Here is a 143,596-nt window from a genome sequence, read left to right on the forward strand (position 1 = left end):
TAAATGTTGATATTGCCAAAGATGAAATATACTCTCCCATAGTAATGTTGCTGTTTTCAAATAGATCTAAGTTCACAAAGACTGCAGTGTATTATAAAAGAAATATTAAGCCTTTCCACATTGACAATTTGTCAGCAACGAACATTGCATTACAACTTGCAGGATTTGATTTAGAAAAAAATCTTAGTCAATGAATGGGAATTTTGAATGCCTTTCGGTGTTAAGAACTACCTTAGTTTCTCCTATCTCATTCTTTGAGTCTACCTAAAGGGTGATATTTGGTAGATTCTGGTACCTTAGTCAAAGATGCAGTCTAATAGCTTTTGATAATAAATATGCAACTTGAGTAAAATAGCTGTTCAAGGGCCCTCTGCCCTGATCCCAAAATATACTCAAACAACGTTTTCACTTCATTTATTCTTTTGAAACAAGTCACTTAATACAGCATTTAGATATTTAAAATCATACACTTCATAAATAAAATGAATGCATCTTAATGACAATGGCAAAATCACGTAAGAGTTGTAGAAAATGAAATTAGACATCTTCCAGGTAGCAGCAGTGCATTAACGTTAAAAAATGCTGGCAAATAGGCAAAACATTTTAAAACAAGAAAACACTGTCCATCTTCAATAAGAAAAATATTTTTAATGCTGTTTTACTCATTCATACTAATTTTTCAAGTCATATTCTAAAGCTCTAATTTGACAGTCTTTACTTTTGGTTTTCTTTTTACATCAGGAATCTGTCTCTACTGCATTAATACAGAAACTACAGGAATATTATTCTCTAATCCTTTTCACAAGCTATCCATATTTATTCTGTATTTAAGCCGAATTCAAATTTTTTCAAGGAAAAATACTACTTTGCTAAGGACATATTTCCTGTAAACAGCTTGAGTCCTGAATGGCACCAGCATGACTGGAAAACTGACAAAATTAGGTCCCCTGGTCCTTATGGGCTACAGTACATAGCCTATACCAGTTTATAAAGTCAGTCGCATGTATAGTAGAAATTCTGAGCCTAAGATTATCCTTTCCTTTTACCTACAACTTAAACAAATTATATCCTCACTATTCCTAAACTTGGTTAGTACTTTTTAAAACATAAGTATAAAAGGGCATCATGGCAAAATGCTTATAATTAATGGTTTCACACTTTAATGACAAGCTCTTTCATCTATGGCCATGCTACATTCTATGCAAAGAAATGGGGAAGAAGGGTTGAGTTGACACAAAGGCATTACTTTAAAAATGTTTGGAAAAGCATAATCCATGACTAGGAATGCATCTGATTTGACAATCTCTTCACTTTCAGTGGTACCTTATCCTCTTGGCCCTTTCTTCCCTTCACTCTAAAATACCATGAGGGGCTTACCAACCTCCTTTAAATGTGTATGAATCAGGACTTAAATCAGCATCCTGCAATTCAACATCAATAATTCTAAGTCAAATATTCAAAGGACTGTAAGCAAAATGCTAGCTAATTCTGAGAAAAATAAATACTCTCTCACAACCAGAAACATTTTATATTTTTAAGTTGATTAAAATGTGCTAAAATATAAATTATAACACTTCATAAGAAAACATCTTTAGATAATAAACTAGCTTATTCAAATCAAGCGTTTCACTTTGGACTTAAAATGATGTCACTTGTATATGACACTTTTAAGGCCTCTGACTCAAAAATCAGCTTCCTTAAAATAAGTCTGCTAGGAAACAAACAAGTTTTAAGGATCTAATCTTTTAGAAATTATCAGTCATCTTTGCACTACAAGGACAAATTTGAATACTGCATTGTACAATGAATAATACAAGATACTCACATTATAATAAGTAACATTTTTAATGCTAGGGCACAGACTGTGCTCCTAATAGTTACTGAAATTGAGTTCTACTGTTACCAAAACACCAGAATGTCGTGCCATTAGATACACTATACACTGATGGCAAACTTTGATTAAGAAGAGCTGATGGTTAGTAGCTCAAGAATCGTACTTTAATGTCCTTAATTAGATCCCTAGAGGGCCAACATGTAAACTTTTATTTCACCTTTTTTTAAAAAGTGCTGCAAATAAAACAAATGTGTTTTGACACATGAAAGAACATAATTCTTAACATGTTTAGGAAGGCCACCTGATTTGTCAAAAAAAAAAAAAAATTGCTCTGGTGCTTAATCTTGCATAATTCCATTCCCCACCCCCCCCACCCCACCAAAAAAAGACATAAGAAAACCATGTTTAGCTAGGGCAACTTGCAACACTCACATTTTAATCCCTACAAAGGAATAAACTAGAGAAGCAAGTTATACATGGGCATTTAGGGACACAGACAAATTAGATAGGTAGATAACATAATGTTAGTTAATTCCTAATTATTATTTTGCTGGGACTTCATGGAATAATCAAGTGGCATGACTACATTAGTTGTTATAATAGGGTCAAAATGACCAGCAGTCAAGCTTCAAGGGCATCACTTGACTATGCTAATTTCATGGAAAACAATTAAGAAATCAACCATGAACCATTGGCAAAAGATGTAACACACTAATGTCTTCACTTGGCTAATACATTGCAAACTTTCCAGGGATATTAATTTTAGCTTCTGAAATCACTTCATACAGGAGTGAATCTTCAAAGCACTACACCCGACCTTTAATCCAAAGAAGAGTAACAGAAAGGTGGAGTGAGAAAGTGAGGTCTTTATTCACTTTGTCACTAATGTAAACTGTATTTAAAAAAAAAAAAAAAAAAAAAAAAAAAAAATCCTGTATGGCAGGCGAACACTGAATGAATAGGAAGAAAATTTCATTCTGCTCTAGTACAAAACTTAAGACATTTAACCCTCCTGAAAGTTTTAAGTCCACAGATTTTCAATATTCCCAAGATGAGAATTTACTCCCATTAAAATAATTTCAAGAGTTTAATAAGCACAGTTAAAAAAAAAAAACACATGCAAATTCTGAGGCTTACAAGCTTGAGTTTAGAATGAGTAAAGGTTTAGGTTTTTAATCCTCAATAATTCAATCACATGGCCTGCAAATAAACCTTCATCTCGAATTTTCCATGATCATAACACTAAAGTACTAGAGCTGAATTTCAGCAGATGATTAGAGTCATTTTTGAAAGGAATCTTACTTAGTATCAGTGTCCAACTGGTAAATGGACAACCCCGATAACAGATAAAACAGAATGAAATAAGAGCTCCTGAATAAATACTTGACACTTAATATGTAAACAAAGCACCTACAATGAAGGGGTTTAATTCTGTAAAATATCAGTGTTCTATTCCTTTTCATTTGTTAAATTTACCCACTATAGACAATATATACTGAATTTTAAAATGACAGAAATTTATGTTGGAACATATCAAAATATATGACAGAAACATATCAAAACATGCCTGGCACAGTATAAATTCTCAATAAATATTTGTTGCATGAATAAACTTGTAGATCTAAAGCTGCAGTAAGCAAATGTCAAATTTGTCTCCTGAAGTAGCAATGGAAGGCAAGCTTTATGAGTAATGATGCATAAAGCTCAAATTGATGGCTGTTGTCTAGTGGTATATTCTTAATTTACAGTTTTAAATTTAATATTTTCTGGGAGAAATAAAAAAAGATGCAAAACCAAAACCATCCAGACCAATTATTTTCAATCCTATTAATTTGAACATGATTGCCAAACATTAAATATCATAAGCTCACAAGTGCTATTTTTAAGGCTCAGTAAAATAGAAAACTACACTTTTAAGTTATACTAACCATGATAGCTTATATTGTCTAAAATAACTATGCACGCAAAAGGTATTCAAGAAATGTCATCTGATGATTTCAAACATATTTTGTGAATTGTTCCTTAAAAGTACTTCTTTCCTATATTGTTCAAATGTTCCTTAATTTTATAGGGCCACCTTCGCCAAGTGAAGTACTAAAAGTAAGGGTCAATTTAAAAACATTTGCTAGGAAGATATGCTGAAAAAGAACTAAGTGCTTTAAAGTATACCATTGATACTCTTGAGACACTTAATAAAAAATAAGACCAAAACAACAAAACTTCACAACATTAAGCCTCTTCACATTATGTGAGATAATATATAACATATTATAATTTAGCATCCCTGATCAGAATAATTAAGAAAAGAGGTAGAAAACTTTATCTGGAAGATCTTGTAGTGAAGCTAAGTTTTAGAGGGTGTGCCTTGCGGATTAGTCCACCAAGCAAATGGCTACACATCTAGTATCAGGAAGAAGCAGAATTCTGAGAAAGCTGCATAAGGCAAGGATTTAAAAATTTTCCTATTTTGGAAGTGAAACAAATTCATTCAACAGCATTACTCCAATTACTTCAAAAATCAAAGTAAAAGATTGCAGATAAGCAAAGTGCTAATTTGCAGAAATGTGGAATTCTTTAAAATAACATTAGTGGAGGGGTAAGGCCAGCACAAAAACAAACACTGTTAAGGTCTGCAAAAAAAATCTTACGAAAACCAACCCAAAGCAGAGCATTATTACTTCAGTTGAAAAAAACTTTTTGGATAAAGTGCTCTTAATAAAAAGCTGAGAAAACTAAATCCCTCCAGACAAATCTTTATGCAAATGAAGGAAAAACTGAGCACTCAAATTTCAAGGAATTTCAATTTAAAAAATACCCTGCTTAACTTTAAAATGTTATCCAATGTGACAAAAACCAATACAAGAACTGCATTAAAACACGAGGCCAACGGTCTTTTAAAGCTTCAGGAAGCTGCTCAGGCACCTTTTCCCTCATACATTCTACTTTTTATACACTAGATATCTTAAACAGGGCACAATCAGTTCCTGTTTTGTGATAACATTCTCAAGGATGAAACTCATCCCTGTAAAAATTGCTTGTGATGTACTTATCAGTGGTTTAGCACACATTTATAAAGTCTACCAAATTGCAATATAAAATCAGTTTGGACAATTCTGAGTATCTTCATTTGATGAATCAATTCATAATTTAGAAACTTAACTCATTCAGAGTTTTTAAAAGGACTCAGTTACTGGAGACACTGTGGTAAATGTCCAGTGGCCTCACAGGCCTTCTGCATTACCCAAAATGTGATGTTTTCTTCTAAAAGTTAAAGCTGCTGGGTGCTAGTTTATAATACTGAATCTCAATCTTCGGGTCAGTGTCAGTAGGTGGCAGGGATCACCTCTGTCACTCCAGCAGAAAGAGGCATGTATGTACAGTCTACCACTGTAGACACACATCTGTAAACTTGCACACTAATTTTAATCCTAACAAGGAATTTCAGTGTCTTAGTGGTTTTAAGTTAAAAGGATGGTTCAAGCATTGTGTCCTTTTGTTCTTTAGGGTTACAATAGCTTATTGGAAAACCCAGAACCTTCTGGATCTGTGAGGTAGTAGGCTTCAACCCTCATTCAGGCATAGATCACACTTCTCCAAAGTTGGTATGGCCTGTCTCCTTGGCATGTTCCCTTGCTTCTGCTTGTCCAGTTAATCCTTTCTGACATACCATGCATCTCAGGGTGAAGCGGTTGACATCAGTAAACTGTCTCCTTTTTCTAGCTTCATCTGCTAATTCCAGTGCTTGTACGAGAACAATATCATCATTAGAGGAGAAAATGGTCAGAGGAGGTGTGTCTGGATCAGGGAAGTTACGCTGAAGTGGATCATAGTGGATGCCATCATAAATAAGCAGAACCCTTTTGGTATATCCTGCATCTTCCCCAAAACGATCAATTCTTACTGTCTGTGTATCCACTACACATATTTCACACTGGTAAAACTTGGATAAAATTGATATCTCTATTGCGCCTCCCCAAGTGTCATCCCTTTTGATCCAGTCACAGTACTCTTGATTTGTTTTTCCCAGTATTGCCTCACTATAGAAGTCTGGATCACTTGCTACAATTTGTGCTATGAGGCGTCTCATCTCAGGGGCACAAGCTGGATTCAAGACTCCTCCTTCAACGACATAGTACACACTGGTAAAGAGGCAAGAGTTGTCTGCTGGGACCACGGTTCTGGCAAGCACGGGCAAAGTTTCCCTGATGTAACTAGAAGCACCATGTTTATTAAGTGAAGGTGAACTTTTGGGCCTGGTTTGGTCTTCTTCAACGATCAGCATGTCACCTGTTTAAAAAAAAAAAAAAAAAAAAAAAAAAAAGAATTCAGAATTGCAGAGAAATTACAGAAGAAACTGAGTGTTCACTAGCCAAGTCTGTAAATTACAAACTGAAGGAGTTAAAGCATAAACTGGGGTTTCTAAGAATACAGCTTTGCAAATAAGTGACCAGTAACAATTTTTGTTCACTGAATTTTCATAAAGATGAAAAAAGAACAAAGAACAAAAAACACTTCAGGTTGTATCTCAATTTAGTCAAGGGGCCTGGAGTATACAACTTGAGGCTTACTTAAAAAGATATATTCAAAAACAAAATTTCATTTCCTATACAGTATCTTACAGAAGGTGCTCACTACAGAGTAGGCCGCTAGGGGGTTCTCCTTCTCCAGAAACTTATCTACTCTATTGAGTGTTTACAGCGTCCTTGATACTGCAACTGAAAGCTTTTTATTATCAACACTGATGTTCAAGTTTCAATATGGCACAGAAATAAGCTGCTCCTGGTGAGAACTTGAAAGGGCTTTCAGTGGGTGTTTAAAAGCTAACTCTAATGAGTATGCCTGTCAAACGAAGTATCTATGAAGGCGACTGCAAAAATGAACCAAGAAAAAAAAATCCTGCACCCTTGAGACCTGATCGATGATACAGGGAAAAAGAGACATAAATAAGGACAGAGAAAATAGGCCCTACTTCTTTTTATTTTTGTGAACGCCGAGGTAAAATAAAAGATAGTTTCAAAGCCGACCAGAAAGCGGATTGGGGAAGGGGGACTTCAAGGCTGTGGGTTGCTTTTCAAGCCTGTGTAAAGACCAGGAGTTGCTAGACACTTGCCCCAGCTTCCGTCAGAGTTCTCTGTTTTTTGATCTATCCTCACCCCTGGTCTCAAAGCCCCAGTTGACCCACAGCCACCGTAACTGGCTTTCTATTCTCTCTCACGCCCCTCTCCGTCCTCCCGGGACCTTCCCTGGTCCCGGCCCTGATTCCTTACCAGATTGGATGGGCAAGTCCTCCAGAATGGTATCCCCATTGCTGAGATCCAGGCACTCGGGAGGGTATCCGACTAGGATTCGCTGACCGCCGGGGGCGATCCCGGTGATGGCGGCAATTTGGCCCTGGAGTTCCCGCACCCGGGTCCGGCTGGACAGCCCCTGCAAAACATGGGTGCCGTCCTTGGCCTTGCAGCGGAGCCGCCACATCGTGTCGGTCCGGCTGCCCACAGGCCAGACACCCGCGGGGCCAGCTTTGGTCCCGGCAGCAGGTTGAGAGACGCCGCCGGGACAACCAGGCGCCGGGTGGACTCCAAAATGGCGACCTTTAGCGGGGCCAAACATCGCGAGAAGTTGCGGGTGGTCACAGTTCTCGCGACGCTTCGGGCGCGGCTTCTGCCTTAGCTCTTTAACAAGCGCGAACACTTTTAAAGTGATAACAATTTTTTTTCCCCACCCTCAGAACGAAGATGTTAAACCTCCGTGTTCCTAAAGGACGACGGATCTTGCTACCTGTAGAGCGAGTGAGGTGTCCGCCGCGTGGGTAGCATATATGCTCAAAGAAGAGGGCGGGGGCAGGAGTTCCTGAATGAAGCCGTGGAGATTGGAATGTGACCTTGCACTTAATGAGGTCGGAAATTATTAAATCGGGGCTTCCACCCTACACCCAGACTACACCAGGAGAAACGGAATCATAGTGCACAACGCAAATGAATGCCAGGAATGGTCAGTGAGTCAAAGGACCCGTCAAAAACAATCATACTCGTGACTAGGCTCGTGGCTGCATTAAACATTGACTCATTGGAGTCTCAGGGGCCAAAGGACTGGCCTTTCCACCTCCCTGAGACTGTGCTTGAAAACGTCTATTTGCCACATCAGAAAGCACAGTATGAGGTCAGCATCTGGGCCCGGGGCAGTTGCCTCATTCAGGTGGTGGCAATGTAAGGAGTCATGAAACAAGTGTCATCAGATTCCAGTTCAGTTCCTGGGCATACAGATATGAAGACTTCGTTCCTGCCTTCAGTGTAACAAGTATTCATTGCGGTTGAGAGACAGGGTGAAGTGTGAGACACACAGCCACTGAATTTCAAGGCAACGTGATAATGCTAGATTACGTGTACCTTTTCAACCGTGTATGCCTAGAACCCAGGACTGTGCCTCGTAAATAAAAAGTGTTCAACAAATACTTACTGAATGAATAAAAACAGAGTGGTACAGACACAGAGAGGGCAACTAGAGCGCTCTGGGAGTTGTAAAAGCCTCAAAGAGGAGATAACGATTTGAACTTTAGGAAGAATGAATTTAATTCCTAGGCGAAGGAGGAATAAAGACATCTCTGAATTTATATTTGTCTTTTCCAAGAAATCCATAGTCATTGTTCTTTATCCAGCCGGGATCCAGACAGCAAGTCCCACCTGCCTAGAGTGGGTTTATCAAGCATCAGACAGGCCCGCTGGGGCAACTATGAAAAGTGTAGTTCACGTGGAATGTGCAAACTCACCTCCACTGTGAGACTTCGCTTCTGAATAAATTTGTAATCTTTCCATCTTTTCATACCTTTAATTACTCTTTTTTTTTTTTTTCTGGTGCAATTTTCCTCCTTGGTTCTTCAGGACGACCACCACAGATGATACTGCCTGGGTTGGGGTCAGGTAGGAGTGGTTAGAAGTCCACTGGGGTGTATGGGTGGGTCCAGGGATGCTTCTGGTACAACGATGAGAGTAGTTGATTTTCTTGGGCTACAGCTTCTGACCTGTGGAAAGGGATATGTAAACACCTTAAGGTATAATCGGCTCAAGTGTTGTGGTAGTTTATTCTAGCAAAAGCGTCTTTATAAGCCTACGTTCCCATTTAGGGATCTAACGAGGTTCTGCTGGGATTCAGGAATGAGAGTGTTAATCTTTGCAACACTTTCTCGTCACCCAAAGAGCACACTCCCTCTCAAGGCGCCTACCGAATAGTTCACTCTCGCGAGAGTCAGAGAAGACAGCCAGGCTTTTTATTAACCCCGCCCCCAGCCTTATTAGTTACTAAGCAACGACGCTACCAGGCTCCGCGGCGCTGGGAAACTCGGGACCTGGCGATCTCTCGGGTTCCCACTTCCACCCGCCTTCCGGAGCCCGCGTAGGCAATAGCGACCTGGCCCCGCCCCCTGGGTCCTCCAGGCGCCCGATTGGTGGATGATTCTCTCCAGGTGAGGAGCAAGGCTCGAGGGGGTGGGGCCGGACGGGCTCACGTGATTTGCCGGCAACTGGAGCGCCAGCCCCGGCCGCCAGCTGTCGGTTCGGTTGCGTTACTGGGGAGGCGCCGGGGCCAAGGCAGGGAGGGATCCTAGGAGAGATCGTAGGGTGAGCCACAGCTGCGCAGCGCCGGGTAGGGTCTAGCAGGCTGGATGAGGGGGCTGCGTGCCCCCGGGTGAAGTGCCGGGCGAGGTGTTGGTCCCCGGGCACTGCAGGGAGCGCGGACGTTCTGGGACCGGCAGCCACAGCCGGTGTTCGGGTTGGAGGATTTGCGTGGTCAGCGGAGGAATCGTGTAAGGCTCTTGAAGCCGCAGGACCTTCCGTCCTCACCAGCCCCCCGTTGTCTGAGTTTGGGGCATGAGCTCAGGGGTTTCCCACTCTAATTCGAATCAGGGCTTACCCCTCTTTCTGAGGTGACCTTGGGGAAGTCATTTACCACCTCAGCTCTCCGGTGTTTTTAGACTTGAGTCCCGAGGGTAACTGGGAAGAGGGTGCGGAGCAGGGCTTGAGAATGCACCAGAGTAGAAATAACGACGTGCGAAGGCTGCCTTGGGGTCCAGTTACTGTTTTTCCTTCAGGGAATATGTTCGAGATTTTCCCACGTCTCTCACTCTTTTCTTTTCTTTCTTTTCTTTTTCCTTTGAGACGGATTCTGTCTCGCTGTGCCGCCAGGCTGGAGTTGCAGTGGTGCGATCTCTGCTCACGGCGACCTCCGCCTCCCTGGTTCAAACGATTTTCCTGCCTCAGCTTCCTGAGTAGCTGGTATTACAGGCACGCACCACCACGCCGAGATAATTTTTGTATTTTTAGTAGAGTCGGGGGTTTCACCATGTTGGCCAGGATGATCTCGATCTCTTGACCTCGTGATCTGCCCACCTCGTCCTCCCAGAGTTCTGGGATTACAGGTGTGAGCCACAGCACCCGGCCTCACTTTTTTTCAAAACTGAGTCCTACTGTTAGATTGGAGTTACTTTTTGGTAATGAACTTGGTCTATTTATAACCCACCCCACCCCAACTGCTGCTACCACTCTGCCCAGATTCTTAAAACTAGAATCTGAGGTCATGAAAGAACTTGAACATGCCACTTGATTCGATGAATCTCAAATTTTCAATCTGTAAAATGAGGAGAAGAAATAATGGTAGCAAAATCTGCCTAATTACAAGATTACTGGAAGGACTGAAGAAGATAATGTCTGTAAATGTAGACTTGTAAGTTAGCATACAAATGTAAGGTTCTAGTGCAATGCAATTCTTTTTATAGGTGAGGAAATAGAGAGCTAGAGAAGTAGCTGTTAGCTGGGAGAAAAGGGACTGAACTTGACTCTTGGCCCAGGGTGCTTTTACTTATACCACACGAATCCAATGCACTGAGTTTTTTGAGTTATGTCTTCTTTCTTTCCCTTCTCTTTTTTTACATTCTGCTTTCTTTCAGACATCTGAAGAGCTGCCATGTCTGGGACATCTTCCTCAGAACAGAATAAAAACAGCTATGAAACCAAACCCTCAAATCTTCGAATGTCAGAGAAGAAATGTTGTGAGTTCTGGCAAAGAGGAGGGACTGCTCTCTCTCTCAGCATTTATCTTGGGAATATAGTTATAATCCTGGACTCTGCTGCTTGGTGGGAGTGATTAATAATTCTTTGACATGGAAATTTAATACAAAGTCTCCAGGGTGGAATGTCCTGTCTAAAACAAATAGACTTAGTGAAATGTCTGTTCTTGGGGCTAGACTACCAGTGTAGCTCAGAAGTTTCTTACTGCTTTCCTAAACGGAATCGCTGTCTCCTGGGATGTTTGCACACTGGCTTCCTGATGGAAGTTAGAACAAACATCATTGTAAGCACGATGAGTAAGGCAGGGCTGCAGGTGCAGGAATTACTTGGCGCTGGTAATGTTAGCAGCTTTATCTGCTGGGCTAAGTTTTGGGAGACTGCTGTTCATTGTAGAAATTGCAGATGGGAGCCAGTGCTGCTTGACTTTATTCCCTACAGGCCTCGGGAATGAGCCCTGACACTTGGCTTCTCATAGTATCTTGGGCATCTTTCTTACAGGTTTAGCCTTTGTACTTGGTAAACTATTTTCCCTGTAGGCTCATTTATTTGAGGACAGCTTTCACCTGAGCATTTCCATGCTTGTCTTTTAGAGACAGCAGGAGAGTTTGCGGGGAGATGATCCTTCATATATATATATATATATATATATATATATATATATATCAGCAGGTGGAAACAGCCAACTGGCATGAGACCAGGACTCATCTTATGTTCAAAGCTTTTCCCAGAGCCTGACCTTGATGTCATGCTCTTGTCAGTTTCATGATTAACGGTGATAATCTCTCTTCACCTAGCACCCATGAAGCCTGCTGGACAGAAGCAGCTGGCTAGATGAGATACTGGGGTTGGCACAGTTAGGGTCTACAATTAGGGTCTCTTTTCTCTGCCAGGGCAAGAAGCCAGGTGCTAAGGGCAAAATACCCCATGAGAGATAACTAATAGAGCATGAGGTTTGAGAGTGACCTCCGGAGTCATACTGCCTGGGTTTGAATCCTGGGTTTATGACTTCTTAGCTCTTGAACAAGTTGTTTATCCTCTCCATGCCTCAGTTCACTTTTTTTAAAAGTGGTGATACTAATAGTATCTCCCCCAAGAGTGATGTGACGATTAAATGACTAAATGTAGGAAGGCACTTAGAAGACGGTTGGGCATATAGCTAGTGTGTGTTATTTTTCACAGGTGACTCAATCTGCCTGTTGCATTTATTCCTGTAATGTTTATATTGAATCACATTCAGATGGTGTATTGGAAGCTCACTATTTAAAAGAGGCCTGGGAAGAATTATTTTTTCAGTGAAGAATGTTTTCTCCTCTTGTTTGACAATATTGTAACCCAGATTGGGGATCTGGGACATGCCTCTTAAAGGGAGGTACACTCGTGTTACTAGAGTGCTTGATCCAAAAGAGAGCTGGGGCTAGGGGGTGGAATCGATAGTTGTGGGAGTCTCTGACTACATGATGCCCTGTGTCAGTCCTAGCTTTGCTTTTTCTCTCCATGGTAGGAATCTCTCCTACCTGCCTCCCTAATTCTTTTGCAGTTCATCTGCCTTGAGAGCTTTCAATTAGTCAAGGAAACAGTAATCCCTGGTTTCTTTCCTGTCTTCTAAACTCTAATTCCTGCCCTGGGCTCTAATCTCTTTTTTCCAAGCTCTAGCTTCTCTAAACACCTTATTCTTAGAGAAGAAGAAGCCACCGTGGTTTATTTACCCCATTCTCTCCACCTCCCAATCAGGCTGTGAGACTGTTGCAGCCATAGCCAAAGGAGAAAATACAGTTCTGAGGGTATGTGTTCACTTACTTCCTTTTCCTGTGGAGCTGGACTTTGGAGCAGGTTCCTCTGGCTGCTTAGTGTTCACATCAGCAGCTGCTTTATTACTAGCTTAACTGTTGTCCCCTTGCTGCTAATTACACCTGTGTTGGCTAACTTTGGGAAGTGGCTGAGCTTAAGGATTTCAGGGCTGAAGAATGACTTTAGGGAGTCAAAACCTCCCAAGGAGCATTACTGGGACCTCAGCTGCTCCAGGGATGAGGTGAAGAGGGGCTACTGGCCGAGGTGACTTTAAGGTGCTCAGAGGACTGGTTGCAAGTCTTATGAAAGCAGAAATGGAGAAATCTACATGCTTTTTTTTCTTAAAAAAATTTTTTTTGAGTAGTTCTGAAACAGGCAAGTTCTTTCATTTATTTTTCCCTAAATATGAAAGCAAGGTATGTTCATAAAAATTTGAAACTACAGAAAGAATTTAGAAAGCAAAAAGTAAAAAAAAAACTCCTATCTCTTCCACATATGATTCTTTTAGACATCCTATTTTAGTATATCCTATTAATAAAAGTAGGTTCATATTGTTCATATTCTGTTCAGCTGTCATTTCCTTTTTTTTTTTTTAAATAACTTACTGTCTTGTGAACATCCTTGTCATGTGGGTAAATCCAACTTTACCTCATTCTGCATTGTATGGATATGCCAGCTTTCCACGGATGGACATTTAATTGTTTCCAGTTTTTCATCATCACAGAGTGCTGCAGTGACCATTCTTACACATATACCTTTGCACATTTGTGCCAGCAACTTTTCCTACAGAAATAGAAAAGATAGACACATTGGAAATGTTTATCAGTATTACTAATTTGCCCTCTTAAAAAGTTCTATATTGTAAGCTGTTTTCAATATATCAAGATATTTGATGGAAATTGGACAGTGTCAACTATAGCCTAGTGGTTAACTGAAATATCAGCTTTCTTAGTGTTTGATTGTAGTTGTATGACCTTGGTTATTTCATGCCTGTCAACTGGCAGGAGATAATCAGCAGTTCTGACTTCTGATGAATAAAGGTAAAATATCACTAATGAAACATGCTTTATGGGCTGCATATTTCTAAATGTTATCTCTCTTTAGAACCAATAAAAGAAGATGATGTGGGTCATCAAAAGGCTGGGAACCATTGCTCTCCTAGACCATCCTTCAGGATTAGGATGGAGAGCATAGTTGGGTTTGTCGTGAGGGTACCTTTGTCAAGTGCCGACATGAGGCACGGGAGCTGGCAGCTGGGACTGAATGGGTAGTCATGAGATCAGGAGACTGGTCAGAGCCCTGACCTTGACTGTCTATTGTGGGACCATGGGCAAAGCTCTTAGCTTGAGTTTTTCCATTTACACGAGGGAAGTTATCAAGTCCTCTTTTTTGTTTGTTTTTGTAAATAATTCTTTTTTAAATCTATTTATTTATTTTGAGACTGGGTTCTGAGACTGGCTCATTTTTGTTTTTTTAATAGAATGGTGTTTCACCATGTTGCCAAAGCTGGTCTCAAACTCATGGGTTCAAGCAATCCACCCACCTTGACCTCCCAAAGTGTGGGATTACAAGTGTGAGCTACCATGCCCGGCCTCAAATCCTCATTTTATCTAAGCAAGTTTGTGAAGGGAAAATAAGTTTAAGTTTGAGAAAAGTAGTTGAACCTGGCTTAAAGCAGGTGGAAGAGAATTTCAAGATCGAGTAGTTTTCTATTGTATGTCAAGAGATGGTTTACATTGTCTCTGAAATTAATCAGGTGGTGGTGGCAGGTAGTTTTGTTTTTTAACAGGCAGGACAGAATGTTCCTACTTTTGCTAGTGTGGCAATTTGAGATAGGAAGTGTGGTTTAGTTTTGTACTCCAGAAAATGAGAAGCTCTGGTTGTAACAGGTATGCATGAGTGTGTTCCAGGAAGAGGTGAGAGGTGCGTTGCTGGAGGGCTCTTGGGTGGTCCCTCGTGGATATAGTTTTTTTTTTTTGTTCTTAGCATTCTCTGTCCACATGGGTAAACATAGCGCAGCTGGTTCCCTGGTTGCCTTCAGAGCAGCTCCCAAGTATCAGTTCATTTTAAGCTTTAGGGAGGGTAACAGGACCTTTGGGGGAAATGCCTAATGGGCTGGAAAGTGTGAACACAGCAGGCCTAGGAGTGAAGGTAATGAGCCAAATCATGGGGGATTGAGAGGAGGTGTTGAGCTGAGCTGGAGAAAGTGAAGACTCAGGGGATTTTACTACTTAAACCTGAGGCAGCTGATCCCATGCAGAGGCTATCTGCCTGTTAGGGGTCAGTGATCAGGGATTAATGCCAGCTGAGGCTGCAGGGTACAGTTTGCTTGCCTTTGAGCTCCCTATTTGGACAGAGATGAAAATCACTTGTGTGGCTCTTTTACCTACCTTGGAGAGGCTCCTGCTGAGAATCAGGAATTTTCCATGTGTACAGTGGGTAAAGAGCTAACAGCCAAACCCTCTATCCCCAGGTCTGGGCCTCCACTTCATCCTCCTCACCGCTAGGGTCATTCTGAGTACTTGCCAAACACCCTTAGGAAATTCTTCCTTCCGAGGTTGGTTCTCTACCCAGGCCCCTCCACCCACTTCTCCACTGAGATCTTTACATTTACTTCTCAAAAAATGAAAGTTGTATTGTATTTCCCATCCAAGTACCTCCAACTTACAGAATAGTTTCTTAATCACACAAGGTCACTTAGCCCCAGGCAGAGAGGCAGCTGTAACTTGCAGGGCACCTTCTGGGAAGCAGTAGTGGGAAGTGGGAGGGGAAGGTCTTTCTTCCCTTTACCCCATCCTGTGTAATGAGGCCGTCCCTCATTGGAGCTGGCAGAGTCTGAGCCATCCTAGATGACTTCAGTGTGGTTCTTGGCCCCAGGACAGTGGCTGGCAATAGTGCGGGTCCTTCTCCCACCTCTCCTCTGCAGCAGGATGGGCCGGGAGGAGCCAGCCCCTGTCAGCAAAGTGATGAGAAGCCTCTTTTTATCGAGAAAAGCTGCAAGGAAGCGCAAAGATCGCTGTTCTAGTGCCAGCTGTACCCTTGACTCATTGTGTGTCCCCAGACAAGTCAGCTATCCCCTGGACATCATTTGCCCTGCCTGTCCAGTGAGACTTATCTCTGCAAATCAGCATTCCTGAAGTAAGTTAATTTACTAAGGAAGGGTAAACTGAGGACTGTTAATGCTTCTCAGTTGTCTTGCTTTTACATGGGCCATGGCGGCAGGTGGGCCCTGATGCCCTGTGTGGGCTACCTCCACCCCGAAGCTTCCTGAGGTCTATTCAGAATGTGTATCAAGTAGGTTTTCCCAACTCAGTCTCACTATGGTTTAGAAATTCTGGCTTAAAGAGGAGCTCATGGCCTGCATGCAAAGGCCAAAACAGCTTGAGGCAAGGCTTTCTGCAGTGGGCAAGCTAATTCTTGTGCATGGTTCTGAAGGGATGAGTGGGATCCTGGAGACAGAAACTCTGTTGGACCTATTATAGGAGCCAGCTCAGTTCTGCACTGGTAGAATCTCCAAGCATTAGACCTTCCTTCACAGCTATATCATTTTTATATTGCCAGGCATTCTTAAGGAGGATGTCACTGTTTTTTTTCTTTCTTTTTTTGAGACAAAGTCTTGCACTGTTGCCCAGGTTGGAGTGCAGTGATGTGATCATGGCTCACTGCAACCTTGAACTCCTGAGCTCAGGCAATCCTCCTTAGTAACTGAGACTACAGGTGCACACCCCCATACCTGGCTAAGTTATATATATATATATGTATATATAAAGAGACAAGGGTCTCTCTATGCTGCCCAGGTTTATCTTGAACTCCTGGCCTCCAGTGATCCTCCCACCTCAGCCTCCCAGATAACTGGGATTACAGGCATGAGCTATCATGTCTGGCCCCACCATGGTTACTTTCTTTCTTATACTTGCCACTTTTTCCCCTTTTTCCACCTTGGGTACCTCAGTGAAGACCTCAGATATGGAGAGGAGACGTGTCTTGGTTTGGGCATTTTCTGGAAGTCTGCTCAACCCTTTAACTCTGTTTCAGGAGGCCTGCCTGATATCTCCTTATTTGTCTTCCCAGACTTCCTGAACCTTTGCTTTTCTAGAGGTTTATGAAGATAAAATGAGATTATGGTTATGAAGTTCGTAGCTCAGTGTATAAACCTTAGTAGGCCCCTAGTCATTTCATTTTATTTTGTTTCATTTCCTTCTAGCATGGGCCTCCTACATGACCAACTCCCCGACTCTCATCGTTATGATCGGTTTGCCAGCCCGGGGTAAAACCTATGTGTCCAAGAAACTAACACGCTACCTCAACTGGATTGGAGTGCCCACCAAAGGTAAGTGTGGCTCATTCCTCAGGAAGGGAATTTCTTAGTTTCTGGGCCTCACCGGTCTCTGGGAGACTTATTCTTCTTGACTTCAATGCTATAGGGTGCTTCTGGAAGAAATAGCAGTTGCTTTCTGGTTTACTGGAGTTATTCTCTGTTCCCAGACTTGTCTCCTTCTGGCGTGGGTGGATTGGCCTAGTTTTGAGGGAATGCCTTTGATAGGACTATTAAGATTTAGAAGAGCATAGGGCTGTACATTTTCAGAGGTCTTACATGTATGTTATCCAACCCTAGCAGTGTCTCTGTGAAATAGACAGAGTGGCTGAGGAAATGGAAACCTCAGACAGCTAAGACTTGTCCAAGGTCTAGAAAGTCAGTACTTGAACCCAACTCTTTTGACTTTTCATCTGATGCTTTTTCCAACCTGCCATGCTGCTTTTTTCATCCCCTTGGCCACTCCGACATTAGGCCAAGCAAGAAGTCCCATTTGGTGGGGCCATCATATTGTTTTGCTGCTGAAGGATTTGGGTGTCTTCTGCAGTGTTTAATCTTGGGGTATACCGGCGTGAAGCTGTCAAGTCCTATAAGTCCTACGACTTCTTTCGGCATGACAATGAGGAGGCCATGAAGATCCGCAGGTGAGTCTTGTTTAAGGCCTGATCTCCAGGTCAGCTCTTTCCCAGCTGTTGTGAGACTCGGTGTGACAGGGCTTGGTTTCGTCTCAGTAACTATCTCATGGGGAAGTTAAGTGGAAGTTACGTGATGGGCAAGTGACCTTAAGCTTGGGTGGGCAGAAGAACAGGACTCAGGGTGATACCTGTGTGCTTGCAGCAGAAGTCTGAAGAGGTATAAGCTCTGTGCATTGGGGCAGGGCCAGGAAGGGGTCATAGGATGGTGTGAAGACCCTCAGTGAGTTAGCTGAAACATCTAGTTAGAGGAAGGTTTTCAGCAGTGGGAAACCAAGTGGGTAGGGATGTGACTCCTGTAGCCACCCGAATGTCTGTGTCTCTCACTGTGTTTGAGCTTAGCTCTCCTTGCTGGTTTCGTTTGCTCTCCTGGCAGACAGTGTGCTCTGGTGGCGCTGGAAGACGTTAAGGCGTATCTCACCGAGGAGAATGGTCAGATTGCGGTAAGCTTTATCTGTTTCTTCTTCTTCCTGGTCCCCACCCTTGCAGCAGCCTGGCTACCCAGCCCCACCTTGAGTCTGCCCTGGTGGGGTTCCATTTCTCTGTTCCTGCTCGTTTACCTTGTATGCGTTCTTCACAGGTGTTTGATGCCACCAATACCACCCGGGAGAGGAGGGATATGATTTTGAATTTTGCTGAACAGAATGCCTTCAAGGTAGGATCTGACTCCATGCTGGGAGAAAAAGGATGAGTAGAGGTGGAGAGTCAGGCTGGGGGCATGGATCTCTTTGACTCTAGTGGGTGAGGGCAGGATGGGATATCTGAACCTCTTCTCTCAGAGCATACACCCAGTCCTTGAGTGTTTTCTTTCAGGTCTTTTCTCAGACCTTTAGCCTGTATATTTGAGGCCCAGGGGATGTGGGAAGAGCTATGAGGATGACTTGAAGGCCACTTTCATGAAAAAAATCCTGGGAGATGTGGTGGCTGGGTGGGGCAGATGAGCATGTGCTCTTAATTGACAGCCTGGCATTTTCGACTTGTTTATAACTGCCTTCTCTCCATGGCCAGGTATTCTTTGTGGAATCTGTCTGTGATGATCCTGATGTCATTGCTGCCAATATTCTGGTGGGTGACAGCCCTACCTATCATCTCCTCTTCACCTTTTGTGCTTCGTGTGTGTGTGTGTGTGTGTGTGTGTGTGTGTGTGTGTATGTGTGTGTGTTTTCTGTGGGGAAGGGGTGTTTTCGGTAATGAAAGAGAGAAATGGACATGTTTAACATCTCAAAGATGTTTTCTATCTGCCATAGCACCATCTGGTACTTCTATAGTCTTCTCTTGGGAAAGGAAACTGGGGTTCTAGAGAATCAAGTAAGAATTAGCCGTTGAATGAAGACCAGGGTTTAGGTTGTAGGAGTCTTGGCCCTGTGTTCTGCGTATTATCTGGATGCTGAGACCTAGATGTTGGAATAAATCAACTGGGCGTGGTGGCTCACACCTGTAGTCTCAGCACTTTGGGAGGCTGAGGTAGGTGGATTGCTTGAGCCCAGGAGTTCAAGACCAGCCTGGGTAACATGGGCAAAACATTGTCTCTACAAAAACCACAACAATTAGCTGGGTGTTATGGCACATCCCTGTAATCTCAGCTAGCTGCTTGGGAGGCTAAGGTGGGAGGATTACCTCAGCCTGGGAGGTCGAGGCTGCAGTGAGCTGTGGTTGTGCCACTGTAGTCCAGCCTGGCTGATGGAGTAAGAACTTGTTTTTTTTTTTGTAAAAAAAAAAAAAAAAAAGGAATGAATCAGACTCTTCATTTCAGGCCTTACCTACAGGAAGGTTATCTCCTCAGCAATTGTCCAGTGTTCCAGTCAGTGTTCTATACATCGAGCTCCTCATGCCCTGTGGGGTCACAGCATGAGACAGTCCACGTTGGATGGGTCGTGCTCTGCTAGGCTGAGTAGATATCCATACATGGTCTCATGCAGGTGCTCTCCCAGCAAGTGGAACTTGGGATCATCTGAGGAAGAGGCATCTGGTCCCAAGTCAGGCACTGGGGTCATGCACCCTATTCTGAGTGGTAATGGGGAAACACTGGAGCCTATTCTGTTTTCTCAGGAAACTACGTAAAGGGATTGGGGCCCAGGAGCAGCTTCGGCTGCGTGACTGCCTCTGTCCTGCAGCCAAGTGCAGGCACATGACTCCCCAGTTGTCTTTACTTTTTTGGTTGCCAGGGTCACAGGATGGGGGAGGGGGTACTCAATGAGTGGAGTGCCAATGTTCCAGTGAAAGGCGACTTTTATGGGGTTCTTTTTCTTTTTATAGCAGTGGCTATTTGTAGGAGGGCTGTTAAGGGCAGACCTCTGACGAGGCCTTTACTGTTCCTATGATTTTAGGAGGTTAAGGTATCCAGCCCTGACTACCCTGAAAGGAACAGGGAGAACGTGATGGAGGACTTCCTGAAGAGAATTGAGTGCTACAAAGTTACCTACCGTCCCCTTGACCCAGACAACTATGACAAGTAAGGTTTAAGGCCATGGTTTGAAGGGCCCAAGGCAAAGGTCTCATCTGGGGAAAATAACCTTTCTCCCTCTATTCTCTAACTTGCTTCTGATAATCCAAATCTAGTGTTAACAACACCCCAGAGAAATAAGGTATGGGATTTGTGGCTTTTATGTGGGTTGCATCTTGTACACAAAAACTGAAGTGGTTTTTTTTTTTTGTTTCTGTTTTTGTTTCTGAGACAGGATCTTGCTCTGTCACCCAGGTTGAAGTGCAGTGGTGAAATCAGGGCTCACTGCAACTGCTGCCCCCTGGGCTCAGGTGATCCTCCCACCTCAGCCTCCCGAGTAGCTGGGACCACAGGCGTGTGCCACCATGCCTTCACATTTTTAGTGAAGATAGGGTTTCACTATGTTGGCCAGGCTGACCTTGAACTCCTGAATTCAAATGATCCAGCCACGTAGGCCTCCCAAAGTGCTGGATATTACAGGTGTGAGCTACCGTGCCTGGCTGGAAGTGTTTTCTATCATTAGTTTTTTTCTCTCTAGTCTCTAGAGCATAATTTCCTCAATCTCAGTATTACTGGCACTTTGAACTGGGCGATTCTTTGTTGTTGGAGCTGTCCTGTGCATCGCAGGATGTTTAGCAGCTTCCTTGGCCTTTGCCCACTATGTGCCAGTAATACCTCCAAGCTGTGACAACCAAAAATGTCTCCAGACATGGCAGATGTTCCCTGGGGGGCAAAATCACCCCTGGTTGGGAACCACTGCTCCATATCTCAATGGCAGGCTTCATGCCTGACTCAGAGAAATGTTTGCTGAATGCCAGCTGTCATTAATATGGAAGCATCTGTTGGTAGCATGGTATAGAATATAGATTAACTTGTCATGTGTGAAGTATATTAGCTGTAACAAAATACCAAGTCCATGTCGAAGAAAGATGGTGTACGCATGGAAATCTGCAGGAATGTGGCCTCGTAAAAGAGCATGCATTTAGGGCAGTTAATAGCTCTATTCGAATAATACAGACCTGCAGCCAAGCAAATGGCCCATTTAATGTGCATGGCACACTTAATACAGTGGTCTGTTTAACGTTTTGAGCCTTTCAGTTCCTTTGAGTGGGTTTCCCAGGATCCCCTTAATACGGAGGCTGAAAACCACCTCTTGGTGGTTTGGCATAAAAGTATTCTTCAGTTGGAACAAAATCTCACCTAGAAAAACATTCAGAAGAATACACACACGCACGCGCGCGCACACACACACACACACACACACACATCTCTACATATATATACGTTGGTAGATGTTATCTCTGGTAGTAGGGTGATGGGTGATTTGTATCCTTCCATCTTTTTTTCTGAATTTTTGATTTAAAATAAGCACTTACAACTGATTTTGGTTGGGGGGGCGGCTGGAGTGCAGTGGTGCAATTTCAGCTCACTGCAACTTCTGCCTTCCCGGGTTCAAGCGATTATCCTGTCTCACCCTCCCGAGCAGCTGGGATTATAGGCACCCACCACCATGCTTGGCTAATATTTGTATTTTTAGTAGAGACAGGGTTTCATGATGTTGGCCAGGCTGGTCTCAAATTCCTGACCTCGTGATCTGCCCACCTTGGCCTCCCAAAGTGCTGGGATTACGGGCATGAGCCACTGCACCTGGCCACACTTACGACTTTGATAAAGAGAACAGTTCCATGTTGGCCTCAAGGCAATCAATATCTGAAAGTGTCTTTGAGAGAAGCGTGCTGAGGTAGATGCAGGGAGTGTGTAGACACTGCTGTTTCTGCTTCTGCTCCCTCCTCCTTTCCCTTCATTGCTTACCGTGCTGTATTCTGCCCAGGTCTTGACTGCCTCAAATGGGACTTACTCTTCTCACCGAATTTCGGGCTTAGCAAAATCTTCAGGTCACGTAGTCTCTAGCCCTTGATGGGAAGCCCGAATTCTGTTTATCATATTTATCTACATTACATGGCACAGTACAGGCACTGAGGAAATGGTACAGACTGACTAGAAGTTCAGGAAATTGTACTTCATTTTGATTTTAAGGAGTAATTATTCTCCTACCATTTGATTCCATAAACGTGGGTGTGACAGGGGAGAGGAGGAAAAGCAGCTGCAAGTCCCTGTAGAAATCCTTTTCACTCTGATTCTTATTCTCAGATTTCCATACCCAGGGAATTTTTTTTTTCTGCCCTGTCCCAGGGATCTTTCTTTCATCAAGGTGATAAATGTGGGCCAGCGATTTTTAGTCAACAGAGTCCAGGACTATATCCAGAGCAAGATAGTCTACTACCTCATGAATATCCATGTCCAGCCTCGCACCATTTACCTTTGCCGGCACGGAGAGAGCGAGTTCAATCTCTTGGGGAAGATTGGGGGTGACTCTGGCCTCTCAGTACGGGGAAAGCAGGTGAGTAATTAGTCAGCACACTGGATTTTCTAGGCTTAGAGTTAGAAGGGCATGGCTGAGGTCATCTCTTTTATCTCCTTACTTAAATCCCATTTGGACTTAGGCCATGGTTTCATAGTCAGGCAGGTGATCAAGGTGTGCTCTTGCTACTGTGTGTAGCTCTGTACTGAAGTGTAGATAACTTGGACTCATTTCTGCTGTGATCATTCAGCCATCAGATACTTACTGAGCGTAACTTGTGTACTGAGCAGTATACAGGGTGCTCCAGTCAAAGTTCATTTCCTCTTGGGTTTATACCCAAGAGGATTTTGACAATGGTTATGCATGTTGTCCATTAAAGGCCAAGTTAGCAGGCCTTGTGTGTGTGTGTGTGTGTGTTGGGCGGCGGGGGGGTGTCTGTGTGTGATTTTTTCCCCTTAATTTTTGTTTTTATTTATTTATTTATTTATTTATTTTGAGACGGAGTTTCACTCTTGTTACCCGGGCTGGAGTGCAATGGTACGATCTCGGCTCACCGCAACCTCCGCCTCCTGGGTTCAGGCAATTCTCCTGCCTCAACCTCCTAAGTAGCTGGGATTACAGGCACGTGCCACCATGCCCAGCTAATGTTTTGCATTTTTAGTAGAGATGGGGTTTCACCATGTTGACCAGGATGGTCTCGATCTCTTGACCTCGTGATCCACCCGCCTCAGCCTCCCAAAGTGCTGGGATTACAGGCTTGAGCCACCGCGCCTGGCCAATTTTTATTTTTAAATTCCAGTTTGCCCAAGCTCTAAGGAAGTTTCTGGAGGAACAGGAGATAACAGACCTCAAAGTGTGGACAAGCCAGCTGAAGAGGACCATACAGACTGCCGAATCTCTTGGAGTGCCCTATGAGCAGTGGAAGATTCTGAATGAGATTGATGCTGTGAGTAGGAAACTCTGAAGGTCCAGAAAAGGCAATGAGAGTCTCGTATTCAGGCAGGAACTCTCAGAAGTCACTACTTGGACAGTTTTATCTAGGAAATTAGAACCACCAAGTAAAAACTCTGAGGAAGCTGACTCTATGGCCAGTTCAGAGGCTCAGGGTGGACAACTGTATCTTCAATAGGGAGTTTCCTGCCTGCTTCAGTACCTGTGCCAATCATGGGACCTAAATCAATTTTCGAGCCAGCCTTTCTGGCACCTGGAGAGAGTGGGACTAACAAGGACTCATTTTATTCCTTTGTATATTTGCTGCCTGGGAAAAAGAAATAGCTAACAACCCACTTCACTTTCTGCTGAAATCATTTGGTCAGCTATTCAGGAAAAGTTTTTCCCAGAATTTCTCTTGGCTTTCTCTCTTCTTGAGAACAAAAGTAGACATTTCTTTTTCTTTCCTTCCTTCTACCCTTTTATTTTTCCTGCAGGTCTCCAGTCCCTTCAGTTTCTCTCCTCTGCTTTCTCTTCCTTTGAGCCTCTCGACTTTCTTGACCTATAAGTTCCCCCCAGTAGTAGGAGAACATGGTAGCTTGAGCCAGAGAAGTTGCTTCTTCCCTGCAGTGGTCCTCACCCTGCAAGTCACAAACACTCTGTGACACTCTGCTCACAGGCGGCTGTAATCCATGAAAGGACCCAGCACAGTGCCTGGCATGTAGTAAGAAACTAGCATTCTTCAGTGCCATCTTCCTTGTTTGGGATGGGGCTGGTGTGAGACAGTCTACCTCTTCAAGCTAGGTTCAGGTGGTTTTTTGCAGGGCGTGTGTGAAGAGATGACCTATGCAGAGATTGAGAAGCGGTACCCGGAAGAGTTTGCACTTCGGGATCAAGAGAAGTATCTGTATCGATATCCCGGTGGGGAGGTAAGACCCCTGTCATGTAAAGTGACTGCCTGGGCCCTTGCTAAGGGTTTAGCTTTAATTTGGGGGAAGGACTGAATGTAATTTGGAGGGTCTAGGCATCATTTATCTTCCTTCCCTTGGGTCATCGTGGTTTCATTCAGCTTAGACAATCGAATGCCTCCTTAATTGTTAGCAGTCCCAGGGATAAGGGTGACAAAGGCATCCTCTGTGTTCAGTATGTTTTAGAATCTACACAGTCGTTTTTCCTTCTTGTTTTCCTTCTACTCCCTCAAACCCACCTCCACATAAGCGAGTGGAGTCACCAAGTAAATCTATGGGATAGGAATTATTTCCCTATCATCTTCAGTTTTCGGCTATTTCCTTGTCTAAGTGGCTTCCGTACTCTAGGGATGTGTGAGGCAAAAGTAAATAAAACTAAACAGGAAATCCCTAGGAATCTCTTGTTGTCTCCTGCATGTATTAATCTGTGGGAAGAAAACACACACACACACACACACACACACACACACACACACACACACAAGTTGAACTAACACTTCCTCATCTTGACCTATAGTTTTCTTGGTCTGCATATTGCTCTTGAAAGACCCGTTTCTCAAGAGGTACAGGGCTAGGGGCAGTTAGCAGGTGATAGTGGTGCAAACTCACTGAGCCTCCAGGAGGAAAGCCAGCTGAAGAAGGAGTGGCTCTTTAGACTCCAAGGTCCAGCCACGGACTTGGCTGGCAGCTTGCACCTGGCCTTCTGCCAGCCTGGCCCATTTCCCTCCACAGTCATACCAGGACCTGGTGCAGCGGCTGGAGCCTGTCATCATGGAGCTGGAACGTCAGGGCAATGTCCTTGTCATCTCCCACCAAGCTGTCATGCGCTGCCTTCTGGCCTACTTCTTGGATAAGGGCGCAGGTGCCTTTGAGGGAGGGGCTGGGAGACACAGCTGGGGGAGGGGCCGGACTCACAGTGGCACCAGGACTCCTGAGAAACAGACCTCCCTGTCTTCCACTCAAATTAGAGTACTTTCTCCAGGCAGCAGTGTGGGGCTCCCAGCAGCCACTGAGTTAATGACTTTCTGAGTTCGCTCTGCTGCTACAAGAGCTTCCAATGGAGAGTGGCTGCTGCTGGTGCTCCTTGATCCTGCCTGGCTTAGGGGCCAGTGTCACACTGACACTCCTGGCAGCATCAGGACAGTGGTTGAACATTCCCAGCCTGCCACGCTGCCTACTAGGTGGATATTCTCTTAGGAGCAGCAGTAGTTTCTGGGTAAAGGCAGTAAGAAGGTGCCGCTGCCTTCTGCCATACTTCCCTTCCTGATCTTCTGGAGCTACTGAGAAGCCTGCATTGTGGAGGCTGAGCTCAGCATCCTGAGCTGCTGGGAAGCTGTTGTGGCAGGCATTACTGGCCTTTGCTGTACCCAGGTGAACCCCTTCCGTGGGGCTCTCTGGCTACAGTACTTCTTCCTGATTTGTCTGCATAGAATGATCTAAGATGGCCATACTTCCTTCCTTAGCCACGCAGAAGGTTGGGTGGCTTTGTGTTCCGGGGTTTAAGGGAGGAGTCATACAACACTAGGAGGTGGTCAGGGTAAGGGAAACTCATTATGAGCTCCATAGGATCTCTCTTCCACTAACTTGACCTACTCCATAATACTAAGAAACTTCCCTCATCTGGTCTCTCTGCTTTCAGATGAGCTACCGTACTTGAGATGCCCTCTCCATACCATCTTCAAACTTACTCCTGTGGCCTACGGTAACTATGCACTTAGGGGCTGGCGGGAGCTGGGAATTGAGGAAGGTCAGAGTTTTCTCTGAAGTCTGTCTAGAGTTCCGCTTCATTATCCCTGTGTACTTATATATTCCATCAGCGCCTTCTGTTTTTAAAGTTCTGTGTGCGTAACTGTGTGTATTGCAGAATGCATACATTTCTTTGTGGTATGCTTTCCCATAATGAAACTAAGGAATTTTCCACCTGGGAAAAAGAAATAGCTAACAACTCACCTCTTTGCTTTCTGCTTTTTCCTTAAGGCTTCTCTTTCCTCTGTTTTCTCAGGGTGCAAAGTGGAGACAATTAAGCTTAATGTGGAGGCCGTGAACACACACCGCGACAAGCCAACTGTAAGTATTTTCCCGTGGTGAACACGCCCGTTTCCCTGCCACCTTGAGGCTTTGAAGCTTTGGCATTAAGAGTCTGGGATTTCTTTTATGTGCAAAAGGGAACAGATTCAGAACTTATGTTTTATATAGTTTGCTAGGTCTGAAAGAGATGTTGGAATTATTATTTTTTAAACTTAGTACCCATTTCATGAGTCTTAACCTTGAATGTTGGCTCCTGGAAATTCAATTAAATATGGAAAGTATTTGGCTGAAGAGAAATGAAAATTACCACCCCCCTCCAGCCCCAAGTATTCCTTCAGAAAGCAGAGTCCAGAGGAGCCTATAAGGTGGGGGTCAGCAGGTGGAGGTTCATTCCTAGGTCTGTCCCTGGTTCTGTGTGGTCTTCAGTAAGCCCCTTCTTCTCTTTGGGTCTTTTTCCTGCTTTGGAATGTTATGCTCAAGGAGCTTCTCCCTTTAGCACCCTGGTGCTAGGAGGCCAGGCCATGGCCCATTCCCTCTGAGGGACCCTGTGTGCAGAAGAGCAGGAGTGAGGGAAGCTGTTGTGGTTACAAGCACGTTATTAACCTGTATGAGTGAGCTTTTGGCTTGGCTTTCATTTGTGTGGTGTCGCTCCATTTCCAATCAGAACAACTTCCCCAAGAACCAAACCCCTGTAAGGATGAGAAGGAACAGCTTTACGCCTCTGTCCAGTTCGAATACAATAAGGCGTCCAAGAAATTACAGTGTTGGGAGCCGGCCCCTCAAGCCCCTCAGCCCTCTCCGTGCCCTGGACATGCAAGAAGGGGCCGACTAGCCGAAGACCCAAGTCAGCATTTCGGTGGTGTGACCGTGTGTTTCCCTCCCGCCCTGGCCTCCTGCCCTTGTCACTAATCATCAAGGTGTCATTTAACTTCCTCCCTCCACCCCCACCCCTGACACTTCACCATTAATCTTAACATAGAACGTGAGGTTATGTGTTTCCAGGACAACCTTAGCTGTTCTCCAGTCTGAAACATCTTTCCACCCAGGGGCAGGTTAGCAAATTGTGTCTTTCAGGACAGATTCTCAGATGGAATGGTCTGGAGGAGGAGGAAAAAGATACATTCCATTGGGGCTGAACATGCCCCACGCTCTTGGTTCTTCTCTGTGTTCCCTGGTGTCTTACTTCACTAATGTCCTCGCGTGGGTAAAGTGTTCTGGGGGATGGAGGGTGGGTGAGTGGTGGGGGGACAAAACGTCCGTTCTTCCTTCACTTCTGTCTCTTCGACGTGTGTTTTCCTCACCGTGCTTGCTTGACTGCTTTCCTCTCCCACCTTCGTGTCCCCTCTGGATTGTCCGGTGTAATGCATGGCATTGCGGTGTCTGTCTAGGAAGGAAGGGGTGATTGGCAGGAGACAAGTCTGGCCCAGCTGATGCTTTCTGCAGCGGGTCCAGATGGATCTGGACTGGAGGAGTCTTTCCTTTCCTTTCTGCCTTCCTCTCCAGCGAGGTCCTGCACGGGCCAGCCCAGGCTACAGAACATCCACAGAATACTCTGGAGCTTGCAAGTGTACATAGGGTGAGAGCTCTTGCCTCCTTTCATAAGAAACAGTCCTAAGTCTTTGATGCCCTGGGGGAATCTGGCTCTGAGGATGTGGGAAATATCTTGGCTTTTATTTTTAACTTAGAGTCAGGCCTGGGTCTTTTGAGGTCTGCAGAGTGGGGTTTTGGAGAGCAGGGTGGGCTGCAGCTCATGCGGGGCTCTTGGAGACCAGTCACATCTTTTCTCCCATGGTTCCCGAGTTCTTTGCCAATCACAACAACTTTTCCTGCCAAAGTCAGTATCCTCTGGGGTGGTTTAGAAGGGCAGTTAGATTCAGGAGCCACCACGGATGTTTGAATTGCTCAAGGCAAGAGGCAGGGAAGAGCTCACTAAAATGGCTTATTTTTGCATAATTTCACACCCTGTTTTAGAAGAAAAACACGCCAAAACAAAATAGTTTTTACATTAGCATTTATTTCCCAAATGTGAAAAAGCTTGATGATGAATTTAATCTCTCTCATTGGAGTGTTCTTTTGTTCATAAGGAGAAACTATCTCATCTTGAAGTCCGGAGAAGTCCTTGGAACGCTGTGGGATCTAGCTCTTAACTGTTTATATTTATCTAGTTACTTCTGTCATTTCATTTTCTTTGTAGGGTTAAACAGAAAATGTTTAGAGAAGGAATTCTTAGCCCCTTGATGACCACGATGGCTTATCCTCTTTTCTAATTTTGCATGCAAAATGCACGAATATATGTATGTTTTTCTGAGAGGCAAGTTTAGAGTTCTCATGGGATTTTAAAAAGAGATAGGTGACTCCCCACCTTAAAGTTATCGGCTTGTCTGCTTCCATGATAACGGAAGACCTTTTGTTGTGGTTCTCATCCAGGAGTATTCCTTAGAATCCCCTTTAGAATTGTTGAATCATAAACATGCCTGTGTCTACCTTACGCCTAATACTGACTCACAGTCTCTGGGATCTGGGTCTGGACATGCATGTATTTACGTAGCTTCCTGGATAATTCTGACATAGCCCAGGTTAAGAACTCCACCTTAGGAAGTTAGATGGAAAAATACTGGGATAGCAGTTCCTCAGACAAAAGTGTCAGCCTAGGAATTCTGAATTTCTCAGTCCTTAAAGGACAGTTCTTTGGGTTTGATGTTTGAGCAGATCATATTAAGTGATATAAACCTCTGGAAGGCAGGCTGTGTATTTTAGAGGGTTATTCTAGGTTCTAGTCCCATCTTTACTCCTTTCTATTGCTGAGCGATGTGGAAGAAATCACTGAATTAAATAATTGTCCCTAGATAGCAGCTGGGGATTTTAAGCACCCTGGAGAGAGCTGTAGACTCTGCAGGATGATAAAGTTGTCGTCACAGGCAATAACTCCCTGACCCGGAGTCTTTTACTCCTCTGTCCCGAGTAGGATACCAGAGCCAGCTTCTAAAGGCTGTTTACCTAGATTCATCTCAAAATTATGTCCAAGATGTAAAGTAACCTGCTATTCCTGTTTAGTGGTTATATAATGTGTACTGAGTGTCTTTGTGGAGCTTTGGGCTGGTGGGGGCAGGGACAGGAGAAAGACACACAGAAGTAGAAGAAAAGGTTATCGCCCAGAGGAAGGTTAAGAGACATGACGTAATTTGTAACAAATGAGCATTTGCAATAGAGCAACACTGTGAGTCTAGAAGTGCTCACCATCACGTCGCTTCTCCTGACTTTTCTGTTGTCCTGTGGCTATGAGACTACAGGGATTGGGGGATGGGGATGCCTCCACCGCCACTAATGTGAGAAGGAGATACGGTTGGGGAGGCATGTTTGGCACTTTTACAAGGTTTCGTTGTCTACATTTGCTCCCAGTTAATGTAGCCCAAATGGGCATTCAGTCTTTTCTTCTGCTGTGAGGTGAGAGTAATTCAGAACTAATGAATGAGAAGAGGGAGCACTTTGATCCGCAGATTGGATTAACACTGTACCTACTCTTAGCAAGAGGAGACTTGTCTAACAAGTGAGCATTGTGTTAACCTGTCAGTAGCCCCAGCGTTAGAGACAGGTCACTGGGATGTTCACTCTGGCTCTCAGCCTGACATTGTTTCCCCACTCTCCCCTGTGCCAGTTTGCTTTCCTCAGAAGAGGAGCTGGGCGGCGGGGGGGCGGGGGGGGGGCGGTCTTACTATCTTCAGACAGAACATGAGAAATTAGAATTTGATGAGCAAGGGCTTCAGCATCCTTTGGTTTCTAAAGCAAAATCCCTTCAGAGAAGTCCAGCAGGAAGAAGCCAGGAGAATGTAGAATGGAAAAGAACTTTTACTCCACATTTTAAAGAAGTTTCATCTCTACTTCTCATTTTTTCTCTCCTGGTCTTCTTACTTGAATGCATGTTGTGGTATATGCACATTGCTATGATTGTTTCTATCACAAGTCCTACAAAATAAAAATGGACTTAAAAGTACTCTCTGCTGAGGCCATAGGTTTTATGTTGTGAGAAATAGATAAAGACATTAGCATTTAATCTACTGGAATAAGGTGGTGGCTGCAGCTTATTACCTGTAGTCCCAGATACTTGGGAGGCTGACGTGGGAGGATCACCTGAGCCCAGGTGTTTGAGACCAGCCTGAGCAGCATAGTGAGACCTCACCTCGGAAAATTTTTTTTTTAAATTTACTTGTCTAAAGTGGGGAAAGGGAAATTATTCTGTTTTCTTATTCTTGCTTCAAGTCTCTGACAGATTTGAAAGAGAAATCTAAAGCAGATTTAGAGAACCTGCTTCTCTTCCTATCTCCTAATCCCTAAGTTGGAATTCAGCTCTTATCTGTATTGCTGTTTTTGTTTCAGTAAAGTGATGATTTTACACTGAGTTGGAAAGTGGAATAAGAAAAGCTTCTAAAGCCTTGCATTGTGCTAGGGATCTGCCCTATAGCTTTGGTTCTGGTGTTTTATTGTTGTTTGTTTCCGAAGAAGTTGGAGTTAGGGATGCAATCTGTTTGTACCCCTAGACGGAATGGCTGAGTATTCCATAGGAGGATCTGCGTAATCCTGTTTGCAACCCACGTTTGATCTTCAGAGACACTGGCATTTTGAAGAAACATGATATAGCTGTTTGGGAATAAATTCATCTATGTTATTTATTTATTTTTGTGTGTGTGTGAGTAGGAGATCTTAATTGACAGAAACTCCTTGGTAATTAGGGTGGCCAATGGCAAGAGAAAAAGTATCCGGTAATCAGAAGAACTGTGTCTGGGTTATGTAGTCTTATGCACATTTCATTGTCTTTGCCAAGCCCAGAAGCCATACTGTGTTCATTGTCAAGAAATTTGATAGATTTACCCAGTTTTTCTAGTATGGATTTTTGACTTATTAAAAATATATAACAACCTGAACAACATTGGCTGCAACATTGGCGGGTCACCCCCAAAGTAACACAGATATTAGAAGTGTGTCTAGGGATTTAATTTAGACCCAACTGTCTAGGAGATTGTGTTTAGTTGGGTCTCTGTACTGACTGACCAGCAGACTTTAGAGTCTGTGTGCAGACTGGAAGACCCTAGTGGTGTCTATATGTCGGCCAGCTGATGAACTAGTTGGATCTGTGTGCTGACTGACTCCAGTAGGATCTGTTTGTCACTGACAGACTCTAGTACTGTCTCTGTGATGACTGACTGGCTGATTCTAGTAGTGTCCGTGTGTTGACTGAATGAGAAACTCTAGTAGTGTCTGTGTGTTGACTGGTTGGTACTCTAGTGGTGTCTGTGTGTCGACTGACTGACAAGACTCTAGTAGTGTCTGTGTGCTGACTGATAGACTAGTAACATCTGGGTATTGCCTGACTATAGAGTCTATAAGCTGACAGTCCGCCTGCCGTCTGATTGCACCCATTGGAGTGTGTGTGTATTACTGTAATTCTCTACAAAGAAAGGAATTAAGCACTCCAGATATTTTCTTTATAGGGGAGTTCTGTACACTATGATTTTAAATAGACATTTCTTGTATAGTAGTGGCCAAATTCTCCTTATTTGTAAAAGATAAAGGTTGCATATCACTGCTATGGTATTTTGTGAACTCAGCCAGGGGAATGCCTGTTCAGAGCCTGGAGTTGTTACCCTCACTTGAGGTCATCTCATCCACTCCCCTGCTTTAGGGCAGGACTTCACTTTTGCTGTCTGTTTCTGAAGCTTGTGTGTCCCCAGCTTACCCTGTTCTGGAACGCTGCATTCTGTTGGAGAGGGCTGCTATTTTTAGTCAGCCATGCATTTGGCTTTTACACTGAATCTAATAAATAAAAATGAGAAGAATATTTGGCCTTCAGAAATTGATTTTAAGGGTTGGCAAAAGTATTTTTTCCAGTAAGCCTTTCACTGGATATCTGTGACCAATGTTTACCTACTCAATGTTTTTGTATCTGAATTGCTTGTGTACATTTTTTATTATGTTGACGTAACAAGAAGATCAACATATGCTGATATGGTGATGGTTTTGCTATGGCCAAAGCAAAGGGCTGACCAAATACACGGTGCCCTTTGGGAAGGGGAATTGTGTGGGGCTGGGCACCTCTGGGTTGAATGGGGATGGGTCAGATTGGGAAGTCTAGGAAATAGAGTTCTACTGCAGATTTCTGAGGCACTGCTCTGTTGAAAGTAGGAACATAGGTCTTTAGCAACATTCTGATTTAATCAGGTGTCACTGATAACAAAGTGTGCCACTTAGATCCATTTAAGGTGTTTTAAACTGTATTTGAAATGTGTTTTTGTGCGTGTGTGTGTAGAATGGGTAAATAAAATTGTTGAGTAACTTGAACCTATCAGAAGGCTTCTGGGTTTTTTGTTTTGTATTTTCAGTTGTGTTTCCCATCCCTTCCCCATCCCTAAAACTTTGCCTCATGCTGCACAAGGATTCAGACTCAGACAAGCCAACGAAGTTCTCACTGTTATTTGAAGGCCATGGTATAGCCATGGCTCTCTTCTGCCACCTTCTGGGGAAGATAGGAAGAACATTAGGGAAAGTGCATGAACTTCAATAGTTGTGTGTACCTGTTGGCACTTAAGCAAGAATTAAAAAACAATTGCATTTCATTGCACTATGCAGTAACTCCCATTAGCAACATGTAACTCATATTATCTATTATAAAGAAAACATTTGAAGATTTTTTTAGCATTTAGTGGACTGTTGCTCCTAAAATGTGATTTACCCATTTCTAAAGAGATTATGGTCGATGGTATAAAACAGCATTTCATTTCTTTTGGAACAGGAAATGCAGATGGGATTGTTTTACTGTCCTCATTCCTTATTCCTTGTTACCTTAACAAGGACCAGAAGCTCATTAGAAATGCAGAATCCTAGGCCCCATCCCAGGCCTCCTGAGTCAGAATCCTCATTTTACCAGAACTACCAGGTGATTCATATGCACATTTAACATTTGAGAAACACCATTCTTGGGGAAGAATTTCCCACAAGGTAAAATGTTAGATGCCAGTTTATGGGAAGAAGTTGATCTGCTCTGATGACTGATTTCAGAATGGACTCCTATAACTACAACAGTAGGGACCATCCTCAGAAGCCAAGTAGCCCTGACTACAATGCCACTTTATTGGCATGGTCTTTTGGCTGACATAGCCTACACGATCTCCTTCTACCAAAGGGATTCTGACTGCTTCTGCTTCATGTCTTGGGTATGTAGCTTATGGTCCAGGCCTGAAAGGAGTGCCTGGTCCAATATGGTCACGAGGTCAGCTCCTCAGGGAAAGAAGCCCATGAGTATGCCATTCGAGTATGCCTGACTCCCCAGAGTCAAGGTGTGTGTGTAGGCATGCCAGTGTGTTCATGCATGTGTGTGGATGTGGGGCTGTGGAGGTTAAGGGAGGAGGGAAGGTAGGAGAAGGAGTCTGCTCTACTTTTATGTTTGCTGCTTGGCCAGTGGTGTAATAGCTTTATGTCTCTTCCGCTCTGGCTCGTAGGCAACAGAGACCACACTGGCTGTGCGCAGACGCCCCTCCGCAGCATCCCTCATGCTGGCTTGCTGATGATGTGGAGGTTCGGGCCACACCTCTCCAAAGGATTGGGATCTACTGAAAAGCTTGGAATGTCAGCTCCACAGAGGCTAGAACAGGAAGTTAAGTGGGAACTGGACTTTTGGGGCCACCAAAATGAGACCTGGAGAAACATCACCACATTTCCTTCCCTTTTGCCTAAGAGGAATATCAGTTACACTGAAAAATTAAACTTCTCTGTGCCTCAAAACATTTAGCAACGTGAACCAATGACTTTTTATCATCTCTTTGCTGGGTTTGGTCCAAGTTGGTCAATCTCATTCTGTATAGACACTTAACATCCTACCTGTGACTGTCTGCATCCTTTGCTGGCTCTTTTTTGCCTAGAGTGCACATGCACCTCTTCAGAGTTACTTTCCAAGTGAGAAGACTGAGCTCCAGAAAGCCTTTCCTATGCAGTAGGAGCTGGGCCCTGCATCTGTTCCAGGCGAGCAGGCTAGAGTCCAGTATACATAATGCTAGCAGCTACCATTTGCCACGTTGGAAACAAGAGACAAATCACCAGGTGAATGGAGGGTGTGCTGAGAAATTCAGTCCCTAAGACCTCTCTTCTGCAGTGATAGAAGAACAGGTGTCAGTAGCAACCTTTTCATTGAGAGAAATTTTTCTTGTTCCAGGCCCTTCCAGACAGGATCTGACTACAAGACTCCCTAAGATGGGTACACATCTTCTAAGTTCCCTTTTGTAACTGCTATCGTTTCTACTTGATACATGTGCCTCTCATAGCTGAAGATGGGGCTGTGTAGTTCTCCTGGGTGGTTGGGAATGTGGGCTAGAGAGAGAAGGAGAGTGCCGTTTATGACATGAGTAAGTCAAGAAAGCTCCCTATCAGGAGTATTTTGGCTTCACAACAGGTGGAAGGATACATGCCCCTCTGTGGGGTCTGTCACCACGATGCAGTTCTTGAGAAAGGTGCGGCTGTGACTTGGAGAGCAGCAGTCATCTGATACCTGCCTCTTGGCCACTTGTCACGATTGTGGTCACTGGTCTTTCATGTAAAAGTAAGGGTGGCAGGGTTGTGGCCCAGTGCCTCAGTGCTAGCCATTCAGTTTCTCTTACAGATAAATCAGATAACTCTTTCCCAGTGATTGTCAAATGTATGAATGTATCTCTGTAAATGAGATTTTGACATGTCACTGTTCCTGAAGGAGAGTATGGAATCCCCAAAGGATATTATATCTTGCAAGGAAAGTCTATTTTTTTAAAGAATAGTAGGTTTTTAGCTTTACTTTTCTTTCTTTTTTTCCTTTTCACTCAAATGCTCACTTACTGGGCAAAAGGGTGAGCAGCAAGAAAAGTAATGAAATGTAGCTTTTCTCAAATGGTTCTTTTATACTGTGGATGATCTAGGCCTCTATTACCTAAGATGTGATGAGCTGGGCTGCAGGCAGTTCAGCATCCAGCAACTAGGAGCTCCTTTTCTACGTGCAAAGCTGCCTTCAGGAAGGCTTCTTACTCCGTAGCAGATGATTTTCATCTGGCTGCCTACCGCATGCTGTGCTGTAATGCTTTTGTTCTGATATGGGTTTCTCTCTGCATCAAAAACTGTCTTTCGATGATCAGACAATATACTTATTTATTCTATCCGTGTAGGGCATTTTTGAGTCTTCATGTCACTGTTTGCATGTATTTAATCAGAATGTAATGTAATTTATGTTGTTGGTTTTTGTTTTGTTTTGTTTTGGTAGAAATTTAGGTAGTTTGAGCTTTTAAGTTTAATGTCATATTAATTTAAGTTACATTTCCAGAATGTAGATGTCTGTCTTCTGTAAAAGGAAAATAACCATGTTAACAGTGGATTTTTGAATACTTTTTTTTCTCATTTATTTTTATTATAAGTGTAAACCAAGAGATGCATTTCTCTGGAGAAAAGTTTATCTTCTGGATTAATAAAATCATGCTAAAATACGTGAGTAATATGTATTGCTTTTGTAATAAGAAAATAAAATTATTTTAAATTAAAAATGCAATTAATTTTAAGGTAACACACAAAAAGATAACATTTGGTGCCTTATACATATGCAAAATATTAATAACATTGTCCAAAATATGTTTGAAACTAGCTTCTTTACAACAGTTTCCAAATTATGAGATTGTATGTATATTTCCAACTAATAATTTTAAGCAGTTCAAATTCCACTAGCATTTCAAAATGATATCCATAAGATTGTGACTACCATGCATTATTGACATCCTAGAGGTTCATTCATTTATTTAACAAATATTTAGCGACTACCTGTACTTGCCAGGCAATGACTAAAACAAAGTCCCTGCCCTTTGTCTAGAATTTATTGTTGGAAAGGAAAGGTTAACAGCGGGTCTGTAACCTAACCCATCTCTTTCTACTGGGGATGCTTTCCCCCTCATGAATGACCTTCCAAATAATGTTAGGTAATGGTTACATAAATGTATATGATAAAGCAACTTGGAACACTCTTCTGAGGTCAGTTGCAATAGAGATAAAATGAAATGTTCCTAATAACAACAGCATTTCCAAATTCTTTAAGTTCAAGGGTTCTTCTGATAAAATGAAAATGACTTGCAAATTCTCCAATTTGAAATCAAATGAGGGACAGTGGTTATAGGTACCGATGAATACATTGAGCTTTAACAATCCAGCGGGCGGACTGGCAGCAGTGAGGACGTAGGGTCAAGGTGCAATTGCCTTGGAAACATCTCCAGGCATTTCTGCAAGTGTGCTCTGGTTCAGCCATCAAGTCATCACTCGTAAAAGGCTGGGGTGTCTGGAATCATTCTCAGGGTTTTACAGAGAGGTAAATGAGCACCGTTACTGAGTGGCACACCTCAACACTGTGGGAATTTTTATAAAGCCAATATCTCAGAACAAGGTAAGTGCTAAGACCCAACAGACATGCCACACTATTTTAAAATGTTGCTGGTAACTTAGCAAAGCAACCAGCATTAGAAAATGACCACTCAGAGAGTGTTTCGGTGTTGGGTGATGGTCATTGTTTGCTTTTCTCCCGTAGCTTTGATTATTACACCATTTCTCAAACTTCTCCAAGGTCCTTACTCAAGACACACTGAGGAGCATCAACCTTCGGGTTCACTAGCTTGCCCTGGCTAATTTTTTTTATTTTTAATTTTTCTAGAGATAGGGTCTTTCTTCTTTCATTCTCATCAAGCCAATGTCAGCCGCATTCCTTCAGCCCTTTACATGCAGAACAACTACTTTTCTGAACTCCCAAAAGCATTAAAATTTCCTTTTTGGTTGTATGCAACACTCTACCTGTGAAAATCAGATGAGATTCTATAGGAGAGTTTCTCTGCAATTAAGCGAAGTAATTTCAGAAGCATAGGAACACCTGGGAAGCCGCGTTGCGGCTCTAACGGGGTCTATACTCAGTAAGTGAAATGCCCTTCACCAAGCATCCAGCCTACTCTCAGAGAATGACTTGTTTATCCATCTGGGTTTCCTTCATTACTGAGATGTTTGCCTCATCATTCACATTCAGTTTTCACTTCCTAGGTTCTCTCCTCTTTCATCCATTGTCTTTGTAGAATTTATGGATGGGAAACTGTGTCAGAGTATGCTTTAATAAAGTCCGTTAAATATTATTTTCTGAATTTAAATTCCTGAGTCATTTCACTCAAGCTCTGCTTCAGATTAGAGTTCGTTTCAGCTGTGGATTTCAGTAAATCTAAAATAACATCTCCATGGGCACATGGGTTCACTCTGGCAATCTCAGCTCTTTGGGAGGCTGAAGTGGGAGGACTGCCTGAGGCTAGGAGTTCAAAATCAACTTGGGCAACATAGTGAGACCACCATCTCTACAAAAAATAAAAAATAAATCAGCCAGGAATGGTGGTGAACACCTGTAGTCCTACCTATTTGAGAGGCTGAGGTAGGGGAATTGATTGAGCCTGAGAGTGTGAGGCTGCAATAAGCTATGATCATGCTAGGTGACTCTCTCTCTCTCTCTCTCTCTCTCTCTCTCTCTCTCTCTCTCTCTTTCTCCTCTCTCTGTTTCTCTCTTTAATCTGTAATTCTAAAATCCGAGTACCCTTGAGGCAAAGTTTTCTTCTAACTCATTTAACAGAAAAAAACCGACCCAAACTGTGATGAAATGTATTGTCTCTATATAGGCACTTAGTGTGAATATTTTAATATTTTATGGAGAAATATTAGTAAGACAATAGTATACGCAATATGATTTCTAAAGTCCTAATAGTTCTCAATCTGAAGTAAGCCATTAAGATGAAGAATTACTTGCAATTATTTCCTGTAATACATGTTCTATTTTATCTCTGTATTTATGTAGGGGTAAACTAGATTTTCTTTCCCTTTTAAAATAATTTATTGTATAAACATTCTGTATATAAATCTATAAAAGATACTGAAGAACATGCATTCCTCAAGAAGTAGAACATGGGGTATGTTAAGAAAAATTATTCAAAGCTTAGGACTAGCAAAAAGGCATCATTGAAGTAAATGCTCAATAGATCCCTGGGCATTTTCTAGCAGACCCTCTGGAGATGATCAATTCACAGGAGTATGTGACTCTGATGGACTTTACATTAATTAGGCTCTTTTAGAACTCTTTAAGAGGCTAATTTGCAGAAAATTGATAGGAATGCAAATGATTCTCATCTGAGAACAATGAAAATGATTCCTGATTATGGTAGAGCAAACACATTTTGTCCATTTTGTTTTAATTACTTTCCACCAGGTAGAAAGCCCATTGCAAATGTTATGGTTTGTTACTCTGTAGGATATTAACCAGCTTTGTATCTATTAGAAAGGCCACTTTAGAATGCTTTTGACTGACTGACGCTATTCCCCAAATTCTTCTTTAAACCGGTTGTAGTACCTGGATGGTTCCTCATTAATTAATGAGTTGAATTAAACCTTTGATACATATTTATCTTATATTTACATAAGTGTAATATTCTTTTTTTTTTTTTTTTTTTTCAGACGGAGTTTCGCTCTTGTGACCCAGGCTGGAGTGCAATGGCGCGATCTCGGCTCACCGCAACCTCCGCCTCCTGGGTTCAGGCAATTCTCCTGCCTCAGCCTCCTGAGTAGCTGGGATTACAGGCACGCGCCACCATGCCCAGCTAATTTTTTGTATTTTTAGTAGAGACAGGGTTTCACAATGTTGACCAGGATGGTCTCGATCTCTTGACCTCGTGATCCACCCGCCTCAGCCTCCCAAAGTGCTGGGATTACAGGCGTGAGCCACCGCGCCCGGCAATATTCTTAACTTTTTGAAAATTGTATCTTAGAGGATGCTTACACTGCAGGAATTTGCATATTAGTTGAGAAAAGATAAGACAAAAATTATAAGGCAGCATACAATAAATGACAAGTGACCATACGGATTTTGGGGACTGTGGTAGAGTTTCTGGATGACTGTTTTTTAAAGTTATTTCTGCATTACTTTTATTCATTTAACAGACAATTGCTTTGCAATATGAAGCACTTTGGAAGAGAATACAAATATAATTCAGAAACAAACCCTGTCCTGGGGTTAACAGTTTCATGTGGGAATATAGGGAAGGGAAAAAACACCTTTTCTCTGCTGTATTATATTCAATGGCTGGGACCTGCAAATTAGACTAAGACAGATTAACAGGAGGGAAAATTCTATTTATACATGCAACATGAGTACATGTGGGAAAACTCAGTGGTAAGTAATTTAAAAAGTTGGTTAGAATTGGGGACTTATACATCCTCTTAATAGGTGCAGGTGGGGAGAAGAAAGGCACTTATAAGAAAATAGATTACTGGCTAGGTGTGGTGGCTCATGCCTATTATCCCAGTACTTTGGGGGACTGAAATGGGTGTATCATTTGAGGGCAGGAGTTCGAGACCAGCTTGGCCAAAATGGTGAAACCCCATTTCTACTAAAAACACAAAAATTAGCCAGGTGTGGTAGTGCATGCCTGTAATCCCAGCTACTTGGGAGACTAAGGTACAAGAATTGCCTGAACTCGGGAGGCAGAGGCTGCAGTGAGCCAACATTGTGCCAAGACACCACCTTAAACAAAAAAGAAAACAGAATGCTTTTTGGAAAGATAAGAGGGTTTTCAGGGGAAAAGTAGGAAATAAGAAAGTTTGTGATAACATTTGCATACCTGCGTGGTCTTTCTGTCTCCTTCAAGGCCATGACATTTCCCCGGAGAAGGAATTTGAAACATGTTTTACTCACGCCCTCCCTTCCAGCATAGATCTGCCCTGAAAAGGAATTAATTTATGGCCACCTTATCTCCAAGGTTGCCGCCCTTAGTCAGATAAGAGAAGCCCAAAAAAGCTTTGTTCCTTTCCGTATCACTGAATCTCAAATATCTTTAGCTTAAAATAATCCTTATGCCAAAGTGGCACATTTGGGGATGACATATCCTGATTCCTTTCAGGAGAAAGACATAAATTAATCATTACAAAACAGTAATAATGGATACAGAAAAGAGGAATGTTTGCAACCTTGCTGTGTCCTAAATGCTTTATTATTTTGTTAAAACCTGAAATTTTGTGGGAATTTTACCCCAGTTTCATAATTAGAACACAGAGAACCAACCAAGTGTTGTAATAGTCATGAGCAAGATGAAATGGGAGCCCCCAAAACAATTTTACATGCCTTAATTCCTGAGACCAAAGCATTCCTCTCACCTCTCTCTTTATTCATTTGGTTAACTCTGGACTCAGACCAAATCCTGTCCCAGGAAGAGCCACCAAGTAGGAAGCCTGGTACAGGCCCCGCCAGCAAGGACAATGTGTCACTGCAGGACTTTGGAGCTCTCAGGTTTGGAGTCAATTAAGACCAGCTCCTTGCTGGGAAGTCATAGATCTGGAGGGACAGAGGCAGGTAAGGTTAGCTCACTTCCTTGAGCTTTCTGTCTTTGGTGCTGCTTACAGTCTTAGGATATCTGATATTCAGGAAAGAAGGATGAAGTAACATTCGAAGTTGGGTCTTATCTGAGAAAGTAGCAGGGACTGGCAGCCCCTTCTCTTTCCCCAGTGCTGGCCAGGGTTACAGAAGGTGGACTGTAAACACTGGCAAATATTGACAGAAGTCAAGGTCATGGCAAGACCATTTGGCCCACGACTGTTGGGGAAGGATAAACCTGCCATTCAGAAAGACTGGTCAACTGAATTTGCATTCCCAGAAACCAGGACATTTCTGAAACTGAGTTTTAAAACTGGCAGCTCTTTTGCCATCCCTTTGTATTTTCGCAGTCTCTCCCTGTGCCAGCTTTCTTACAGCTGTTCAGATTTCCTGTTGTAATATTTTTTTTCTTTTTCTCCAGGGAGGGGAAATCAATATTACCTCTTCTCTAGAAAGGAGGTGGTTGGGCTGGTCTTAAGCGTGTTAGAAGATCTTTTTTGATTCAGACCAGGTCTCTGGCCTGAGTAAATTCCAGCCTGGGGCGAGGACTTTGATCACCAGATGTTTTATCGGTGTGCATGCTGTCTTGTGGTTGCGTGGCTGGTTTCTGCTTCAAATGGTATGTATGCTTTCCTTCAGCTCAGCTTACTAGGCATTTGGTGTCAATTTGTGAGGTTATGAGAAACTCTGTCTAGAGCTTTAAGGAAGTTTGCGTTTATGATATTTATTTCTTCTATTGAAAAATCTCACATTATCCTAATGTTCTATACTCAGTAGGAGCTTAGTATATATTTAATGATGATCCTGCTCTCTGAAGTGGATGGTTACTGCTTACTTTCCTTTTCTGTTCTGGGAGCAAAAAGAGTACTAATTTCAAAATCCTGTGAGGTCTTACTTGTTATAAACTCCAGGACCACCATTTGGGGAGGGAACCATTTGTTTAGCAGTGGACAACTTGTGGCTGAATTTGAGTAAAATTCCTGTAATTCTTTTGGAAATAAAACTTTGGAAGTCCTCTGGAAGGGAGGGACATGGACGTACATGGGCATGGAAGACTATAAGAATCAGAATCAATAATCCAGCGAAAAGAGACAAGGATGGGGAAATCTAATAAGGGTTCCCTGACAGCACATGATATGGCAAATGAATCTGTTTTCTTTTTCCTTCCAGCAGAGCACTGTCCAGAGCTTCCTCCAGTGGACAACAGCATATTTGTTGCAAAGGAGGTGGATGGACAGATTCTGGGGACTTACATTTGTATCAAGGGCTACCACCTGGTAGGAAAGAAGACCCTTTTTTGCAATGCCTCTAAGGGGTGGGATAACACCACTACTGAGTGCTGCTGTAAGTTAGATCTTTCTACATCCTTGCCTGTGTTGATATTCTGTTTTACTCCTTCACATCCTACTTCATGTAGGCCGTGGTAAAACTTTATGAGAAAACAAAAATTCTCAATTTCTAGGAGTCCCCTTTTAAAGCACTCCAGTGGAGGAGCATCTCTTGGAAGCTCCATGATCAGATCTTGATCAGTATTAATTTAGTTGAATGAATAGGATCAATTCACCCTATGGGAAATAAATAAATTTCTTCCAGTTACTAGTACTATTTTTTTGCCGTAATTTCTTTAACCCAATATTGCTTTAAAAATGTTTATGTTATGAAAAATTTTAAATGTCTACAAAAGACAGAAGAGTCAAATTAACTCATATAGACTCATCACATAATTTCATCAACTGTCCACACCTGACTAATCTTGTTTCATGTATATTCTCACTTTATTATTTTGAAGGAAGTACATCATATCATTTTATTTCACCCATCAAATTTTGAACTGGGAATAGTTTATATTCTCAGGTTACAGATGTGATAATTGAGATCCAACTAACTTGCTCAAGGTCACAAAACTCATTTCTGGTATCCTCTGTGGAGATGGGGAATAATTCATCCATATTCCATTTATTACTACTATTTTTTAAAGAATAGTTGTATTAGTTCTCTTGTATACCCAGAGTAGAGCACACCAATATTATTATCCTTCATTCATATAACCAAACTCGTGTCCCTGAGCATTCTCTCCTGTTTTTTTTTTCCACTCCATGGGAAAAAGCATAATAAAATAAAAAATGATAAGTGTACATTTGGGTAGATGAAAGGAAAAGGAAGACTTGCCTCAAACACAGGTTCAATAATTTTGAGCCATGCTTGATGTAACAGTACAACAAGCATGCTATTGGTAATTTTCAGTTACGTACTTAATTACTTTCAGTTCCTAGTTCATGTTGGTCTTGTGCATGACAAAGATCTTTTTAGCTGTATTTAGATCATCCCCTCTTTCTTCATTCTGTATTGATGTGGTAGTACCATGTACCTCACCCAATTCAAAATGTGCAGTACTAGCTCTAATTTGACGTTTTCTCACTGAAGACTGAGGAGGTCTGGCCTTTGCTGTGTTGGGCTTTAGCCTTGCACTTTCAGATTATTGCTTATTTTCTTCTTCAGTGGGTCACTGTCCTGACCCTGTGCTGATGAACGGCGAAGTCTATTCTTCAGGACCTGTGAATGTAAGTGACAAAATCACGTTTAAGTGCAGTGATCATTACATCCTCAAGGGCAGCAAATGGAGCCAGTGTCTAGAGGACCACACCTGGGCACCTCCCTTTCCCATCTGCAAAAGTAGTAAGTATAAGAGAAATCATCAAGAATCCCCAAAATACTGCCTAATAGTGTAACTTAGACATTTGCCACATCCCTGGAATGTGTGTTCCTTTTTTTTTCATATCAGGGATGGGCTTAAGACCTAGCAGACAGCCATGAAACAAGTGGAACTCACAGAACCTTTACTCACAGGTGTAAATCTCACCTCAAGAGATACATTCCAATGCAATGAATGGCATCCAAAGCACACCTTTTTCTTTCTCAAGTAGGGGTCCTGTCCTACTAGGTTTAATGTAGAGTAGTTTGGAGCATTGGCTATTTTATTTTTTAATTTCAAGACAGTGATTTAAAGTCTTTGTTTGAAAAGTAAACAGAAAACAATGGAAAAACATAACTCATCTATTGCAAAATTATCTACAAGAAGCTAAAGACCATCTTTCTGTTACTACAGTTCATATCTCTCAGAGTTAGTAAGTAGGGTGTGTTTATTGCATGACATTTTCTTATGTTTATACAGACATTTAAAACGAATACACACAAATAAAATGTGTAAATTTAATAAGCATTAAATAGCTATTTTGCATGTATGTATCTATATAAATATACCTATAGAAATGGGACTTGCTATACATATTTTTAAATTGCTTTTTTTCATGTATACATGGCAATTTTCCCAGATCAGTCCATATAGCTCTATTGCCCGCTATCTAATAACTGCATATGTGTATGTCATAATTTATTACACCTCTCTCACATTATTTTCATATTTTTGCTATTAAGAACAATGCTGAAATGAATATTTTATATACACACATCTTTATGTCTACATTATTGTTTCTATGAGATAGATTTCTAACATGATTGCTGGATCACAGGATGCCATTATTTGCAGAATATACTTCAAATATCCAAGAAATTCTACTAAAATATTTAATACATACTTGGATACAAAATAAATATTAAAAAATCAATGTTTTTACTTTCTATTGATAATTATTAGTTAAATTTGAAATGTAAAAATAATTCTCTTCACAAAATGGATATGAAAATTTACTGAAAGATATGAACCAAGTCTTGAATGAAAGAAAGACATGCCATGATCCTGGCTGAGCAGACTTAGTATTACAATACAAGGCCTACCAGAAGCTTAATTTCAAAAAACAAGAAAAAAATAATTAAAAAGATCTCACCTAGTAGGGTACACATCTAACACTGTAAATATTTTTGGGAAAAAGATGAATGATGGATCAAAGGGAAGGGAGTACTTGCTATATTAGATAATAAAATGGACTACAAAGTTACTATGAGCACAATAGCATTAAAATGGCAAACTGTAGGTATTACACATTATATGGCATTAAAATAGCAAAGTATAGGTACAGATAAGTAGAACATCTTAAGTCAGGAGGAAAAGTCTATTCAGTGGTTATGGAATAATTATCTATTTGGAAGAAGATGCAGTTAGGTCTGCAGCTCATACCATATTCACAATACTTTACAGATGGATTTTAAACACATAACTATAAAAAGCAAAATTATTAAATCATTAAAAGAAAACGTGAGATGACATATTTATTATGTTGGGCTGGGGAAAGCCTTCCTAAGCAGTAACATAAAACTCAGAAGTCATAAAGGAAGAAAGTGGGCAGATTTAATTAAAATTTTAAAAGAAAAACTTCTACATATTAAAAGACATCATAAAAGTTAAAAGATAACAGACTTGAAGAAAGTATTGCAACATATTTCATGGTTAAAGAGTTAATGTTTTTAGTACACAAAGATCTCCTAGAGATCAGTAAGGAACAAACAATCCAATAGAAAACAAGCAAAGTTGTGTAAGGACAGGCAATTCCAAAATAATGGCCCTAAACAGTACTTCTGTTTCCTAATTATGTGAAAGGATATTGCACATACTAATGATTATATAACTGAAAATTAAAATTTGATATACATCTTTTACTGATCAGATTAGCAAAAAATGAAAAGATGAATCTAATTTAATATCATTCAGGATCTGAGGAAATAGCCATTTACATCAGTGAGAGTATAAAGTGCTATCACTATTTGGATGTATTTTGGCAGTAGCCACTAAAATAACAAAAGCCAGGCATGGTAGTGCATGCCTGTAGTCCCAGCTATTTGGGAAGCTAAGGCAGGAGGACAGCTTGAGCTCAGAAATTTGAGGCCAGACTAGACAACATAGTGAGGCCTGTCTCTAAAAATAATAAAAAATAAAAATGAAATGATAAAGACAGGCAGTTTAAGAGCACAAACTATATATGCTCTTACATGAAGGAATGTGGGGTTATTTAAAACATGCATACGTACTGTTAAATTACATGCATATAATATTTTATAATATGCGTACATACAGTTAAATTACAAGCATATAATATTTTATATCATTAGCTTGACACAAGTTTAAAGCATTTCCTTTTCTTCCAAATGTTTTCTGTTTTACTCTGTTTTGATTCAGTCGTTTCTATTCTAGCTCTTAACCACAGAAGCCCTGTCTTTTTATGTCTCTTCACTTTCTAAATCTAGGATGAGCTCCCAGGTTTCTGAACAAAGCGCATTCTTTCTGTTGAGATCCAAGGCCCACATCATGTCCTTCAGTCCAAAATTGTACTGATGAAAGTTCCCAGAACCTTGGTGGAATGTAATCCCCCAAACAACTCATGGACATTCTTCTTGCTTTCCTCTATTCATCCCTTGAGCTCAGTCTTTGAGCTTTACAAAATTAGTGTATTAACTGCATAAGTAATATTAATTCATCTTTGCTGTAGAAATATATAGAAAATAAATGATGAAACTAATTACCTACAAGCCTACCATCTAAGGATAAGGGCACTGGTTTTTGGCATATGACCTTCCATATCTTTTTTTTCTCTGCTTACGTTTGTGTAACTGTGATTTACAAAAATAATATTACATATGCTCTTTCATGATTTGCCATTTTTACTCAACCATTTGTTTAGAAAACCTTTACGTTTCAGGTCTTCTAAACAAATGGTTGAGTAACATATACCTACAAAATCATTATTAGCCTCTATTCTTGATTGACATGTTTAGTGTCCTGTGGTCTCAGAGCTGACTGGGACCTTAGAGATACTATTTAACCTGCTTATCTGATAATATTAGGAAGGAATCCAAGAGGAGCAAAATGGCTTCCTTAGGGCTACATAGCTAGTGGAAGAGCCAGAATCAAAACTCACCAGCTCCTACCACGTCATCCAATTTTCCTTCCACATTTCCACAGACTCATCCTCTTCCCTTCCAGCCATGTTCTCACCTATTTCTTTTTCTTTTGAGACAGAGTTTTGCTCTGTTGCCCAGGCTGGAGTGCAATGGCACAATCTCGGCTTACTGTAACCTCCACTTCCCAGGTTCAAGCGATTCTCGTGCCTCAGCCTCCCAAGTAGCTGAGATTACAGGAGCGCCACCATGCCGGGCTAATTTTTGTATTTTTAGTAGAGACTGGGTTTTGCCATGTTGACCAGGCTAGTCTCTAACTCCTGGCTTCAAGCCATCCACCTGCCTCTGCCTCCCAAAGTGCTAGGATTATAGGTGTGAGTCACTGTTCCCGCCTTCTTCCCTTTTTCTGATACTCTCCTTGTTATAGTTTGGCTGTGTGTTCCTGCTCAAATCTCATATTTAATTGTAGTCTCCAGTGTTGGAGGTGGGGTTTGATGGGAGGTGACTGGATCATGGGGCAGATTTCTCATGAATGGTCTCGCATCGTCCCCCCGTAGGTACTGTCCTTGTGATAGTGAGTTCTCCTGAGATCTGATTGTTTAAAAGTGTGTAGCACCTCCTCCCTCTCTCTTGTTCCTGCTCCTGTTATGTGAGATGCCTCACTTCCCCTTCGCCTTCTGCCATAATTGTAAGTTTCCTGAGGCCTACCCACAAGCTAAGCAGGTGCCAGCACCATGCTTCCTGTACAGCATGTGGAACTGTGAGCCAATTAAACCTCTTTTCTTTATAAATTACCCAGTCTCAATTATTTGTTTATAGCAATGTGAGATGGACTAACACACTCTTATCCATAACGGACATCAGCTTCCATTTGAACTCACATGCTTTATTTCCTCTCTCAGGGAGTTATTTCTTCAGCCTTCACCTATGGCCCACTTTTTCTTTTCATATACATTAATGATTAGCATCATTACAACTTAAAATTTCTTTCCTTCAGCTCCTGCTAGTCAGAGGATTTAGAAGTAAAACTAGGAATTTACTTCTAAATCCCTAGTAACTCAGAAGATGAGCTGGGGGAAAGCTCTTTCCCATGGACAAATATGATTTAAAAGAGAAGGAAATGAATGGAGAACACGTCCCCAGATCTCACAGGTGCTGCTCTGAGGACGTTGGGTGCTGGCATAAACAGCTGCACGTAGGGGTGCTGTTCACTGAGTATGCCTGGCCCTCACAACTGTCACTTCTATACTCCTTTCTCTCAGGAGACTGTGACCCTCCTGGGAATCCAGCTCATGGGTATTTTGAAGGAAATAATTTCACCTTAGGATCCACCATTAGCTATCACTGTGAAGACAGGTAAGTGAACACAGCCTGTCAAATGCCAGATCTTGCTCCTCACAGCATTGTTTTTGAGAATAACCCAGTCTGTGTCTACCTGGCTGTCTAACTTCCTACTGCTGCAGGATTCTGAGCTCATTCTGATTTTGAGAGCTGTTTTGGTCCTCTGCTCACTCTCCCCAATCCCTAGAAGAAAGATTGATCCTACTAAAGTGTCTTACTTATTATCCTAATGCAAGTATCTCTTTTTCCTCTCTGTCAAGACAAGATAAATTATTTAAAATGTGTAGGTTTGGCTGGGCATGGTGGCTCACACCTATAATCCTAGCACTTTGGGAGGCCAAGGTAGGTGGATTGCTTGAGGTCAGGAGTTTGAGACCAGCCAGGTCAACATAGCAAAACCCTCGTCTCTACCAAAAATACAGAAATTAGCTGGGTGTGGTGGCACGTGGTTGTAATCCCAGCTATTTGGGAGGCTGAGGCATGAGAATTGCTTGAACCGGGGAGGCAGAGGGTGTAGTGAGCCTAGATGGCGCCATTGCGCTTCATTCTGGGTGGAAAAGTAAGACTAAAAAAAATTAAAAAAAAAAAATTAAATATGTGACATTGTTGTTACTGTTTTTGAGACAGTGTCTCCCTCTGTCCCCAGACTGGAGTGCAGTGGTGTGCTCATAGCTCACTGCAACCTCTGCCTCCTAGGCTCACATGATCCTTCCACCCCAGCCTCCCTAATAGCTTAGACTACAGGCGTGGGCCACCACGTTTGGCTAATTTTTTTAAGTTTTGTAGAGACAGGGTCTCCCTATGTTGCCCAGGCTGGTCTTGAACTCCTGAGCTCAAGTGATCCTCCCACCTTGGTCTCTCAAAATGCTGGAATTACAAACATGAATCACCCCATCTGGCCTAAAATGTATGTTTTTCTTAAAAAAAAAATCAGAGAATAAAAATACTAATAAACAAATACAGAAGTATAGAAATATAAAGACTTAGTATACAGACAGACCCTTAAAGCCTCCTAATTAACTCAGAGTCAAGTGGCCTCCCTGGCACTTCAATGGACTCTGCAGGCAACACTCTGTTTTTCTGATTAAAAGCTATTGCTCCTTTTTAGCCCCTTTGCTAAGATGTATTTGAAAGGTGTTTCTCATTTTCTACTTTTTTTAGAGCTTAGATGCCAAATGCCTTTTTAGGCTATTGAATGATAAAGTGCTTCTCTCACTCTCCCCACACAAAACCTGTGTGGGTAAACACCTGATTTAGAATTTCTCACTTCTCTGTGTTTTATGGTTTGACTCATCACTTGGGTCCTTCCCACCTCCAGGGGAATGGTTTCACTTCTAACAGCTTTGTAATACCGAGATAACTTAAGCAGGCATTGAGGCTCAAGGGCAGGGAGGTGGATTCCATCACAGCATGAAATACTGAAATACAACTACACAAAACCAGTCTCCGTTACCCAACTCAGGAGGTGGAAAAGCTAAGCCTTGTTCTAATTTCTGTTCAGATACTACTTAGTGGGCACACAGGAGCAGCATTGCATTGATGGGGAGTGGAGCAGTGTACCTCCAGTCTGCAAGTTGATCCAGGAAGCTCCAAAACCAGAGTATGAGAAGGCACTTGTAAGTAGGGGGCTTGTGTCTGTGTTGTTCACAGCTGGATCTCCAGGGCCTGGCATTACTCCTGGCATATGCTCAGTATATATCTGCTCAATGTGGGATATTTTGCTTATGAATGTGTTGGCCTTGGCCTGGCTATAGAAGGGCCTCATAAACTATTAACTCATATTTTTATAAATGGAAGTTGGAGTTTCCATTCATCACCACCATCACAAATGCCTCATGAGACCCTGTTGGTAGGAGGTGTTGTCTCATGTGTCTTATAAAGCCGTGGTCCCCAACCTTTTTGGCACCAGGTATGGGTTTCATGGAAGACAATTTTCCCATGGATGGGGGTGGGGAGAGTGGGGATGGTTTGGGGATGATTCAGGTGCATTACATTTATTGTGCACTTTATTTCCATTATTACATTGTAATATATAATAAAGTGATTATACAAGCCACCATAATGTAGAATCAGTGAGAGCCCTGAGCTTGTTTTCCTGCAACTGGATGGTCCTATCTAGTTGGGAGTGAAGGGAGACAGTGACAGATCATCAGGCATTAGATTCTCATCTGGGAGTGATGGGAGACAGTGACAGATTACCAGGTGTTAGATTCTCATAAGGAGTGGGCAACCTAGATCCTTCACGTGGGCAGTTCACATAGGGTTCACACTCTTATGAGAATCTAATGCCACTGCTGATCTGACAGGAGGTGGAGCTCAGGCAGCAATGCAAGCGATGCAGAGTGGCTATAATTATAAAGAAGCTTTGCTTGCCTGCCCACCACTCACTTTCTGCTGTGTGGGCCAGTTCCTAATACGCCATGGACAAGGTATTGATTTGTGGCCCTGGGGTGGGAGATCCCTGTTATAGAGCAAGGCACATAAGCCCAATGTGTAAGAATGGGAAAAGTCTCTAAAATCTTCTAGGCTCCAAAAACCAACCAACAAACAAACGAACAACACTGAGCGGATCCATTTTCATTGAGACTCTTCTTTTAGTTCATCTTTATTACTGGGATAATATTAATAAGTATATTGAAGCCAGAAAATATAAATGATTCACCATGTTGAAAACACAAATCTTTGCTTAAGCTAGCCTGGTTCTGAGCCCCCATTGAGAGAGCTAACTGCTGCTCACTGGCTTCAGAGTATATAGCCGGGTCTCAGTCCTTCCCTTGTAACTTGTAGAACATTTTCTTTTTTCAGCTTGCCTTTCAGGAAAGTAAGGACCTCTGCAAAGCCATAGAGAACTTTATACAACAATTAAATGAAAATGACCTGAAAATGGAGGAGCTAAAATATTCTCTGGAGCTGAAGAAAACTGAGTTGAAGGCAAAATTGTTTAAAACTGCAGCTGAGCAGATGTAATAGAAATAAACCTATGAATAAATTTTCCTCTTGGTTCTGAAATTGGTTTCAGATATACCTCTTATTGAGCTGAAATTGCCAACTGCAGTTGTGTAATGCACCGTGTGTGTGTGTGTGTGTGTGTGTGTGTGTGTGTTCTCAGAATGTGAAAAGTCCAAATGTAGTGGTTGTTTAAAACCAGAATTAGCAACATGTTATTGGAGAATGATGGGCTTAATTTCCAGTCTGTAAGGAGTATGGGGAAACTCTGATCTCAGCTGAGAGCATGCCTCGTATTTTAACATGAGACTTGAATTACGAAACCAAAACTGGCCGAGGCAGGTGTTTCACTTGAGGTCCGGAGATAGAGACCAGCCTGACCAACATGGAGAAACCCCGTCTCTATTAAAAATATAAAAAATTAGCCAGGTGTGGTGGCTCATGACTGTAATTCCAGTTACTTGGGAGGCTGAGATAGGAGAAATGCTTGAATCTGGGAGGTGGATATTGCGGTGAGCCAAGATTACACCATTGCACTCCAGCCTGGGCAACAAGAGCGAAACTTTGTCTCAAAAACAAAAACAAAAACAAAAAACAAAGAAACCAAAACTGATTGAAACTTATGAAGCAAAAATTAACCTCCTATTTTGGAAAAGATGCTTAGAATAGTTGCATCCTCAAAAATGACCCATTGGAACAGAAGTAGAGTTAAGACTCAAACTCTCCTCCAAGTCCTGTCCATCTGGTTTATTGAAGCAGGTTTCCAAATTTTCTGCAGGAAAATGGCTTACTGCCTTTTGAATGAAACCTAATCCTGCATGGTAGATTTGACACGGTGCAACACAAGTGAATGTATTTCTTCTCTTTTTAGAAACAAAAATTTTAAATTAGTTTTTATTTTCAATTCTCCTTTTTTAGAGGGTAGAAGAAATAAGAATCCTATGGCTTTCTATCAAGCTGTCATACAGAGCTGGCCTGACAAGCTTCTCCCATCTCTTATTCTGACTGCTACCTGATATACATAGGATATCTGGATAAAATACAACCAAAATACATAAGCCAGCTTGAAATAATGGAAAATCGCTAGGTAGAGTTAGAAAGAGGAATAAGAGATGGACTCTTGAGTACCACGTGTCTACTAATAGACACAAGACATGTACACACAAAGCATTACTTTAGAGTGGATAGAATGAACTAAACACTTTTCAGACAACAGACAACACTGGGCTATGAGAGCTCAGATGAGAGGAGGTTCACTTCTGATGGGAGGAGGAGGCAGGAATATTGTCAAGGAAGAAGTCATAGTTATTTGGGCCTTCAAAACTGAGTGAGAATTAGAGACAAAGATCAGGGAGCACATTCTGGGTGGAAAGAATATTCAAGAAATGGAGTGAGACAATAAGATTTTTAATCAAGTAAATTTATTCCTAGGAATAATCTAACTGGAGCAAAATGATTTGAAATTGAAGCTCCTTCTTACATATATGTCTATCTGGGAGGACCTTATGAGCATTTGAAATGTCCACTCTTAGGAAAATTTTTAGAAAGTTATGGTACTTCAAATGTAATACAGACTTACACAGTGATAATTAGAAGGAAGTAGAAAATCTTAAAAATATAATCTTAAGTAAAAATAGAATATTTAATAACAAGGACTTATGACTGCATTTATGCGAAAACTGTATTCTTGTGAGAAAGGGCTAGACAATGATAGGCACAGATAAAAAACAGTTGTCTTCGAGTGGTGTAATTATAGGTGTTTATTCTCTTACAGCTTTTTAGTGTTATAAAATGAATTTCAAATAATAATACATTTAGAAAGTACAACACAGAGGCAGAAAAAATGGCATATGTTTAGGAATTTGCACATAGCCTGGACTGGTCTGGATAAGGCACAGAAAGTGGTGAGAGAGAGGGTGGCTGGAAAGAGAAGTCAAAGTCAGTTTATGGAGGGATCTGAATGACACGCTAGAGAATATCCGCTTGTCTTTGGTAGGCAGAGAATATATACTTGTTTTTGGCAGGCAGACTCTGGAGACACGGAAGTCTTTCAAACAAGGAAGTAATAAGGATAGTACATAAATATTTCTCTCCCAATTGTTGGTTGTAATATTGGTTGATGAGGGAAAAGAACTAAGACAGAGAAGCCAAAGAAAGGGCTCCTACGATAGTTCATACAGGAGGCACTTTCAGCCCGAACCGGTTTGACAGCAGCAGAAATGAAAAAGCAGCAGAGACATGACAGACATTGCAAAACTTGTATCAAAACAACCTGTCAACAATTGAACACTGAAGGGTGAGGGAAATGAGGAGTTAAAAAGTGAATCTGAAATTTTATTCCTGAGAACTAGAGGCCAAAAACAAGTTGGGGTCAGAAAGTGATGCTTGTTAGCAGGAAATGAGAAATTCCTCTTTGGATGTGCTGAGGGTGATGTGATTGCAAGATGTCCAGTGGGCAATAAAAAAAAAAAAAAAAAAAAAAAAAGCAGAAAGCAAGTCTTGAGTTCGGGAGAGTAATCAGAAATAAAAATGTCGTGCCAGCTAGTCTTCTTACTGGTGATAGTTCAAGCTGTGACAGAAAGCAAGATCATTAAAATTACAAAGGGATTTTTTTTTTTTTTTAAAGAGGAGCCTGAGATACATCTGTATTTAGGAATGAGGAGGAGAAAGAGGAGGTAACAATAACTAAGAAAGAGAAATTAGTTAAGGGAATCAGGAAAGTTTAGTGCTATGGAAGCCAAAGGCCAAGAGAGTTTCAAAGGGGAAATGGTCAGCAGTAACAAAGGCTGCAGACAGATCATAAAGAAACTAATTAAAGATATTTTGGACTTGGACCTAAGGGCATGCCTCAGAGAGACCTGTCACGGAAGAGTGGGTAGAAGCCAGATGGAAAAGCAACAGGCGGAGTGATGAATGAGAAAGAACAGGCAGCTGGAATAGGCTACACCTTTGAGGAGTTCAGCATCATGCTAAAGAAGAAAGATGGAATTTGAGGTGCTGGCAACATTGCAGCAACATTTCAGGATAAGAGATGCATTGAAAATGAGGCAGGCAAAGAAGAAACAATTCTCCTCTCGATGAGGAGTGAATAGGAGGGAAAATTTGACGTTGATGAAGCTAAGGTAGAATGATATTTAGTAAAGTAGGAGGTAAGAGCAGCTGCTGAGAGGGAATGTGACAATTTGGTGACCTGGAGAGAAAAATCTGGAAGAATCACGGTGGAAAGTAAATGAAAGACTTCAACACATTGGGAAACAGTACTTTAAAGAAACACCAGCTTTCAAGGTGACATTTCTTCCAATTTAGCTCTTAAGACTGTGCAATCTGGAATCCTCCTCTGTTCATTCTCGTCAAATCAGTGTCTCACCTTGGTGACTAGCAAATGGTTTCTTCACATCTAATGTCCTTATCACTTTATCTAATAATTTATACCTTTTATTCAAGTCTCACATCTTCTGTAACACCTTCCTTGATTAATTCAATCTGTTGTAGTTTAGCTCCTTTTCTGAAACTCCTCTGGGACTTTTAGTATTTATTACAGAAAAAATGAAGTTCTCAGAAAGAATGGTCTTTTAACAACAATCTTCTGAGCACACAAATCTTAAGCTTGAGGATTAGTAGCTTAATTGGGCAATGTCAGTGCTTGTGGTCTTTTTAGGTCTATGTGATAAGAAACATGGCCAATCCTTCATTGTGTTCTTCTGAGCAACAATGGACAGATCAACTTCCGGAGGCCCTCTGGTGCCTGACATGTAGTAAGAGTTAACATTTGCTGAACTCTGAATACGTTCTAGATAACTCAGCACCTAGTGGAAACCCAGTACATGTTTGATAAATTCCCCACCTTTTGAAATTCCTTGGAGTGGGATAGAGATGAGCTCTGGACAAGAACATCGGCTCCCAAACTCCAGGAAAGCATACCCAGTGTCATTGAAAGAGGATCATTTTTGTGGAGCCTGTCTGAACCTCGCAGTATCTAAGGTTTCCAGGCAAAGCTGGATTGTGTCTTGCATAACTCTCCCATGTTTATGAAAAGAAAAAAGAATTCTGGCTTCAAATTTAAATTACCTTTCCACTTAGGGGAAATGGTTGGCAGAGGAGAAGGTAAACGATTGCAACATGTTATGAAGAATGAGGACTAGTGAAGAGGAAGGAGCTTTGGTAAACAGTCCTGCTTTATTCCTGTGTTAATCATTCATTGGACCCATCAAAAGTTTCTCCCCATCTGTTTCCATCTAGCCATCCCTGACCAGCCAACTGCATGACTGAAATTCAGGGACTTTTTGGTGGAGCAATTACCAGTCAATTTCAGGGTATGATAAACTCTGATCTGGGGAGGAACCAGGACTGCATAGACCAAGGCAATTTTCTTCTTTGAGAAACTATCCAAGATATCATCATAGAATCTTCTGCTCTTCCTCAACTACCAAAGGTCAGTGGACTACTAAACCCTTGAGGTAGCTTGGGGGAAATGTTGGTGGTTTGGCCCTTTAAGGAGTGCAGAATTAGTAGAATAAAACAGAGACAAAATCTTGGAGGAGTTTTCAGCAGAAATCTTTTCAGAAGCACTGTATTAGGAGGATGTATGACTTGAAAAGTACTTTAAACTCCATTTGAGCCTCAATTTTTTAAAATTATAAATGGAGGAATAATATTGCATTCTAGTAAAATATGCTAAAGAAGAGGTGTAAGGTATTGCTTTGTTACCGTTTCTAAAAGACAGGTGTGTTGGTTTGTTGATCTTCCGCCATCTTCCCACATCAGGGAGTTGAGGCAAGGGGTCAACCAGACTTTCCAAAGGGTTCACAGGAAGCCTGCTTTTCATAGTCTACATTCTGAAAACTGGGGCATTTTTTTTTTTTTTTTTTTGAGATTTGATTAACCACTCCAAATCTCCTCCACCATTGACAGGAAAGACTTTCAGATTTGGTAATAAGGAAGACACTGGCCAGCCTCCAGTTGGTCTCTGAAGCTAGCAGTCTTAGTCATCCTTACCTTCTTCTCTACTTTTTAAATTTGATGATGCTGATAACCCTTCCTTCTCGAAATTCTCTTCTTTCTTGGTTGACCAGGATACAGTACTATTCTGGTCCTCATTTCAATTCTTCAACCATTGTCTCTTTGCTGATTCCTATTCTGTCTCTAAATATGGTAGCAACAAGAGAATAAAGAGTAGACCACAGAAAAGGTGGAAGCGTCAAAGAAAGTTGGTGTTAAGCTTAGAGATATATTTGAATGTAGTATGAGCATAGAATAAAGGAGCTGATAGGAAAATAAAGAGATTCTAGGCAGGGAGGGCAAAGTGGAAGCAAGTTCTTTCTGAAGTTTGTAAGTGATATGATTGAGAGCCCAGGTATAAGGAAGAAGACACTCAGCCCAAGACTGGAGAAAAATATTATCCTTTCACAAGGTATTTCATTTTAAAAGGGGAAAGTTAGACAAAATAAATGTCTTAACTTAAAAAGTAACTTCTCATGGAAGGGGAAATTTGAGGACTAAAGATTTTTCCATTGTCTCTCAAATTGTACTGCATTGCTAAATGCTGATAGTATTTTTCACAACGGACCGGCCATGCTGACTGAAGTTCTTGAGTTGGTTCTATTTTTGTAGGAATTTAAAAGATGATGTCCTTGAAGTATGAGAGTGTTTGCTGGAGTAGTCTCAGCTTTTAAGTGAGCAGTTACAGAATTGCAGAATTTGTTCATCTAGGTTTAATGCCATCATTTTTAGAGATGGAGGAAACTGATATCCAAGAAGCTGATACAGCTTCTTCAAGATCACAGATTTAGACTGTGGTATTGCTGAAACTCACACTTCGGTCTTCTCAACTCACAGGTTCCAGCCTCCACTCCCATACTCTGTGGCCAGCTGGTTTTTGCTGAGAGACCACCAGGGGTACTAATGGTGAACTGCAAATGCCACAATTGGAGGGGAGTTAGGATGCATCCTGTCGGTTTGTTAGGGAAGTCTAGTCACTGTATGATCTCTCTTCAAAACTGGCAAAGCATTTCACACACATTATTTCATTTGGTCGACAGTGAGACAGTCATTCTCCCTCTAAAGATAAAATTAAATTGAGTTTCATTCATTTTAGATTTATTGGATAACTATTAGAGACCAATTACAATACCAGATTAGAGATGGAAAGTTGAATAAACAAACACCTTTCTTCTCTTGAAGGAATTCACAATGTATTTTTGGAGGCAAAAGGAAATCGATAGTTATGATACAAAGCAATGTTACAATTAAGGTATTAGCCAAGTACTGGAAGAACAGAAAACACTGGCATTTCATAATGAAGTCAGGCAATGCTTCACCAAGGAGGTGACATTTGATTTGAATAGTGAATAAAGGAATAATAAGTTGGAGGTAAGAGCGTTCATGCATGGGAGACATCTGTAAATGCTTGCAGGCTTTTTTTTTTTTTTTAAATCTTGGCTGTGTGTGGTGGCTCATGCCTATAATTTCAGCACTTTGGGAGGCTGAGGTAGGAGGTTCACTTGAGGCCAGGAGTTCAAGACCAGCTTGGGCAACATAGTGAGACCCCCGTCTTTACAAAAAATTAAAATGTTAGCTGGATGTGGTGGCATGCTCTTATGGTCCCAGCTACTGGGAAGGTTGAGGTGGGAGTATTCCTGGAGCCCAGGAGGTTGTGTATGTAGTGAGCCATGATTGCACCACTGCACTCCAGCCTCGGTGACAGAGTCAGACTCTGTCTCAAAAAAAAAAAAAAAAAAAAAAAAATCCAGAATGTCTTTGGGGAAGGGTAAGTGCCTTCTTGAGATGGAAGCACGGTGTTCTAAGTGAGAAATGATGGGAAAATTGGGACAGATATGGGAACCTAAGGAAACTGGGAACCATGAAAGTTTTTAAGCAGAGTAACCTGTAAACTGCTTCTTAGGGGCATAATGGCATCAACATGGAAGCTGTCTTATAAAATGTTTGAAGGCTTTTGCAGTGGTCTAGGGTGAGGGGAAGGGGATTGTGAGAACCTAAGCCTGGACTGTGAAAGTGGAAGCAGGAGAGAGTGGCAGGTTCTGGCGCTGCTGCTAAGACCAACTTGATGGGACTTGCCTCTGAATAGGGCAGGAAGGTGAGACAGAGGAGGCAGAAGGACTTGGATTTCTAATCTGAGAGGCTGGGTAGAGATTTGTACCTTCACTGAGACAGAAAGCACAGAGGTCAAATAGTGTTGGAGAAAGATAGTGAATTTAGTTTGAAATATGTTAAATTCAAGGTTCCTGAAATACAAATGAAGTGATTGGAAATACTGATTTGAGCCTTGGGAATTTTAACTTAAATTAGAAAAAAATTTTTTTTTTTTTGCTTAAATGAGAAATCTAACAGAGTCAAAAGTTTTAGTTTACTTTCAAGTTTGCAGGTAAAGAGGAAAGTATAAAAATTATTTCTGGATTTGGCAAGGAAAATTCACAAGCACTTACAACTTTCAGCAAACAGAAATGTTCATTTAAATATTATCCCAGAAAAAAAAATTCACTGAGATAACAAGTCAGAATTACGCTTTTCTAAGTTTAGAAGTTACTTTCATGTGGCAACCACCTCCAAAATCCAGGAATGACTCCCTTGTTAGAAAAAACATTTGCAAGGTCAGTTTTGTCACGCAGATTATCATGTGCTTTTTTGCAGCTGCAGAGGCAGATAAAAGAGTTCCTCCTTATTTTGCAGAGATTTCTTTCACTGCCTTTAGAAAGACCTAAATTGAGCACCAGAATTTAACTAGTTAGCAACCAGAGCAGAGAAGACAAACCTGAATAGCTCAGAACTTACACAGAGGAAGGAATAGGACAGAATAAAATAATTATTAACAATTGAATTTATGGAGCATGGAACTTTTTACATGTACCAGAGACAATTAGGCCCAGAGGTCTGTGGATGATTCATGTATGATGATTAAAGTCATGGACATGGATGAATTCCTTCCAGGAAGACAGTTGAGGGCAAGGGAAGACAGAGCTCCAGGACAACCCAGGGGCGCCAGCATCCCTCTGCTCTGCGTGACACATTGGATCTCACTGTACCAAAGGCCACAGTGGAGACCAGACCCAGGGCTTCCAGCCAGAAGTTCAGTGGATGTTCCTCTGCACTGGGTTGTAATTAAGGTCCCTTGGTGATGCAATCATTATCGCAGTTTTAAACCTTTATGACGACAATGTTTTGACATGTATGAGTTCGGCTTCTGACAGAGTGACATTCCAGTGCCAATTCTATCAAACTCCTCCCTAACGTTTCTTCTGAATGTTTATTACATGCTATCCACGCACCATGCCAAGCCCCTCTCAGCAGTTCCGAGACACAATTACAGTTATCCTCATTTTACCAAAAAGGAAACTGAGGCTTAGAGGAGCTGAGTGTTTTGCCCGTGGGACTCAGTTCCCATGTGGTGGAACCAGGATTCCAACTCACAGTCTGGGTGTGACTTCAGAGCCCGTGCCCAAGGTCTTGACCACATTGTCCTCCCCTTGTCCCCAGCTCTGTGGCCATGGTCTAGGTGTGAGGCTGAAGTAAAGGGAGTGAAATAACTTTCTCATCACAGTGTAGGATCTGCATATGTCTGTACCTTCTGTCATAAGGAGTAGAAGCAGTTTCTGCTTACTCTTTCCCTCCTTCACTGTCCTCCCTGGACTAGTTGATGATATGATGACTTCAGGTTAAGAATGGAAGAGCCTAGTATAAAATTGCCTGGGCCAGTTTTCATTAAAATACAGATGTGTGCCTTGCTTTAAAATCAGGTAAAATCAGTCCATAACAAAGCATACACTACAAGGGGAGACATGGATATGGCACAGTATTACTTTTCTTTGGAACATAGTTTATCACCAGGAGCTTTTGAATTTAAATTCGACACACTTATTTGAGCATTTTAACTTCCTGAGGCACAGTGGCAGGTACTATTGTGGGGTAGAAATAAATGGGAGCATACTCTGTAATTTCAAGGATCTTGTTGTTTAGTGGTGAAGACAGACTTTAGACATGAGTTACAAACCAAGTCTGAATCAGAGTTATAAATACTAAATTGTATTTGGCACGTGGAGGCTTGCCTGGATAGATGGGAATGCTGGAGAAGGGGCTGGCAGAATGACTAGGAATTAAAGAGGTAAAAGAGAGTGGGTAGTGACGTGGAGAGGAATGGGAGGTAGGAAAGTAGTGGGAATGGTAAGGAATTCTGGTTGTCCAGGACAGCTGGAGATTCCAGCACTGTAATTCACACCTGTAATTCCAGCACTTTGGGAGGCAGGTGGATCACCTGAGGTCAGGAGTTCAAGACCAGCCTGGCTAACATGGCAAAACCCTGACTCTACTAAAAATACAAAAATTAGCCAGGCGCAGTGGCACATCCCTGTAATCCCACTACTCGGGAGTCTGAGATAGGAGAATCACTTGAGCCCGGCAGGCAGAGGTTGCAGTGAGCTGAGATTGTGCCATTGTACTCCAGCCTGGGCGACAGAGTGAGACTCTGTCTCAAAAAAAAAAAAGAAAGAAAGAAAGAAAGAAAGAAAGAAAGAAAGAGAGAGAGAAAGAGAGAAAGAAAGAAAAATACTCATTTTGGGCCAGGCACGATAGCTCATACCTGGAATCCCACAACTTTGGGAGGCTGAGACTGGAAGATTGCTTGAGGCCAGGAGTTTGAGACCAGTCTGGGCAACATAGTAGGGCCACAGCTCTATTACAATTTTAGAAAGGAAAAAGAAAAAAAGAAATATTCATTTTGAATATTCAATGAGTACAAATATATTATTTTTGAACGTAGCTAATGAATATATATTTTAGCAGTATTTAAGTCATTTTTGTTCAATTTCTTGAAACTAATGATTTAATCTTATAGTGTTATATTTATAATTATAGTCATGAATCTTTTTCTGAATATATTCAACATATATCTTTTTCCTGCAAATGTAATAACAACTGCAACAATTCCTATAGGAAATTTCCACTTTATACTCTTATCCTTTTGATTTTTCATAGTCAAATTCTATTTTGCCAACTTACCGGTATCTCTTTCTTCAACTTCACTGAAATTCAATAAACATAACAAATCTACTAATTGTCAAAAATTGAAGAAAGTTTTTCCCATAATTTTCATACTTAACATATCTTATGGGGTGAGAGAAATTTATAATATTTTATACATTTCACAGATGATGAATGAGCATGAGTTTTTATCATAAGCAACCTGCCTGGCTCTCAGCTGTCTCCAGCTTCACAAGACTGCGGGGGCAGAGAGGAGCATAGAGTTAGGCAGGAGGATGCTGGGAAAAGAGAGGGGGAATCTGAGTAGAAAGGGTAAGCATGAAGGCCTAGAATATTGGCCCTGGCTGCTCCCAATCTCCCAATCCTCCCACCTGGATTCATTCAGTACAAAGTCTGTGAACACATTTCCAGTAAGTGACTACAACTGGTAAATTGCTCATTAGGCAAATTTATGTATTGACAGAATTGTCCCAATGGGTGTGTATAGAGCTCAGGGGACAGGGTGTGTGTGACAGGTGACAACAGGAGGGAGGATGGCATCATCAGAACTGAGTTTTAGAAAGATAAGAAGCTTATGTGGGTCTTTACTCAGTGAAGAACTTGGACCCCACAAAGTATGAAGGGCACTATAAACTTCCCTTCAGCCACACAATTTCTCTCCAAGATGTTTCAGTCCAACTTTATGTGAGACTGTCCCATATTACTGAGACCAGCATTATGTTGAGGGGTCGACCATTATCTTAGATGTACATTATATTACATTACATTACAGTCCTACATTATGCAGGACTGAAACATTTTGGGGAGAAATATTGAAGGGACTCCTGTTACCTAAATGCATATGGGCTTTGTATGAATTATGGATACATGAGAGTGTCCAGTCATCTAGATCTAACAGAGATGTCAAAGTAAAGAATGAAATTCACTATTTTATGGGAGTGAATTTGGTTAACTTCATATATTCCTTTGAAGACAAGGACTATTTATTTTTTATTTTTATAGATTTACAGTATAGACATTTCTCAGAAAACTAACAATAAAACTCCCCTTTAATCCAGCATTCCCACTATTGAGTATCTACCCGAAGGAAAGGGACTATTTTCAATGTAAACATAGGATATATTGGGTTCTCCAAAGGGAATGGGAAGTGGTGGTGAAGAATAAAAATGTCCTTACTAACTTTGCTTTAAACAAGTCTTTACGTAGTCTGATTTAAAAATAAAAGTGCACTTGCCATGTATGTTTTTCATATATATAGATAGATAGATATGTGTGTATAATCATTTTTCAAAACTGCAAACTGCTTGATGGTTTATTGCCTTTGTCAATAGTTCTCACAAGGAACTCCCAATGCTTACATACAGCGACTCAACTCTTTCTATCCCATCATTTTCCTGCCTTTTTGTTTTGTTTGATGTTTGTACCTTTCCTCTAACTGCTCTGCCATTTCTTTGTTCAGATCATCTGGCCAGTGGCAAGCCTTCTCACTCAGCCTCCCTGTTTCTTTCCTCTAATCCCTTCAATCTATCTTGTGCACATCTGCCATAATGATTTTAAAGCATAATAATTGTGTCACTCCTCAGCTTAAAAGCAGACACTCAAATCAAAAATAAAATCCCAAACAAAAAACAAGAGCTTTTTATTCCCCAAGGAGTAAAATCTATGAATTTCCTATATTTGGCCTTTCCATCCCATTCAGACACATCTGTAAACTGTCCCTTCCCCATCTTAGACACTCACCAGCCAAATCGTAGTATTATCTACTGTTCTCCCAACACGTCCTGCATCCATTCTCTGACTTCTTCAGTATACTTAGTGCATATGCAGTCTCCTCTGCAAAGCCCACTCCCTCCCTCCAGCTAGAATCAATCTCTCTTCGGAGCACAGAGCTTCTCCAGAGGCCAATCCTTACTGTCTTGTGCTGTATCATTTGTGTTCAGGGTTTTGCTTTGTTTTGTTTTTCCACTCCAGGCTGTTATTTCCTTGAAGACATGGATCCCATAACATTTATCCTAGTGCTTTATGACAAGTGGGAATTCAATGACTATTTATTAAATTGAGTTCTTTCAGCAGAAAAGCATCAGTGAAGCAGCAGGCCATGCGCTCCTCAAGAACTCCACCTGGGACTCCTCACAGAAAAGGGAAAATGGCAGCCTGGCCCTTCTTCAGGCTTTGGGAAGTCTCTGATCCCATTCTCTTCCAAATGACCTTGGTCACTGCTCTGTTGCCTGCTGTTCTTGGTGAGTAATGGGAAACAAGCTCAGATGGGCAACAAACAAGATCATCTGTGCATTCACTTTTAAGCCTAAAAAAAAAGTGATGACTGAGCTTCTAGCAGAGACCCAGCTTCATCAAACAACTGGTTTATTTGACAGGCTAGAATTTAGGGAAATTTGCTTTACACATAAAGGAAATAGTGTTCTAGGAAGTTTCCCGTAGATTTTTATTTCTCCAGGAATTTCCAAAACAATCTGTCTCCCAACCATAACTTGAAACAGATCCATATTATCTATCACTCTGACTGAACAGTTTCACTGCTTGTGGGTTTATTCAGGGGGAACTTAAAAAGTAAGTCAGCCTGACATTTAATTCTTGCAAGGAAAGCAAACTTAAGATTTTTATGCTTCAAGGCCTCCATACTACTTCCCCCATATCATTGAAAATCAGGCATGTATAAAAAAAATTAAAAATATTATTCTTGCCCATTTCCCAGACATCCTGTTTTCCTTCCCTGAGAAAACCAAGCATTTTTTTTTTTTTAAATAAAATAATATGTTTCTGTTGAGGCAAACTTGGAGGGACTTCTGACTTTGCACAGATGCATTTGAGTCAGCAGATATGGCGAATCTAATAGGTTGGTAAAGTTCATGTCTTTCTTCTTTTTCAGATAAATTATCTCATATGTAGTAGAGAAGGGATACAAATTCTGCCTTTTATCATTATTGTTTATTGTTACCATTCTCATCATTTATGAACAAGTATATATTACTGATCACTCACTAGGTGTATTGAACAGAGAGTGTAATAGGAGTTCCGGTTTTTCTTGACTAGAGATGAAAAGAATGATCCCTGCTCTAAATATCACACTACAGAAACATTAAGATGCTGTGTCCCAAGATATAATTTTGGGTGCTCCTTGTCATTTCGATGTCCAGGCAACTGCGGTCCTCCACCGACTTTATCGTTTGCTGTCCCAGTGGATACTACTTTGGCTGAGACGCAGTTCGAAACTGGAACTAGTCTGAAATACACCTGCCGCCCTGGCTACGCCAAGTCCAGTTCAAATCATATGCTTACCTGTAATTCTGATGGCCAATGGACATATATTACTTTCTGTACCCGTAAGTATCAACAGCTATGTTTTTCATTTGTGCTTTTCCTATCTTTGGAAAGTTGTCTCAGAAGAGACATTTTTGGAATCTTTAGTTACCAAGAAACAAGTTTGTCAGTTACCGATTTCAGTGTACACACTTGTGGCATTTTTTGAAAAACAAAGCAAAGCAGAAAAATTAGGGGTAGTTAATTGCATTGAAAAATAAGTTTTTTTTTTTTTTTTTTGAGATGGAGTCTAGCTCTGTCTCCCAGGCTGGAGTGCAGTAGCAGGATCTTGACTCATTGCTACCTCTGCCTCCTGGTTTCAAGTGACTCTTTTGCCTCAGCCTCCTGAGTAGCTGGGATTACAGGCATATGCTACCACACCTGGCTAATTTTTGCATTTTTAATAGATATGGGGTTTCACCATGTTGGCCAGGCTGGTCTCAAACTCCTGATCTCAAGTGATTTGCCCGCCTCATCCTCCCAAAGTGCTGGGATTACAGGTATGAGCCCCTGGGCCTGGCCAGAAGTCTACTCTTTGTGAAGTAATCCACCAAACACTTCTTTCAAGAAATGAACCACAAATTTCATTACGGTATTTTGAAAACCGGATTCACTTTTTAAAAATTATAAAAAGTTAGGTGGCTAGAAAGTGGCAATGCCGTTTTCAAAAGAACCCCACTCAAAATATTTGCTGTGTTTAGAAGAAAAGTTACGATTCACTGTCAGTTGGGAAGGCATTCTGTGATGTTTTTCAACAGTAGGAGTATACAATTGATACTTTCTCTTTTTTGTTCCTTTTGTGACATGCATTTTTTGAGTGGCCCAGGCTCTAAGTACATGCCATAGACATAGAATGAAGTAAAGCTCCCCAGTCCCTGGTCAGCTTATTAAATCCTGGACCACGTGTTCCACTTCTTCAATGATTTAACTGGGCATTTTTCTCTATTGATAAAATGTACCAGAAAAAAAAATGAGATCAAATTTTGTATTAATTTTTAGGTGAGTCAGGGTTAGAAATAAGTTTGAATTTAAATCTCTGGGTGTTTCTGGAAGCAGAAGTGAACCTGACTAGTCCTCTTTTCTAATGCCATATCTGTGAGTACTTGGAATCACTAATAATCATTTGAATTTTTCTCCCAGACAAACGATGCAGAAACCCAGGAGATTTACCTAATGGGCAAGTGGATATTAAGACAGATTTGTCTTTTGGATCACAAATAGAATTTAGCTGTTCAGAAGGGTGAGTGTGAGGTAATCTATGAACGAATTTTTTAAATTAATTAAAAAAATAAAGTGTTCATAAACTTCAAAATTTTAAATGATGTAAAAGGATAGACATTGAGAATTCTCACTTCCATCCTAACTCCATTCACCCATTCCTTCCTGTCCTCAAGCTAAATTCACATTTAACTGTATTTGTTTTTGTATTCACATTTAACTGTATTTTTATTTGCTAAATCTGGCAACTCTAATTTTTGGAACTCTTGCTGTGTCTCATGGTAGAAGCATTCCTCTATTGGAGACTTCCAAACTGACTGGGCCAGGCACAGTGGCTCACACCTGTAACCCCCACACTTTGGGAGGCTAGGTGGGGAGGATCACTTGAGCCCAGGAGTTCAAGACCAGCTTGAGCAACATAGCGAGACCCATCTCTAAAGAATAAAAAATACTTTAAAAAGAAAAGAAATAAAAAGACTTCTAGATCAACCAAAAATGTTACTTATTTCTATGTTTTAAAATTTACAGAGGTTTTAGGGTGCATCATGATATACAACTAATTTTTATTAATATTTCAACAGGCACTTGAAAGATTTTTTTTATTAGTAGTATATAGAGTTTGCTATATAAACATCAGATTTTCTTTCTTTTTTTGAGACGAGGTCTCCCTCTGTCACACAGGCTGGAATGCAGTGGTGCAGTCTTGGCTCACTGTAGGCTGGACTGCCCTGGCTCAAGCAATCCTCCTGACTCAGCCTTCTGAGTAGCTGGGTCTATAGGCATGTGCCATGATGCCTGGCTAAAGTTTTAATTTTTTGTAGAGATGAGGTCTTGCTATGTTGCTCAGGCTGGTCAAGAACACCTAGGCTCAATAGATTCTCTTTCTCCGGCCTTCCAAACTGCTGGAACCACAGGCATGAGCCACTGTGCCCAGCCAGGTCTACTTTCTTGATAAGTTGTTTTGAATCTTTTATCATGCTTGTCTTCATAGATCTTAAACATGAAGATAGGAGTTAAAGTAAATTAACAATTTTATAATTATTTTAAATATCATAAAATAATTTAGTGACAATTAGTAACATATTTTGATCATTTTTCTTACGTTGCCTGTATTTCTGTCTCATTAAAATTGCTGACACATACATATTTTGGTACACAAAGATTCGTAGCTCTTCACTGAAAATCAAAATCTTTAACATGTAAAGTATCCATTTTTGTGTAATTTAATAGTCTTGGTTCTGATGTCCAACTTATGGGATATTAAAATTATTATCTTTGCTTTTCTTTTGATTTGCATTTGTTTGGTATAATTTTATCCTGCCTTTTTTTTTTTTTTAAAAAAAATCTTTCTAAAACACTTGGGTTTGTCTCCTGTATGTAACATAGAGCTGAATTTTGCTTCAAATAAAAGCTGTTTTTCTTGCATTAGGCATTTTAAGCCTAATTACATATATTGATGTGAATGATACTTATAGACATGGTTTTGTCATATTTTGTAATATATATGTTTAAATATATAGTGGTGTTTAAGAAGGTTCAAATTTGGTTCTAGTGGTAACCTATATACATTTAAATTTATATAATACTATCATTCCTCTTTACCTTTAGATAGTTTAAGTTGGTTCCTTGTTATAAACAACAACAAACTTAGCCTGTATTCTTTCCTCTCCCTTCACCCTTTCTCTCTTCCCTACCAGAAAATTTGCATCATTTGTATTATCTTAGTGTTTATTTTGTATTTAACATTAATGTGAAATATTCACATGTGTCTGTGGTTACTTTCATGCCCAATCTTGCAAATGATCAGGGAATAAGGGAGTTTGCTTTATTTTACCCTTTCTTCCCTACCTCTATTTTTTGTTAGTTATACTATTTCAATGCTGCCTGAGCATATAACGTTTATATTTCCTTCAGTCACACTTAAACTCACATTTGTTTTGGTCTTAGATCTGCATGTACAATATTTGCTACCATTTTTGTTTGTTTTGGCTAAAGTTGTCATTGTCATCTCTTGGTTGGCTATAATTTGTCCTATGGTGGTTTCCAAAAAAAAAGTTCCAAGTGAAAATTATTCTTTGAGTTATTGCAGGTTCAGATAATCTATCTGAGGCATTGATACCTAGAAGATAATGGAGCTTTATATGGTCTTTGTCTCATCCTTTCTTTTCTTGGATGCATTATAGTAACTGCTGCACTGTCTTTTGCTAGTGGATGCTATTGATCTGAATTTCTTCTCATATGGCTTGATCTTTGCTTGCCTATCCAAAGATACTATTCTTTATCTTTGAAACCTAATACTTTTAGTTGTTTTGATAGAAATCATTTGGTTTTATTTTTTTGCTGCTAAGTGATGTGCAATTTTAATATGCAGATTGAAGTATTATTTTATTTTAGTAACATTTACTTGAAATAATATTTTTTTGAGGTAAGGCTTCACTCCATTGCCCAGGCTGGAGTGTGGTGACCTGATCATGACATACTGCAGCCTCAACTTCCTGGGTTCAAGCAATCCTCCCATCTCAGCCTCTCAAGTAGCTGGGACTACAGGTGTGTTCCACCACACCCTGCTAATTTTTGTATTTTTAGTAGAGATGGGGTTTTGCCATGTTTGCCAGGCTGGTCTTGAACTCCTGGCCTCAAGGAATCCACCTGCCTCAGCCTCCCAAAGTACTGGTATTACAGGTGTGAGCCATCATACATGGCTCGAAATAAATTTTTAAAAAGCTATTTTGTTCCACTTGGATTCCTCCTTTAGGTTATCCAACAAAGCATATGTTGATTCTCTTTTGTGTGATATCTGTATCTATTAGTTTTTTCTTATCTTTTGTTTGTTTCATTTTTGTTGATTTTCTCATTTTTATCCTCTGTTTTTCTTATTGTATATGGCTCCCATGAGGAAAAGTGAAAAGATTCAGAACTAAGATGCTGTTGGAACACTAAGGTGTTCCCACCGAAACAATCAGAAACAATACTTTGTAGTTAGTCTCTTGGCTAGGTTGGAAAAACTACATTTTAAAGAAAATTTAAAGTAAAGAAATATGTAATTGTAGTTGTAGTTGAGATATGTTTTTCTTGAAGTTATTGTTCAATAAATTCCACAGGCTCTTAGATTGCTGAAGGTGACATTTACTTTAGAGTTCTAGTTGGTACTCTCCACCAAAGACAACCACTGAACACACTCAAGTGAGCCTTTGATTGTTGTGCTTGAGGTCTGGATGAACTGCATTCCTGATCCCTAGTAGATTCTCAGTAACAGATTAAGCAATGAGGGTACAAAGGAACAAGCGCACATATCTCATTGCAGTGATGAAATTTTACTGAATGGAGTGCTCAATGGAAGATGATATTCAAGAAAATATGATTTGTTTATTTTAATATGGCGTAACAATTCTATTTACTCAGACCACTTTAATTTAATTTAGGGTAGGAGGAATTCCATTAAAGTCTTTGATCTATCTTATTCAGATATTTCTTAATTGGGTCAACCACTAGTCACTGTGAGCTCCAAGATAGAGGAGTTGACTGGAGTCATCCTCTCCCACAATGTGAAAGTAAGTAAACATTTTCTGGCTTGACTATCAATTTAAACTTTGTTAGGTAATAAAGTTCCTATGAATCTTTACAAGTATGTGTACCTTTCATTAGAATTTGCATGAATTTTGATTTATCACCATGCTTTCCCTGAGTATTTCTTTCTCTTCACTTATCTCAGTTGTCAAGTGTGAGCCCCCTCCAGACATCAAAAATGGAAGGCACACCTCTGAAGCAGAATTCCACACATATGGCTCTTCTGTCACCTACAGCTGTGACTCCCGCTTCTCACTCTTGGGCCAAGCCTCCATTTCCTGCACTGTGGAGAATAAAACAAAAGGTGTTTGGAGACCAAGCCCTCCTACCTGTGAAAGTAAGTCACAACGATGAATTCTGCATCAAAGTATTTGCTCTCTTTTGCTTAAAAGAGAAAGGTGAATTTATTGGGGGTTAAATGGAACAATTCAAAGAGAAACTAACTATTGCTCTGATGCAATCATTTATTTAGCCACCTGATACTTATTGCATGTTGTATTAGAATATAAAAGCCATAAAAATGGGAATAGTGAACTGGGAGCTAACGGTGTATGGGAACAAATAGCAGCAACATCTCACCGGGTTGGTAAAGTAAAAGTTTATTCTCATTCATACTGAGTTTGTTCCATGTCTAGGAGACTGTCCAGGGCAGCTGTAGTCTGTGTTAGCTTAGCAACCAGCTCAGCAGCCCAGGTTGCTTTGATCTTATTGCACCTCCCTTTCAAAATGTGCTTTCCCAATCTCTTCAGTAGAGGAAGAAAGAAAGGGCAATTATGTCCCGGCTAAGAGCTTTGGCCTAGAAGTGACCACATATCACTTTCCATTACAGCTTGTTGTCTAGAGCTAGAGAGTAGTCGCAGAGGACCGGGGAGTGTAGTCTTGGTCTGTTCAAGAAGCAGAACTGAAAATACAATTTGCATCTGTAAGATGAAAAACACACATGCCTGTAGGGCGAGCAAAACCTACTAAGCACCGGAAGAACGGCAGGACAAAACAAGTGATCATTGAGTCAAAAGATACGTTAGTTAGTGTGCTAGTCTGAGGCATCTTACTTTACTGTTAAGTTTACACGGTATTGTTTACTAACCCACCACAGGACACAATCGGACTGGGGCGCAGAAGAGTGAGATACTGCCAACAGTGCAAAATGCCTGGAGTTAGATCTGCAAGAAATGGAAGTGGCAATAGCTAAGGCTGGAAAAATTAGCAGGAGACGGATTATGAAAGGCATTGTGTTTCAGTCTCAGGAGCTCAGAACAATCATGAAGGGGAGACTTCGAAAGGCTTTAACCAGGGGAATAAGTGTGCTGCATTTTAGAAAGATAACTCTGGCTGTGGGATAAACAATAACCTGAAGTGGGACAATACTTAACCGATAAGGACCTGCTATGGCTTGAATGTGTCCCTTCAAACTTATGTTAGAACCTAAGACCCAATGTGATCTTTTTAATAGGCAGAAGCTTTGGGGAAGTGATTAAGTCCCGAGAGATCCACCCTCATGAATGGGATTAGTGCCCTTATAAAAGAGATTGAAGGGAGAGCCCTAGTCTCTTTTGCCTTTCTGCCTTGTGAGGACAGAGCATTCATTCCTTCCCTCACGTGAGGATGCAGCAAGAAGGCACCATCTTGAAAGGAGAGAGCAAGCAGACATTCAATCTGATGGTGCCTAGATCTTGAACTTCCCAGCCTCGAGAACTGTGAGAAATACATTTCCATTATTTATAAACTACGTAGCTGAAGCATTTTGTTATAGCAGCAGGAACAGACTAAGACAGTACCTGTGCAAACCTACAGCCAAAAACTGAAGGTGGCTTCACTGGTAGCGTGGCAGTGGGGCTGGAGAGATGTGAAGGGATTGCAGAGGAATTAAAATGGCAGAATTGACAGGACTGGATGACTGCCAGATGTGGGGTCAGGGGTGTGGGATGGGGGCGGTTTGTTCTTTGCTTATTGGGGGATGGGTCTCTGAGTCCCTGGCTACCTCTGCACTATAATTACCACAGACCACTGACCCATAACCAAAATCATTTAGGAAATTAGGCCATTATATTGAAAGTTTTGGGGGCCTTGGAAATATGTTTCTGCTGGGTTATGTATGACTGATTTTTATTGGTAGGGAAGTTGGAGGAGTTATTTACAATCATCTCAAAGACGTGAGGGAATGTAATTAACTTCTCTTCCTGGGCCCACAAGGGGGCATGGTTTCAAAGGCAGGAACTTCCTAGTGACATGCGGGCTTGCCTTCTTTCATGTCTCCATTAGGGAGATTAGAGGTCTTTGTTAAACTTTACCATGCACAGGGAGAGAGACTGCCCAGAAATCAAATGTCAATCACTCCAGCGGAAGTTTAAAGGAACTCCTTTCATAGGGTAGAAAACTTGAATAGGGCGGGAATAACTCTCGCGTTTAAAGTCGCCTTTCAGTGCAGACTCCATCTCTGGATCCCCTCCCAAAACAACAGTGTGGGAGCTCTCTCTCTCTCTTTATTTCTTTTTCTCTCTCTGCCTAAATAAATCACTTTCTGCAAAACTCTTTGAGCTCTGATATTTAGTTGAACGAGCTCACCACACCCGGCGGGGTCGTCTCCTCCATTCTTGGGTGAGTGAGGGACCAAGGGCCTGGAAGAACACATCCTATGGGGTAGCAACCTGAGCCCACTGTCTGCAGTTCAGTCACAGAAGGACCAATGAAATGGAAATTCATTGTAAAAGCTGAAATTACAATTATCATATATATATATATATATATATATATACACACACACACACATACATATGTAATAGCAAATATCATAAAGATAGAATAATATATAATAGTATTATATAACACTATATACTATGTTATATAATATATAAAATATATAATATGTGTATTATTAACATAATATAAATGATTTCAGCTTTTAAAAGCCTCAGTAAAATGAGTTTTCATCACATTGGTCTTTCTGTGACGTCATTGTAGATTATTCCTTCAACTTCCTCACCAAGAAAAACTAGTACTAAAAGGAGTACATATATATAATATGTAATATACATATGTGTACACACACAAATATGTGTGTGTGTGTGCATTCACTTTAAAATGTTTCCCTTCTATCTACTTGACATCCACATTCATCAGGTATTTGTGTAGCACTTGTGACTGGATTAGCATTAGCAATAATGTCCCTATTACCATTTGTCTTTTAAAATGCACTGGTTTTTCTCATGTTTTTTTAGAAGTCACCTGTCACAAGCCAGATGTTCCACATGGGAATATTGTCTCTGGATTTAGATCCATCTATAATTACAAAGACACTATTGCGTTTAACTGCCAAAAGGGTTTTGTTCTCAACGGCAGCAGTGTAATTCGTTGTGAAGTTGGTAACAAATGGAATCCTTCTCCTCCTGTTTGTGAGCCCAGTAAGTATGGACTGTGAAGGAGTTTCAGTGTTCAGCATCTAAAGGTACCCAGAACTGTTAATATGGGTATACTTGCATGCATAGGTCCACTATGAATTACTGTAAAAATTTACATCTAGATCAATAATTTCATTTATTATTTTCTTGTTGGAAAGAAGAATGATTTTAATACACTCTGCAAGGTCATATATCATCACACAAGACTGCCACATACCACATGACTGTGCACACTCCAACCTTGAAGGGAGGTGTTAACACTGTAGACATTGTGGATTTGTGTGCTTATTTCAACAATTTTCTGGAATTTGATAGAAAATTGTCTTATTCTGACAAAATCATTATATTATTATTATTTTCTTTTTTTTTTTTTGAGACAGAGTCTCACTCTGTCGCCAGGTGCCAGGCTGGAGTGCAGTGGCACAATCTCAGCTCACTGCAACCTCCGCCTCCTGGGTTCAAGCAATTCTTCCACCTCAGCCTCCCAAGTAGCTGGGATTACAGGTGCACGCCACCACGCCCAGCTAATTTTTTTATTTTTAGTAGAGACGGGGTTTCACCGTGTTGGCCAGGATGGTCTCGATCTCTTGACCTCGTGATCCGCCTGCCTCGGCCTCCCAAAGTGCTGGGATTAAAGGCTTGAGCCACCGCGCCTGGCCTGGCAAATCATTATATTATTATAATTATTTTGAAAGACAAATAGTAATGTGTCCTGAGGGCAAATAGTAATGTGTCCTGAGGACAAATGCCATTTTCTAACTTGCACGAAAGTATTGTGTGGACTGGTTATGATTCCAACACTCTGAAGTTACAAACTTGTGGATTGTTAAAAAGAGTGACAATAGTAACAATAACTTGTCACTAGACTAGGTGCATAACAAGGATTAACTCAATGAATCCTCCCCAAAATTGTGGGCACTATAATTATCCTTATGTTGCAGATGAGAAACTGTTCAGAGAGGTTAAAAAACTTGCCCAAGATCATACAACTGGTAAGGGAAGGAAGCCATTAATGCCTTGTGCCCTAAGTTTTGCCCTCACGAAATGTCAAGAACTTCTGGGGATTTCTGGAACAGTGGTGGAGGAGTTTCGGGATACCTCCTGAAGAAGTATCCACCAAGGTGGTCAAAATTAGCCAAAAAAAAAAAAAAAAAAAAAACATTCAAGATCTCTGGAGATTGATCAAAGGGATTACAACAAACTGAGAAGCATTTATTCAGCAAAAATATGGAGACTTGATATGAACAATGGGAGGACATTGCATTGGATCTTAGGGGCTGCAAGAGCTCTACCTTGTGGGAGGGTGTTTTCTTTGGTCTCATGAGTGGCAATTCCCATCTTCCCCAGCTCCCTGGAGTGAAAAAGTTATTTGGGGTGGATTTGGCAGCCAGTGAAAATTATGCGATAGCATTTTTCAAAGATCCATGCTGCAGAAGGTTTATATTGAATAGGTGGCAGCAAACAGACATCAGTGTCTGTTCCTTCACCCCCCAACTCCCATTATATGGGGGAGGATCTAGGTGGGGCAGCTGGCAAAGAATTCAGTCCCCGCTTTTTGCATGGCTCTGTGTTGCAGGAGAACTATTCCAGTTGGCTCAGCAGCCAAGTGGCATCTCCCATCTTTCCCAGCATCCTAGAATGGAAGAACTATTATGGGTAGGTTTGCAAGCTGTGACTATTGGCAGATATTATTCTTCCTGGCTCTGGGCTGTGGAATATGTATACTTGGTGGTGGGCACAGCTGGGTGGCAGTACCAGTTCTACTGCCCCCTTTTCTCTCCTCACAGCTCGTACGCCATAGGAAGAACTCTTGTGGGGTGTCTGGAAAAGAACGAGTTTCCCCCAGCTCCTCATCTGTAGAACAGAGATTCTTCCAGGACAGATTTAGATCAAGCTTCAAAGACTATAAACACTCTGCCCCTTTCAAGGAACTTTAATTGAAGTAGGCTTAATAATGCAATTATATACATATTGTTTTATGCAATTACTGTTTAAATCAGCTAAGAGAACGAAGAAGTAGTAATATACATTATATTGTGTTTCAGATTACTGACATAATGACCTCTGCTGATGCTTATTGTTTTTCTTCGTGGATTCGAATTACTGTCTGATGTCACTTGCTTTCAGTCTGAACTATTTCCTTTAGTATTTCTTGTAAGGATAGTCCTCTAGTAACAATCAGATACCACTTCACTTCCAGCAGAATGGCTATAATAAAAAAGATAGACAATAACAAATGTTGATGAGGATGTAGAAAAATTAGAACTCTCATATACTGCTAATAAAAATGTACATTGGTGCAACCATTTTGGAAAAGAATTTTTGCAGTTCCTCTGAAGTTTAAGCATGGAGTTACCACGTGACTCAGTAATTGCTCTCCTGGGTATCTACCCAAGAGAAATGAAAACGCATGTCCTCACACAAAACTTTTACATGAAGATTTATAGTAATATTATTCATAATAGCCAAACAACCCAAATGCTCATCAACTGAATAATGAATAAACAAAAAGTGGTTTAGCCATAAAATAGAATATGTCATTTGGCAATAAAAATGAAAAATAAAAAGTACTGATGTATGATACAACATGGATGAACCTTGAAAATATTATGCTATCTAAAGCCAGCCACAAAAAGTACATGTATTGTGTGATTTTTATTTATTTAACATGCTCAGAATAGGCAAATCCATAAAGAAAAAAATAGATTCGTGGTTGTCAGGACCTAGGGGGAGTTAGAAATAGAGTGATTGATAATGAATATGAGTTTTCTTCTTGGGTTGATAAAAATATTCTAAATCAGTTAGTGGTGATGGTTGCTCAACTCTGTGATTATACTAAAAACCATTGAATTGCACATTCTAAATAGGTGAATTTATTTGTTGTGACATATATCTCACTAAAGCTGTTAAAATGAACTTTTATGTTCCATGTCGATTGAAGATAAGATGTAATAAACACCCAACATGGTAGATATTTGCATTATATTTCCATATCATATGGATCAGTAGCATTGGGAAAGAAAGACAGGACAAGACCCAAGGCCAAAGCTCAAAAACTGCTTGGAGCTTGGTTTATTTCTTGCCAAGCCATTCAATGGTGACATTCCTAGTATCATCTGGATGAGGGGAACGACTCCTGTTTATTTTTCCCAGTCAATCAGGAAACATAGTTAGATTTGTTTGTGACAGTTTTCCTGCCATGCTTCAATTCAGAAACTAAAATCTCTGAAGTGTAATGAAGAGAAAGGAGAATCAACTTTATTATACTTGGCATAGCACGTGAAAACCACTTAGGAGTGCCCTTAGTAAAGAGCCTATCTGTAGGTGTGCACATTTGGGCAAATGTCCATGTTTTCTGACGCGGTTGATACATCAGCCCTTGCAGGCTGGTTCCAGGCTGAATGAACACATGCCCCCCTTGACAGGACAGGCTTATTGATTGTTGTGGCAGCCCTAGTAATAGTGTCCTTTTGTTATTCTTCTTCTTCTTCTTTCATGAGTAGATAGTTGTACTGGCTTACCAGAGATTCCACATGCTACGTGGGAAAGCTCTCCTAGGCCAAGTAAAGAGGATGTGCATGTTGTTGGGACTGTGTTAACATACCGCTGTCATCCCGGCTACAAACCTGCTACAGATGCGCCTACGACTGTGACTTGTCAGAAAAATTTGAGATGGACCCCATTCCAAGGATGTGAGGGTGAGTTTTTGTTTTGAAATATTTTTGTTCAGCACATGCTAGGATACTCTACCCTAAATGAATATAATTTTATCCCTCACAATAAATTTAGAATTAAATTAATTCAACAGATTAGTAAACTGTTATTGCCAGGAGGTGACCATAAACATGTTACAGTTTGAGGCACTGGGAAATTGTAACCTTTCTTAATCCCAGTTCAGAATCAAATGAGAAGTAGACACAGACGTCAACATTGTGCAGATTAAGTATTAGTTTCCTTACTGGTAAAACTAGAATAGAGAATTCACCTCAGCTATTGTTAGAGTCAGGCTTCCTTCATAGCCCTTACCTCCCCAGTATGGACTTTGGGGTGTTTAGCAAAAAAACAGTTTGGGAAGCAGTCACGAACTTAACCAGCTGCAAGGTCACTTGCGTGTCTCGTGCCTCCTGAGCTATGAGATGGCAGGACTTCCTGATGTGCCTCTAGAAGACAAATCCTGACTCGTGACTCAGTTCTCACTTCAGAAGGATAGAAAGAGACTTTCTCCAGTTTCTCTGGTAAGAGAGGCATCTCTTTTATTTGTGAAAATAAGTGAGGGACTAAAGGACAAGTGGATGCTATTTTATGAGCCTCAGTGGAACAGACAAGGGAGGGAGAAAATGCTTCGTTCTATGCATCTATCAGATCCTTGCCGCTTTCGAGGTGAAGACACTAAGGCTCAGAATACAAAGAATTTTATGCCGCCTATCAGAATTTGAACAAGGTGTGAAATACACAAATAATGAAAGGTGGTAGTTTAGATCAACCTGTCACAAAATTATTTATTTCATATTAAGACTTAACGAAGTTTAATTGCAGTTATTCAGACTCATTTCGGGGAAATAGAATAAAAGATTTTAATAAAAGGTCTGAATTAAAAATATGCTTAATAAAACTTACTGCCATTACTTAAATAACAAAAAGTATTGCTTATAGATGTTTAAAAACCTACTTTTAAAGTTATATTTAGGCTGGGTGGCTCATGCCTATAATCCCGACACTTTGGGAGGCTGAGGAAGGAGGATTGCTTGAGCCCACGAATTTGAGACCAGCCTGGGCAATATAGTGAGACTCTTGTCTCTACAAATAATTTTTAAAAAATTAGCTGGGTGTGACACATGCCTGTAATCCCAGCTGCTCAGGAGGCTGAGGCTTAGATAACTTGAAGCTAAGAGGCCAAGGCTGCGGTGAGCTGAGATTATGCCACTGCACTCCAGCATAGATGACAGAGCAGGACCCAGTCGGTTATATTTATTTGACCCACAATAAGACAATAAGTCTTAGTGATTTAATTATTTAATAAAGGATATTTTTAACCATTTTAAAAGCAGAAGTGAAATAATATTTATCCAAGTTATGAAATCTGATCAAATGTGAATTTAGACTCATGACTTACATATTTAATAGAATCTTCTACACTGTAAACCTTTTATAAATATTATTTGTTGTTGCAATATTAAATCCATATGGTTGCTGAGTATTTTTATTATGATTTCTAAACAAATGAGCACTGGAAGTATTTGAATATGTCCAAAAAGCCCATTTTAATACTGGTTGAGTTACAGACATGGAGAATAGAGCATTTTATTCTGTTTTGATGTTTTCTCTTACATCAGACAATATCAGGTTTTTTAATGTATTTCTACTAATGAATAAAAAATTATATCCCTATAGCAGCTCTTACTCTATTAAAAAATGAAAGAATTTGTCCAGGTGTGGTGGCTCACATCTGTGACCCCAGCACTTTGGGAGGCTAAGGTGGGGGGACCACTTGAGGCCAGAATAACATAGTGAGACCCCTTGTCTACCAAAAAGTAAAAAAAAATTAGTGAGAGTGGTGGCACAAACCTGTAGCCCCAGCTACTCAGGAGCCTGAAGTGGGAGGATTGCTTGAGCCAGGAGTTTGAGACTGTAGTGAGCCATAATTGCACCACTGTACTCCAGCTTGAGTGATAAAGCAAGATCCTGCCATTTCAATAGCTATTTTTCTTAAATTTTGCAGCAGAAAAGAAAAATCCTTGCAATAAGCAGTAATTTAAATTTATTTATATGCATTAACTATCAGGTGGATATAAACTTTTGAAAACTTTCTTCTTCCCTGTGACTTGAGAAGTGTAAGTTAATAGAGAGTTTAATAATGAAGCCATAAGTAGATGAATGTTGTTTGTCACTGCCCTTGAATAATTTTGAAAATTTTTCATATTGGTTAAAAATTATTTATTTATTTAATAGAGACACCATCTCACTATGTTGCCCAGACTGGTCTCAAACTCCTGGACTCAAGCAATCCTCTCATCTTGAACCCCCAAAGTGCTGGGATTATAGGCATGAACTACCACACCTGGTTCTTCATACAGGTTTAATACAACTTTTCATTTTGGAGGCTCCTAATGAAATGCTTAGTTGGAGGGAAGCAACTGGATTAGAAAACTTTAGCAATCAGGGGCAAGAAAGCAGACTTGGCATGTCTCGAGTCTCCTTTTCTGTTTCCCCAATCTCTCTTTAGTGGTGAGATCTTCTAAAGATGGAAATGAGATTGTTAGCTGTAGAAGCTTCCTCATGGTGATTTTACTAACCACGCGCCTCACATTTTATTTTTCAGTGTTATGTTGCCCTGAACCAAAGCTAAGTAATGGTCAAATCACTAGACAACGAAAACGTCATTCTGCCAATGGCTGTGACTATTTCTATGGAGATGAGGTTTCATATTCATGTGATAAGAACGCTTGGTTTTCATGGATTTCAGCTACATGCCAACAAGATGGCACATGGAGTCCCCGAACACCATCATGTGACGACAGTAAGAGTTCATATAATTATATTATTCTGGGAGTTTCTTCATATCAATGTGATGGAGATATTAAGAGAAGGTTTAAAATTAGGTAAAAGAATTAATGTACCGTGCATGATTCTTGGAATGGATCCAGCTTTCTCCTGCTTCCTCATGCGTGTTCCCTGTCTTTTGGCCTTCTCAGTTTTCTCTTTTCTGAATCAGTGAAAATAGACCACATCTATAGGTAATCTGGACTTTTCAAGTACTGCTTTTTGCTCCTTTGTATTATTCTCTTTCTTCCCTTATTTCTGGTCCATATGTATTAATCTGAGAACAAGAACTGTCGAAATCTATTTGAACCTACCTTTCTGAACTTGCTTCCTTCTTCCTCCTCAAACAGCAGCTTTCTGTTGCCTCTGAGCCCTCCAGTCAGACCATCACTCGGTGTGCAAAGTGGGCCGGGCATGGTGGCTTACACCGCTGCTGGTTCTCCTCTTTTCGAGGAATGCCTTCTAGCTTTGGTAAATGTTATTCCCTCTAGGACTTCCCATGTGGCATAACTACCTGGTGCGTTTTCCAGTGTACACAAATGTCCACTCCAGCATGCTCGCTTCTCTGAGTCATTTAATCCCTTCTTACACCATCTGACATGGAAATCCCAGTATTTCAATCTGACTTACTGTGGGCCATCACCTTTTCCCTGCTTGGAGGAGTATCTTCTTGTAGTAGTTATTACCGCCATAGTCCACTGATGTTCTTTGTCTGGCATTTCTGCTGCTCTGCTTTATTTAACTTTCTCATGCAATGTTTGTGGACCTGACAGTGTTCTCATTCAGAGAGGTTCTCTGTACCATGTCCTCTTGACTATTTCAATGTTCAGGTCACCTTTTTCATCTTTCCTAAGAGCTTTATCTATACTGTTTTAAAATGCAGTATTTTCTTCCTGGGCCTGCATGGACAGTATCGATTGGGGAGCAATGACTCAGAGATTGTGGATAATATAACATCCTTACAGTTTCTCACAGATGCATATCTCTGCATTTAGCCTGAAAGTGACTAAATGTATTATGAGTACAATGTGACTTAGGGCTGAATTCCACTTCATGCCAAAATGGATCCTAAACAGTGGAAAGGTGAGTGAACTTGTCAATAAGATGTAGAAAAACCTAAGGACTATAACTGGAGCCTCTCTATGGTTGTTCTGCCTGAGGCTTACAGGAGGGCAGCACGAGTGCCTGGGTTTGGCTATGTGCCTTACGGGCAGAGAGGATGGAAGGACAGAATGAAGCCTACAAACCACACACATTCTGCAATGCGCTAATTTATACACTTTACAAACTAACGCTCTCTCACTTTTCTGTCTCTCCCTCAAGACTGTAATTTTCCTCCTAGAATTGCCCATGGGCATTATAAAAGAGCTACGTCAGCATTCGGTGCTCTCAAATATGAATTTACATATGAATGTGATGAAGGCTACATTCTGGATGGACCCGTAAGACTCTCCTGCCGTGACTCACACTGGTCACCTCCGGCCCCTCAATGTAAAGGTAACTCCAGCTTCTTTTTCAGCCCAAGACTAAGTGGGTGGACCTGTCCTGAGAGCACTGAGATCTAAGTTTCTTCCCTATCAGAGGCAACATGAAAACACTTGATTTGATTTATTTTAAATAATCAATATATGCCAATGGTACCCAATACAAAAAGTACAAAGGGCATCTCCTCCACTTCTTTCTCCCATTCACAAAATTCAGCCTTCTTGAGGTAGGCCATATCCAGTTTCTTGTATATTTCCAGAAACATTCTAAAAGCATCACATTTTATCTTAGCGTACCTGTGGCCTGTGGCAAAGTTTCCATGCAAACTTGCTCTAGTGTGAATATAGGCTCCCCTGAGCAAATTCTAAACATCATGAGTGACAATTATTTCCATCAGAGCCTCATGCAGGGCAGGCACCACCTGCTATGCTATAGATAGTGTGTGTTGGTGTGAGGGTGAAGGGGAACTCTTAGTTTGCAGCAGTTGTGAGGACAAAAGGAATTGAGATCAGGTCTGATTTTTACATGAATAGAAGTGTGTTGTCATCATGCGTGACTTTGCTGTCAACAACTTCAGTATTTATTTGCCACCATTGTCTCTTTTGTACACAGGAGAATAATAGGCAAGAAGGAAATTTTTATAGTTAGAATCTTGCAGCAATCATGACTGTGAGTGAGAGTTACCTTAGCTGGGATTCTGGGATCACATACCTTCTTTTAGAAATATCCTGTCATGGAAACAACAGATGCTGGAGAGGATGTGGAGAAATAGGAATGCTTTTATACTGTTGGTGGGAGTGTATAGTTCAACCATTGTAGAAGATAGTGTAGCGATTCCTCAAGGATCTAGAACCAGAAATACCATTTGATCCAGCAGTCCCATTACTAGGTATATACACAAAGGATTATAAATCATTCTACTATAAAGACACATGCACGTGTATGTTTATTGCAGCACTACTCACAATAGCAAAGATTTGGAACCAACCCAAATGCCCATCAATGATAGACTGGATAAAGAAAATGTGGCACATGTACACCATGGAATGCTATGCAGCCATTTTTATGGGATGAGTTCGTGGCCTTTGCAGGGACATGGATGAAGCTGGAAAGCACCATTCTCAGCAAACTAACACAGGAACAGAAAACCAAACACTGCGTGTTCTCACTCATAAGTGAGAGTTGAACAATGAGTACACATGGACACAGGGAGTGGAACATCACACACCGGGGCCTGCTAGGGGGCGGGGGGGCTAGGGGAGGGAGAGCATAGGACAAATACCTAATGTAGATGATGGGTTAATGGGTGCAGAAGACCACAATGGCACATATACACCTATGTAGGAAACCCACATGTTCTATACATGTATCCCAGAAATTAAAATTAAAAAAAGAAATATCCTGTCATATAAAAATGTTATCACCTTGAGCAAGTGTCTTAATGTATCTCAGCTGTCTCTTAGATAAAATGGGAATAGTAACAGTGCTCACTTCACAGGGCTGTCAGGAGACTTAAATGATAGCAACTTTAAGTGCTTAGCAGAAGTCTGATAGGTAGTCAGACTCAATAAAACGTTAATATGGTTTTCAAATGAAGGGAAAGATAGAACCATTAGCAGAGCGAAGTACAGTTCATTCTTATTATCTGAGACTGTTATCATGTCCTTCTTCATAGATTTATAGATTTCTTAAAAATATGTTTCCATTACAGCTTTGTGTCTGAAACCAGAATTAGTGAATGGAAGATTGTCTGTGAATAAGAATCAGTATGTTGAGCCTGAAAATGTCACCATCCAATGCGATTCTGGCTATGGTGTGGTTGGTCCCCAGATTATCACTTGCTCTGGGAACAGAACCTGGTACCCAGAGGTACCCAGGTGTGAATGGGTAAGTGGCACAATTCAAGGAAGGTCTTTGCTGTCAAGCCTTAAAAATGGCGGCATCCCCCACATCTCTGTACCACTCAACAATGGTGAAATATGACTTGTCAGGATTCGTTTTTGAGCCACTCCCACTCAAAGAAACTCTTCTTGTCTTGAAGCATTCTGGTAAGTTCGGAGTGGTCTCGACTTCTATATGGCTCTCAGTGAACCTTTTTCATTAATGACCTTTTTTTGGTCATTAGCTCCAGCAATTGATGCTGGCTTTCTTTTCATGGAATTCCTTATAGCTTTGGTAAATATTGTTCCCTCTAGGATTTCCCATGTGGCATAAATACCTGGTGCGTTTTCCTGTTCTCACTTGAGAACAGGAAAAACTGAGCTCTTACAGAGCAGGGTTTCATAGACCTGGTAGTACTGATTCCTAACTTAACTTTTGTTAAGCTATATAATATATTGTTGTTCCATTTCCCCATGGTCAGCAAAAACAGCCTCTGTTACCATGGAGGCCTTCTGTACAGCTGTCTCAGAACAGATCCATGTTCCCCTGGGGAAGACTGTGGTGGGATGCAAGTGATTTCTTGTTTCCCCACCCTCCACCCCTAGTCTGAGGTTGGTCTTGGTCCAATCCTGTAGTCCTTCCACTGTCAGGATTCACCCTGCTTCATGATTAGGAGGGAAGCTTCTCAATCACACCCACCACTTATATCTCTTTTAGGAGACCCCTGAAGGCTGTGAACAAGTACTCGCAGGCAAATATCTCATGCAGTGTCTTCCAAACCCAGAGGATGTGAAAATGGCCCTGGAGGTATATAAGCTGTCTCTGGAGATTAAACAACTAGAACTACAGAGAGAAAGGGAAAGAGAATCCACTTTGGATAAAGAACTGTAATTTTTCTCAAAGGAAGGAAAAAACGTGCCTTGCTGGCTTGCCTCTTGCAATTCAATACGGATAGGTTAGCAAATCTACTGTCAATTTGGCACTCATATTCATCATAATAAATATCTAGAAATGACAATTTGCTAGTTTAGTGCTTTGAGATTGTGAAATTATTAGTCATCCTGTGTGTGGCTCATGTTTTTGCTTTTCGAGACACTAAGCATACTTTTGTTTTCAATTAAAAATATACATATAAAAAACTATTTTGTCTTTGTGGTCATTTAGGACTCTGTGAAATAAACATCCTTAAAAATGTAAAGTTAGTACTTTTGTTTTGCTGTTTAGGCCATAAAAAATAGGTACTTAGGAGTGATTTTTTTTTTTTTTTTTTTTTTTTTTTTTTTTTTTTTTGAGACAGTCTTGCTCTGTCGCACAGGCTGGAGTGCAGTGATGTGATCTTGGCTCACTGTAACCTCTGCCTCCAGGGGTTCACACGATTCTCCCGCTTCAGCCTCCCAAGTAGCTGGGATTACAGGTTTGTGCCACTATGCCTGTCTAATTTTGTATTTTTAGTAGAAACAGGGTTTCACCACATTGACCAGGCTGGTCTCAAGCTCCTGACCTCAAATGATCTGACTACCTTGGCCTCCCAAAGTGCTGGGAAGACAGGAGTAAAACACCGTGTCTGGCCATACTTGGGTTCTTATCCTGGACAGACTGTCTTTACTCAACAGTTCCATGTGTGCATAGCACTCAGGTCCTCCCTGGTGAGGTTAAATGTCAATACACCCCCCAAATCTCATGCGTTCTCCCTATCTGGGGGAGTCACGCCTTCCCCTGAGCCCCTGTTCACGTTTCCTCTTTCACTCATGCTGCGTCTCCACTGTTGCCTTCCATGAAGGAAGTTTACATTTTGTGTCTGACCTCCTCATCCCAACCCCAGAGAAGGAACTTCGAAAGACAGATGAAGATGAAGCTCACATGTCAGCCCTCTGCATATTCTCAAGTCTTCTATTTGATTTGGTCACCATTTCCTTAATACCAAATTAAAACAGGTTGAGCTACTGCCCCACACATGAAGAGTTACCCCGTATCAAACTGCCTCATATCTCTGGTTACCCTAGGGACTTTTATTCCTTTAAAACATCCCTTTTTCTGACTCTTGCTTCTGTGCAGTCTCTTTCTCACTTTTATCCCAGCTCCTCTGGCTGACCCTTCTTTCCCTGCACACAGAACTCTGACCTTTTGAACACTGGCCTTTTTGGCTTAGTTTTCCCAAACATATTTCGTGAAGGAAATGGCGTGATGGCAGGCTTTTACTGAAACTTCCACTGAACTTTAGATGTAACAGAGGAGATGGAGCTGTTGGAGAAACCCACTGCTATAGTATGAATGTTTATCGCCTCCAAACTCATGTTGAAAGTAAATCCCCAATGTGGAACTATTGAAAACTGGGGTTTTAAGAGGTGGCTGGTTCATGAGGGTTCTGTCCTGATACATGGATTAAACCATTCAAGGATGAATATTTCATGTGCTAATGAGAAGAATGTGTTCTGCAGCTGTTATTACAGAAGTGGAACTGGTGGCTTTGTAAGAAGAAGAGAGATCTGAGTTAGTATGCTCAGCTTCCTCACCAGGTAATGCCCTGTCTTGGGATCCTGCAGAATCCCCAGCAAGAAGAAAGCCCTCACCAGATGCTGAGCCATGACCTTGAATTTCCCAGACTTGATAATTGTAAATTTTTTTTAATTAATTGTTTATAAATTACTCAGTTTCAGGTGTTCTGCAATAAGCAACAGAAAATAGATAAAGACATTCACTTAATATAGAAGGTATCTATCCGTGATCTTAAAAGCCATTACCTATTGGGCTACTAGGAATTTCTTGGTTTAATGTTTATTTTTGAATTTCCCCAATCCAAGAATTTGTGAGCAACTAGTTTCCCTGGAAGGTGGTTCCAAAAACACTGTGAGTGAGTGGCCAGTAAGATGGGGAAGGGAGGAAAGCCCATGAGGAAACATTGTTGAGGGGGTTATTGCATTGCCAACCAGAACTCAATCATGCTGGCAGCATTTGAGAGCATGTAGAACCCAGCTCTGAGTTGTTCTCCTCAGGATGAAGACCTGGGTATTTATCTGCCTATTCTCTTCTCTCGCTGGGGAAGTTTTGCTCTAGGTAGCAATGGCTCCCAGACCCAAGGGATCCACACTGTTGGCTGGCTAAGGAGGCTTCAAGGATGGGGATCACCTTCAGGCAGAGAGACATGGGTAGCCAATGGCACCTATGGGACCATTTGCAGTAACCTCTAGAGTAGGTCAAGGGCATATGGCCAGGGTACAAATGGTCTGTTCTATAGTTGCTTTTTCTGTATGGTTCTATCTGTTGACTGAGCACTATGGCATTGGCCAGTCTCTATTTGCTTACAGAAACATCAGTAACTTTTTTGTTTTAATGTTGAATATTGCAATTTTACTGACTTCATTTATCAATTCTAACAGTTTTTTGATAGAGTGTTTATGTTTTTCTAAATATAGGATAGTGTCATCTACAAACAGGGACAATTTGACTTCTCCCTTTCCATCCTGAATGCCTTTTCTTCCCCCCTTTTCTTGTCTAATTGCTCAGGCTAGGATTTCCAGTACTATGTGGAATAAAAGTGGTAAAACTGGGCATCTTTGATTTTTTCTAGATCTTAGAAGAAAGGCTTTCAACTTTTCCCCATTTAGAATGGTATTAGCAGTGGGCTTGTGTCTTACGGCCTTTTTTGGTTTTAGGTACTTGATATAATTTTTATTTCTAAAAATTTATTGTGACTTGTTTTATGGGCTAACACAGAGTCTATCCTGGAGAATATTTCATGTGCTCATGAGAAAATGTGTTTCTGTAGCTGTTAGATGAAATGTTCTGTAAACGTCAATTTGTTCCTTTGATAGAGTGTAGTTTAACTCCAAAGTTTCTTTGTTGGTTGACGGTCAGGATGATCTATTCATTGCTGAAAGTGGGATGTTGAAATCTTTTAGTATTGTTGTATTGCAGTAAATCTCTTTCTTTAAGTCTATTAATATTTGCTTTATATATTAAGATACTCTGGTCTGGTGGGTATATACGTACATAAATACATACACAAACACAATTGTTATATCTTCTTGCCATATTGATTTCTTTATCATTACATTTATTACAAAATGATCTTCTTTTAAAAAATTGTTTTTGACCTAAAGTCTATTTGATCTAAGTATATCTACTCCTGCTTTTTTTGGGTTATTTTTCGCATTGGTTCTCTTTCTCCATCCTTTCCTACTAAGTGTATGCATGTCTTTATGGGTGAAATGAGCTTCTTGAGGACAGCATATAGCTGAGTCTTGTTTTCTAAAATCCATTCGGCCATTCGATCTCTCAGTAGGAGAATTTAATCCATTCACACTCAAGATTATTACTGACAGCTAAAGACATACTATTACTATTTTGTTGCTTATTTTCTGTGTGCGTGGTTTTGTGTGTGTGTGTGTGTGTGGAGTGTTTCTTTCTTTGTTCCTCTCTTACTCTCTTCTTTCATAGTTAAGTAATTGTCTCTAGTACCCTGTTTTGATTTCATGCTATTTATTTATTTTAAAAGTCTTTTAAAGTTTTATTTTAAGTCCTAGGTTACATGTGCAGAACATGCAGGTTTGTTACACATTTAAATGTGTGCCATGGTGGTTTGCTGCACCTATCAACCCATCACCTAGGTATTAAGCCCTGAATGCATTAGCTACTTATCCTGATGCTCTCCCTTGCCTTGCCCGCTGAAAGCCCCCAGTGTATTGTTCCCCTCCCTGTGTCCATGTGTTCTCATTGTGTAGCTCCCACTTATAAGTGAGAACATGTGGTGTTTGGTTTTCTGTTCCTGTGTTAGTTTGCTGAGGATAATGGCTTCCAGCCATTTCTATCCATAATTTTTGTGATTTCCTGGACTTTTAAAAGAGGATTATTGTTAATTATTTGTCAGACAGTTCACAGATGTTTAATTCTTCAGGGTCTATTACTGGAGCTTTGTTGGTTTTTGTCCACGATTTTTTCCAATCCAGTGTCTTTACACTGATGCTGGTGCATTTGAAGAGATGGCCACCTTCTCCAGCTTTTGCAGGTGTTCTTTGGTGATGTTAGACTTTTACTGCTTAACGTTATAACTTAATTTTCTGGCCTGTCGTTGCTTCCCATTCTGGGAAGGACTTATATTGAGCACCAGAACTTGAACACTACCCTGGAACTAAATCGTTGCCCTTTCATTGTTTCCCAGTCTAGGGAAGACTTAGTGTGAGCACAAGAACTTATATTACGCACAGGAACTTAAACGCAAACCTGCAGTGGTTTCCAGGTCTGGGGAAGACTTAAAAGAGCCCCAGAACTTCATCACTGACCTTTCAGTTGCTTCCAGGTCAGGGGAAAGTTCCATGTAAGCATCCGGGCTGTGTGGGAAATCTGATCAGGGACTCAGGCCTTCCCATGGATTGTATCCCATGAAGCACTTTGGCACTGTCCAGTCTCCTCTGCGTGATGCCCAACTGATGGAAATGCAGAGTAGACACCAAGATCCATATGTCAGTCCCTGTGATAAGCACCCCTTCTCCCCCCACTTGTCTTCAATTCACCCCAGGTGGTTCAGCCCTCCTGGCGTTCCCAGTGCTTCCTGTGGGACAGGACTGCTGTGGGCTTCCCACGAAAATTCCCAGACCTGTGGGGAGATTGAATGTCCACTTCCGGTTCCCTCCTCCCACCTTGGAAACTGTGGGTACCAGGAAATTCTCCGTGAGTGGCAGTTATGCCAGCTTAGGGGAGAGGGTGGCACAGTCTATAAATGACCATTTCTGTTACCAGTTGTGGTTTTGTTGTAGGGGCTTTCTCCTCTTTTCTCCCAGGTTCTGGTGAATTCAAGGTGGTGTTCTTGTCTTTTAACAGTTGCTAGTTGTACCTTTATGGGGAGGAGTGATGCTGAGGATCTTGTATTCCATCACCCACAAATGAACTAATTTCATAAATAAAATTAAAATTCCCACTATCCAAAAAGTCACCTTCCACGCCATTTTATGAGTGGATAAGAATGGATAATTATATATGCTTATATTTTCATGTTGTTAACATGTTTAAATAGAGTTATTCACCCCAAGTCTCAGTCTTGAAGAGTATACAGAAGAAACAGTTGAGGTTTATAATACCGGCTCTTTATTTTTCCTTTCTTACCATTCTTTACTAATATAAAAGAGTAATGTTGACTTATTTTCACATAGATTTAAAGTATGCTTCCATTCTTCAGTTTATCCTTTTATTTAAATCTCTTTCAAAAATTATTTGAAATAAATTCATGTATGTTCTAACAAATATTAAAACAATAAAGGTAGGTATAGATAGCTTACCTCCATTATATTATCCATTTTTCTCTTTCTATTTTAAATTTAAATTTCACATTTAATATTTTAACTTTTTTTTTTTTCGGGGTAAGACAGGGGTTTATTGTGCACATTTACACAGCGTCAGCAGTGTCGGGCTGGCAGTGGCCAGGCTGCTCCACAATGGAGTTCACTTTTCTTCACCACTCTGTGTACAGTCAATGCTCCAAGGTGATGGGCTAGAGTGCTGCTTCAGTGACTACACACATTTATACATAAATTACACACAAGACTCAAACATGAAAATAGAGCCTAAGGACCTGTATTTTAATGAGGAAAAAAAATTTTCCAACATAGTTTGGGGAGTTTTGAATGGTCTAGTCAAAAAATACTTTTGGTATATAAAAAGCCCGTACGTACAATTCACACCTCAGTGAAGCGCACCCTCCTTGCCTTGAGGCTGGGCCTCACAATTTTTACTATTGTCATAAAATATCCTGCATTTAACACTCCAAATTTCACAGCAGTATCTACCACCTCTGTAGAGCCCACCCAGATCTCTGGAATTTACTGATGTCCTGAATATGCTCTTGTAGCAGATGATACAAACCATCTTTTATTACCAACACTTAATGCCTTTTCTTGTACATCTGATTAGAGTCTCCTTGAAAACGGTTCCCATCTGATTCTTTCTAGTAGTTTACGACAGGTAAGAATGTAATGACTGTTTATTAAGTTGAGTTCTTTCAGCAGGAAAACACTGAAGAGGCATCAGATCATGCATGCCCAGAGATCTCCACTTGCACTCCTTGAGGGCACCACCCTCGATAGAAAAGGAGATATGTCATCTTGGCTCTTTTGTACGCTGTGGAAAGTCTCCAACCTAACTATGTTCCAAATGATGTTGGTCACTGTTTTGTTGGCTACCGTTCTTGGTGAGTAGTGGGGAGATAGGCCAGATTACCAGCATGCAACTGAGTTCATCACACACCCTATTTTAAGAGGTGTCTAACAGATCTTTAACATTATGGGATATATTTGACCACCTGGAATTTGGGGAACATGCTATAAACTAAAAAAAAGAAAATACTGTTTTATAGACCCTCTTAATGCTCCCTTTTAGAATTTTTCTCTCCAGGAAACTCTGAACAACTTAGCACTGAAGCAATCATGACTTGCAATAAGTGCATATTATCTACCAGCCTGGTCATTCACTCTCACTGTGTGCTTAGTTAGAATGCAGAGGGGATTGGTATAATTATTCTGCAGCTTATGGCAGGTCATTCAGTACTCAGTACTTTATTTCTTGCCAGGGAAGTAGAATTAAGATTTTATTTTTCAAGGGTTTAATGATTCTCCACCTTGTGATACTTTTGGAAAACATGTTTCTCTTCTAAAAGGCCATCTATTCTAAACCTAAAAGGTCCAAAATGACATAAATGAAATACCTCCTTATCATTGAATGAGGCAAGTAATCTTGCGTAACGCTATTATTAGTAGAAAATGTCTTTCTGCTAAGACAGGAGGTAGAGTCATATGGAATGGCATAGATGCCTGTATTCTGACAGGGAGATGTGGGCAATCTGATAGAATGATGAAAAGCAAGTCTATTCATTCACTTTCTAATAAATTAGCACTTATACAGTCAAAGATGGATGAAATTTTTCTGCCTTCACGCATTACTGTTGTCAGTATCATTACTCAACAAACATATATTGTTATCACTTACTGTGTTCATTGAACAATGAGATAATAGGATTTACGATGAAAGAGAAAAATCATGGTCTCTGCTCCAGAAAACTTAGTACTCAGACATTGAGATACTGTGTCCCAAGATATAACTGTTGATGTTCCTTGCCATTTTGGTGTGCAGGTGACTGTGGTCCTCCACCCAAGTTACCATTTGCTTCTCCAATAAATCTGTTGTATGATACTGAATTCAAAACTGGAACTATTCTGAAATACACCTGCCACCCTGGATATGGTAAAATCAATTCAAGTCGACTGACTTGTGGTGCCAAAGGCTCATGGACCTATAGTATCTTTTGTGCAAGTAAGTGTCAACATTTATTTTTCTCGCCTTTACTTTTTTTCCCAAACAGTTCTTTTAGAAACTTAATGAATTATTTAATTCATATGAAACCCTTTGATCAAAACAGTTCAAAATTAACATCACCTATACTATTTGAAAGAAGTCAGTTGGAAATATGCTCTGGCTTATTTTTCTAACAGTAAGAACATAGCATCTGTTTCCTTTTTCCTTCTGTTTCCCTGTAACAAAGATCATATATTTTTTAGAGCATACATTTTTATGGACATCTGGTCAATAAATCACATCCTGTATTATTACAGTGGTCTAATTGAGCAAATAAAATTAAGTGAAGTTTTTTTTTTCTCTTCTTAAAATGTGTCAGAAAAATGAGATATATGTTTACATTTTTTTTCTCAAAGCAAAATATTAATGAGCCAGAATAAGAAATAAGCATTGAAAAATATCTCTGGATCTATCTGTAAGAAGGAGTTAAAGTTAATTAACCAGACTTTTTTTCTTCCCGAATGTTCTATTTTGTGAGTAATTGGAATCACGAGTCGTTATTTAAATTTTCCTCCTAGAGAAACGATGCAGAAATCCAGGAGAATTAATCAATGGGATAGTGGAAGTTAAGAAAGATCTTCTCCTTGGTTCAACCATAGAATTCAGCTGCTCAGAGGGGTAAGCATAAGGAAACCTAGAAGCAATAATTTCCTTTTCAATTTATTTTTATAAGGAGTTAATGCATTTATATATTTCAAAAATAAAAGTGGCATAAAAAGGTATACATCAATAATTCTCACTTCCACTCCATCCTCATTCATCCCATTTCTCTCCGTCCTCTGACAGAAAGTGACATTGGTTAGCTTCACATTTATTCCTTCAGTGTTTACTTCTGTAAATACAAGTGAGTACAAGTATTTTTTTAATCAATTTCCCCCCTTTGTTATATAGAAGATATCTGACTGCATACATTGTTTTGAACTTTGCTTTTGTTTTTTGTTTTTTTTTTTTTCACTTACAACATTGCTATAGACTGAATTTCTTTTCAGTATTCCCTCAAAATTCATATCTAAATTCCCAATGTGATGGTATTTGGAGATGGGGCCTTTAGGAGGTAATTAGGTCATGTGGGTATTAGTGTCCTTACAAAAAGATGTGAGAGAGCTTGCGCTCTCTCTCTCTCTCTCTCTCTCTCTCTCTCTCTCTTTCTCTCAAGACATGAGAGGACTTGCTTTCTCTTCTCTCTCTCTCTCTCTCTCTCGCTCGCTCTCGCTCACTCTCTTTCTCTGCCATGTGAGGACACAGCAGGAATGCAAACCATCTGCAAATCAGGAAGGGAGCCCTCATCAGAAACTATATTGGTACCCTGATCTCAGACTTCACAGCTTCTAGCATTGTGAGAAATAAATTTCTTTTGTTTAAGCCATCCAGTCTGTGGTATTTTGTTATAGCAACTAGAAATAACTAAGACAAATATGTACTAGAGATCTTTGATATTCATGCACCAAGTGTGTCATTCTCTCTCCCTGTCTGTGTGTATACGTTTACAGCTGTATAGTTTTCTAAAGCATGTATCATAGCTTATCATAGTTTATTTAACGATTTCTACTGATGGACTTTTATGTGTTTCCAATCTTTTCCTGTTATATACAATGTCCTGATGGATATTTTTTACGTATGTTATCTTATATGTATTAATATGTAGAGATGTTTATAGAACAAATTCCCAGAAGTGGGATTGTTGGATCAGAGAGAGGATACTTTAAAATTTTGCTAAATATTGCCTAATTGCTCTTTATAAACTGTAAAATTTTGTAATACAAACAAATGCCTATGTCTTTACTTCTATGATTCACTATTTTATCAAACTTTTGAATTTTTGCCTATTAAGAAGAGAAAATAAAATCTTTGTATAGGTTTTTAAAGTTTTTATTTTTTTTCTGACCTTTCAAGGATGAAAACCTTTTTATTTTGAGGTAAGTATAAGTTCACCTGCAAAATTATAAAAAAATACAGAAAAAATTCTTATCTTTCTCTAGATGGCTTTCACATTATCTTGGCATCATTTATTAACAAGTCTACACTTAATCCATGTGAGAGAACATCTTTTAAAAATACATATTTAATTCTTAAGTGTATATGAGTCTTTTTTAGATGTTCTATTCAATGCTTTTAGTCTGTCTCTATATTCATACAACCAGTTCCTTTCTCTTGAATTTTTATAGCATGCAACCTCACTTAGAGGTGTCTGCCTGACCTGTTTTTAGAGAGTTTGCCTGTGTTTGCTTGTTTATATTTCTATATGAACTTTTAAATTAGTTTATTTTTACTTTTAATCAATTGCATTAAGCTTTTAAATGAACTTTAAGAGAATAGACATTTTATGATGCTGCATTTTGCCAGCCAAGACTTTCCATTTGTTCTGGTCATCTATGTGTGTGTGTGTGTGTGTGTGTGTGTGTGTGTGTGTGTGTGTGTGTCTGTGGGTGTGTGTGTTTCAGGACTGTTTTAAAATTTTCCCCATTTACATTTTTCACTTCTCATGTTTGATCTTTGGTATCTTATTTTATTATTGTCTTATTTTTGAAATTGCAAATATTGTCTTTTCTTCCATTATATCTCCGAGCAATTTTTATCCATATATGTGGAAACTACTTGTTTCTGTATGTTAATCTCATATCTCAGCTAATGCCTTGAATTTTCTTATTATATATTATAGTCTATCAGTTGGTAATATGGTTTGGCTGTGTCCCCACCTAAATCTCATTTGGAATTGTAGCTTCCCACGTGTTGTGGAAGGGACTCAATGGGAGATAATTGAATCATGGTGGGGTAGTTTCCCCCATTTTGTTCTCATGGCAGTGAGTAAGTCTCATGAGATCTGATGATTTTATAAGGGGTTTCCCTTTTCACTTGGCATGCATTCTTTCTTGCCTGCTGCCATGTCAGACATGCCTTTTGACTTCTGTCATGATTGTGAGGCCTCCTCAGCCACATGGAACTGTGAGTCCATTAAATCTCATTTTCTTCATAAAGTACCCAGTCTCACGTGTGTCTTTATCAGCAGTGTGAAAATGGACTAATACAGTTGGATTTACTTGGGATTTTCAGATATGTAATTATATAATCTGAAAATAATGATTCTGTTACTTTCTCTTCCTGATTTTTGTATTTCTATTTCCTTTTTCTTATCTACTTATGCTAGCTATTATCTCAAATAAAAAATTGATACCAGTTATTGTTTCATTATTCTTGACTCTAGCAGAAATGACTCTAGTATTCTGTTCCTAAATTTAGTGGAGCTGTATCTCCACTGATTCCCATTATGTTGAACATTTTTGGCCAAAACTAATTGTTGATTATTTTTCAAATGCCATTTTAGTGACTATCAAGGTGATGGTATATTTTTCTTCATAGATTTATTAATATAATGTATATATTAGTCTGCTCAGGCTGCCATAACAAAATACCAAAATGCCACAGGCTGGGACAGTTCTGGAGTCTAGAAGTCTCAAGTCAAGGTACTGCAGGGTTTGGCTCTGATTGAGGATTCTCTGCCTGGGTTGCAGATGGCTGGTCGTCCACACATGACCTTTCCCTGGTGTGAGCATGAGGGTACAGGGAGTGAAAGTGGGAGATCTTTGTGCTGTTTCTTCTTATAAGGACCCTAATCTTCTTGGATCAGGGCCCCACCCTTGTAAACCTTAATTACTTCCTTACACAAATATAGTGACACTAGGTGGGTAGAGCTTCCACATATAAATTTTGTGGAGATAAATACTTTCAGTCCACAACAAGGTATTCTACATTAATATATTTCCTGATTTTGAAGGATCCTTTTATTCTTGAAATAAAACTATACTCTTTGGTCATGGTATAGTTTTCTTTTAAAGTGTTTTTGGACTCTGTTTGATAATATTTTATTCAGGAACTGATTATTGATATTCAGACTAAATGTTTTTTTAAATGCAAAAGGTCCTAGAAGTAAGACTGGGACTTGTCAAGAGCAAGAACAATGAGATGATAATCAGGAAGTTAGGAATTTATGAGTTTCTGAGGAACCCTCAGGTTTGAGAGTGAACCAAGCTCTAGAAGCCAGAAGAAAGATTCAAATTAGAGGCCAGAGCACACATCAATAATGTGTCTTGTTCCTTTATTTAAAGGAAACTACGTAAAAAACTCAAGTGAATTACTTACTTGTTTTGAACTGCCTGATTTGTAGCTTGCTAGGGAAAGAGTGTAAGATTTAGATTTTTATTGGTTAAGGATGGGCACCATGTAACACATAGAACTATTTTAGGTAATAACAAAGTTCACTGCTGCTTTTACCCACCTAAAACTTCAACATGACAAGTTTTACACCTAACACCTCAGATTTTAGGTGTAAAACTTGTCATGTTCTCTTTTTATTGATTACGGATGGGCACCATATGATACAAAGAAAAAGCTTAAGTTGTTTAGACAAGTTAGAGAATTTTAAAATTGAACAAATAAGCCCTTCTGCTTGATAGGAGAAAATGTAACTGTGGTAATTAGTAATCAAGAAAGCATTATTTTCTAATTTTAAAATATTGAATAAAAAACTGTTTCTTTTTTTTAACAGGAGACAATTACAGAGTTTATTCATGCAACATACATACATGTGGGAGAGCTTGGTGATGAGTAACTCAAAGGGGTGGTTAGAATTTAGGGCTTATATACCATTTTAGTAGGTGAAGGGAGAAAGATACTTATGGGAAACAAATGACTTTTTAGAAGATAAATACATTTTCAGGAGAACAAACAGGAAATAAGAAAGTTTGTAAAAAATATATTTTTAAAAATTTTATTTTAGGATCAGGGGTACATGTGCAGGTTTGTTACATAGGTAAACTCATGTCATGGGGGTTTGGTGTACAGATTATTACATAACCCAGGTGCTAAGCATAGTACTCAATATTTATTTTTTCTAAGTTGTCCAAAACTTCATAATTTATGTCTAGAGTAAAAATGAATTCCACTAAAATCTTTGACCTATCTTATTCAGATTTATCTTAATTGGCTCAACCACCAGTCATTGTCAGATCCAAGGTAAAGGAGTTGATTGGAGTGATCCTCTCCCAGAATGTGTAAGTAAGTAGAACTTTTTTTTCCTAACCTGACTACAAACCTAAACTATTTTAGGTAATAACAAAGTTCACTGCGTCTTTTACCCTCAATTAGAATTTGCATGAATTTTAGATTTGTCACAATGCCTACCTTGAGTATTTCTTTCTTTTCACTCATTCACCTCAGTTGCCAAGTGTGAGTCCCCTCCAGACATCAGAAATGGGAAGCACAGTGGTGGAGATCAAGAATTCTATGTATATGCCTCTTCTGTCACCTATAGCTGCAACCCTCACTTCTCACTCATAGGCAACGCCTCCATTTACTGCACGGTGGAGAATAAAACAATAGGAGTCTGGAGCCCAAACCCTCCTATCTGTGAAAGTAAGTCAGTATCTGTGAAAGTAAGTCAGAATGATGAATTTTGATCTCTTTGATCAAGTGATGAATGATCAAATGATGAATTTTGATCTCTTTGATGTCTTTTATTTGTTTAAAATCAAAAGGAAGGCATATTTATTAGGAAAGATGGAGTGATTCAAAGAGAAAGTAATCATTGCAATGATGGAGTCTTCATTTGTTCAACTAATCTTGTTACATGCTGTATCAGTCAGAATAGCATAAGCTGTGCTGCAGTAGTAATCAGCACCTAAATATCAAGGCCTTCTTAGAGTAAAGGTTTTTTTCAAGTTTTTTTTTCAGTGCACTGCTAGCTTGGGAAACTCCCTAGGGCAGCTGCCACTTATATGGTAATTCAGATTGTTTAAATCTTTACCACCTCTATGTCAAAACTTTCACAATTTAGTTCAGCGGAGAAGAGAACAAGGAAGGTCAGTCTCCGTCTCTTCAGTTCTTTGACCTGGAAGTGACACATATCACTTGTCATTACAGCCTTTTGGCCAGAACTAGTGCCTTGTTTCTGCTTAATGAAGAGTAACTGGGAAACATAGTCTTTTGTTTATCTTACAATAACTATAAATATAGGTGGACACTAATAATGTCAGCCATACATGCCTAAGGAGCAAACAAAATAATATCTACAACAGCGGCAGGTTAATAGTAGAAGACAATGAAAGAGAGTACTTTCCTTTGGCCTCTCTTTGGAACCCAGAAGAGATGTTACGTCAATATCAGTGATGATTCAGCTCGCTGGTCTAGGATATTGTTCTTCAGTGCAATTGAAGTGCCTAAAAGCCACAATATCACATATTGTTTTGACTCAGTACAGGACACAGCTAACACTGGGGCAAAGGAGAGTATAATAGCGGAAAGAGTTCAGAATGCCTGGATTCAGGACTGCAAGAAGTGGAAAAGACAGGAGCTCAGGCTGAATAAGTTAGCAGGGGCCAGGTTACGAAAGCCTTGTGTGTCACTTTCAGGAGTTTGGAATGAAGGAAAAGGGGAGACATTAAAAGGACAATTTGAAGTGAGACAAACCGTAACTGATAGGCACCTGTTGTAACCTTTCAGCCAGGAAGTGAAAGTGGCCTCAATGGTAGCCATAGCAGTGAACCTGGAGGGAAGTTGAGGAAGTATAGAGGAATTAAGGTGACGGGATTGACAGGACGTGATGACAGACAGGATATAGGGTGAGGGCGGCTTGTTCTCTGCTTGTGGAGGTGTATCACAGATTTCCCGATGCCCTGACTGCCTCTGCATGACACCATATCATTACCATGGGCCACTGACCCCCAGTCAAAATCATCCAGGAAATTGGGCCCTTTAATGGAAGGATTTGGGGACATTGAGATTTGGACTTCAGGGTTTAGATATTGCTCATTTTTATTGATGAGAAAGTTGGAGGACTTTACATGACCCACTTGATGGGACCTCATTTTCCTGAGCTTTCTGGCAGCTGAAAGGACATATATAAATCTCTAAAATGTTTTCTTTGTTCAGTACCTATTAAATATATACTTATATCAGGCCCTCCTTGAAGCCATGCCAACAGTTACAGTCGCGTCTTTACTGCCATTTCTCTCTGTTAACTCAGATATCTTTTTGTATGATTCTTTAGAAATTGTCTGTCGTCAACCACAGATTCCAAAGGCAATCTTTGTTTCTGGATTTAGACCCCTCTATGCTTACAGAGACTCTATTGTGATTAACTGTGAGGAAGGTTATATCCTCAGAGGCAGCAATTTAATCTATTGTGAAGAGAATAATGACTGGTATCCTTCTGTTCCCTCTTGTGTATCCAGTGAGTATGGACTATGATGGAGTTTTAATATTTGGATCAAAAATTATCCTGATGTATAGATGTGGCATGCTCATAAAGCATAAGCCTACTTGACTCCCAGTAATCATTATGAGATATATTAATACTTTTCACCAGCTTTCTTGTTAAAAGGAAGACTTTTTTTTGTTAATGTCTTAGTGCCACTGGAAGAATTTCGCATATATTACATAGTCATGAGACCAGTGACTTCATAGATATTGTAGACTTATATATTTGCTGTAAAAATTTTCCAGGGCACAATAGCAAAGTTTCTTAGTCTAACAAAATCAACATATTATGAGAATTTTTTGAACAATGGAAGTAAGAGTGCATTAAGGCAGTTTTTTTTATAATTTGCATAAAAATGCTGTAAGGGCTAATATTGGCTTTGAGACCTTGATGTTGTAAATACATACAGATCACTTATAACATTAATGATTTATTGCTAACATTTACTGACCATTTTTTATGTTACAAACACTGTTCTAAGTGCTTTACATCAATTAACTCATTCAATATTTACAACAATTCTAAGAAGTTGCTATTTTTATCCAATTTTAATGATGAGAAAACTGAAAAAGAAAGATTAAGTAACTAGCACAAGCTCATATAGCTAACTGGAGGTGAAAGCCACCACTGCATCGTGGTTTATCTAGTCCCTTCTGCTATCATATGAACTTAGGTGCCACTCAAAATGTGTAGTAATGAAATTCAATAAATATGCAGTTTGACAGACACATATCCTCTCCTTGGTTTACACAGACCTTTAGCATATTGTTGAACAGGAAAAAAAAAAAACAAAAAAACAAAAAAACAAAAAAACAAAAAAACAAGACCAAAGGCCCAGCTGCAAAAGTTATATAGGGCTTGATTTGAGGCCAAATTATGAAGTTCCAGATGACAGTGTTATGATGTCAAGGAGAATGCCTCTTATTTAAATTCCCCATTAGGCACAAGATTAGAAAGTCAGTCTCATCTTGGAGCAAATTTTTGCTGTATCTTTCTAGTGATCCTAATGCTTCCCCCGAAGACCAACCATTCTAAGGTGCAGTGACATAAAAGGAAAACTAAGCTCCTACAGAGTTGGCCCAGCACCTAGAAACTGTCCCCTTACTGTACCATGGCGTGCTTCTTAGTACAGCCTCTCAGTGGCACATGCATTTAGCAGACACATGTACTTAACAGACACTAGGCTATTGGGCAGTGGTGCTGCCGAGTCTTTTTCTGGAATCCCCATTTAATTTTCAACATTTAATTTTTTGCAGAATGAGTATGTGATATCTTTTTTTTTGTGACAGTAACTCTGCCCTTCCCAGTAACACATTTCCTTTATCCATGTGTTCTCTTTATGAATGGATGGTTGTACCAACCTCCCGGACATTTCCTATGCTTCCTGGGAGAGAAATGACTACAACCTAAGTGATCAAGAAACATTTGAAATTGGAACTGAGTTGAAATATCTATGCAAACCTGGCTATAGACCTCTTCTAGATGAGCCTCTGACTGTGACTTGTCAGGAAAATTTGACATGGACATTTTCCAACGAGTGTGAGAGTAAGTAGACTTGAACTTTGTTTTGTGTATATGTGTGCATATCTTCTTTGCAATTGAAAATGTTGAGCAGAATCCTTGAAATTCGCTGAGACTTGCTTCATTGCATAGCCTATAGTTAACTTTTATAAATGTTCTGTGTGCACTTGAAAGGATGCATATTTTGCAATTGTTGGGTACAATGTTACATATACATCATTTAGATCTAATTTTAATGGTTTTGTTCAAATCTATTTCCATATTTGTATTTATTTCTTGTCTGCTTGTTCTTTCGGATAGTAAGAAAGTTTTGTTTTTAATCTTTTCAGAGTTTTTGTTTGTTTGCTTGTTTGTTTTGAGACCGGGTCTTCCTCTGTCACACAGGCTGGAATGCAGTGGCACGCTCTCGGCTCGCTGCAACCTAGACTTTCCAGGTTCAAGCCATCTTCCTGCCTCAGCCCCTGGAGTAGCTGGGGCTACATGCGTGCACCACCATACCTGGCTCATTTTTGTATTTTTTATAGAGACAGGGTTTGTCCATGTTGTCCAGGATGGTCTCAAACTCCTGGACTCAAGCAATTCACTCACCTCAGCCTCCCAAAGTACTGGGATTACTGCTGTGACCCACCACATCTGGTCATCTTTTTAGCTTTTTCAAATCATTTTTTGCTTTGGATATTTGAGACTACATTGCTAGATGCATACAAATTTAGAATCATATATTTTCCTGATGAATTTCGCTGTTTATCATTATCAGATGATTATCTTTATTACTATATCTGTTTTATTTTTAAAATTCTACTTTTACAATAATATGGTTCTGACAGTTTTATTTGAGTTGGTGTTTACATGATTTATCATCTTTTAGTCTTTTGTTTTTAAACTCTGTAATTTTATATTTTAAGTGTATCTTGTACTTGGATATTTTAATCCTACTTGACAATTTTCATCATTTAATTAAAATACTTGTCAGTGTCCAGTTAGCGTAATTATTAATACATTTGAATTTGAATCTACAATCTATTTGCTATATTTTTTCCTGTTTTGCATTCTTTTTTGCCTTCTTTTGAATCAATTAAAATATTTTTTTCAATTTTTTACCTGGTATTTGCTTGATTTTTATTTATTTTTAGCTCTTTTTATGATGTTTACCTATAATTTACTACTTTTGCCTCTTCCCAAGCAATGAAAAGCCTTAGAGACCTTTAACTTGATTCTGCCTGACTTATGATTTTATTTTTGTGTATTTCAATTTTAAATGTGTCTTAAACTCTGCAATATTATCATTATTACTATTGCTATTATAATTTTAATAAATCCAATTAGTTTAGATTTGTCCACATAATTACCATTTTATTCTCTTCTGATTCTTCAGTTATATCTCTTATCCCTTTCTTTTGCCTGATAAATACTCTTTAGTTTCCTTTAGTGAGGATCTGTTGATGATAAATTTTTCTTTTTGCTTTTCTAAGTGTGCCTTTATTTCACCTTAATATTTGAAGATCTATTTGCTGGATATAAAATTCTAGATTGGCAATTATTTGCCTTGGCCATATGAAAGATTTCATTCCATTGTCTTCTGCCTTTGTTTCTATCAAGAATTTTGCTATTAGTCATACTGTTGATCATTTGAAGGTTATCTATTTTTTCAGATTGCTTTTAAGATGTTCTTGTCTTTATTTTTTGGCAGTTTTTGTCAGATATGTGTGGGATGTCAGATATGTGTTTCTTTGTGTTTAGCCTGCTTGAGATTCAGAATATTTCTAGAATATGAGGTTTGATGCCTTTCCTTGATTTTGGAAAAATGTTCAACTTCAAATACTTCAATATTACAAATAATTATTTTCTGAGTACTATTTCAGTCCTATTTTCACTCTTCTACTGATACTGTGGCTACATTTATATTAAACTTTTATATTGAATCTTCTGTATTTCCTGTGCTCTTATCTATGTTCTTGAACTTTGTTTCCCAGTATTTTATTATGAATATAAATCAAGTTCACTAATTCTCTCTTCGTTGATGTGTTATCTGATATTAATTATTAATTGAATTTTTAATTTTATTATATTTTTTAGTTTCAAGATTCTCACTTGTAGTGGATTTGTAATATTAATATTGATTTTCTATCAAAATTCTCAATGTTGTATTTTATTTCCTTCTGCATAACAAAGCAAAGGTGCTCTTAGGTCAATGTTTAGAACTTCATTGTCTGGATCCTCTCAGGTCTTTTAGCATTGTCTCTTGCTTTCTTTGGCTTTTAATAACGTTGTCTGGTCTCGTGTTCGCTTCTGGCAGGTGGTAAGGGGCATTAAGGGTTTTGAAGAACCCGAATCCAATCAGGGACTGTAATGATACAAGCCTGGGTTTTAATAATTTTTATAGATAGTTGTTTTCTATTTTTGGTTTATTCTTACTTCAAGGTATAGTTCTAAACATTTCCAAAAGTGGGGAGTTACCAGCAATCAGTCCCTACTACCACACGCATATCAAGCTCTGATCAGCTTCTTAGCCACTCAGTTGTATTTTGGGGGAGGAGAAGTATTCTATATATAAAAAAAAGTGGCTCTATATTCCTAGAACACCTCATTGCGTATCTTTCTTTCTTATTAAAATAACAACTGAGACAATTAAGGTCTTAGCACCTGAATCTTCATGAATTTAACCGCCCCCTCCCCTCCATGTTTTTCTACTTTCTGTCAAAGAGAAGGTGAATCTGAATTGCTTAGCTCATCACCACCAACATCAACACTTTGTTTTAAAGACTTCTAATGAAGAAACACAATTGGAGGGAAATTAAGTAATAGCACTTCAACAAAACAACAGCAGAATTTGGAGAAGATGCTTGGTCTAACTCTTCTCTCAACTTCTCTGTTTCTTTCTCTTTCTCTCTTTAAATTATGGCAAAAGCACTTAACATGACATCTACCCTTTCAACAAGTTTTTCAGTGTATATTACAGAACTATTAATTATAGGCATTATTTGTACAGCAGATTTCTAGAACTTATTAATCTTGCACAACTGAAACTTTATACCTGTCGAATAACTGGGGAGTTGTTTCCTCTCCTTCCTCCAGCCTCTGGCAACCACTGTCCTACTCTCTGCTTCTATGAGTTTGCCTTCAGATATTAACATCTTCTATAAGGTGGAGTCAGGTTTGTGTCCCCTGATTAATTTATTAAATGTGAACATCATTTTTTAAAAAAATTTAAAGTTTTGTGGGTATATAGGTGGTGTGTATATTTATGGAGTACATGAGATATCTTGATATAGACATGTAATGTTAAACATTTTTTAATCTATCAGGGGTATGTTGCCCAACACCAGATCTGGAAAACATCAGAATCATAAATGAAAGGAGGTATTTCACTGGTAGATGTGTCTATGCCTATGGGGACTATATTTTATATATGTGTGACGAAGGCTATTACCCTGTTTCTGTTGGTGGGAAGAGTTCATGCCACGCAGATGGCACATGGAAGCCTAAAATACCAGCATGTGAGCCAGGTAAGAATATTGAGAGGACTTGTCATAATTATTTCCTAGATTCCCCAAATGATTCCAATGGGCTCCACAAAAGATCGAACTGCTGAAAACTAACTGAATTTGACTTGTTCCTTCAAGAAGCATTGTGCAAAGAGTGTCACATTTACACATCGCTAGCACCATGCAAGGCAGCTATAGAAGAAAGTATGTCAGAAGATAAACTTACAGGAGAAATTTTCTTGTAAGAGAAAAAAGTAGAATTGATGAAGTCTTTTAGTCTCATTTCGTCCTTTTTTTCCTGCATATATGGTCTACTAGCACTATGGGTGATGTTTTAGTAAAGAGGGATACTACCTCACAAAGCTCCATATTTGTAGGTCAAGGGAGAAAACATGGTTTATGTATTATGTGACAATGGAAGCTCCAGGTTGGAGAAGTGATCTGTTAGGGAGAGCCTTGAAGCCCAGTGGCTGACACCGTGTCAGCCTTTCCTTTCCTTGCTTTAACTCAGACCTACTGAACCACCTCTCTATTGAAATATGAAGAAGGAGAAGAAATAAGTATCTAGGGTGATAAACATCTGTCTCTAATCAGGATAAGATATTGAAAATGTCGTTATAATAACGGAAGTGTTAATGGAAGTATCTTCATTATAAAGGACTCTTTACATCAACACAATGGTGATTACTGGGTACTGTACTTTGGATTTCTCTAAAAGCAAAGCTTGAGCATGTGACTTGGGAGCCAGTAGTTTATTTTGGAGGTGATTCTAGGAGGTAGGAGTGAGGGATGAGAGAGGGACAAGGGGAATAAGCAAAGGTGACTATTATAAGCAGCAAGGGGTCAATTCTTTGGGACCACCGAGAAGTATAAGGAATGCCTTTTATAATTATCTGTCTGAAGGATGGGAGACTGGAATATTTATCCACTGCTTTCTGTTGCTCATTGGTTTAGGGTTGCCTTAAAGGGCATTAACTGCTTTGGTAATTTAGGCAGTAACTGAGCTCTTTCAGCTGCAAAGGAGGCCCCAGAGTAAGACTGAGAGATTCACATTGACTGCCTTCTGTAGAACATCATCAGCATAAATCTGAGCTTGCGTAAAACTGTATTTCATCTGCAACTGTAGTCAGAAGTCCAAAGGGACATGGCATGGGTACAAAACATCTGTGACAATGTATCCTTTGCACCACTCTATTTGTTTATGCCCCATTAGTTAAATTCTGTTAATTTTAAGTAATCTACTGCTAACAAGTGTTATAAAAGGAAAGAACAGACATTGTGTATTGGAATAATCAAAGAAAGCTTCATGGAGAAGTGGGACTTGAGATAACAATTAGAGAAGGTAAGTGAATTCTGATAAGGAAGAGTCCCAGGAGGAAATCATCCTTCAACACAGTTTTGACAGTCTCAGTGCTTGAAATTTGTTGCAAATTTTTATACAAGAGTTCTTGAAAATTGAAAGGTCCCTTCTAGTTTGACTATCCAGCGTTTCATATTACTATGTCAACACTGAAATCATTGTTTCAATTGTAAAATATGGTAATTATGTTCTATGGTTGTAGTTATGGACAAGATTGTTTGGGGATCCTGCAGTTATTCAGAGCCTTCACGATTATTCACAGATAAATATTTCCTTTACTTAGCCTGACTTTTATTGAGAATGATTCTTATTTAATATGACTCTCTGTGGTTGACTTCATGCTTTCATACCAAAGCTCATGTAATTTCCCTAAGCAGTGAAATATTTTAGTGATAATGTAAGCAAAAACCAAAAAAGTTCCTATAAAATGGATAATTTTTTCAACTCAAGTTGCTTTCATTCACATCAAGCTTTTCTCCAGGTTCTCAGCCTGAAAGCAGTAGAAATGTTGAGTTGTGTCAAGTTACCCTACAGAAGAAGGATTTGGATGGGAACATTTGACTTTCCTACAGATCACTTAGATTTGGGTTGATGAATCTGAAGCTATGAGTTCATGCTCTTCTCTCTCTCTCTCTTTCTCACCATCCAAGTTTGCAGGTACCCTCCCAGAATTGCCCATGGACACTACAAGGAAGTTATTTTAATAACTCCTTATCCTGAGGCTACATATGAGTGTGATGAAGGATACGTTTTGGCTGGATTTGCTACAATCTACTGCAAGTCTTTTCGCTGGCAACATGCACCTCCTCACTGTAAAGGTAACTCCAGCTCAACTCATAATCCATTGAAGACAGAATTACAAAATATTAAGAGCAATGTTTCCAATTAATCAAAGGCAGCATACATTTTGTCTTTATTTATTCATTCATACTATTTAAATTATGCCTGATATACTTTAGAAAGTAATTGACAGCTACATTGAAAATGAACTTTACTTCCTACTCCAGTCTTCCAAAAGTATAGCTTGCCCTACATTCAGAGGGAACCACTACTATCGGGTTCTTATGTGTCTCCAGAATATGTTGAGACAATATCATTTATCTGAGAATAACTTTGTGGCTCTGGTTTACAAGAGAATCCTGAGATAATTTCAACTACTCAAGAAAGAGGAATCTCAAGTGTTAATTCCCAAATTATAAAGTGTTGGAAATCTCCACAAAAACCTTACGCTGGTCACCATTTCCCCATGACCTTTACATGTCCCCTTTTGATGACCTGATGGTGGTGCTGTTGGTAAATCTGCCTGGAAACAAGATGAATCAAGTAAGGCTCTGTCTCTTGATTGTGCTTGGGGCTTTCATCATTCTGCTAATAATCAGCACTGGCTGCATTTAGCCCAGGAAGATTATGAAGCAAGAACGGTGGAAAGTACATATCAGGAATCACACAAATCAAGGCCGTGGCGTGCAGCAACTGAGAGCACCAGTTCTTACCACTTACAAGCTATGTGATACAGAGGAAATATTTAACTTTTCAGTTTCCTTGTTGGTAAAATTGTGATAATAATATGATCTAACTCATGGATTGGTAGTAAGGATTAAATGAGATAAGTAAAAACTTAGCACATAGACTGACATATAGTACTCATTCAATAAATGCTAATTATTACTGTTATAATTAAAACAAAAGCATAGAACAATCTGCAGGACCAGAATATAATTATGAATATAATTTCTTATCCATTTTATTATCCAATGCTGTTAGGATGACTTTTTTTCAGAAACAATGTGCTCAAAGACACGTTTCCATTACAGCTCTGTGTCTGAAACCAGAAATAGTGAATGGAAGGCTGTCTGTGGATAAGGATCAGTATGTTGAGCCTGAAAATGTCACCATCCAATGTGATTCTGGCTACGGTTTGGTCGGTCCCAAAAGTATCACTTGTTCAGAGGAAAGAACCTGGTACCCAGAAGTGCCCAGATGTGAGTGGGTAAGTGGCACAATTCAAGGAAGTTCTGTGCCACTAATCCCTAAAAATAGTGGCCTCTCCCAAAATTCTGTCCCAGTTAGCAATAGTGAGATCTGACTTTTGTCAGGAAGCATAAGTAACTTACCACAATTAGCACTTCCACACTTGCATGGTGATAAGCCAAGAGAGGCACATTTTCCCGCTCTGTGTCTAGAGCCAAAATCTCTAGACTTGAGAGGCTATTGAACCAGATGTCCTGACCCCTAGATCTACATTTTCTACAATAAAGGTTGTACATTTGTTCCATTTCTGGTTGACCCTCAGAACCATCCCCTAATTTTCCTTTTGGATGTGCTTTGCATCTCCTTTGGAGCCCAGCATCTTTTTAGCTTCAACCTGCTTGGTTGCTGCTCAAGGACAGAGCTGGGCTTGGCTTGCATGTGAACACTTGCTAGGATGCAGTGTCTCTCCAGATTTCCTCCTTGTTCCTCAGGTCAATCTCCCTTTTGCCAGTAATGACTCTCAGAATGTACTCCCATTCCCTATTCACTTCTTTAAATTGCTTTTAGGAGGTATCTGAAGGTTGTGAGCAAGTGCTCATAGGCAGAAAGCTCATGCAGTGCCTGCCAAGCCCAGAAGATGTGAAAATGGCACTGGAGATGTATAAGCTGTCTCTGGAGATTGAACGACTTGAAAAAGAGAGAGAAAAGTCGGTGAACACCCATCAGAAATTTTCTGAAAAAGAGGAAACAAAGGACTTATTTTTTCCTTTAAATCAATACACAGAATCTTCATTCAACTCTACTCTTCCTTAAGCACCATCACTCTAATAAGTGTCTGGGCTAGGAGAACTTTCTTATTACTGCTAGAGAAAATGTGTAATTATTGGTAATCTAGCCTTTTGTGGCTCATATATCTACTTTCCTGGACTTGAAATGCTGGTTAATTAAATAATTATTTATCAAATGTCAGTTTGTCTGTGTTGTCATCTTGGTCAATATGTCACGTAAGTATGACACAGTACAGTACACAAATCCACTGCCTGAAGTGTCTGTAATTAACTTTACCTCACTTTTTTTGTACCTTAGAAAAAATGGAAGCCAGGAAATTCAAACCATGAGTAATCTTAGCCTGAACACCTTTACTCTGAATCCCACATGTGCCTACCCTTTACTTACAGAAAAGGATGCAAAACTCAAAAAATTTTCTGTATTGTTACAGACAAACCATTGTGTTTTTGATGATGGCCCCTATCCATTAGTAACTCACCCCTTCACCCCTGCACAGAATTCCACTCTTCTCAATTTTAACAGATTGGGCTTGCATGTTGCTCAACTTGATAGAAATGAAATCATCCATTATGCATTCTTTCATTCATGTTATTTTTTCCTTTAAATATATTTGTGAGATTCATCCATGTTATGCATAGTTGAGGTTCATTGATTTTCATTTCTATTTAGTATTCCACCAGCATATGAATATATCACAATGAATTTATCTTGAATATTTGGGTTATTTTTAGTTTTTTTTTTTTTTTTTGGCTATCATGAATAGTTCTGCTAGAAATATTTTTGTAAATGTCTTTTGTTGAATATTGACATTTATTTTCTGCGTATACCAAAGGATGAAATTGCTGGCTTATAAGGTGTGCATGTCTGTTTGTTCAGTTTTCCACCACACTCCTGCAGAACATGGAACACTTGCTATTGTTAATGGTTTTTTTGTTGTTTTTTTTTTTGAGAAATTCTGTTGGGTGTAAAGTAGTATCACATTGTGTCCTTCAGTGACTCAAAGTGGTGGCCTTCCCAAAACTTAGTTTCTTGGTTCAGGCATCAATTTACTAGTGATTTGGAACAACAACTTCCATCTGATTTAGGGTGTCTGAGAATGCTGAGCCCAGTACTGTGTCTGAGATTCTGCACAATGCCTCATAAGTTGCAGGGAATCTTCCTAGCACTGCCTCCCCAGAGCCCCATCTCTTCTGTGGTGTCCACCTGTCCTGTGTGGTGAGTACTGAGGTTATGGGGAAGAAAAGAACAAGAGGTGATAGTTGAAATCAAGATATGGTGAAGAATTCCTGGTTAAAACTTAATTCAGTATGATCAAATGGCAATAATTTAGTATAACTTTGGAGAAATACAATGAAGTAGATTTTTTTTTTTTTTTTTTTTTTTTTTTGAGACAGAGTCTCACTCTGTCGCACAGGCTGAAGTACAGTAGTGTGATCTCAGCTCACTACAACCTCTGCCTCCCAGGTTTAAGCGATTCTCCTGCTGCTGCCTCCTGAGTAGCTGGTACTGCAGGCACCCACCAACACACCTGGCTAGTTTTTGTATTTTTAGTACAGATGGGGTTTCATCATGTTGGTCAGGCTGGTCTCGAACTCCTGACTTCGTGATCTGCCTACCTCAGCCTCCCAAAGTGCTGGGATTACAGGAGTGAGCCACTGTGCCTGGCTGAAGTACACTATTAAGAAATATATTTAAATAGACAAATGGGACTTAATTAAATTCCAGAGCTTCTGCACAGCAAATGGAAAAATCATTAGAGCAAATCGGCAACCAACGGAATGGGAAAAAAATTTTGCAATCTACCCATCTGACAAAGGGCTAATATCCAGAATCCACGAAGAATTAAAACAGATTTACAAGAGAAAAACAAGCCCATTCCAAAGTGGGCAAAGGATATGAACAGACACTTTACAAAAGAAGACATATATGAGGCCAAAAAACATAGGAAAATACTGGTCATAGAGAAATGCAAATCAAAACTACATTGAGATACCATCTCACCCAGTTAGAATGGTGATCATTAAAAAATCTGGAGACAACAGACGCGGGAGAGGATGTGGAGAAATAGGAACACTTTTACACTGTTGGTGGGAGTGTAAATTAGTTCAACCATTGTGGAAGACAGTGTGGCGATTTCTCAAGGATCTGGAAATAGAAATTCCATTTGACCCTGCAATCCCATTACTGGGTATATATCCAAAGGATTATAAAGCATTCTATTATAAGGACACATGCACACAAATGTTCATTGCAGCATTGTTTACAATAGCAAAGACCTGGAAACAACCCAAATGCCCATTGCTGACAAACTGGATAGGGAAAATGTGGTACATATACACCGTGGAATACTATGCAGCCATAAAAAACTATGAGTTTGTGTCCTTTGTAGGGACATGGATGAACCTGGAAACCATCATTCTCAGCAAACTGACACAAGAACAGAAAATCAAACACCACATGCTCTCATTCATAGGTGGGTGTTGAATATATTGCTGAATAAGAATGATGTGGGTAGACATCCTTGCTGTTCCTAATCTTAAACATTCTGTGTTTCCTCATGAAGTGATATTATTTGCAGATTTTCTGCATGGGGTTTCCTACCTCAATGGCTTTTATTCTAAAAGTCAGGGAACTAATGTGAGTGTCCTACAAACTGCTATACATTTGGGAACCTTGGAAATGACCACCAGGTGGGTCACAGACACAGTGGATCACTGTGAGATAGACATGATGGACATTGTCTGGCCCCTGTAGCTCCTACTTTAACTATCATACTTTCTGTTCCCAGGTACCACAGGTAGCTCAAATCCAACAAATTTCTAAAAAGCACCATGACTAATTACTTAAATCAATTACTGAAGGTCCCATTGCAGAAAGACTATAGAATTACTACTATATATACCTACTGTGGGGTTGCACAGTGCTTCCTCATATGGACCTGTTCTTATTTACTGCTAAGGAAATTGTGAAAAAATGAAAAAGGCAATCAGCAAGGTAAAAGGTAAGAGATCATGCCTTTCTATTGGAGTGGCCAGCCTCAGTCTTCGGATTGTTCATTCCTGATCTCTTTTTACATTAACCAATCATTGGGTTGGCTGGCCCTTGCCTTTAGGAACACCACATTCTTTTGACTTCTTCAAAGGCTCCTGTAGGTCAGGACAACCTCACCCTCCCAGGCTGCAGTTGTACCTTGTCCCTAAATGCCTCACTCTTAAGGAGGCACTCACTCACAGCATCGTACAAGTGCAGAGTCAGTACTTGCACAGCCCTGAGAACAAGTGCCTCCTTAGGCTTTGCATCCTAGGCCCATATATTGCAGAATGTCAGTCCTGACTCTGCTTTCCAAAACAGGATTTTTCACCCACCTTGCTGCTGAAGATTAAGTAAGTGCCATAAGCCCTGCCGCTCTGGAATCTGTCATCCTCATAGCTATTGCGCAGCCAAATTTGGTAACAGCCCATCCTACCATAAGACGCAGCCTACAGGGGGCCAGCCACTGCTGAGTTTTGCAGTGATGTTGGTTCCTGTCACAGGTGCATTCCCTGTTGGCTTGTTAAACAGGACATCCTCAGGGTTCTCATGAAGAAAATAGCTGGTGGGTCTATGGCCTGATAAAATAGATAGTTCTAACGTGTCTACTGCTCTGACCCTGTGATTTCTTCCGACTGAGTTTGCCATGGCAGTTCTGGCATTTCTCTCTCATTTAATGTTGACCATCATTTTTCTTAAGCATCATATTAGAACTGACTCCCGTGGCACTTGGCAAGCTGTTAAATCCTGTGTTATGGGAGATTGTCTCCATGCCAATAAACTCTGCTTTATCTAGCTTTAGGATCCATTCCCGGGCATACTCTCCCAGTTCCTCAGGATCCATGCCCAGGGATAATCTCCCAGCTCCTGGCAACACATGCTATCTGGATCCCATGGCTTCTGGGTTTAATTTCTCTCCTGTTTTAGCAGGCTCAGCACTTTCTCAGTCAGTTCACACTGAGATTTGACACTATCTATTGACCTGATGACTGGTGGTGAGGTGGGGCACAGATCTTGAGGAAGGCAATTATGGCCTCATATGGCATCTGCTTAATTTGATCCTCTGTATAGTGTATAAGCATGGAGAAGAGACACTATCTTATAACAAGGGAAAATGGGCCAATTATCTATCGAATAGACAGTAGGAATAAGGTTATTTGAAATATATTATGCAGTATGGTGAATATAGTAAATAATAATGTACATAAGGGCCCTGAGTTTTAGTAGGAGACTTGGAAGGGCTAATAATTCATCCTTTGTTGAAGTCCCGCTGTTCTTTTAAGGTTAGATCCTGAGCCTGGTCCTTAGCATAATTAACCCTCAGCTTCCTGAGATAAGAGTTACTTTCGATATTAACGAGGAGGCCTTCTGGCTTTCACCCTTGTATTTGCATTGTGATTGATTGCCTTGTGCCTTCATTTTCAGCTAGGGGGTGCTACTCAGTCACCCAATTTTACAATCCATATTACTGCTATTTCCACCCTACCTTTCAAATGCCAGAGATGTGGCACAAGCCAGTGCCTCTCCTTCCAACTGTGTTCCATGACAGCTCACCAGGGGAAAATGTACATAGCTATCCTGCTACTGCAAACAGGGGGCTATCAACACTCCACCTTTTACGAGTGGTGGGGTCTTGATTGCCATTTGCCTAGTGGCTGATACAATTCAAGAATCCCATCCTTAGAGTCTGCTTCCTAGCTCCAGATGCATGCTAATTTTTAAGAACATGCCCTTCAGGAAAAAAAAAAAAAATTGTAAAGAAATGAAACAGCCAGATAGGGAGGGGAAGGAACTGAGCAAGAACATGTTCACAGAGAACGCGTAGCCTACACCAAACCAACAGCGGCTTGAGTATAAATTGCATTACAGGGTCATACAGACTTGAAGCAAGGGATCAGGGCTCTTGTACCCCAATACCAGCACAATGTTGGTTGTTTCTTGGGGGTGGGGGCATAATTTCCTAGGAGCATCAGGATTACATGGCTCCTATTATGCCAAGGCATGTGCCACAGAATGTCACAGGTATAACCCATTAACTGCAGCACCAGCAGCAACTGGAGGGCGAGCATATCATTGGGTAAAATCCAACTGTGTTCATTCACTCCCAAGTGGCTCAGTCAGTAACCTCACAGGTAACCATTTTGGCCAATGAGTGAAAATTATTTTGGAATAATGAAAAATCTTGGATTTTGGATTCATTCTTGGGCAGAATTTGGTTTAGTTACTAAAATATATGAGAGATTTAGGGCAGTTTGTGTAATCTTTCTGAACCTGTCTCCTCATCTATGCAATGAGGAAGCTAACAGCCATGTCACAGGGCTGTTTGAGATCAATTATGATAATTTATGTAAAGTTCTGGTATATCTCATGCTCAAAAATTAAAGTCAGGTTATAAGCCTTCTGGTTAATCATTTAAATTACTTTTTTTTTTTTTTTGAGACAGAGTTTTGCTATGTTACCAAGGCTGGTGTGCAGTGGTGTGATCTCAGCTCACTGTAACTCTGCCTCCCAGGTTCAAGGGATTATTGTGTCTCATTCTCCCAAGTAGTCGGAATTACAGATGTTCACCGCACCCAGCTAATTTTTGTATTTTTAGTATAGCCCGTGTTTTGCCACGTTGGCCAGGCTAGTGTCAAGCTCCTAGCCTCAAGTGATCTGCCCACCTCAGCCTCCCAAAGTGCTGAGATTACAGGCGTGAGCCATTGCACCCAGCTAAACTACTTTCTAAAGGAGCAACCACTGAGCGGATTTGTTTTCTTTTCTCTCTAGGAAGTTGAATTTTTTTTTTTTCTTTTTGAGATGGAGTCTCGCTTTGTCAGCAGGCTGGAATACAGTGGCATGATCTCAGCTCACTGCAACCTCTGCTTCCCAGGTTCAAGTGATTTTCCTGCCTCAGCCTCCTGAGTAGCTGGGACTACAGGCACGTGCCACCACGCCCAGCTAATTCTTTGCATTTCTGTAGAGACAAGGTTTCACCATATTGGCCATCTCCTGACCGCGTGAGGAAGTTGAAATTCAGTTATGCTTTCAGCAATATTCCAAAGAAATTTGCTCAGTTATATTTGATAATTCTATTTATTTTTGAGAGATAAGAATTTTGACTATTATTGGCATGCAGTAGTCATTTCAACTTCACTGAGTAATGAAGATGACTTTAGGACAAATTCCAGACTTTACTCTCTTGTTAGTACGACAATCTTTGTCTCTTCCAGGAACAGAAACCAACAGTTAGTTGGTGGGCAAAGGATACAACTCAGACGGGTGGTTTCGTGTGTCTCACTTTAGGAGACTAAATTTAGAAAATGGTCTGGGTGAATAGCTAGGCAATTCCAGATAGCTAAGGGAAATTTTGTCTTGTGTTTGTCTTCCCATGAAGAATAACAAATGTGTCTTTCAAAAACATGTCTTTTGTTGCTTACAGACAAAATGCTGGGTTTCACTCTGATCAAGCACCATCAGATATTCTGTAAGTCACAATAAGTCTTCCTTTATTCCTATCATCTTCAAGCATTTAAATTTTAGTACATGCTTTTTTCTGTGCTGCCAACATAAACTAGAATAGTTTTCAGATTAAGATAGTATCATACAGTGAATCATTTGGTGTCATAGGTACGCCAGAAAATCCAGGAAGTAGGAAAAAGAAGTTCCCACTCATGTATATTTCTTGTAAGAGTAATTACAAGAAATTGCTTGTACTAGATTCTTTAGTATTTTTAAACTTAGAAACTTGTTTTACTCTGTTGTGGCTGAGCCGTTTAGAAAAGTTTAATTTTCCAGCAAACCACCATGGCACGTGTATACCTATGTAACAAACCTGCACATTCTGCACATATACCCCAGAACTTAAAGTATAATTAAAAAAAAAAAAAAAAAAGGAAAAGTTTAACTTTGTAGACTTTAAACAAATTTTCTTCCATGGGCAGTTTGTCTGCCTCATTGAGGAAACCACTTCCTGGAAAGGAACGATTTCTCAGCTTGGGCTTTTTCTTACGCCGTGATCTCTCCTTCCTGGAGAGCCACCACACACCCTGTATGACAGGAGCTGCAGTCCTTTTGTTTTTTGCTCTTGTTCCCTCAGAGAAGAATCATGTATATACCCAGTAAGGGATTCATCATGGGCTCTACCTGAACCCTGATAAAGTCCTGGGGAGATACATACAGAATCTCAGAGGATGCCCCAGACTCTTCTCTCCAAGAAAGGGTGGTATCAGCTCCCCTCGGTCAGAACCATGCTTAGCATCTGGTCTACCACACTCTGCCCCTCCCTTTCAGTGACCCATTGTTGGGACTTTGTCAAGGCTGAACTCCTTGGCATAGGCATATTTCAACTGTTAACTTGCATAACTTTTCTTCATCTTGATTCAAGGTATTGGAAAAGACCGAGCCCCACTGTGGCCCATCTGTGGCTCTGTGCCATGTCCTTCAAGTTGCAGAGCATTTTCCCAGCACCAGGCCTCTTTGGGGCCTCGAATCTACTGTGGTCCCCTTCTGGCTTGTGTGGTGAGTACAGTGGTTATGGGTAAAAGGGGACAGTTTCTCCAAGGTATGAGAAAAATTCCTAATGAATAATTAGTCAAATATAGTCAAATGGTGGTAGTTCACAAGATTTTTGAGCAAATACAATGACTATGTTATTAATAAAAATGAAGAATCTTAAAATGTCAGGGAAATTGTTCTAATATAGACAGAGGCTGTTATTAGGTCTAAAACAACAAAGTATTCATATGCAAAAATCTCTGCAGAACTGCTTTAGGAAGGAATAACCTTTAATTTTTAAATTAGTTTCTTATATTTAAATAAATGTTCCTAAATGCTTAAGACACAATTATTTTTCAGTTAAGTTAGTTATATCATTTGCCATCTCGGTTACTAATTGATTAGAAAAAATTTCCATCCACAAAGCATAATATATTGCCTGTTATCACATATTCTGAGTAAATTTGCTGAAGTAAAATATAGAGCACTTTGTGAACTATAAAGCCTTATATAAATGTAATACATTGTTATTCAAAAGGGAACTTTTTACAAAAGCATGAGAAATGTATGAGATTGAGAGAACTTGCCAGAACTGGTTGAAGAGCTGTTGCTGTGGAAATTAATGACTGCTATATTACTTAAATGGAATGTCCTTTTAGCAAAGCTGTAGTTTTCTCTGTCTTTGGCCAACATTGTTCCGTACCTTGAGAGAACTAATTTTTATAACATGTTAATATACTTACAAACATTCCCTGAACAGCTATCTATCATGGCATCAAAAATGGAGGATTTGGATGGTTTAGGGGGAAAATCTTGACCCAAAAATAATAGCTGGGTGCTCTCCTGAGAGCTGGTAGATTGATATAAAGTGTGGAAACCGTGCCTTCTTGATCACTAAGGTGGGGAGGGAGAAAAGCATGATTTATCAAGGAAGCATCTGTATTTGGAAGATATTATTCACATCAGAAGCATGAAAACTGTTGAGTAATGATGTTAATGTAGGTAATAGTGTCAGTACAGGATAAAGAGGCCAACTCCACCTCTGAGTTCCCTTCTTATACTCTGAGGTAATGGAGGAAGACTTTCTCTAATCTGTGAACAAGTCTTTGAATTATTTCTCCATGTTCCTATTTATTTTTTCCCTTTCTCTTCTGCTCTCTCAATTCTTCCCAGTACTCATGATCCCAACCCCCTGAAAGGGTGTTTAACGTCTGCCAACCTGAACCTCCTTTTCTCATCCTACCTCCCCTACCTCCCACTTCTCTTGCAATAGCAATTTGATGCCAGAGAGTTGCCTATTGCCTCGGTATAGTCTGCCTCTCCCATTTTTTCCATGACTCAACTTCTACCCACCCTGAAGATGTACCTCCCCCTTACTCTGTGAAGCTGTTCCTTGATAATTCAGTCCTCTATTCTGCCACACCTTCTCCTGTAGAACTCCTTTCCTGTCCTAATCTTCTGCACCTGTGTCACTGGTTCTATGGTATGACTATTTATATGGCTATAAGTTTATCTTTTCAAATACATTGCAAGTATGTCCCTTAATATGATCCCAAAAGCCTGTCAAAGAGCTCTACATACGTATTTATTTATTTATAGAAATTAAAAGTTAGGTTTTACATTTCTATGGAGGTGTTTAGTCTGTGGGTTAGGAAAGGCTGTGTGGAAGCTATAGACTTCCACACAGGTGAATTTCTATTCCTTGCTACAAAAACAAACATTTCCTTTGGACTGAATGTTGCTATGTTTCTGAGCTCCCGTGAGCTGAAACTTTGCCAGGAGAAGAGATGAGAGAAACAATGCTCGACCTGAGCTGATCCTTGGCCTCCTGAGTGCTTCACACTTTCTCTTTCTCTTCTATTTTGTGTGTATGGAGGGGTGGGGATGGGGTCCCTGCATTCACTAAGGATCTGTTACCAGTTCCCTGGGTGTGCGGTTAAACCAACTCCGATTCCGGTTGACCACTTGCTCTTTCCTATGTCCTCCGTATCTGTGACTCTTAGAGGCTTTGTTTTGTTTTTGTTTTATTTTGTTTTTACTGAGGTTTTCCTCCCACCCTGGATGCTCTCTTAGACAGGCCTGAAGACAACCCCACCATGACTGACTTTCTCATGCATCTGATTTCAAATCCCCTGGAAGTCCACTCAATCATCCATTTTTCTGAATAACATCCGAATTATCCTTAAAATGCCTTCTGTTCCTGTCATTTCAATGTTTTTGATTTAAGTGAGGGAGATAAGAGCTTTCTAACTGGTTCTGAGTCACCTACTTCATCAGGGATAGAAGGTTACTTGACTTTACAAGTAACCAGAATATTGATAATCAACCCACCAAGAGAATAGAAAAAGACCTGAAGAACCTTCACAAAAACTAATATCCAATTGGTTCGTAGACATAAGGAAACTTGGTTAACTTCACTTAAGGCAAATTAAAATCAAACACAAAGTACAATTCCACTGCATAGAAGAATAGCTAAAATGATAAAACGTCAAGTATTAGCATAAATATATTACAGCTATAACTCTGAAAAACTGCTGGTGAAAGTATAAATTGATCCAACTGCCTTACAACATTTTTTGGCGAGTAAGCTGAACATCTGTATATTCTATGATCCAGCAATTCTACCCCTAGAGATTACCTCTCAAAAATGCAACTATATCTATGCAGCTATGGGCAGGTATTAGAATGTTTATAGCAGCCCTATTTATAATAATCCCAAACTGGAAATGACCAAAATGCTCATGAGTAGTAGAGGATAAATTAATGGTGATACATCATATGATGAAATATACCACAACAATGAAACGAATAATTACACAGATGAGTTTCAAAACAGAAAGTGTTTAGTGAAAGATGCCAGATACGAAATATGTACATACTGCTTTGTTTCATTTATGTAATTTTCAAAAACAGGCAAAAGTAATTCATAGTGTTTAAGTAAAGATAGCAATTTCCCCCCGGGATGGGGGTATGAGGAAGGCTTTGGCAGTGCTGGTAATGTTTCAGTGTGAAAAGTCAACTAGCTCTGCACTTGAGACAATGTGTTTTTTTGCATGCAAAACATACTTCAATAAAAATTAAATTAAAAATTGTAAAGAAGGTGGCTCTTCTCTTTTTTTTCTTTTTTGAGATTCAGTCTCACTCTGTCACCCAGGCTGGAGTGCAGTGGCTTGATATTGGCTCACTGCAACCTCTCCCCTCTGGGTTCAAGAGATTCTCCTGCCTTATCCTCCCAAATAGCTGGGATTACAGACACACATCACCACACCCGGCTAATTTTTGTATTTTTAGTAGACACAGGGTTTCTCCATGTTGGCCAGGCTGGTCTTGAACTCCTAGCCTCAAATGATCTGCCTGCTTTGGCCTCCCAAAGTGCTGGAATTACAGGCCTGAGCCACTGTGCTTGGCCAAGGCTTTTCTATACCCTGCTGATCTTGGTACAGGGTAATGGCTGGTCTTCCCATTGACTTAGAATATCCTTACCCATAATGCATTCAGATATAAGAGAAAGTGCCATATTCCTCACAACAGGATTCATCTTTTCAATGCTTATATTGGCTGCATGTTTTTTTTCTTTTACAACTACACCTAATATGTGCAAGCTTACTCTGTCCCTGGTTAGGTGGACACTGTGAATAAGTCCCAGAATCCATAAGTTTCATCAATTCTGTTTTGATTCCCTGCAGGAAACAATATCCTAGCTATTGGATGTTGTTAGTTTTTTGTCGATATTATTCCAATACTATTTGACTGGACCAGATCCTTGGAAGCTAAAGGTATAGTTTTCATGTCTCATTGGTAAGGCCTGCTTCCCATCATGCCTCTCAAAGTGATGGTTTGGATTTTTGTCACCTTTGTCTTCCACCATGACTGAAAGTTTTCTGAAGCTCTCTCAGCCATGCTTCGTGTACAGCCTGTGGACCGTGAGCCAATTAAACCTCTTTCATCTAAAAATTACCCAGTCTTAAGTATTTCTTTATAGCAGTGCAAGAACAGACGAATCCATGGGCTTTAGCAATCTCACAGTATCGTATCTCTCCCCTTCATTGTCCTGTTTCCTCATGGAGACTTAGCTATAATGGGCATGGGTTCTTGCATGAATCCCATTGTCTATACAATGGTAGTATTTACAGTATTGACAAATGTCAGGAGGAGGCGCTGATGGATGGGGACGTCAGATGCTTGGGTAAATTAAATCATTTGCAAATCTAAAAGATACAAAAATATGGAAGGAAGTTATCAAGGTCTGGATACAGGGCAGAGATCAGTCACATTTTCCAGGTTAAGCAGAGGGCAAGTTTCCAGTTTTCAAAATCATCACAGCAGATTCACAGTTTAGATGATTTTACCTGAATGAGTGAGAGCCTCATGAGAACTTTGAACTGCAAATATTCCTTTCTAGGCACTGCCTTATAGGACTAGAGCAATTCTACACACTGGCTGCTTTTAATAAGCCAACTCAGAGAGGCCAGGTGTACCTCATCGATATACAAAATGACTTCAAGTGTAATGACTCAGCCTTCCTGGCTGATAAAGCACACTCCCAATACATTCCTCGCCTTACACTGGGTAGTTACTCAAACATCGCTTGACATCAGACTAATACAGCTCATTAAGGTCCATCCTATATTTATTCTCTGCACCTGAGTCATTATATATTTCTTAAACAGAACCATTGTCTTCAAGCCTGAAAACCCCAGGTTTCTTCACATCTTCTCTTTCCCTGTGTACTCTATATCTCATCACTCATTTAATTCAGTTCATTCTTCCTTTGAAATGCTTTCGAGAGAATGGAAAAATGTTTGTGTTCGAATTATGGGATAATTTCTACAATATATATCTATTTTTAAAATTTCATTTACCCCAGTTCCAACTATTATTTGACCCAGAATGGATCTTCATCCTGCACCTTGACTCTTTTACTTCCATTATTTTTCACCTCTCATTTTACCAAGAATAGTTACAAATCTTTCAAGCAAGCACGTTCCAGAATGATTTATAAAAAGGAGGTTGAGAGCCCGTGCAAAGAAATGACTGCAGAGATCAATGACACAATTTAAATACATCCCAAATTCTGTCATTTCTAATCACATTTACACTATCACCCTGGTCCAAAACACCATCAGTTCTGGGCTAGATTTCTACAATAGGCTTCGTTATACAAAATGACTTCAGGTACAATGACTCAGCCATCCTGGCTGATATAGCCCACTCCCAATACATTCCTCGCCTAACACGGGGTAGTTACTCAAACATCACTTGAGTCATGGGTAGCTCAAGTGGTTGTTCATCTACTCAGAATTCTTGATTAGTTTTTTTCACAGACTAATTTTACATATTGTTTTCTGACTTCTGTCATTTCTGAAGAGAAGTCAGCAGTTATTCAAGGTATTCTCTGTATGTAAGCACTGTTTTTTTTTTTTTTTTTTTTTTTTTTTTTCTGGTTTCTTTTAAGATTTCCTCTTTATTTTTGGTTTTCAGCTGTTTGCCTATGATGTGCCTAGGTGTAGTTTTTTCATATTTGTTCTGCTTGAGTTTCACTGAACACCTAGAACCTATAAATATACCTCTTTTCCCAAGTTTGAGAAATCTGTTTTTTTCAGATAATTTTACTGCTTCATTTTTTCCCCTCTTATTATGGAACTCCAATGATATGTTTATTAGATCATTTGATATTGTCTTTTAAGTCCTGAGGCTGTTTTTCATATGAATGTTTTGTCTTTCTCTACTTCAGATTGGATAATTTCTATTGATTTATCCTCAAGTTCATTGACTTTTTCCTTTCATTTCCATTCAGTTGCTAAGTTTCTCCAGTGACTTTTTTTTTCAGAGGCTACTTTTTAGCTGTAGAATTTTTTGATGCTTTTTAATAATTTATTTTCTACTGAGATTTCTTATCTTTCTATTCTAATATTAGCAAGCATATGTACCTTTACATCATTGAGTATATCTATAACAGCTATTTAAAATACTTGCTGCTAATTCCAATGTTTGGATCATCTTAAAGACAGTGGCCATTGATTTCCTTTTCCCTTAGCTGTAGTTCAGATTTTCTAGTTGCTTCATATGTCCAGTAATTTTGAATTATATCCTGGACATTACAAATGGATTCTATTATATTCTCCCCCCAAAAAAGGAAGTTATTTTTGTTTTATTATTTTGTTTTCATTTAAACAGACAACCAACTTACCTGTATCCAATCTGAAAACTCTCTCTCTCTCTCTCGTAGCAGCTCAAATCTCAGTTCAGTTCTTTTATTCTTAGCTGTTCTGTTTTTAGTCTGTCCTGCTCATGGGTGATTCAGAGATCAGCCAGAAATCTGGGCAGAGTTTATAAATAGGATGGGCTCTTCTTCTCTTTGGTTCTTTAATTTTTAGTACTCATACTTTTCTAGAGGCTGTTGCTGCCTAAAGTGCTGTGTTTTTAAAAACCAGAAAGACTGTTGGTTTTCTGTCCGACTTTTAGCCATGCCACATCATGCCAACTTTGATATCCTCTCAGGCTAAAAGGTATAACAAATGGGAAGTTTGATCTATGGTGTTCCCTTCTAAGACTTTGTGATTCTTTAGAATGTATCTGCTTTTGTTTGCTTTCTGATTCCTTAAGGTAGGATTTTTGTTGTTGTTTTCTTCCCTAATTTATTCAGAGTTTAGAATTGCTGTCTATAGGAGGGTAGGACCAGTAGATACTAACACAGCTATAATGAAAATGGAAGTCTTCATCCTCTTACCCATATTCAGTCTTTTGATCTTGCAGAACATGATATTCCCTCTTCGATAAAGGTTTTCCCCTGGATATTTTTACAGATCACTCCCTTACTCAATTCAGGCCTTTACTCAAATGTAACTTATTCAGAGAAGCCTTCCTTGATCATATCATCTAATGTGTGCTGCCCATCCCACCTCACACCTTACTACCCAGCACATTACTCTGGTATTTTTCTGCATACTACTTTTTTTCCTGACCATGTTATATATTGATTTACCTTGTTTGTATTTATTTTTCTCCCTAGACTGTAAGCTCCTTGAGTATGGCATCTTTTTGTCTGCTTTGAGTAGTTTGGCATCTCCAGCACCTAGAATATGGCTTGGCTCACAGTAGGGGCTCAAGAGATATGTGTTCAATGACTCGCTCATATTAGATACTTAAAATACATCTACACACAAATATGTTCAACCAATTTTCTATGAAGGTGCAAATGTAAAATGCATTTTTGACCCAATTGTGTGAGAACAACTGAACATCTAGAGGCAAATAAATAAATCAATCTTGATGTAAACCTCACACTTTATACAAAATTAACTCAAACTAAATCCTGGATGTAAATGTGAAACATAAAACTAGAAAAAGAAAAAAACACTGGAGAAAAATCTATGGGATCTAAGAATTAAGTGTAAAGTATAAAACTATAGCACATACAAAATCTTGGGATATAGGTTGGGGATAGGCAAAGATTGTTTAGACTTGACACCAAAAGCACACTCCATTAAATGGAAAAATTGAAAAATTGGATCTCATTAAAGGTACTCTGGTACATTTGGCGGTTAAAAAAAAAAAACTATTTGGCAGTAAAAAAAAAAAATGGATGATTGACACATACAAAATCTTAAATGAATATCATAGGAATTATGCTGAGTGAAAAATATATAATCCAGAAAGTTTATATACTGTAAGTTTACATACTGTATCATTCCATTTATATAACATTGTTGAAAATGACAACATTTTAGATATGAAAACCAGATTAGTAGTGGTCAGAATTAGAGGTGAGGGGGATGGGCGTGAGGGAGGTGACTGCAGTTATAAGAAGGCAACACAGGTAATCCTTGTGTTGATGGAATTGTTCTGTATCTTGACACTGATGGTGAATACACCAATCCACATACATAATGAAACTGTATAGAACTGAATACACATGCAAACAAACATGAATAAAAATAAAATGGAAATTTGAATAATGTCAGTGGATTATATCAAAGTCAATATTCATTTATTTTTCCACAGGTCTTAATTCTTTTCTTTCATGATGACTTGGGGGGAAGGAGATAGTGTCTCTGACAGAGACACATTTAAAAAAAGAAAAGAAAATAAGAAAACTACAGGTTAATATCTCCAATGACTCTTGATGTAAACATGCTGAGCAAAATGCTAGCAAACCGGATTCAACAATATATTTAAAAGACTGTTCATCATGACCAAGTAGGATTTATTCCCGGGATGGAAAGATGGTTCAACATATGCAAATCAATTAGTGTAATACATCACATCAACAGAATGAAAGACAAAAACAATATGATCATTTCACTTGTTGCCGAAAAGGCAATTTGATGAAATTCACCATCCCTTCATAATGTAAAAAAAACCTTCAAAAAACTGGATATAGAAGGAAGATACCTCAATATAATAACAGCCATATATGAGAGACCCACAGTTAGTATCATATTAAATGGGGAAAACCTGAAAGCCTTCCCTCCAAGATCTGGAACAGGACAAGGATGCCCACTTTAACCACTGTAATTCAATTTAGTACTGGCCTAGCTAGAGCAAAAAGACAAGAGAAAGATATAAAGGTCATCCAAATTGGAGAGGAACAGTCAAACTATCATGATTTGCCATGATGTGATCTTATATTTGGAAAAATATGAAGCTTCCACCACAAAACTATTAGAACTGATACACAAATTAGTAAAATTGCAGGATACAAAATTCACATACAAAAATCAGTAATATTGCTGTATGCCAACAGTAAACAATCTGAAAAAGAAAACGTAAAATAGCCACAAATAAAAGTAAATGCCTAGGAATTAACCTAAGAAGTATAAAATCTTGACAATGAAAATTATAAAACACTGATAAAAGAAATTGAAGAGGACACCAAAAAAAGGAAACATATTCCATGTTCATAGATTGGGAGAATTAATATTTTTAAAAAGTTCGTACTACCCAAAGCAATCGACAGATGCAGTGTAATCCCTTCAAAATGCCAATGATATTCTTCACAGAAATAGAAAAAAACTATTCTAAAATTTATAAGAAACCACAAAAGACCCAGAAGAGCCACAGCTACCCTAAGGAAAAAAAAAAAAAAATAGAGGAATTGTATTATCTGACTTCAAAGTATCAGAGTGATAGTAACCCAAACAACGTGGTACTAGCATAAAAACAGACACATAGACCAATGGAACAGGATAGAGAACCCAGAAACCAAATCCACACAGTGAACTCATTTTCACAGTGGTGCCAAGAGCATACACTGGGAAGACGGTTTCTTCAATAAATGGAGATCAGAAAACTGGATATCCATTTACAAAAGAATGAAACTAGATCCCTATCTCTCACCATATCCAAAAATCAAATAGAAATGGATTAAAGACTTAAATCTAAGACCTCAAATGATTTCACCACAAGGAAACATTAGGGAAAATTCCGGGACATTGGTCTGGGCAAGAATTTCTTGAGTAACGCCCAGAAAGAACAGGCAACCAAAGCAAAAATGGACAAATGGGATCACATTAAGTTAAAAATCTTCTGGGCAGCAAAGAAAACAGTCAACAAAGTGAAGAAACAAGCCACAGAATGGGAGAAAGTATTTGCAAACTACCCATCTGCCAAGGGACCAATAACTAGAACATATAGGGAGCTCAAACAACTCTGCAGGAAATAAAAATTCATAATCTGATAAAAAGATGGACAAAAAGGTTTGAATAGACATTTCTCAAAAGAAGATATACATATGGCTATGAAAAGATACTCAACATTACAGATCATCAGAAAAATGAGAATCAAAACTACAATGAGCTATCATCTCACCCCAATTTAAACAGCTTTTTTCCAAAAGACAGGCAATAATAAAAGCTGGCAAGGACGTGGAAGAAAGAGAACTCTAGTACACTGTGGGTGAGAATGCATATTAGTACAACCGTTAATCAAGAACAATTTGGAATTTCCTCTAAAAATAGAGCTACCATATGATCCAGCAATCCCACTGCTGGGTATATACCCAAAGGAAAGAAAATCAGTATATTGAAAAGACATCTGCACTTCTGTTTTTCTTTTTTGCAGCTCTGTTCACAAAAATCCAAGATTTGGAAGCCACCAAAGTGCCCATCAACAGATGAATGGATCTCTTGAAATGTGGCACATATACACAATAGCGTATTATTCAACTGTAAAAAAGAATGAGATCCTATTATTTGCAAGAACGTGAATAGAACTGGAGGTTTATGTTAAGTGAAATAAGCCAGGTACAGAAAGGCAAACATCACATGTTCTCACTTCTTTGTGGCATCTAAAAATCAAAACAACTAAACTCATGGAGATAGAGAGTGTAGAAGGATGGTTACCAGAGGCTGGGAGGGGTATTGGGGGTGAGTTGGTGGGGATGGTTAATGATACAAAAAAATAGAGTGAATGAATGAATAAGGATGGCTTTCTCTCATGCTGTAATTTCCTGACTCAAGTGGATCTCACACTCAGACTTACCACACTCGAGGTTTGCTTTAAGGATGACTGAGCCTGCTCACTCTGAACCAAATTCCTTTTTTTTTCATCCCTTCTTTGTTTTGTCACTCAAAAATGAATTACTTACATTCCTAGATAACAATGTCTTTTAAGTACGGCTTCTATCTTGAAAGGAAAAGATTAGGGTTCTACTTCTAAATACCTTCAGAGTCCTCACAAGGTGACTTACAGAAGCCCTGAGGCTAAAATTGAAATTTTGTATGTCCTTTGACTCAGTTGATTCTGGGAACCTCGATTCCACCCTCTTCCCCTGAGCGCCTTAATGCAGAGCTTGGTCTTGACTTTACTCCAGAGTGTAGCTGCTACTGACTATTTGCACAGCTGACCACCAATTTGGTAGAGGCTGCTGCTAGTTCTCTCTCTTCCTGTAGTTGTTTCTAGGTGGAATCTGTGACCTTTGAGCTTCTGTTAGTGCAGGTGAACACGTACCACGTGGACTGCATCAGAGAGCAAACCGCCCTGCCATCTCTGTATCTCATGCCCATCTAGCCTACACTGTGAGCAAGGCATTCCTAGTGCACAGGGCCCCAGGAAAGCCTGGGTAAAGTGCATAATCAATGAAGGGAAGGTAGTTTAGATCAATCAATTGCAAAGGCATTTATTCCATATTAGGCATTTTATAAGTGTGGTCAAATTGTAGTAATTTACACCAATTTGTGGGAGGTATAATAAATTATTTTATTAATGTTAGTTATTAATACATTATTTTATTATTGATATAAGAAATTGTTTAATACTTTTCATTTTATTTAATGAAGGCTTAACTACAATTTTTTTAACGTTTTAATACTTTTAAGTATATGCTAATACCATTACTAGGGAAAAAGAATCTTTCGTTTGTATATATTTCTGGGGATCTACTCTAGTAAACAGATAAAGCTGAATTGCAAGCAACTTCACTTTCTTACACAGAAATATAAATACAAAAGTGCTTAAAATTCCTTTACCTCTTAAATGAGTTTATTATTCCTTGCTATTTTTTTGAAAAACAAAAGTGAAATTGTTATTGTTGTCACAAATTCTGAGAAAATTAACTAGAATCTACATTTATAAGGTATGTGTATAAAAGTTCTCTGTAAACCATAAAACATTATATAAATGCAAAGTTTTATTTTTGCAGTTTGGTAAGTAATTTTCGTTATTCAAGTACTGACATTTTTTTTCCTTAAAATTGTTTTCTATAAATGCAAACCGCATGGTATTGTTGAGGCTGCAGATTGAGTTTGTGCAGTCCTTGCAAGTTTTCACAGGGCAACGTCTCTTTATCACAAAACGTTTCTCCAAAGTCTCCGCTTTTGCTGACTTTATATCTAAAGTTGCTTCACTGCCCTCGAGCAGCACAAGCAGCAAATTGCAAAGCACACGGGTGTATGCAGCAAAACTACACTGCCTGCTCCTCACTAGCTGTGTGACTTTGGGCAGGCAGCTTCACCTTTCTGTGGTTCTATTTTCTCATTTGTAAAGTGAGGATAATAATAATGCCGATCTCATGAGGTTGTTGGGGGAGTTTATATTTGTTAAATGCTGAAAACATTATCTGACAAATTACAGTAAGCATTTACACATACGTTTATTTTTTATTTTTGTCTTTTTGAGACAGGGTCTTGCTCTGTCACCCACCCAGGCTGGAGTGCAGTGGTGTGATCTTGGCTCCTTGCAACCTCCACCTCCCAGGTTCAAGTGATTCTTGTGCCTCAGCCTCCTGAGTAGCTGGGATTACAGGCATGAGCCACCATGCTTGATTAATTTTTGTATTTTTAGTAGAGACGGGGTTTTGCCATGTTGGCCAGACTGGTCTCCAACTCCTGGCCTCAGGTGATCTGCCTGCCTTGGCCTCCCAAATTGCTAGGATTACAGGCATGAGCCACCACACCTGCATTTTTAAAATATTTTAAATTATTGAAAGAAATTGTTCTATAGAGGGTGAGAAGTCAATTCTGCTTCCTCCAAATACTTATACACATACTCACTTTCCTTAATTCTCAGCCACATGGTAATGTGAATTATACCATGTTATTTTATTGGCAATGACTTTGATTGGGATGCATAAAAGTCTTCCAATAAATCCCTTTGTTCTTTGCTGTTTCTTTAATGAATCAAAAAAAAACAAAAACTCAACATCAATTAAAATGATCATACTTTTTTTTGTCTTTGGTTGTTTCTATTTTTATCTTACTACACTGTCTATATCTCTAAAAGTTATTGTAGTTATTATTTTGATAGTTATATATCTTGGTCTTCCTTCTCAAGATATGAATAGTTTATACATGTTGTAGTGTTCGTTATAATATTCCGTTTTTTGTCTGTTACTATTACCGGTGAGTTCTGTACCTTCAGATTATTTCTTATTGTTTACCTCCTTTTCTTTCAGATTGGAAAACCCTCTTTAGCATTTCTTTTAGGTCAGGTTTGCTGGTGCTGAGGAAATCCTTCAACTTCTGTTTGTCTGGGAAATTGTTTCTTCTTTAGGTTTGAGGTATATCTTCCCTGGATATACTATTCTAGGATAAAAGTTGTTTTTCGTTAGCACTTTCAATGTGTCATGCCACTCTCTCCTGGCCCGTAACATTTCCATCGAAAAGTCTGCTGCCAGACTTATTGAGCTCCTTTATATGTTATTGGTTTCTTTTCTCTTGCTGCTTTTAGAATCCTTTATCCTTGACCTTTGGGAGTTTGATTATTAAATGTCATGAGGTAGTGTTTTTTGGATTAAATCTGTTGGTAGTGTTTTCTGAAGTATTGGTATGTTTCTCTAGATTTGGAAAGTTCTGTTATTATTTGTTTCAATATAAACTTTATACCCTGATCTCTCTGTGTACCTTTGCTTTAAGTCCATTACTTTTAGATTTGCCCTTATGAGGCTATTGCCTACATCTTGTAGAAATGCTTCATTCTTTTTTACTCTTTTTTTTTAAATCTCCTCTGATGGTGTATTTCAAATAGCCTGTCTTCAAGCTCAGTAATTCTTTTTTCTGGTTGATGAATTCTGCTGTTAGGAGATTGATGCATTCTTCTGTCTCTCAATTATTTCAATTAAAATTTTCAGTTCCAGAATTTCTGCTTTTTAAAAAACTATTTCAGTTTGGGTGTGGTGGCTCATGCCTGTAATCCCAGCACTTTGGGAGGCCAAGGCAGGTGGAACATTTGAGGTCAGGAATTGGAGACCAGCCTGACCAACATTGTGGAACTCTGTCTCTACTAAAAATGCAAAATTACCTGGGCATGGTGGTGTGTGCCTGTACTTCCAGCTACTCAAGAGGCTGAGGCAGAAGAATTGCTTGAACCTGGGAGGCAGAGTTTGCAGTGAGCCAAGATTGCACCACTGCACTCTAGCCTGGGTAACAAGAGCTAAACTCCATCTAAAAAGCAAACAACAAACAAACAAACAAACAAAAGCTATTTCAATCTTGTCATTAAATGTATCTAATAGGATTCATAATTCCTTCTCTGTTTTTTGAATTTTATTGGACTTCCTTAAAACAGCTATGTTGAATTCTCTGTCCGAAAAGTCACATATTTCTGTCATTCTAAATTGCCTTTTTTAGTTCCTTTGGTGAGGTTATGTTTTCCTGGATGGTCTTGATGCTTGTGAATGTTTGTTGATGTCTGGGCATCCAAGAGTTTGGTATTTATTCTAATCTTTGCAGTCTTGGCATGTTTGTACCCATCCATCCCTCTTGACAAGGCTTTCCAAGTATTCCAAGAGAATTGAGTGTTGCAATATAAGTCTTTAGTCACAGCAGCCATCTATGCAGTATGGGCCACCCCAAATCCAGTAATGCTGTGACTCTTGCAGACTTTTAGAGTAATGCCTTAATCATCTTGGGTAAGATCCAGGAGAATTACTTGTATCACCAGATGGAGTCGCTTGTTCTCTTCCTTCACTTTCCACCAAACAGAGTTTCTCTTTGTACTGAGCTGCCTGGAGTTAGAGGAGGGATGATGCAAGCACTCTTGTAGCCACCAGCACTGGGACTGTACTAGGTCAGACCTGAATCCAACACAGTACTGGGTCTTGCCCAAGGCCTGTGGTAACTATTGCCTGACTATCATTGAGTAATTCATTCAAGGCCTGAAGGCTCTTTAGTAAGCAGGTGGTGAATCCGGTCAGGCTTGGGCCATTCCCTTCAGGGTGGCAGGTTCCTCTCTGGCACAGAATGGGTATAGAAATGCTGTCTAGCTGCTAGGATCTGGAGTCAGGAACTATAGGAATTTACCCGATGCTTTATCTTTACTGCGGCTGAGCTGGTACCCAAGTCACAAGGCAAGATCTCTTTTACTATTCCCTCTCCTTTCCTCAAGCAGAAACAGTCTCCATGGCCACCACAGCTGAGAATGCATTGGGTCACGTGGTACTAGGTCTTGCCCAAGGCTCTTGGTGAATACTGCTTGGCTACAGCTGATGTTAATTCAAGGCCTAGGGCTCCTTTGTCAACAAGTGATGAATTTTGCAACGACTGGGTCCTTCCCTTTAAGGAAGTAGGTTCCCTCCTGCCCCAGAGTGTGTCTAGAAATTTCATTGAGGAGCTAGATCCTGGAATGGGAGTTTCAGGACTTTGCCTGGTGCTTTATTTTACTGTGACTGAGCTGGAATCCTGGGCACAAGATAAAGTCCTCTTTACTTTTCTGGAGCTGTGAGCCATACTGCCTGGGGTTGGAGGAGGGTGACCCAGCACTCCCTTGGCCACCCCAGCTGGTGTCTCACTAGGTTACATAACCCTATGTCCATTGACTCCAAGCCCATCACAGCACCAGGACTTGCCAAGGAATTGCAGTTTTTTTGGCCTAGACTGCCTTTCAAATTTATTTAGAGCCCAGAGCACATTAGCTCACAGTGATGAGACTTGCCAGAACTCAAGGTCTGGGCACTGGGATGGAAGAGTGCCCCCTGGCTAGGGCTTTTCTAAGTGTTCCCTCCATGAATGCCAGCTGAATATCACCCTTTGTTGCTTTCTGCTGCAACAGGGAAGCTTTGAGTTTTAACGCAAAATCTCACAGTTGCTGTGCTCTCCCTCCTCATGTACTACATGGCTGCTGCCTGAGGCAGGGGACAGAGGAGAGATGGTGCAGGCAATCTGAGAGTGTTTGTCCCATACACATGGCCAACGAGCACATGAAAAAATGTTCGATATCACTAATTAGAGAAATCGAATAAAAGCTACAATGAGATATCATCTCACCCCAGTCAGAATGGCTATCATTAAAAAGTAAAGAAATAATAGATGCTGGTGAGATTGCAGAGGAAAGGGAATGCTTATACACTGATGGTGGAATGTCAATTAATTCAGCCACTGTGGAAAGCAGCTTAGCAATTTCTCAAAGAACTTAAATCATTCAACCCAGGAATCCCATTGTTGGATATATATACAAAAGAATATAAATTATTCTATCATAAAGACACATGCACACATATGTTCATCGCAGCACTATTCACAGTAGCAAAGACATGGAATCAATCTCAATGCCCATCAATGGTAGACTGGATAAAGAAACTGTTGTATACCACTGAATACTATGTAGCCATAAAGAAGAACAAGATGCTGTCCTTTGCAGCAACATGGATGGAGCTGGAGACCATTGTCTTAAGCAAACTAATGCAGGAACAGAAAGCCAAATACCACATGTTCTCACTTTCTGTGAGCTAAACATTGACTATACATGGACACAAAGAAGAGAACAATAAATCCTGGGGCCTACTTGAGGGTGAAGGGTGGGAAGAGAGCAAGGGTTGACAAACTGTTTATTGGATACTATGCTTATTACCTGAATGATGAAATAATCTGTGCACCAAAACCCTGTGACATGCAATTTACCTATATAACAAACCTATATATATACTCATGAAACTAATAGGTCTTTCCTACCATCTTCAATGCCTCTTTCCTTGATAGGATGTTAAAACCTGTTGCTGAGCTTGCTCATCCGATTTTTGGTTTTCATGAAGGTGTTTTTTTATGTGGATAGTTGTCCAATTCGGTGTTCCTGTGGAGTGGGGAAGGTCATTGGAGGGTCCTATTCAGCTATCTTGCTCTGCCTCCTCCCAGAACCACTTTGTTGCTCGCTCCTGCCACACTGACTTTTCATGTTCTCAAAGATGCCCAGCACTTCTGTTTCTCTTGCTTTGTACTCACTTTCCTCTCTCACCTGGATAATTCCTACCCGTTCCTCACACATTAGCTTAAATGCCACTTCCTCAGATGGCACTTTCATGACCTCCTAATCGAAAGTTGGTCCCTCATTATTCTCTCTTAGTATTCTTCATAGAGCTTCATTTGTAATTTATTTTGTAATTACATATTTATTTGTACATTTACTTGTTTCTGTGGCTCTTCTGAGAGATTGTGAATTTCATGAAGGCAGAGATCTTATCTGGTTTCTTTCTGAGCCACATATCAGCACTTAGCACAATGTATGGTACTTGAAATGAGTGCCTGAAACATATTTGTTCAAACAATGAATGTATGTTGGATTATAGGAAACTACTGAAAAAAATAAACTCTATTAAATTGCAAATCATGTAACTATAATAGATTGAGTGAAAAACATATTGACTGAAACATTAGAGATCAGCAGCCAAAAGTTGGTTCAGTGGTTATGGCAAAATGGTACCAGGTCAGTAAAGAAAGAAAGAATCAAGGGGATAGTTCAATAGGGAGATGTGGGGATGGAGTGCTGGGGCTCCGAGATGAGTGTGTTGAAGGTGGACATGCTGGTAGGAAGTGCAGAGCAGATGAAGATTGGTGAGCTGAGAAAGAGGAATTGGGACGCAGAGCTGTCAAAGAAGCCTATGCAGTGGATGCAAATAGTCTTGGCACATAGTAGGTTGCTTTATCCATGAAATGAATAATAACAGCAGAAATCTGGATGGAGAAGAAAAATAGGAGAGCAGATGCCATCAATAAAAGTCATGAGGATCACAGATTTACATTATGGAAATAAGTAAATATAGGGATCAAGGGTTGGAAGACTTTGAATAAAGATAAATTGATGGGTTGAAAGGTACAGCAATATAAATTTCTCTTCTACCATAAAACATGTACAATGTGGAAGGCGGAGATTTCACAGGAAAGGCAGCGAGGCATGAAGTATTGATATAATTGAGTTTCTGTTTTATCTGTAAGATAAGAGGGAGTAAGGGCAAACCTGTTCAACAAGGCCAGGTGTGGGCGTGGGCAGAGCGCAGGGTTGAAGTCACTCAGGTTATTTTGAAGAGAAAGCAGGGGTGATGGTTTTGATTGGTTTGTTTCCAGTTTTTTTTGTTTGTTTGTTTTTGTTTTTTTGTTTTTTTGTTTGTTTGTTTGTTTTTAGGTAGTAGGAGTAGAGAGCAGACATGAAGTAAGCTGAAAGCTTAAGGAGCAGGCTGGGAACAGACTTCAACAGGAGGGCAGGGAAGAAGCAGCTAAGGCAATTCCTGTAACTTAAGGGAGGTTTGCCCTGAGTAACACGGAAATGGGGAGTTGATTCATGTAGACTTGGTTTATTGCAATTAGACACTCCCAAGTTTTAGAAGATATTCAAGAGCTAGGCAATAAATGCATTCTAGAACTGTTTCCTTTTCCAGTGAAGGGAAACTACCTTGAATCCATGTTTATGAAGTTGGTGGAGTCAATAGGTCATAAGACCATATCCTGCTTTTTCAGGCTTCAGAGACAAAACATCAGAAATAACACCTTTCTTTCCAGACCAGTCATCACTGTTTTTAAAAGAGGAGGAAGTTCTCACAATAATTCAAAAGGTTCTTTTTTCTAATATTTGTCATGCAGTTAGAAACTGAACTTAGAATGAAAAATATGCCTGCCCTCAATACTGACCAACATATCAAATGCTCTATTTTGGTAATGTGAGCTTGTGCATTGTAAGCCCGGTTTCTCCTGACTCCTCAGGTCTTCTCCTTGCAAAGACTCATCCAGCCTTAGCCGATAAATCCAGGGTTCTGTGTAGCCTTGGGAAACTGGATCTCATGAAAATAGACACTTTCGTGGCTAAAATCTTATACGAATAAGTCGGTAATCATTATTTTATATAAAAAGTATAGTGGTAGAAAGGTCATCAAGCCTTTTTGCTTCAATAAACACTTCAATGACGTAAACCCACTGATAAGTTCCTGGGAATGGAAAAACTATGTAGTTCTCAATGTTAATTTGGGGGAGGGGATGGCTCATCTGATTTTTACAGGGCAAGGTAGAGGTCTTGAACAGCTCCCATCTTCTCATTCACTCTCACTGTATGGCTGCAGGAATGTTATGTTTATTAATCAATTATGGTATTTTATATTATTGAACCTCTACCTCTATTGAACCTCTACAGGATGAACGCATCTTCTGGTGTATGGGGTTGAGGAAATTTCACCTAAAGATTAGGGCCATTTATGGCATCAATCAGTTGGCTAAAATACAGATTTCTCTGGGCAGAACACTGAAGGAAACCCTGCTGGTGCTGGTTGGAGAGGAGAAGAGGAAGGCCCTGATGGTTGTGTGGAAACCAGTCTCTCTTGATCTTGACCACATGTGGCCAAGATGTCTAGAAGGAGTTTCAGGATGTTCAGATGGTCCCCTCCACAGGAAGCCAAGCCAGAACTTTGGAAGTAAGAACACAGGTACAAGACTGTAAATTTGTCCCAGCCATTTAGGGTTAAGTGAAACCACTCAGACAGAGCATAAAATAGGACATGGTCTATAAGCCCTGGGTGCACGCCAGCATCTAAACAATCAGAAAATGATAGTTTATATGCCAGAGAGTTTTCATTTGTTTATATATTTTGTATTCCTTTTATTTATTTGTTCGCTTGTTTTACTTGGTATTTAGAAAAAGCCTTTGTGAAAGTCCTTAGTTGTGCTAAAGGGGAAACAAAGAAATGCGTTTCTGCTCACACTTTGGCCAAAATTTAAAGGCACAGTGTTCAACTGGGGTCAGTATGGGTGGCAGAAACAAATGAAATGTGAGAGCCTTAAGCAGAATGTGGATCTGGGAGGTCAGCTGTTGGTTTCCACTTGAAGATTCTCTTACAAAATAGAAGCATAGTAGTGCTGCATTTCCCTTTACTGAGGGATTTGGTTTTCGCTTTCCCAGCAAACCCAGATGTCTAAAGTGAAAACCTCATTACAGATTCAGGACTAAGATTCATCACTGACCTTCAGCTGTGTGCATTCCAGGATATTAGCTCACCAAACAGCTGGGTGTGCTGATCTTTCTTTTAAAGTAAAGCAACCCTAAGGGATTGGAGCAGCAATAATTGCCCTCTTGTTTCTGCAAGAAACATTTGTCCTCATGGTACTCGGTCAGTAACCGTGAAAAACAGATGTGTTGGTCCCACCTGGAATGGGCCAATGCTTGAATCTTGTCATTAACAATGTATTTGTGTTCATCATTCCTCATTATCCGCATATTATAAAAGAATTTTTCCTAATAGGGGAAAAGTTACCGAGCTGCATTTGCTTGTAACAGACGTTCTTTTAAAGAGTCAAGAATAATAATAAAGAACTGGACAATTGATACTGGAAAAGGCAATGGAATTGTTAGTGGGAATAGAAGAGTGACTATGTGAGGTACACTTAGGACAAACGTTACCTACATCCAATATGTCTAGAATTGGTCATAATTGATTTTTGTGACCAAATTTCTTTTCATTTTGTAAATGGGAATGGCCTTTAAGGTTGAATTCAGAATGACATAGGAATATTGTTTAACAAGCTTTTAACCCCAACTTTTAGCATAATTTATATAACTAGCACATTATCTGTTTGATTTTGCTTTCGACATCACTGTAGTTGGAAAATAAGTTTCACCTTCTTTCTTCCTCTGAAGGCTGTTTCCAGGTTGAAGAGAAAGTAACAAGAACGGATTATGTGTTTTATATTAAGAATATAAGTGGTCTGCTCTTCCTCAGACAATGCCTGCTTGATTTTTACTGAAGTCAGTCTTACGAAGATTAATAGCCGGAATCACAAAAACACTTTGCTAGTTGGGCTCCAGAGTGTAAAACGTTGAGGGAATCAATTTAGTCCAATGGGACTCCCAGAAGAGAAGAGAAAGAATCGTTCATTAATTAAGCAAGTATTTAATGAGAATGTAATATAAGCTTATTGAAGCAGGTGTCACTAGAATGTAAAGGGAAGGCTAAAACAAGACTTCCACCCTCTCACAACTCAAATCCACCTGAGGAGATAAGATATCAATATCAGAACAGCTAAGTGGAAGCAGAGAGTATTTTGGGAGAATGTCAGTGCAATGTATAGGAATTCAGGATCAAGAAAGACCATGAATTTCCTTGCACGGCTGGAAGGCTTTGTAGGGGGGTAAGACTTTACCCTTGAGCTTTACACTTAATCATTGCTTCTTTCCCTTGAGTTTGCCTAAGAACTTTGAATAATTTTTCAAGACCCTTAGGCGTCCAACTAAAGATAGAACAGAGTCAACATGGCAGGGCCTGTGAGTCAGTGAGATTATTGAATAAAGGTTACCTGTCACTGACATGAGTATTTTACATTTGCTGAGCCCTGTTGATGCTCGGACCTCAGGAGAAAGGGTTGTTGTCTTCTGGAGGGGATCCAGAACAAAGCAAAAGTCTGCCTTTATGACTCTGGGAATGTCATTATATACAGCTAAAGCTTTTCCATTTCAGTTCCATCCAGTTATGCCTAGAGCCCAGCCAAGGGCATTTTAGGATGCCCAGCAGTCTCCTTCCATAGCAGGGAATTAAGCTCAGACACTTCTCTTCATTTTTTATGGGAGCCTGTTCCCACATCAAACTGGGCAGAGTTGAGCCTGCCAAAAGGCATGCTCTCCAGATGTTGGAGATAAATTTGCAGAAAAAGGAATGCATCAACTCCATGAGATTTCAAAATATGGTGGGCACAAGGAATGGAAATTCTAAGGCTACAGATAATGAAATAAATGTGAAAAAACAAAACAAGGACTTGTCTTGCACAGGGAATGTCTCTTGTACTCATAGAACAATGATTGCTGCAGGGAAGGTAATGGTCTTAGTAGTATCTTAGTTCTTAGCTGTGCACCTGCCTTTCATTTTCCTGTGGGGCTTTCTAGTTACAATGAGGAAGATGTGCAGAGGTTTGAGTTGTTCAGATGTGTGTAATACACATCCAGTATGCTACACTTTATAAGCAATTTTCCTGAAGCAGCAGGTAGCTCTTGTACCCCTCTTTCCCTCTTCACTTGCAAATCCTATTTCCTTTCTGGATTATTGTTGGCAAGCCCCAGAGGAGTTTGCCAGGAACTCATCAGGTTTAGCATCGACCTGATGAGTTTAGCATCGACCTGATGAGTTTAGCCACTATGAGATGCCTAGTTTAAGGGGCATTACTGTTTTCACCAGAATATGCCCTCTCCAGAGCTTCCCACTTTAAGTATTTGCAGTAAGGGATTTCTCAGGCAGTCAGTAAGTTGTTTCCAGTTATGAGAAAATATTAACTGCATCAGGGAAATGGAAAGGTATGGCACTTGGTCAGTAATTTATTTGTGGCTCTGAGTCAGTAGTCATCACATTCTCAGCTTTCCATTTCTAGCAGTAAGAAAGCAGCATCTGAAATACGTGTAACATTTTGAAATAGACATAACTTGGGTGTGTATCTCTCTCTCTAAATTTCCTCCTACAGAGTGCTCATTTCTCCTTACTTATATTCTTTTTTTATTTTTTTGAGACGGAATTTTGCTCTTGTTACCCAGGCTGGAGTGCAATGGTGTGGTCTTGGCTCATCGCAACCTCCGCTTCCTGGCAATTCTCCTGCCTCAGCTTCCTGAATAGCTGGGATTACAGGCACGTGCCACCATGCCCAGCTAATTTTTTGTATTTTTAGTAGAGACGGGATTTCACCATGTTGACCAGGATGGTCTAGATCTCTTGACCTCGTGACCCACCTGCGTCGGCCTCCCAAAGTGCTGGGATTACAGGCGTGAGCCACCACGCCCGGTCTCCTTGCTTATATTCTTTTGGATTTAGTGTATTCATTTTAAAGAATTGCAAAGGAAAACCAAATCCTCCCCATGAATTCATCATAAAAGTCACAAACTTTGTTTTAATGGAAAATATGTTTTTCCTGCAGATTTTCATCTGGTTCACAAATTTAAGAAGACTTGCTCAGCATAGTTGTCTTTGGGTGGGCTGTTCATATTCAGGGATTTCACAAATGAAAGAAGGATGCTATTTCTGCTCTGAAATAATTTATGTTTCAAAGTTGCATCAGCTATGCCTAAATTAATGAGAAAATGAATGTTTTAGTGTCATTGGTGTGTATAGCTTCCTTCTTGCTCTAAACTAATAATGCTTCTAGAGTTTGTAACAAAATTCATCTGCAAAGCATATGCTTTGTTGTAGAATGGGGAGAGATTCCAAAGTCATTAAGGACTGATAGCACAGAAAAATGGCGGTTGACTGGCATTTGCAAATGGCGTTAATCCCCTTGATAAGGATTAGATGGATTTGGACATTTAGAGATTTTACCATTACATTATGCCATTCTGTATTCCTAGATCAACAGGTAATTTAACAACGTACCTTCTCCCCAAACCCCCTCTTCTCTCAAGAAAAAATAACTTCACTAATGAATTTCTCATTTTTTCCCAGGCATATTTTGGAGAAATAAACAACAGAACAATTTCTGGGTCTTGAAGTTTCCAAAGATTTTTTAGAAGCTGCTAGTTAATACTGGGATGTTACCTTTCAGTGATCTGTATCAGAGATCATTAATGAAATGTGATAATGCTGATGATTCAAGGAATGCTCAAATTTGTGATGTGGGCCGTTGCACTTGAAATCAATGCACCAATCTTCCCCGGACACTCACATACACACGTATGGTGCATCTGAGCTGGTGGTAAGAGTTTGAATCCACGCATTAGCCTAGGGTTAATCAAAGACAAAAACTGCTTTTCTTGCCCTTAAATCTTCCCCTCAGGCTGCTCCTGAGCAAGGTCTGAGGATCCCAAGGGCTGAGGCAGCCAGCTGGGGTAGGGAATCCATTTAGCATACGTACCACGGGGACTCTGCAAAGAAGTGCAGCTTTTAATTCCCAAAGTGAGGATCCAAGAGAGAAAGGAGAAATAAATAGATCTCACTTGAAGTACATTCTAACCAATCATAGCTACCTTGGGAAGAAACCAGCTCAAAATGTCCCTGGGAGTTACTGGAGTTGAGAGTTCAGTGATTACCCCCATGAGAGTACAGCAAACATAAAGGTAAGGTGAAATTTGGGTGACATGCTCTTCCCATGGTCAAGGTCATTGCCCAAATAGGCAATTGAATGGAGACAATTTTTACGAATATGGTCTATGTGTAAATGGGAGATTTATAGTTTGACCTTTAAAAAACTTGTTCCCAGTGGTGACCATCTCAGGAGCCAGACTGAGAGTTGCCAAGCAACAAGAGAACAAAGGCAAGTTCCAAGAAGTTCATTAAAATCCACAGCTGTAGAGCTTTACTCTAATGTTCTCCACCCTGGTGGGAAAGACACTCAGGCAGACTTGGTACCTCCTGTCTGTTTCTACCCTCCGCCCTTCCTCCTTTGAGCTCCCAAACCACACTGGTTACACTGCTAACTTCAGCAGGAAATATATTTTGTCTTATACCATAGCTTTGTTACATCCACATGCTTCCCAGTTAGATCGCTGACTGTTGTAAGGCAGGAATTATGTCTTAGTTATCTTCATACTACTAGCTTAATGCCTAAAACAATTCCTATACATAGCAGTTGATAATAAATTGAATGTTAACTGCATATTAACAATCCCTGCCTATTGAAGTTCCAGCTTAAGGCCAATTTCAAATGCTTCATCTTTTCAGAAGCCTTTTCTTATCTCTGATGTGCTGTCACTCATCTCCAAATTCTGCAGCATCTTTTGTACCTCTTTTGTGAAACTTACTTTGCCTTGTATTACAGACATTCTAGTTTGGCCTCAACCATGTGCTCTGTCAGGATAAGAATCAGGCCTTACTTGGCTCTATATTCTTGGATACAAAGGCTTGCATGCAGGCTTGCTTATTCATTTATTCAGAAAACTGAGCATCAACTATGTGGATTCTGTAGGACTGGGGATAGAAAGTGAATTAAATAAACATGGCTTTTATTCTAGTGGAACTTAAAATCTTAAGGGAATTTGGACACATAAATAGGAAACTAAAACTCAGTGCTTTGATGAGAAGGCGTAAAGATCATGGGGTCACTTGACCTAATTCAGGGGATCAGAGAAAACTTCTATGAAGAAGTGATACTCACACAAAGTCCTGAAGAATGAAAAACAATGCACATGCAAAGGCCAGGGACTGGTACATTTAAGGAGGTGAAAGTTCAGAAGTTCTAACAGGCTCAAGTGAAGAAGGCTTCAAATTTATATCATACCCTTCCCTCTAGAAAACTGAAGTCTAGAGTGACAAGACGTAAAAAAGGGAAATCCAAATTCACATCATGGCTAAACTAGCAAGAGGCTCACATATTCTGTCTTCCAGATCCAGCTCTCTTTCCACCAAATATTTCTTCCCCTTTCTGTTTCTTTCAGGGTCAAGACCCTTTTTCCTCATCTAAGTCATGAAAACTTTTAATGCAGGAAATAAATACATACAAGCATTTGATGTAGTTTATTTCTCCCTAAGTCATTCATGATTTCTATGCTGTGGTAAAAACAGTGTTGCCTCTGGTAGTTTATCCTAAAGAAAAAGAAAAACAGAAGCCCAAGTATGGTGGCTGGAACTCTGGTACAGTAAGTTGGCCCTCTACATGTGGGGAATAATCTCACAGTCTACAAGCACATACCCCTGAATGTGATTGGGCAAAGCTGGGTTTCGGATGGAAATCAGCATTTAGAAAGCTTTTGTTTTACTATCTACAGAGCTTCAATGAGGAAGGAGGAAATGAGACTATAAGTATGGTGACCATATAATTTATTATCCAGAATAGGACACTTTGAGAATGAAAAACAGGACTCTTAATAATTATGCCAAGAAAACTGGTACAAACTGGGACAACCCAGGTAAATTGGGACATAGAATTATTCTATCTATAACTAAAACACCTTCACATATTTACATGTTAATGTTCAAGGTTTCCCTTTTCTTTGCCTTTATTCTAGATCACTTTTTACAGAAGATGTTTTGTAAATAGTTGATGTTCAAAGAGTATACCCTAGAAAGCAGGAAAGCTGCTTTGCTTTCTCTCATCTGCACACTCAATTTTCTTGAGCCTATGTAACTACCTAACGATTTTCTTAAGCTTGTATAACTCCATGACACTGGATCAGCTCTGTTCAGTAGAACTCTGCAATGATGGAATGTTCCATATGTGCTCTGTAGTGACAACATAGTAGTCATTAGCAATATGAGTTATTGAGAAGTTGATCATGGCAAGAGTGACCAAGAAATTATATTTTAAATTTTATTTAATTTTTCTTAATTTAAAAGTAAGTTTAAATAGCTGCATATGTTTACCAACTAACATAGTGAACATCTCTAGATCACTGGAAGTACAAAGATGATGCACAAGTTGATATGGCTTGGCTGCGTCCCCACCCAAATCTCATCTTGAATTTCCATGTGTTATAGGAGGGACCCAGTGGGAGGTCACTGAATTATGGGGGCAGGTCTTTCCCATGCTGTTCTTGTGATAGTGAATAAATCTCATGAGATCTGATGGTCTTTAAAAGGGGAGCTTCCTTGAATAAGCTGTCTTCTCTTATCTGCTGCCATGTGAGATGTGCCTTTGGCCTTTCACCATAATTATGAGGCCTCCCCAGCCACATGGAACTGTAAGTCCATTAAACCTCTTTCTTTTGTACATTGCTCAGTCTCAGATATTTATCAGCAGTGTGAAAACAGACTAACACAGTAAATTGGTTCTGGTAGAGTAGGGTGCTGCTGCAGATATGGAAGCAACTTTGGAACTGGGTAACAGATGGAGGTTGGAAAAGTTTGGAGGGCTCAGAAAAAGAAAGGAAAATGTGGGAAAGTTTGGAACTTCCTAGAGATTTGCTGAATGGCTTTACCTACCCAAAATGCTGATAGTGATATGAACAATTAGGTCCAGGCTGAGGTGGTCTCAGATCAAAATGAGGAACTTGTAGGGAACTGGAGCAAAGATGGCTCTTATTATGTTTTAGCAAAGAGACTGGTGGACTTTTGCCCCTGCCCTAAAGATTTGTGGAACTTTGAACTTGAGAGAGGTGATTTAGGGTATCTGGCAGCAGAAATTTCTAAGCAGAAAAGCATTCAGGAGGAAACTTGGGTGCTGCTAAAGAAATTCCATTTTAAAAGGGAAACAGAGCATGAAAGTTCAGAAAATTTGCAACCTGAGAATGCAATAGAAAAGAAAATTCCATTTCTAAGGAGAACTCTAAGCAGGCTGCAGAAATTTGCATAAGTAATGAGGAGCTGAATGTTAATCCCCAAGACAATGGGGAAAATGTCACAAGGCATGCCAGAGTTTTTCACAGCAGCCCCTTCCATCACAGGCCCAGAGGTCTAGGAGGAAAAAATGGTTTCATGGTATGGGCCCAGGGTAGCTGTGCTGTATGCATCCTAGGGACTTGGTGCCCTGTATCCCAGCCACTCCAGCCATGGCCAAAAGGGGCCAACATAGAGCTCTGGCCATGGCTTCAGAATGTGCAAGCCTCAAGCCTTGGCAGCTTCCATGTGGTGTTGAGCCTGCCAGTGCACAGAAGTCAAGAACTGGGGTTTGGAAACCTCCACTTAGATTTCAGAGAATGTATGGAAGTGCCTGGATGCCCAGGCAGAAGTTTGCTGCAGGGTTGGGGCTCTCATGGAAAACCACTACTAGGGCACTGTTAAAGGGAAATGTAGGGTCAGAGCCCCCACACAGAGTCTTTACTGGGGCACCAGCTAACAGAGCTATGGGAAGAGGGTCACAGTCTCCAGACCCCAGAATGGTAGATCAGCTTGCATTGGGCACCTGGAAAAGCTGCAGATACTCAATGCCAGCCCATGAAAGCAGTCAGGAGGGGGGCTACACCCTAAAACACCACAGGGGCAGAGGTGCCCTAGACCATGGGAACCCACCTCTTGCATCAGCATGACTTGGATGAGAGACATGGAGAGACATGGAATCAAAGGAGATCATTTTGGAGCTTTGAAATGTGACTGCCCTGTTGGATTTTAGACTTGTGTGGGGCCTGTAGCCTCTTTGTTTTGGCCAACTTCTCCCATTTGAAATGGCTGTTTTTACCCAATGCCTGTACCCCAATTGCTAGGAAGTAACCAACTTGCTTTTGATTTTACAGGCTTGTAAGTGGAAGGGACTTGCCTTGCCTCATATGAAACGGAACTGTGGACTTTTGAGTTAATGCTGAAATGAGTTAAGACTGCACCCATCTCCTAGGTCCCTTGGGGAAATGCAATAGTTATTATAGCTATGTCTAACATTTCAAAATCATTTTAACATAATCAAGCATGTTTTCATGGAAAAGTAAAGGCTTTGGTGCCTGAGAAATTTGAGTCTGGTCCCTACTTCACTACTTCCCAATTGTGTGTTCTTGGGCCTCCCCTCCACTTCTCTGGCCCTGAGCTTCCTTAGATAGATCAATGCTATCAACTTCTAAGCATTGCATTAGCCTAGTACTTGGTGTGTGGTAACCACATAGTGAAGTTCAGTTGTTACCAAATGCTCTACAGATGTATGTTTTGGGCTCTTTATTTGCAACTTAATATAGGTCCTTGCCTTCAAAATCAAGGTAAGACCAAAAGCTATGCAAATGCAGTGTAACAAACAAGCCTAGACAATTAAAAAATAGAACAAAATCCATGAAACAATAAGACTAACATTAGCAAATTCAGTGAAGAAAGAGGTTATGAGAGTGAGACACTCTCAAACCTCCTGTTTCCTTTTATTTCATTTTAATTTCCAGGATACATGTGCAAGATGTGTAGGCTTGTTACCTAGGTAAATGTATGCTATGGTGGTTTGCTGTGCCTATCAACCCATTGCATAGGTATTAAGCCCAGCATGCAACAGCTCTTTTTCCTGCTGCTCTCTCCCTATTGCTATTCCCACCTCCAGCCCACAGTTTGTGTTATGCCCCTCCCTGTGTCCATGTATTCTCACTGTTCAGGTCCCACTCATAAGGGAGAACATATGGTCAAACCTCCTACTTCATTTGATTGTCACTACAATTCTCTGATAGAGGCAGGGGAATTCAATGCATTCAACAGACCGGAAAAACCAAAGCACAGATGGGTTTCAGCTCCATTACAGCTGCTGTAAAATGAAATGATAGGATTAAGAAAATTTTAACATTTCTCTCAAGGCTGTAATTCTATTATTCTTTGGCTTTCCTAAAGTAAGACTGCTAGTTAACATGAGATCTGATACCAGAACCATATTTCTTGATTCTCAGCTCAGGACTTTGTGCCAGACTAGGAAGTGTTGGGGAAGTCAGAGAACCTCGTTTAAAAGAAAAACGAAAATCTCAGCTGGGCAGAAATGGCCTCCTTCCTTTTCTGCTGGCAGTAT

At 39.9% G+C, this 143,596-nt stretch overlaps 5 protein-coding genes across 19 annotated transcripts; 4 read left to right on the forward strand and 1 right to left on the reverse strand.

Annotated features, from left to right (window-relative positions):
* Positions 1–2,740: 2,740 nt before the first annotated feature.
* On the reverse strand, positions 2,741–7,536 carry YOD1 (YOD1 deubiquitinase). The gene is made up of 2 exons (XM_003930425.4): positions 7,102–7,536; positions 2,741–6,121 (listed from the first exon to the last, which is right to left on the reverse strand). The coding sequence occupies exons 1-2, from the start codon at positions 7,442–7,444 to the stop codon at positions 5,418–5,420; spliced, it is 1,047 nt and encodes a 348-aa protein (XP_003930474.1). The 5' UTR covers positions 7,445–7,536; the 3' UTR covers positions 2,741–5,417.
* A 324-nt stretch (positions 7,537–7,860) lies between these two features.
* On the forward strand, positions 7,861–34,194 carry PFKFB2 (6-phosphofructo-2-kinase/fructose-2,6-biphosphatase 2). Of its 11 annotated transcripts, none has more exons than XR_745189.3 (16): positions 9,328–9,447; positions 10,773–10,874; positions 16,886–17,011; positions 17,544–17,640; positions 18,065–18,131; positions 18,269–18,343; positions 18,697–18,753; positions 20,016–20,140; positions 22,325–22,532; positions 23,293–23,439; positions 24,248–24,352; positions 25,124–25,253; positions 26,031–26,093; positions 26,394–26,458; positions 27,084–27,995; positions 33,910–33,999. XR_745189.3 is itself a non-coding variant. In XM_010341006.3 (16 exons), exons 2-15 carry the CDS (start codon positions 10,790–10,792, stop codon positions 27,249–27,251), a joined length of 1,518 nt encoding a protein of 505 aa, XP_010339308.1. In that variant the 5' UTR covers positions 9,328–9,447; positions 10,773–10,789; the 3' UTR covers positions 27,252–27,263; positions 33,910–33,999. The 11 variants fall into 11 exon arrangements, 10 of the variants coding, with proteins under 10 accessions (XP_074241207.1, XP_074241205.1, XP_010339308.1 ...); XM_010341006.3 differs by having other exon boundaries at positions 27,084–27,263; XM_010341005.3 differs by having other exon boundaries at positions 27,084–27,275; positions 33,910–33,979.
* Positions 34,195–40,735: 6,541 nt separating this feature from the next.
* C4BPB (complement component 4 binding protein beta) lies at positions 40,736–51,050 on the forward strand. 4 transcript variants are annotated; one of them, XM_010341002.3, is made up of 7 exons: positions 40,736–40,829; positions 41,272–41,469; positions 42,021–42,194; positions 43,350–43,526; positions 47,963–48,056; positions 49,543–49,657; positions 50,847–51,050. In XM_010341002.3, exons 2-7 carry the CDS (start codon positions 41,412–41,414, stop codon positions 51,006–51,008), a joined length of 780 nt encoding a protein of 259 aa, XP_010339304.1. In that variant the 5' UTR covers positions 40,736–40,829; positions 41,272–41,411; the 3' UTR covers positions 51,009–51,050. The 4 variants fall into 4 exon arrangements, with proteins under 4 accessions (XP_010339304.1, XP_003930472.1, XP_039319369.1 ...); XM_003930423.3 differs by lacking the exon at positions 40,736–40,829 and having other exon boundaries at positions 41,071–41,469; XM_039463435.2 differs by lacking the exon at positions 40,736–40,829 and having other exon boundaries at positions 41,071–41,469; positions 42,021–42,127.
* A 4,124-nt stretch (positions 51,051–55,174) lies between these two features.
* On the forward strand, positions 55,175–83,535 carry C4BPA (complement component 4 binding protein alpha). Of its 2 annotated transcripts, none has more exons than XM_010341001.2 (12): positions 55,175–55,419; positions 63,048–63,217; positions 64,133–64,318; positions 65,436–65,535; positions 68,979–69,064; positions 69,226–69,417; positions 72,299–72,481; positions 75,982–76,176; positions 78,798–78,995; positions 80,342–80,515; positions 82,215–82,390; positions 83,102–83,535. In XM_010341001.2, exons 2-12 carry the CDS (start codon positions 63,076–63,078, stop codon positions 83,273–83,275), a joined length of 1,806 nt encoding a protein of 601 aa, XP_010339303.1. In that variant the 5' UTR covers positions 55,175–55,419; positions 63,048–63,075; the 3' UTR covers positions 83,276–83,535. The 2 variants fall into 2 exon arrangements, with proteins under 2 accessions (XP_010339303.1, XP_003930470.1); XM_003930421.3 differs by having other exon boundaries at positions 63,051–63,217.
* Positions 83,536–87,992: 4,457 nt separating this feature from the next.
* On the forward strand, positions 87,993–107,247 carry LOC101047898 (zona pellucida sperm-binding protein 3 receptor-like). Its single transcript, XM_003930422.4, has 12 exons — positions 87,993–88,051; positions 89,383–89,564; positions 90,503–90,682; positions 91,243–91,258; positions 95,763–95,776; positions 95,939–96,133; positions 97,767–97,949; positions 99,318–99,521; positions 102,803–103,003; positions 104,993–105,160; positions 106,157–106,332; positions 106,881–107,247. Exons 1-12 carry the CDS (start codon positions 87,993–87,995, stop codon positions 107,124–107,126), a joined length of 1,824 nt encoding a protein of 607 aa, XP_003930471.1. The 3' UTR covers positions 107,127–107,247.
* The last annotated feature ends 36,349 nt before the right edge of the window (positions 107,248–143,596 follow it).

This window comes from Saimiri boliviensis, chromosome 14 (assembly GCF_048565385.1).
Source record: "Saimiri boliviensis isolate mSaiBol1 chromosome 14, mSaiBol1.pri, whole genome shotgun sequence".
NCBI classification, from domain to species: domain Eukaryota; kingdom Metazoa; phylum Chordata; class Mammalia; order Primates; family Cebidae; genus Saimiri; species Saimiri boliviensis.

Excerpts from the sequence above, each read along its gene's own strand:
- C4BPA (XM_010341001.2), top strand. The coding sequence starts at position 63,076 with ATGCGCTCCTCAAGAACTCCACCTGGGACTCCTCACAGAAAAGGGAAA. Across the intron at positions 64,319-65,435 it reads ATATATTACTTTCTGTACCC|ACAAACGATGCAGAAACCCA; the intron begins GTAAGTATCAAC and ends TTTTTCTCCCAG. Across the intron at positions 82,391-83,101 it reads AGGTACCCAGGTGTGAATGG|GAGACCCCTGAAGGCTGTGA; the intron begins GTAAGTGGCACA and ends TATCTCTTTTAG.
- PFKFB2 (XM_074385106.1), top strand. The coding sequence starts at position 10,790 with ATGTCTGGGACATCTTCCTCAGAACAGAATAAAAACAGCTATGAAACC. Across the intron at positions 18,132-18,268 it reads AGGAGAATGGTCAGATTGCG|GTGTTTGATGCCACCAATAC; the intron begins GTAAGCTTTATC and ends CGTTCTTCACAG. Across the intron at positions 25,254-26,030 it reads CTTCTTGGATAAGGGCGCAG|ATGAGCTACCGTACTTGAGA; the intron begins GTGCCTTTGAGG and ends CTCTGCTTTCAG.
- YOD1 (XM_003930425.4), bottom strand. The coding sequence starts at position 7,444 with ATGTTTGGCCCCGCTAAAGGTCGCCATTTTGGAGTCCACCCGGCGCCT. Across the intron at positions 6,122-7,101 it reads GGACTTGCCCATCCAATCTG|GTGACATGCTGATCGTTGAA; the intron begins GTAAGGAATCAG and ends TTTTTTAAACAG.
- LOC101047898 (XM_003930422.4), top strand. The coding sequence starts at position 87,993 with ATGTCCACTTCCGGTTCCCTCCTCCCACCTTGGAAACTGTGGGTACCA. Across the intron at positions 97,950-99,317 it reads TGTTCCCTCTTGTGTATCCA|GAATGGATGGTTGTACCAAC; the intron begins GTGAGTATGGAC and ends TGTTCTCTTTAT. Across the intron at positions 103,004-104,992 it reads AATACCAGCATGTGAGCCAG|TTTGCAGGTACCCTCCCAGA; the intron begins GTAAGAATATTG and ends TCACCATCCAAG.
- C4BPB (XM_010341002.3), top strand. The coding sequence starts at position 41,412 with ATGTTTTATCGGTGTGCATGCTGTCTTGTGGTTGCGTGGCTGGTTTCT. Across the intron at positions 41,470-42,020 it reads GCTGGTTTCTGCTTCAAATG|CAGAGCACTGTCCAGAGCTT; the intron begins GTATGTATGCTT and ends TTTTCCTTCCAG. Across the intron at positions 42,195-43,349 it reads CACCACTACTGAGTGCTGCT|TGGGTCACTGTCCTGACCCT; the intron begins GTAAGTTAGATC and ends TTTCTTCTTCAG.